A 142,994-nucleotide genomic window follows, 5' to 3' on the forward strand; every position below is an offset into this window, starting at 1 on the left:
ACAGTGCCACTTCTAGTATTTTCTGTGTATGTGGTACTGAGGAATCGAACCCAGAGCTTATGCATGCAAGGCAAGCACTCTACTACTAAGCCACATTCCCAGACCTCTCCTTTTTCTTTTGAGATATAATTCACATTCTATGAAAATCTCCTTTCTTCCCCCCTCTCCTCCTCAGTGCTGGGGATCAAAACCAAGGCCTTATGGGTGCCAGGCATGCATGCCAGGCAAGTGTTCTACCCTCTGAGCCATATCCCCAGAATGATAGCCAATCTTTTAAAGTGTATAATTTGATGGATCTTAGTACACTGACACAAGTGTACAGCTGTCACAATGATTTAATTCTAGTGATTTTCATCACTTTAAAGGAAACACCTTCCCATTGCTTACTCCCCCTCTCTCTCCGCGGGGGGGGGGGGGGGGCATCTCCTGGCCTTGGCAACCACAAAGTTACCTTTTGGTTCATAATATTTTGTTGTTTTCAGTGTCTTATACCTCTTTTGTTGTATTTATTTACTTTAGAGGAAAGTATTTGCCAGCTGGGCATGACGGTGCATGACTGCAATTTCAGCACCTGGGAGACTGAGGCAGGCGGACTGTAAGGATTATAGCCTGCCTGGGCTACATATCAAGATCATGTCAGAAGCAGGGCACTGGTGGCTCACGCCTGTAATCCTAGCTACTCAGGAGGCTGAGATCTGAGGATCGAGGTTCAAAGCCAGCCAGGGCAGGAAAGACTGTGAGACTCCTATCTCCCTTAAACCATCAAAAAACCAGAAGTGGCGCTGTGGCTCAAATGGTAGAGCACTTGCCTTGAGCTGAAGAGCTGAGGGACAGTGCCCAGGCCCTGAGTTCAAGCCCATGACCAAAAAAAAAAACAAAACCCAAAAGGATTGGACCTCAAACACCTATTCAGCTGGGAGAGTGGCTGAAGGAGGTAGAGTTTGGCAAACATGAGGCTGAGCTCAAATCCCGTAAGCACACAATAAAATAAAATAAGGGCTAGGGGCCACACCTATAATCTTAGCTACTCAGGAGGCTGATATCTGAGGACCAAGGTTCAAAGCTAGTCGAGGCAGAAAAGCCCATGAGACTCTTCTCTCCAATTAACCAGAAAAGGCCAGAAGTAGAGGTGAGGCTCTAGTGATAGAGAAATAAGGGGCTGGGACTGTGGCTTAGTGGTAGAATGCTTGCCTAGCATGCATGAAGCCCAGGGTTTGATTCCTCAGGACCACATACACAGAAAAAGCCTGAAGTCGTTCTGTGGCTTGAGCAAAAGTAGCTCGGGGACAGTGCCCAGGCCCCCAGTTCAAGCCTCAGGACTGGAAAAAAAAATAAGTGAAATGAAACCTTCGTCAGGTATGATTAATAGCTGAGTAGATACTTCAGAAGAAAGTATCAGTGAACTTGCAAACATTAATGAACATTGAAATGGACAGTAACGGACAGTAGCAGTAATGGACCAAAGAACAGAAAAAAAATCAGAACCTCTCAGACTTGTGAGATAATATCAAACAAAATGTGTATTGTATAATTGAATGTGATCAAAGCTCAGTAACAATTATGTTTGAATGGATGAATTGCCAAAATGTTTCCAAATATGGTGAAAACTCTAGACTCACAGATCCAAGACACCTAAGGAACCCCAAATAGAATAAACATGAAGAGAAATTACATCAAACATCAGAACCAATTGCTGAAAACCACTGACAAAGAAAAGGCTTTAAAAGTTTCAGAGAGAAAAAAAGAGAAAAGAAAAGAGGATTCCTTACATACAGAACAAAGATTAGAATTACAGTTTTATTGTCAGAAATAATACAAGCCAGGAAATCTTGGAGCATCTTTAAGCTGCTAATAGAAAATGAAAAGCATCAATTTAGGATTCTGTAGTGAGGACTTAAAAAACAACAACCAACTTTGAAGTGAAAAAAAAAACCTGAGAGAATTTGTTTCATGTAGATATGCTCTATAAGAAATATCAGAGAATAATTCTAGATGCAAACTTGGATGGATAATAAAAATTAAGACCCTGGTAAGGGGAAATATAAAATACCTTTTCTCATTAAAAAGTTTGTTTAAAGGACAGAAGATGCATCTAAGCTGTAAAATGTTTGCCTACCATGCACACAGAAAGTTTTCTTAAAAGAAATTGCCTACAGCAAGACAATGTTGTTCCTTGACTTCATAACATTTGTAGAAACACAAATTTGGCAAGCAAAGCATGAAGGGAGGGACTGTAAGGTGCCAATATTTCCTTGACTTTTTTGCAAGTTGACATGACCATCTGACCAACGGCTCAGGCAGCTGTGATATGTGCAATTCTCAGATGTAAAGACAAAGTACTTGCCTCTCCTTCCCTCCTTTCTGCCTGGAATTCTGGCTGGAACTTCAGCAGCTATCTGTGGATCACCAGACCAGCCTTGAATTGAACCTTCTGGACATTTTAACAGTGAAAGGAGAAAAAAAAAAAGGATCTTGTTAAGCCACTGTTATTTGGAGGTTTTAAAATGTTTTTTTTTTCTAGCCCAGAGCTGAATTCAAATTGAACAAATATGGTTATTTAAAAAGTCAGAGCCGGGTGCTGGTGGCTCACGCCTGTAATCTTAGCTACTCAGGAGGCTGAGATCTGAGGATCACAGTTCAAAGCCAGCCTGGGCAGGAAAGTCCGTGAGACTTTTATCTCCAATAAACCACTAGAAAACCGGAAGTGGCTCTGTGGCTCAAGTGGTAGAGTGTTCGCCTTGAGCTGAAGAGCGCAGGGTCAGCACCCAAGCCCCATGACTGAGCAAAAAAAAAAAAAAAAAAGTCAGATAGCTGGTAAATATCTGACATATATATATATGGATATATATATATATGACATATCTGAAATATCTGACACAAATATATGACACAAATAGTATGAATATTTTAAAGGGAGACTGTTCCAGAGCAGAGTGGCTCCAGTGTATGAAAACCAGTGCCAAGTTGCTTGTGAGACCAAGATGGATAGAGGGGCTCAGGATTGCACAGAGTGCAAGGTATTAGAGATGGACTGACAGAAGTGTAGCTTTGCGAGACTGCTGGATCCTCAATTTGAGTCAGATAAAGGGGTTTTTACAAATGGTCAGGACAAAAGATAACTTTGTCAAGCTAGAATGTACCTGGTTTATCCTACCTAGGTTAATAGCAAAGACTTCAGGCACAGTCCTAGTGCTTCCAGGGTCTGGTCACACAGCCACATACCGCTCTGGTAGTTTTGTTGATCTGTAGTATATTAAGAAACCATGCAGGGAAATAGGCCAGAACTTATTTTTTTTTGGGGGGGTCCGGTCATGGGGCCTGAACTCTGGGCCTGGGCGCTGTCCCTCAGCTCTTCAGCTCAAGGCTAGCGCTCTACCACTTGAGCCACAGCGCCACTTCCGGCTTTTTTCTTTTTGCTTATGTGGTGCTGAGGAATCGAACCCAGGGCCTCAGGCATGCAAGGCAAGCGCTCTACCCCTGAGCCACCTTCCCAGCCCCAACGCCAGAACTTCTTAGGGACAACCTTGGCACTGATGACTCAAGATGGCTGTGGTCAAGTTGCTCTAAGTCTGTACAGGGACATAAATGTAGCAGAGATCATAAAGGAATATGAAAAACCTTCCATCAGTAGCTTTTCATATTCAGAAAAATATGAATATATTTCTAGGGGGAAAAATCACCTGAACTGTCAAAAAGCAGACACTTAGAAGTATTTTCTCACATTCTGGTGTGTGTGTATATGTGTGTGTGTGTGTGTGTGAGAGAGAGAGAGAGAGAGAGAGAAAGTTGGGAGGTAGGTGGGCTAACAAAGGGAGTGAATGAGGAAGAATATGCTAGAAGCAGGAAGCCAGATGCTGGTGGCTCACACCTGTAATCCTAGCTACTCAGGAGGCTGAGATCTGCAAATTGTGGTTCAGAGCCAGTCCAGGCAGGAAAGTCTGTGAGACTTATCTCCAATTACCCACAGAAAACCGGAAGTGGCACTGTGGCTCAAAGTGGTAGAGTGCTAACCTTGAGTGGATGAGCTCAGGGACAGCACCCAGGCTCTGAGTGCATGCCCAACTGTCACACAGAAAGAGAGAGAAAGAAAAAAGAAAGTGAAAAATGGAACAATGAAACCTGTTGAAATTGTTTTAAGGGGAGGGAATAAGGGACAGTAATAGTCAAGGTGAGGTTTATGTGGATACATTTATAAATGTATGGAAATGTTACAACCCACCCTGCTTGTATCACTAATGCATGCTAATATAAAAATAATGTATTTGTTGAATTCCATCAGAGTACATCATGTGCATATATGGAAGTAGCACAATGAATCCCCTTTGTACAGTTATTAAAAATTGGCGTGGGCTGGAGGCATGACTTAGTGGTACAGCACCAGCCTAGTCAGTGTGAAGCCATAAATTCAAACCTTAGTACCAAAAAAAATTATGTAATGAAAAAAAGGAAGTTTACTTGTCCATTCATGTTCATATACAGCATATTTCACATAGCCAAAAGGTGGGAATGTGTCAAATATGAGGGAATGGAAAAACAAGAGAATATTATTAGTTCTTAACAAGAAATGAAATTCTGCCAAGCACAGCGGTGCATGCCTGTAATCCCAACACTAGAAAGGCTGAAGTAGGAGGATCACTTGAGCTCAGGAGCTTGAGACCAGCCTAGAGGACAGAGTAAAACACTGTACCTCAAAAAACCAAATCAATGGGGCTGGGAAGGTGGCTCAGTGGTAAGAGCGCTTGTCTTACATGCCTGAGGCCCTGGGTTCGATTCCTCAGCACCACATAAGCAAAAAGAAAAAAGCCGGAAGTGGTGCTGTGGCTCAAGTGGCAGAGTTCAGGCCCCACGACCGGACCCAAAAAAAAAAAAAAACCAAACCAAAAAAGGAATGGAATTTGGACACATGCTACCACAGAGATACACTGAAAACATTATGCTACGTGAAATAATCCAGACATAAGAGCACAAATGCTGCCACCCTTCACTGGTGTGGGGCTTCTAGAATGGTTATATATGTCTATGGGGAGAAGAGGTGTGGTGGTCAGAGCTGGGAGTTAGCATGGCATGGGGACAGAGCTTCAGTCTGGGGAGACAGTGCTCACACAACACTTTGGGTGTACTCCATGCTGAACTGTACACTTGAAAACAGCTAGAATGGTAAATTTTTAATGTCATATATATTTGTGCCTCAATATCCCCCCCCCCACACACACACCTTTTTAGGTGTCTGGAGCAGAGGGATTTTTTGGCCTAGCCAGACTCCAGGCTGCTGGAGATGGAATGTGGGCCCTGCTGCTCTAACGTGTCTAGGTAGATACCTCCCGTCCACATCCTATCTTGGTGTTTATACGGGTGGAAGAAAGGATGGAGGCAGATGTATGATGTGATAGCAACCAGCCATTAGAAAGTGCTGAGATGGCGGCCCAAGCCTGTGTCCAAAGGCATAGACAGGGGAATCCCAAACTCAGGCCCAGCCTGGATATGTACCTAGACCCTGTTCCAAAACTCAACAACGAAAAGAGAAGATTTGGAGGGGGGGAAGGAAAGAAGGAGAGGAGGGAGAGGAAAAAGTGGGGAGGAGGGAGGAATGGAAGGAGGCAGGGAAGAAGGGAGGGAGGAAGAAAAGGAGGGAAGAAGGAAGGAAGGAAGGAAGGAAGGAGAGAGGGATGGAAGGAGGGAGGGAAGGAAGGAGGGGAGGAAGGGAGGGAAGGAAGGAAGGAAAGAGAAAGAAAGAAAGAAGGAAAGGAAGGTTGGTCTCACTTGGCATAAGTCGGGGAGCCGCGCTCTGGGGTACAGCCGGCTCCCTTGCCCACCAGCAGAACCTTCTGTGCCTGAGTACTGCTCCCACAGCAGTCTACCCTCAGAATCACCTAAGTCTCAAAAAGCACACCAGGAATTCACTTTGCAGTGCAGCACATTCCAGATCTCTGTGTAGGGTGGCCACACCCAGATTCCAGACAGAGCCTCCACAGCCCTGCCTGCTCCTGCGGGCCATCCCCACCTTCTCAGGTGTGTCTGCCCCGTGACTTTGAGCTGCAGTGCAGTCAGGCAGGGATGTGGCGCTTCTGTATCTGTGCATAGTGTCTCTCGTCTCAGGCAAGAGATGCTTCTTCATCTGAAGCATGCTTGTCCTGCTTCGTGACTGTCCTGCTTCTACTTGTGAAGCAGGAGCAACCTAGGTAGCATCTCCTACAAGGACACACTGTGCCTCAGGAATCTTCCCTTTGACCTCTGAGCCTCCCCTCAGCCTACCTGATCCATGTAATTTCCTGATGCTTCTCCTTGTGGTCTTCTCCACTCTTGGCTCTCTTGGCCTTTTTGTCCTCCACAGTCCAGCCCACACTCCTGGACCTCTGCCTGGGGTGTTTGTTCTTGTGGCTTCTGGCTACTAATCTTGTGGTATTAGAGTTATCCGAAGAAACAGAACTAGAAGTATAGATAGATAAACCGATTTCCTTCCATCTATTCTCCCCATTCCTCTCCCACAGAGGTGCAGCGCAGACCGAAGCCTCAGTGAAGAGTTGGTGTGGTCTTGAGTGGAAGTCTGTGTCTGGAGGTGGAATCTCTTCCTCAGGAAAGCAGTCTTTTAACGTCATACACTGACTGGCTGGGCCCACCTGTGTCGTGGAGGATGAGCTGCTGATTTAAGTGTCGACCACTTCTAAAATACACTCCCCCAGCAGCCTTTAGACTTGTCTTTGATTAAACAACTGGACCCCATGCCTGCCCATATTGACACCCCAGACCCTCCTCCCCCATTCCCCTCTGAGTAGCTGGCATTAGTTGACTATTTACTCCATACCAGGTACTGTGTTAAGTGCTCTCTTTGGATCACAGGGGTTAATCCTGTAATAACCCTATGACGTAAGCTCTATTCTGATCCTTAGTTTACAAAGGATCAAGTGGGTTACTGTTGAGAGAGGTTCAGTAACTAGCCCAAGGTTGCACAGCAAGCCGAAGAGCTGGGGTCTGAGGCCAGTGCTATGGAGTACCCACAGCTTTAGCTGCACGTGGTGCTGCTGCCTCTTTCCCTAACCTCTGAGTCACGACTCTATTTTAAGTTGCAGGTTTCTGAGATGTTTTTCCTCATCTGCCGTGTCATTTCCTACTTGTTGGGAACAGATAGCAGGTTGGTTGACTGTGATGACAGCCCGGAGTTGTACGCTATGGGGCCTGCCTGGCTCCTCTGTGCCATGTCCCTATCCCAGCAGCCTGGCCCCCTGCCTGCCCATCGCCAGCTGGGCACTGTGACCACAGGCTCCCCAGTCCTCCCAGCCTCGGCTGATAACGAATTGGGAGGAAGCCCAGCTCTGGTTTAAGGAGTCAAATGAGGTTAGCTGTAGCAGGGCACTGTGGCCTGGCGGCAGCAGAGGCCATTAATACAACGTCTGCCTTCTCGGGAAACTTAAGTAGCCCAGGAATGTGATTTAAGACCTGTCCTAGCAACGCTGGCCCGAGGCTGCAGGCTTAGCTGGCTCGCCCCAGCCCCCTCAGACTCAGGAACCACTGACTTCAGCCCTGCCTGGTCCTGTGTCACGCTACCCCGCTGTCCTGAGAGCCAGCACAACTCCATCACTGACCCTGTTCCCCAGCCTTGGCCCCGGCGGGCTGAGGCCGCCTTCTTGCGGCCTGCCTGGCTGAGGTCCGGCCTGACAAACAAGATGACGCTGCACACTTAAATCTGGGTGGTGTGTCTAACTTCTAACCGCTGGCACCTGTGAATGTGACCTTATTTGGGAAAATGAATGTTGTGGATAAAATTAACCTAAGGTTCCCAAGTTAAGGTCCCCTAGCTGGGTCTGAAATGAAATGACAGGTGTCCTTCCCGCTACCTATCAGGTAAACCTTTATTAGGGGAACCACTCTGGCAGATAAAGAAGGGAAGAGGCAGCATCGGGCAGGGAAGCAGTCAGAGTGTAATGGGACCTCTTGATAATTTTCAGTTATATCCTAGCTATGGCCTGCCCGTCACCACTCAGGGCTCTCTGCAAATTTCACTGTACTTGTCCAAAAGCTGACAGAGAAGATGGTGGCCATGGAGGTGGATGGTGAGTGGACCATCGTGGAGAAGGGTGTATAGGGGTATCCCAGGAAGAAGGGGGACGGTCCTTAAACTTTTTGTTTTTCTTTGTCACCAGTAGAGAATGAGTTCTGGTTCTTCGCAGGCCTGGCCAACCTGCAAGAGTCTGCAGGCCCTCTCATGTCCCTCTGGCTGCCTTCGTTTCTGGACTATTTCCAGTCTCTGCTGGGCAGCCTCCCTTCACTCTCCCCCATCATCTCCAACAAATCATGAACCCTAAGATGGTCACCTTGAGCCTCTTTTTCATGAAGTGCAATCTGGTGTTTGTAGGTGGATTCGGCTTGCTCCTGCCCTTGTTTCTTGCTGCATTTCTTGATACCGCCCCCTCCCCCCTTTCCCCTATATGGCCATATGCTGACATTCTGCCCTTCTGGCTGCAGTTTCAGAGGCTTCTGTCTGTGGTAGGTTGGATCCATTACTGTGGAGCTGAGTGAGGTAAGGTAGACACCCTTGAGGTGAGGGCACAGGGGGCAGAGCTGCTCACCCCATGGCAGTGGAGAAGCAGAGAGCAACAGGTGTCCTCTTACAACTGAAGCAGGAGCGTGGCGGTCCTGAGACAGAGGAGGCAGAGATGGGAGCCGTGCCTCTCCAAGTCCAGGAACACTGGGGATATCCAGCAGCTAGACAGGGCAGGGGAGGATGCTTTTGGAGAGCCCACAGAAGAGCCGCTTATCCAGAGGGAGGAGGACTCTCTCCAGCTTGCTTACTTGGGGCTTTTGGCTCCAGAACCTCTCTTGTTATAAGCCATCCAATTTGTGGGTAATTTGTTAGCACAGCACTAAGGAATTAACATATGGATGGGGGGTCTGGAGAAGCAATATCTTCCAAGTCGCCCCAAAGCCAGCACTTCTTACATACCCTTCACAGGACAAGTCTGATGCGCTGAGCATCAGGAAGTCTGTAGGCTGGGGATTATGCCCTCAGGTGGGGGGAAAAAAAAGTGACTGGGTTACTGCCTTCCAGCTGTTTAGGGCACCTAAGTTTAAAATGCCTTATGTCAATTACAGGAGCAGATCCAAACTGCTAAGAGAGCACAGACAAAAGGTCAACTTCTTAGTCCTGGGAATGTGGAGGAAAGCTTCACACGGCAGCTTTCCTTGGGGCCATTCCTGTGAAGTTCCTGACCCTGAAGATTCTTGGTTGTGGAGGTAGGAAAGGGGGAGTTGTTCAGGACAATGGGTGGGAAGGAAGAGCCACAGCATGATTGGGAAGAACTGGAAATATTAAAATAGCTTTTCTCACACAATAGGACAGAATTTGGAGTAACTGTCCTGAACTCTGGATCGGGTCCTGTCTACCCTGTGTCTTCTCACAATGCACTTTCTAGCCTGGCCCTGATCTGGCCACACCAGTGTGCTGTGTCCGCTCCTACCTTTCATTGACAGCACCCCCAACGTGCTCCCTCCTTCCTTCCTTCCTCCCTGCCCCCCTTTCTTCCTCTTTTTCTTTTTGCTGGTGCTGAGGATTGAATTCAGGGCTTTGCCTTGGTTATTTTTGAAGCCAGCCAGCCAGGGCTATGACTTTCCTCCTTTCTTTCTTGTAGTTGCTGGGATGACAGACATGTGCCATCTCACCTAGCCACTGAGTGACAGGGAATCTTTTTTTTTTTTTTCTCAAATTTTTATTGTGATTAAGTGGTTACATACATTTCCCAAATTTTACCGTATTGTGGGATAATGAAGCTTAAAGTCACAAACACACTCTGACTTTCATAGGACAAGTCGTCTATCATGGTCTATAACATTTATGAGTTCTATGAGCTTTGCAATAGTTATTTCTTCCATATTGGGTGATATGTACAATTCTTTTGTTTTGCATAGCATCAGCTGTTCCCTCTTTCCCACTCATTCCCTCCCTCCCATCGCTGCCATTGAGTTGCTTAGTTCATTTTGGTCAATGTCCAGTGCAGTTGATGGGTCCTGCTGTGGTATGTTTTTCCCTGATTCCGAGAGGGAATCTTTTGAACTTTTATGCCTGGGTGACCTCGAACTACAATTCTCTGATCTCTACCTCCCAAGTAACTAGGATTATAGGCTGAAGACCTATAGCCCTTGCAACATCACACATTTTCAAATGTATGGTTCAGTGATGGGAAGTACACTGTTGTACAACCACTGCCACTATCCTTCTCTAGAATTTGTTTCATCTTGTAACACGGAGACTATCCCTCACCCAGCCCTTGGCAACTGCTATTTTATTTCCTGTCTCTGAATTTGACAATTCTGAGTATTTCTGTGTGTGTGTGTGTGTCTTCTTCTTTTGCTTAGGTTCATTAATGCTGAATGTGTCCAAATTTCTTTCCTTTTTTTTTTTTTTGGGTAGTGGTACTGGGGTTTGAACTCAGGTCGTTGTGCTTGTTCTACAATGACTCCAGCCTGGCTTTTTTTTCTGAGTCTCTTAAACTTCTCAGCTTAGACTGGCTTTGAACTATGATTCTCTGGACCTCAGTATCTTGAGTAGCTAGGATTATAGGCATGAGCCACAAAGGCCAGGCCATTACTGAATTATTAACATTCTACAGAAAGGAATTTAAGAAGCCATCTAGTTGAGTAAGAAACTTATAGTTTTATTTGGCAAAGCAGGAGAATGAAGTAGAAAAGCCTGAAGTAAAGCACATCCCAGTGTTCTGGTGATGCAGGCACTGGAAAAGCACACCAAAGCCCTTCATGAAAGCATGATTTCAAGGCTAGTGAGTCTAGGAGTCTACAGGCCCTTATCTCTGCACATGATCCTTCACTTCCAACATCTGACATGGTAATCATTTGCAGTGGCAGGCCTGTTCTGATTGCACCTTTTGTTCTTAGAACTGATAGATTTGATATTCCCAGAGATTGAGTCTCTTTAATTGACATAGGTTGTATGTTTGAGAATCTGCCAGGTGTTTCCTCTTAGAAGATGTTTATTTAGGGCAGAAAAGCCCATCATTAGGAGATATTTATTTTCTTTTAACAAGGTCTCTTCTTAGTCCAAGGATGAGTTTTGCAAGATGTTTTTCTTGAGATATTTACTCAGGATGTGCTTATCCAGAGGCCTGGGCAAATCATTAATGCAAGGTTAAGAGCATGGCCATCCACTGTAGCCAATGAGGAGTGAGAGACTTCAAGTTACCTATTAATACAGTGCTTATTCTTAGCTCCTGGCTCTGGGTTCTCATGCCTTAATGTTCCCAATTTAGCTTACCTCAGTTCCATTTTCAGTTGCAGTGGCCTTTACATTCCCTCCAAATGGGAAGATATGTGTCCTACGTGAAGGACAAAGGGTTCAAATGGTGCTCTTGGAGAAAATGACAGACAACACTCTACAACCTATAATTGGCATATGGATTGATTCTGTCCATTGGAACATGGATATGTCAGGTGCTCTGGAAATCCTCTTCACACAGGATAGAGAAGCGCTGGCTCAGGAGAAACTGTGAAGCTATTTGAGTCCCACCTCCTGCTTGACTCTTCTCTGGGAAGTACTTCATATTGTGAAGACAGACTTCATCTCTCAGGTCAATGCAGAACACTGAAGTAGGGCCATTAAACACATGCAACTCTGTGTGAGTTTGTAACACAGATGCCCAGTAGTAATTCATTTCCCAGATGTGCATCTCTCAGCATTACTACAGATTCTTAAAGAAGATGCACTGTTGTGACAGAAATGGACCCAGACCAAAAACAAGGCACAGAGACCTTCTGGCTCTTCTTCCCAAGCTAGCTAAGCTAGCTGTCTCAGGGCTGTAGCCAAGGGAGTGTGGATACAGCCCCAAATACATCACTGTTTCTGGTTTGTGAACTTAATGGCTACCCAGAGCAGTACAACTTTTAGAACCAATGGTTTCCATCAGTGGATAACAAGAGCTGGCAGGTAATCAAGAACATCACTTGGGAACACCTCATCTCACACTTTATGGAAAGACTGTCCTCACTCAAATGACTTCCTCTTCATTATGGCAATGGTATTTTATTTTATTTTTTAATTTTCAAGATAGAGTATTACATTAATCATTTGCAGTGATAGGCCTTTTCTAATTGCATCTTTTGTTCTTAGACCTGATAAGCTTGAGATTTCCAGAGATCAAATCTCTTTAATAGACATAGGTTATATGTTTGAGAATTTGCCAGATCAGACTGGCCTAGAATGGTCAATCCTTTCACCTCTCAAGTGATAGAGAGCTGTGAACAAGCAGGTTGAGTGAGAAGGTAAGGCCCTGAGTTCAAGCCCCAGTACTAGTTCAAACAGAAAATACAAAAGACAGAAAAAATTCTTGACTGTGAAAACATGATAGCAGAATTACTGTTGTGCAAAATTCTTGAAAAAGAAAAAAAGGATGGAAAGACAAATCTCAAAAACAAAAACAAAAAAAGGAAAGTTAAGGAAACCTCCTAGATCACTGAGCAAAAAGTTAAAGAGAGGAATAAGAGTGAGGGATGGAATATAGAGACAAGACCATGTGTCCAAATCAAAGGGAGGTTTCAGAAGGTGGCTCAGTGGTAGAGTGCTGCCTAGCATCCACCGAGTCCTGGGTTAGATCCCTAGGCACCACATAAACAGAAAAAGCCTGAAGTGGCGCTGTGGCTCAAGTGGTAGAGCACTAGCCTTGAGCTGAAGAGCTGAGGGACAGCGCCCAGGCCCAGAGTTCAGGCCCCACGACCGACAAAAACAACAACAACAAAAAGAAAAGTTCCCAGAATGAAAAACATGACTGAAAGGTGCCGAACACAGTGGGAGACACAGCCTAGAAACTTCAGCACTACATAAGAGGGCGGGGGAGGGGGACTAAGCTCACAGTACTGACCCTGGAAGCCGCAACACCCCCGAAGGACACCCCGCGCCCGCGTCTTCTCCCAGGCCCCGCCACGCACCCATCTGCGCCCTGCCCCGGGGCCTGCACGTGAACTCAGCCTTCCGTGGCCTCTTTGCGGTCGCCTTGCTCGGCAGGTGTTCAAGGCTCCTCCACCTTGCGCGGCCGCTCTCTCCCCTGTAGTTCCCGGCTCCTCGGCCCGAACGAGTGCGGGCCCCGGACGGGCCGGGCGCGGGGAACCGGGCGGGGAGCCGGGCCCGGCCCGGGTGGCGGCTGGCCCGGCGGGAGGGAGGAGGTTTACCTGCGGCCGGGGACGAACCGAGACTCGCCTGAAGGCTTTACTTGTGCAAAGGGGGGAAATGGTTGTGGGGCGGGGCGGGGCGGGGCGGGGTGGGGTGGGGAGGCGAACCCCGGAGGCCGCCCGGGGCGGCACGGGCAGGAGCTGGAAACTTCGCTGGCCCGAGAGGCGAATTCTCACCCGCCGCGACCTTCCCGGGGCCCCCCCGGAGCCCGGCGGCGGGGGCAGGCGGTCTCGGGGCGCCGGGCGCCGCGGGCCGAGGCCGGACAGCGCGGCGGCGAGCCGGGCGGCCGGGCGCGGACCGGCCCGCGGCGGAGGGCGGAGTCGAGCGCGCGCCTGCCCCGCCGCAGCCTGGCGCCGGGGCCGCGCTTGCCCAGCGGGGTGGCGCGGGTCGCGCGCGCGCGCACAGGCGGCGGCGTGCGCGGGTCGCGCGTGCGCGCTGCGGCGGGGCGAGGGGCGGCGCGGGCGCGCGCGTGTCAGTGACAGCGGGAGGGGGAGGCGGCGGCGGCAGCGGCGGCGGCGGCGGCTCTTCCGACATGAAGCAGCGGCCGCGTGAGGGCTGGCGGCGGGCGCGGCCGCAGCGGCATCTCTAGCTCGGGCAGGGCCCCCGGGGCGTGGGCGCGGCGAGCGGGCGAGCGGGGCGTCCCGGCGCCGCGTCTCGGGAGTCCGGCTGCGCTGCGGCCCCGCACCGCCGCCCGCGGAGGGGCCCCGCGGCTCGGCCCGGGGCGTCGGGGGTGGGGGGTGTCGTCGGCGTCGTCTTCGGCCCCGGGGCGGGGGCGCGGCGCGCTCGGCGGGCGAGCAGCAGGCCCCGCTAGACCGGGTGGCTCGGACGGGGGCGTCCGCGCGCCCCAGGGCGCTGCAGACTCGGGGCCGGGGCGCGCCCCCCCCGCCCCGCCCGGGGCAGGGCTGGCCCGGGGCCCGGGGTCGCCCGCGGGGGCTCGGCGGCGCCGCGGGTCCGGGCCGCGCGGGGTTGACGCACCGGGCGCCGTCGCCGCCAACGCCGCCGCCGCCGCCGCAGGATGAAGCGCCGCTCGCCGGAGTTGTTTTCGCGAGGACCGCTCGCGGGGCCGGGAGCGCCCAAGGGCTGAACTTCCCTCCCGGGCCGCGGTCGGGAGGCGCGCGGCGCGGAGGCCGCCGGCGGGCGACGGAGCCGGGACCCCCGGCAGCACCAGGTACGTCCCGGGCGGCGGTCCCCCCCACCCCCGGCCCGGGGAGGCGGCGCCGCGGGGGCTTTGGCTCGCGGGCGCCCGCGGTGTGGGAGAGCTTGCGGTGCCTCCCCGGGGCAGAGCCCGCACTTCGGGGCGCGCCGGCGCAGCCAGGCCGCGCTCACTCGGCTGTTTGGCCCGCAGGGACCCCTCACCCGGCCGGGAGAGGCTCCGAGGGCCCGGCAACATGGCTTCCCCGCCCCACCAGCAGCTGCTGCACCACCACAGCACCGAGGTGAGCTGCGACTCGAGCGGAGACAGCAACAGCGTGAGGGTCAAGATCAACCCCAAGCAGCTGTCCTCCAACGTCCACCCCAAGCACTGCAAGTACAGCATCTCCTCCAGCTGCAGCAGCTCCGGGGACTCCGGGGGGCTTCCCCGGCGCTTGGGCGGCGGCGGCGGCCGCCTGCGCAGGCAGAAGAAGCTGCCCCAGCTGTTCGAGAGGGCTTCCAGCCGGTGGTGGGACCCCAAATTCGACTCGGTGAACCTGGAGGAGGCCTGCCTGGAGCGCTGCTTCCCGCAGACCCAGCGCCGCTTCCGGTACGCGCTCTTCTACGTGGGCTTCGCCTGCCTCCTCTGGAGCGCCTATTTTGCGGTCCACATGCGGTCTAAACTGATCGTCGTGGTGGTCCCCGCGCTGTGCTTCCTGGTGGTGTGCGTGGGCTTTTTTATGTTTACCTTCACCAAGCTGTACGCCCGGCACTACGCGTGGACCTCCCTGGCTCTCACCCTGCTGGTGTGCGCCCTCACCCTGGCTGCGCAGTTTCAGGATCTGACGCCTCTCTCCGGACGTGTTGACAGCTCCAATCATACCCCCGCAGCCAAGCCCGCAGACACCTGCTTATCTCAAGTGGGGAGCTTCTCCATGTGCATCGAAGTGCTTTTTCTGCTCTACACCGTCATGCACTTACCTTTGTACTTGAGCTTGTTTTTGGGGGTGGTCTACTCCGTCCTTTTTGAGACCTTTGGCTATCATTTCCGAGATGAAAACTGCTTCCCTTCGACGGGAGCCGGAGCCCTGCACTGGGAGCTGCTGAGCAGGGCCCTGCTCCATGTCTGCATTCACGCCATTGGGATCCACCTCTTCGTCATGTCTCAGGTGAGGTCCAGAAGCACCTTCCTCAAGGTGGGACAGTCCATCATGCATGGAAAAGATCTGGAAGTAGAAAAAGCCCTCAAAGAGAGGATGATTCACTCTGTGATGCCTAGAATCATAGCTGATGACTTAATGAGACAGGGGGATGAGGAGAGTGAGAATTCCGTCAAGAGGCATGCCGCTTCCAGCCCCAAGAACAGGAAGAAAAAATCCTCCATACAGAAAGCTCCTATAGCATTCCGGCCCTTTAAGATGCAGCAGATCGAAGAAGTCAGTATTTTATTTGCAGATATTGTGGGCTTCACCAAGATGAGTGCCAACAAGTCTGCTCACGCCCTGGTGGGTCTTCTCAATGATCTATTCGGTCGCTTTGACCGGCTGTGTGAGGAAACCAAATGTGAGAAGATCAGTACCCTGGGAGACTGTTACTACTGTGTGGCGGGGTGCCCCGAGCCCCGGGTGGACCATGCCTACTGCTGCATTGAAATGGGCTTAGGCATGATCAAAGCCATCGAGCAGTTCTGCCAGGAGAAGAAAGAAATGGTGAACATGCGTGTCGGGGTTCACACGGGGACGGTCCTGTGTGGCATCTTGGGCATGAGGAGGTTTAAATTTGATGTGTGGTCCAACGATGTGAACTTGGCTAATCTCATGGAGCAGCTGGGGGTGGCCGGCAAAGTCCACATATCTGAGGCCACTGCAAAATACTTAGATGACCGGTACGAAATGGAAGACGGGAAAGTGATTGAACGCCTTGGCCAGAGCGTGGTTGCTGACCAATTGAAAGGTATGTGTCTTTCCTTGCTTCCTCAACTCCCTTCCCCCATCTTGTTAGGATTCATCAGTGTTTGGAAACAGTTCAGCTTCCTCTGGATTCCTGACCATGGGAGTATCATAGGATCAGTGTGCCTTTTCCTTCAGTGAGTCGCAGATCACAGACCTCCACAGGCTGCAAACAGGGACCCCGGCATGGTGTGCTGAGAGATGAGGCCTTTAGAAAGAAGGAGAACTTTGAAAATGTATGCGCTACTGCTCGGCTGATGACCTTTCTGAAATTGGGGCTGTGGGCAGGGGAGGCAAAACATGTCCTGTGAACTTTTTAGCACTCTAAGATTCTGCTTTTGCATTTTTTTTCATCTGGCCACCCTTCTGCCATTTCTCTATTTAAAACCTTTTTTCCTTTCTGGGCCTCCCTTTGCTGTCAATAAAATAGATAGAAAGTTAGTTCTGCCTTGCAGGACTCCAGAATTAGATGAAATGATATACTTCTCAATGAAAAATATCTTTCGTCTAGGTCACTTTTTCAAGAAAAAAATTTGCATTTTCAATTTTCATTTGTTTAATGAAGCTTTCTTATCATGGTATTGTCTTGCCATATAAATCCTAGCATTTTAGAACACTGAACTTCACAAACCACCAGGTAATTTGAAAATGAGAAAAGCTCCCAAAGAGTTCTTAATGTTTTCCTCTCTTGTCCTGGTAGATTTTATCTGTCCCCTCATCCTGGTATATTTTTGTCTGTCCCCTTGTCCCTGGTCTTACATTCTTTACTGCTATTCTTGATGGTTTTATTGGGCTGCTTATTTTATTTTTATATAGGACAAATTTTTGAGGTCTGGAAAGTGGTGTATAAATAAGTGGGATCAAAAACAACGATTCCGAGTAATCTGATACGTCTGCCCTCCCTCTCTGCCTGCCCCCCTGCTCTTTTAAACAGTTCTTAGCCTTTACTAAAAATCTTCTGGATTGAGGGGAACATCTATTTTAGAAGTATGCAGTGAAAATAGCATTGATTTTTAAAAGCCTACATTTGTAAAGCTGTATTGTATTTTGTGGTGTTCACCAGCTGCATAATTACACAGTTAAAAGCCCCAGGAGAGGGAATCCTCCAAAGGACAAGGAATGGTTTAAGTCAGACTTGGGAGAAGTGAGAGGCAGCTTGTGGCTGAGTTAGGGCTCATGTTGGTTGTCAGCCTCATGATAATGCTGTATGCTTAACGGGCGTTTTCTTTCTTTAGTTTGTGATCTGAGCTTCCCCTGTCATTTATTTACTTGTTATCTGACAAGGGTACTTAATCTTCCTGGTTTTTATTTATTATAGTTATTTTGTTAGTTTTTGGACAATTTATGGATATGGTAGTAAAAATATTTTCATCTGAGAATTCCCAACTTAGAGAACCGTAAGTGTTGAACTGAAGAGGTCGGAAAGGACACTTTAAAAGATTGCTGGAACAAGTGTCTTTCTAATTAGGAAGGTGGCACCTGCTCTTGAGTCCGAAGGTTTCAGTCCATGGGATGTGTATGTAATCCTTCCTTGACATTTTGACATCTTTAGGACACAAGAGGTGCAGGCTTTGCTGTCTAGGATTATGGGGCAGGTTCTAGATGGTGGCTCTGGGCCGTCCTGTGGTCTATGTAATGATCAGATATGTTGGGTCAAAGGACAATGACAGCAGTTGTGTAAGTTGTACTTCACATGATGTGTTACTTGAATTTCAAAAATAAAAACAGTCACAATCATTAAGTGTACTTGGAAAGCACTAACCTTTGGCAGTATTCATTTTTGTTAGTTTTTTTTTTTGTAATTAAAAAATTTGTAGACCAAAGGTCTCAAAGACACCTCCCCCAAAAAAATCCTAGGGAGGTTTACTGATTTTATTTTTACTTCAAATAGTATATATTTGGTAAATTGATTTTCTTTAAATTTGTATAAATTATGTACTTTTAAAGAAAAAGTACTTCATAGAGGGAGGAAAATATAGAAGGCTCAGCTGAACTTTTTTTTTTTTAATCCCCTGTTAGCTATTTCCTGGAGACTGTGATTTTTTGCTTTCTTCAGCTCATTTTGAAAACTTTGTGGACAAGACTCTGGTAACAAATATGTCCACACAATTTCCTGACCCTTTTGAAACTATCTTGATGTACAGAACTGCTAAGGGGAGATGATAGTGTAGCGTGCAGAAGACAGACGTCTCCACGTGTCATTATGCTTATTATGTATGTAAGGTTTATCACAGCCTCCTAGGTTTGTTCTTGTGGCAGGCTTGTTCTCTGTGTGTTGGGTATTAGCATTTACCTCTCATCCTCTTTTCTGATGACAGGATTAGAAAGTACCCAGGCGAGGAGTCTGTAGACTTGAACGTTGGTGGGATGAGCAGAGGATTGTAGAATTAGCCTGGCAGCAGGAAGCTGCTTCTACTTTAATTAATCTGAACAGGCTTTGCAGAAGAACAGTATTTCATTATTTGCGCACATGCTCCCTAAAATCCTTACTGCTCCCCCCACCACGGGCTGGCCAGGCACTATGGATGTGAAGACACACCTGACCTGACATATCTGATAGTTCCTGACCCACACCAACTCCTGGTTATCAGTGTTGTCACTGTGTGTGTGTGTGTGTGTGTGTGTGTGTGTGTGTACCCAACATTTTAGTTACAGAGGGGCACATACTGGAGCCAATCCAGGAGATCAAGCTGTGCCCTTACAGGTGGGCAGAGGAAGGGCAGTAAGTGCGGGGTGGATAGCATGGTTCAGAGGCTCAAAACCGTGTTTCTTCGTGGGGTTGGGTTGTGTACCAGTTCATGAGGACAAAGAAGCCTGTGATTAGAGTGGAGTTTGGACTTGATCCTATAGGTGAAGGAAGCCACTGGTGGGCCTTAAGCACAAGGCCTCAGTGGTCCTCTTTGTCTCTGTAGAAAGCTCACCCCTTCAGCAGTAGGGGGTATGGCCTGCAACAGTGTGAGTTGGAGATTTATGAGTTGCTTGAGCAAATCACAGGGCAGGAGGGAGGGGAAGAGGAAGGGATGGCCCAAATGCAGGTCATTGCAGTGGCAGTGGAAGCGATGGAGCAGAGGTGAGCAGGATTGTGACCTGATGGGACTCCACGCCACACCTAAGCAGGGACAGGTGGGGCAGGTGAGAGTTTGGGTGGAAAATGCCCTTTTTAAGTTTCTGTAATTGCTCTGGAAATGGCCTGGAGTGAAGCAGGGTTGAGATGCTGTTGATTTGTCTGTGGTCAAGCTTGTTCACCATTCCACATGCTGTTTATTCTGTGCTAGGTGTAGTTGCAAATCCTGCCAATACAGCAGGGCACAGATAGTGGACAGACAGTGTTCCTGCCTTCAGGATATGGAATTTGTTACCGAGTTCCAATAGAGGATACATTTTAGGTTAAATTCTAAGAGATATGTTTAGGTAGGATAACCAGGCACTGAGAGAGAAGTTTGAAGGAATTTTTAGCATAGGGTTAGGATTTCAGAAGTGACAGAATAAGGAGGGCTGGGAAGGCGGCTCAGCAGTAGAGCGCTTGCCTTGCATGCATGAAGCCTTGGGTTCGATTCCTCAGTACCACATAAGCAGAAAAAAAAAGAGCCGGAAGTAGCGCTGTGGCTCAAGTGGTAGAGCGCTACCCTTGAACTGAAGAGCTGAGGGACAGCGCTCAGGCCCAGAGTTCAGGCCCACTACCGGACCCAAAACAAACAAACAAAAAAGAATAAGGAGAAAGGAGAGGGAGGGATGACATTGCATTGTACTCATGACCTGACATAGAATTGTAACCTCTTCGTGCAACTACATCATCATCATCAGTCATCAATAATCAATCATCACCATGAGAAAAGGCCTATTTTGAGAGGTAGAAAGCCTGAGGGTCTGTAGAAGAGGTTTTGGTCTGTTCTGTTGTACCTTAGTCCTTGTCCAAAAGGATGAGCAATATTATCCAGAGCTATTGGTTTTTCCTGTCACAGATGTGGAAACACAGGGACAGAAAGTGAAACTGTTTGTTAGGATGTTTGGAAGATAGAGCAATGGCTGCCCAGTGCTTCCTGGTCAGTAGTAAAGATCACATCTTTACAGAGACATGTCTGATAGCCATCACCTTGCTAGAGGAAAGATAAAATAAGATGAACATCTTCCCTAAGGATTTAAGCCAAAGTTTAGGTTTATGGAGCCCCTGGGCAAGAGATCTGTGGATGTGTGTTTGGACAGATTGTTATCCTTTGGCCAACTCAGTAATGGAGAACTTTACCTTTCCTAACAGGTGGCACTTAGAAAAAAGAGTTCCCCTCTGAAGCTGCCAAGGCCCTCTGTGTTTTTTAGCCATTGCTAGTTCCAGTCTATCCCATGTTAGAAGTCTAGGCTCCCTTTTGCCTCGTGGGCATGAGCCTGTCATCTGGTAGCTAAAAGCCAGAGCCAGACGCCCTGTGCTCAGATGCTTTCCTTGTTTCCTCTGACAGCTTGGATGGCTTGACCCCCTTTAGAAGTCTGTAGGTCTTCACAGTTGACGCTGTAGTGCCAACTGCCAACCTGTTGTTAGCTGACAGTCCTGCTTCTCCTCTCGGAATTTCCATGTTTACCAGTGTTCTCCCCCCATGCTAAGACTTCTGAATGGTTCTCCCTAGGTGTGGTTCTGTAACATCATACCTTGGTAATGGGGAAAATAAGTAGTTCCTTGGGTGATACAGATGATGCAAGTGCTGACATCAGGGAAGTCTTTAAATATCGGCCAATGCTGACTTCACAGTGGCTAGTAGAAGTTTTCCAAGATTTTAGTTTTCACTTGGAAGCTTGGATTTTTATCATCATCAGCAAATATCGTCTGTTGTTTCCATCCAAGTGACAGGCTTACTTCACTCATTTTTTTTTTTGGGGGGGGGTCTGGTTGTGGGGCCTGAACTCTGGGCCTAGGCGCTGTCCCTCAGCTCTTCAGCTCAAGGCTAGCGTTCTACCACTTTGAGCCACAGCGCCACTTCTGGCTTTTTTTTCTCTTTGCTTATGTGGTGCTGAGGAATCGAACCCAGGGCCTCATGCATGCAAGGCAAGCGCTCTACCACTGAGCCACCTTCCCAGCCCCTTCGCTCATTTTTGTTTTTTTTTTAGGACTAGTCTTCTAGAACTCAAGTCCAGGGTTTGTCTGCAGGTCAGTTACAGAGAAGTAGCTTGCTGCTTTTCCCCACAGCCACAGTACCTTAGTGTATGACACAAAGTCTTAGTAATGTTTTGCATTTTTTATCCCACATGCAATTAAAAAGGCACATATTCAAGGCTGAGATTTAGCACAGTCATTAATTTTTACTGCTTAATCAAGGATGTTCTCCAGTGAATCTGATTTCTTTCCGCAAGCGTATGTGGTGAAGAGCTCAGCCACATCTAGGACAGCTTGCTCCCCCTGCTTTGACTGGCAGTCAGGTTTCAGTGGTTTTATCATTGCTGTAAGTATCAACACTGAAACAGGCAAACAAGGTCTCAGTGTTCTTTTGGAAATAGATCTGACCTCAAAAATGCCCTGCAAAGGTTTCAGGGACCCTTGGAGCTCTAGGAACCTCACTTTGAGAAATCCTAAGCTATGTGGGAAAAAGAGTTAGCCAGACACTGGTGGCTCACGCCTGTAATCCTAGCTATTCAGGAGGCTGAGATCTGAAGATCACGGTTCAAAGCCAGCCCAGGCAGGAAAGTGGGAAGGCTCATATCTCCAATTAACCACCAGAAAACTAGAAGTGGTGCTGTGGCTCAAAGTATAGAGTATTAGCCTTGAGCAAAAGAGCTCAGAGGACAGTGTCCAGTCCCTGAGTTCAAGCTATACAACCACCATCACCACCACCACCACCAGCAAGAGGAGTCCTTGCCCTCTGCCAATATAATTTAGCCATTAGGTTTTGTTTGTTTGTTTGTTTGTTTGTTTTTTTGGGTCCAGTTGTGGGGCCTGAACTCTGGGCCTGGGCGCTGTCCCTCAGCTCTTCAGCTCAAGGCTAGCGCTCTACCACTTGAGCCACAGCGCCACTTCTGGCTTTTTTCTCTTTGCTTATGTGGTGCTGAGGAATCGAACCCAGGGCCTCATGCATGCAAGGCAAGCGCTCTACCACTGAGCCACCTTCCCAGCCCCGGTATTTGTTTTTTTGATATATTTGAAGTCTGCAGTGGCTCGGGTTGTTGGGGAGAATTGGATGTGGTATTTCAAGTGAGGCACTCACTCACTTAGCATGGTTGCAGCAGCCATTTGGTCACTAAGAACCAACTCCCCATCTGTGGGCAAATCACAGTTTGTTCTGCGCTCAAGAGTGTTGCTTGTTTCTTACGCTTTGTTTGGTTCGCATCTTGTATAATGTGATACTGAAACCTAGAACCCATCAGGGACTGTGACTGTGTCCGCTTCTCAAAAAAGGGCAAGTGTCCAAAAATCTGAAACACTGATAGCTCGCCCTGGTTAAACTGGAGCTGCCGATTTTGGCAGCTTCTTCATTGAAAACCCTGGGGAGCTGGGGCAATATTGTTCTCGGGCTGCTTCAATTCCCCAGGCTTTGGGGGGGGGGAGAGGGGATATTTTCAGCAATGTGGCCCTGGATAATTGAGGAATTATGGGAAAATCCTCAGCTTTGCTTCCCTGGAGATCTTGGCCGGGGTAGGCAGGGAATAGTTATTCTGTAAACCCAGCTTTTTATTTTCTAGATGTTGAATGAAGTCGTAGTATTTGTGAGATTCGGATGAGTTTCTGGAGTCAGGGCCATTGTCCTGCCCTCCTGCCATGGATAGCCAGGAGGATAAGGCAGCACTAAACAAACAGTCACATGGAAAATTGGCACCAAACTTAGTGATTGCATTATGAGCAGGGCTGGAAGTGAAGCACTGAGACATTGAGTAACTTGTGATGTTCACACAGCCAGAAACAGCTCTAAATAAGGAAGCCTGTATTCAAACCGAAAGCCTAAAGCACCATATTAGAAAACACTAGTGTCTACCTCATAGACTAGACGTAAGGATTAAATGTTAAGTACTTAGTAAAGTACTTGGCACATACTTTCATCAGAGCTAGTATGGCGGAGAGCGGAGCGCTGTCCTCAGCTGCATTACAAGGCAGAAGATGCACACCTGCCCAGCTCCCCCAGTGCACGCGGCCCTCTCCCTCACGCGGTCATCATCTCAGATTTGTTTAGATGTTTGGCTCCATTCCTTCCTTCCTATACCAGTTTTCAGACTGAGTTGATTTTTTTTTATTTTTAAAAAACATCCTCCAAAAGTAACCAAAGACATTTTTCAAGAATCCATGTAGACTCTGAGATTTTAGTTTATCTAATATATCCCATCCCATTACAACTATCTTATTTTGGATACCCACGTTGTCCCAACTCCCAGATTAGCCTCTGAGTCCTTTTCATATAAGCCCAGTGGTCTCTGCTAACTTCTGTTCTAGTACTAGGGCTTGAACTAGGTCTCAGGGGTCTCATGTTCTCACTTAGCCTTTTTTTTCCCCTCACTGTTTGGTGCTCTGATACTTGAGCCACATCTTCACTTTTGACTTTTTGCTGATTTAATTGGGGAAATCAGAGTCTCATGGATTTGTCTGCCCCGGCTGGCTTTGAGTTATAATCCTCAGATCTCAGCCTCTTGAATAGCTAGGATTACAGGCAGTGAGCTACTACTGGTACCTGGCTGTTAGCTTTTTTTTTTTTTTTTTTTTTTTTTTTTTTTTTGTCGGTCGTGGGGCTTGAACTCTGGGCCTGGGCGTTGTCCCTAAGCTCTTCAGCTCAAGGCGAGCGCTCTACCACTTGAGCTACAGCGCCACTTCCGGTTTTCTGGTGGTTTTATTGGAGATAGGAGTCTCATGGTCTCTCCTGCCCGGGCTGGCTTTGAACCGTGATCCTCAGATCTCAGCCTCCTGAGTAGCTAGGATTACAGGCGTGAGCCACCAGCGCCCGGCGGCTGTTAGCATTTTTAAAGAGTAGAGAAATTGCTCCTAAAATTATAGGTATTGAAATCTCATTAATTCTGATTTTTTTCTGATATGTTTATTCATACAGACTGAGCTTAAAGTTTACCCTCTCCAGTTTTGAAAAGAAAATTAATAATAGCATCTGCATGTTTATATGAAAAAATGAACCACGGAAGGAAGCCCTATGTGTCTCCTAGCTCTTTGGAAGCTTTCATTTGCATTCTGACAATTGGCAATTATAAAGCAGAGTGGCATTTATGTCTATGGTATTCTCCCATCATACTTGCTAAGGTGCTAAGGGACAGGTGTCTGTGAATGTAGCTAAACTGTGGTAAGAAGCAATAAAAATAAATGTAGGAGGCCCACTTGCAGACTGTGGAGCATTGCTAGTCCCACAGGCCTCATCCCCACAATGGTGTGAGGTACCAGAGACCCACCTCCACCAATCCCCTTCCCAAGAGCCGTGCTCTGACCAGTGTTCCCTGGAAGGTAGTGCTGGTTCACCCCAGTCCTCAGGGCAGCGGTGTGCGTGCGTGCGCGCGCGCGCGTGCGCGTGTGTGGTATGTGTGTGTGTGTGTGTGTGTGTGTGTGTGTGTGTGTGTGTGTGTGTGTGTGTGGTGTGTGTGTATGTGTGTGTGACTCTTGATCATCCTGTACCCTATTGCAACTTGCTTTGAGATGAAAAATGTTCATGCTTATGGATTGTTACATTTCCAGTGCTGGGAATGTAGTGTAGCAAATAGTAGCAGCTCACTAATGCAGCTGGCCCTCTGTAGCCATGATTTGTGCATCCTCAGATTCAACCACAGATGGATAATATTCAGAAAACAATTTAATCTGTATTACCCCCGCCCAATACAGTATAACAGCTACTTACATTTACATTGTATTAGATATTACAAATAACCTAGAGATGACTTAGCATGCAGGAAAATATGTGTAGGTAATTTGTAGATATTATGCTATTTTATAATAAGGGATTGGTATATCCATGCATAGTCAATGTCCCAGGGGGTCCTGAAACCTATCTCCCCTCCAGTGTGAGGGATGGTGAGTCCAGTGAGATTTTATTTTTGTTTTTTTGTTTTTGTCAGTTGTGGGGTTTGAACTCTGGGCCTGGGCACTGCCCCTCAGCTCTTCAGCTCTAGGTGATTACTCTGCCAGTTGAGCCACAGTGCCACTTCCAGTTTTCTGGTGGTTTATTGGAAATAAGAGTTTCACAGACTTTCCTGCCAGAGCTGGCTTTGAACCGTGATCCTCAGATCTCAGCCTCCTGAGTAGCTAGGAGCCACTGGTGCCTGGCTCCAGTGAGTTTTACGTTTGTTCATACTCTATGTGAGGACACTGGTGTGTGTCAGATACCCTGCATACCTGCACAGAATAACTTGGAAGGTCAGGAAAGGTGACCAAGTTTTGCTTGAAATGGTTGAATGGTTCGCTGAATTGAAGCTACCGGCAGGGATATTTTGTTGTTGTTGTTTGTTTGTACATACTGGGATCTGAATCCAAGACTTATTCTTGCTAGGCAAGTGCTTTAGCATTGGGCTAAATTACCCAACCTCAATGGGTGGGGTGTTGAAATTAGCTAGAGAAGGTTGGAATGAAGAAAGCCAGTTAGTGTAAAGGGCTTGGGGATGAGAAATTGATTGGGCTCCAAGCAGAGCCAAGGCAGCTTCAGGGCTGGTGGAGCCTGGAGCGTGGAGGGAAGGAGCGGGATTTAAAGCCTAAGCACCTATTTAGGGACCAGAAAATGTGGGGTTGGGTGGTTTAGTTGAGGCAGTTTTTTCTTTTTTTGTCGGTCATGGGGCCTGAACTCTGGGCCTGGGCGCTGTCCCTCAGCTCTTCAGCTGAAGGCTAGTGCTCTGCCACTTGAGCCACAGCGCCACTTCCAGCATTTTTCTGCTTATGTGTTGCTGAGGAATTGAACCCAGGGCCTCATGCATGCAAGGCAAGTATTCTACCACTGAGCTACTTTCCCAGCCTGGCAGTTTTTCTTTTTAGCTTTTTAAAATAGAGATTTTAAGAAGTACATTTATCTCTAATACTGTAGCTCTCAATAATTCTTATTTGATTATCATCTATACACATGAAAATCCAGCATGCCTTTTTTGGGGGCGGGTGGCGGTTAAAGTTCCAGGTTTAGTCTTTAAGCATAATTTCCAGGATTTTTATGTAACGCTATTAAGTTCTACTTAGTTTCTTTTTTCCTTCCAAAAGGGGAAAATGTGGTACAGAAAGCAACTTTTGAATAATTTATTTTTGTGCTTGAGTAGTTTGGGAAATATTAGCTTCATTTTTTTTTAAAGCAATCTAATGTGGAGAGGGGAAGAAAACCCACAGGCCTATGATTTATTTTCTTGCATGTGGATATTAAGATACTATGACATTAAAATAGCTATGACATTTTAAGTAAAACTTTTTTTTGGTATATTTATTCGGTTAGTTTTACCCTATTAAATGTTCCTATTTTAAGTGTGGATTGCATTGTGTTTGGAAACTTCATAGCTAAGTACTTTTCCCCATGAGAAAATACTGCTTCTTTTGGTTATTAATGTTAATTTTTGTTTTGTGTAAGAGCAGCCCAGTAAGGGGCTCGGTTTCGAAAAGGAAAGCACTACTAATAGAATTATCTTCTTGGTGAAATGAATTTGTTTTCTTAAGTTAACTTTCCATCTTAAGATGTGTTTTCCAGAAATAAAGTTTAGCACATTTGGGCAGAAATCTCTGGTTCTGCTTAATCTTGCCAGATCGCAGTTTCCTCATATTTGTGAAATGTAAACTTTGAAGTAGTTGTGCCTTTAGATCCCCAGCATTCTCTAAGAATAGCGGAGAATTTTCTCATGATTGGGAAATAGTACTTTTCTTAATACGGAAAAGTGGTTTTTCCTTTGTCCATTTGTTTAAACTCTGAACCCTCATTTAGACAAATTTAGCAGAGGGACACTTGGATTTACACAACCACAAAATTGTAGGGTATGCATGAGATTCTTAACTTTATAAAGGATTCTTTACGTCCTCTAAGTATAATGAGATTTAATCTTAGAAGTATGATTTACACATTTTTTTCAGGATCATATTTGTTACATAATCCTGGACACTGCTAGAGGATCCTCACTGGGCTTTGAAAGTCTGAGAAATCCTTTAGAAATGTCTTGGAGAAAATGTGAATAAATTTGTTTAAAAATGGACTTCACCCTGGATTCAATTCCTCAGTCCCACATAAACAGAAAAAGCCAGAAGTGGTGCTATGGCTCAAGTGGTAGAGTGCTAGCCTTGAGCAAAAGCAGCTCAGGGACAACGCCCCAGGCCCTGTGTTCAAGCCCCAGAACTGACAATAAAATAAAATAGAAGGCAAGTTGCCAATAAAATAACTTCATAGTAGCAGGACTTAACAAATACAAAGACTTTCCAGTAGCTTACTGCAGGTATCGGGCTTCTGCTTTTTCTATAGTGTTTCGGGGATGCACTGTTCATGTTAATGTAGCCCTTGTATGCTGTAAAGGGTTTGCATGGTTTTCTCTGTATATTTTTCTTCCTTTATTATTAACCACTGATGTAGAACAGTTAATCCCCGGCTACTCCCCTCACCCCCAGGGCTGGCAGTGGAAGCCAGGGCCTGTATGCTCTACCACTGAACGACATGGCCTTTTTTTGTCCCAAGTATCTCTCTCTTGGGCTCTCTGTAGGTCACCCCACCTTCTCTCTGGTGCTGACGAGCCTGAGCCCAGGCTTTTTGCACATGATTAGAAAAATGCCCGACCCAGAGCTACATTAGCAATACTTTTTTTTTTTTTTTTGGACGGTGGTGGGGCTTGAACTCTGGGCCTGGGCGCTGTCCCTCAGCTCTTCAGCTCAAGGCAAGTGCTTTACCACTTGAGCCACTGCTCCATTTCCAGTTTTCTGGTGGTTTATTGGAGATGAGTCTCACGGACTTTCCTGCCCAGGCTGGCTTTGAACCGTGATCCTCACATCTCAGCTTCCTGAGTAGCTAGGATTCCAGGCATGAGCCATCGGCTTATCAATATACTTAAGCATCTGAAGTGGAGTCTCTGCAAGTTGCACTGGCTGGGTTGGAACTCGCCTTTCTTCTGCCTCAGCTTCTTGAGTAGATGGGTTGACGGGGTGCCCAGCCCCTGAAGCGCTTCTCTGCACAGGACAGTCTTCTTTCTGCCCAAAATGAACACACGGGAGAAGCCTCTCCTCTTATGGCCTGGGTGAGAGAAGAGCTATCCAACTATTGTCTGGCATATTGGGTTGGATATCTATCTCCTCCATTCTGTTTTCTGTTTTTTTTTTTTTTTCTACATGACATCTCTCCCACTTCCCCTGGCTTTCTGGTGCTGGGGATCTAACTCAGGGCCCTGTGGCATGCCAGACAAGTGTACCACTGAACCACATCCTGTGGCTCTCCTTTCCCTCTCCCTCTCCTCCCCCTCCTCCTCCTCTTCCTCCTCCTCCTCCTCCTCTTCCTCTTCCTCCTCCTCCTCCTCCTCCTCCTCTTATTCCTGCTCCTCCTCTTCCTGCTCCTCCTCCTCCTTCTGGGTTCTCCTCCTTCCCCCCTTTTTCTCCTTCCTTCTTCCTCCTTCCCTTTATCTCCCTCTTCCTTTCTCCTTCCTCCTTTCTCCTCCTCTTCCTCCTTCTGTCCTCCTTTCTCCTCCTCTTTCTCCTTCTGTCAGTTGTGGGGCTTGAACTCAGAGTCTGGGCACTGAGCCTCTTTGTGCTCAAGGCTAGCACTTTACCACTTGGGCCACACCTCCACTTCTGGATTTTTGAGTGGTTAATTGGAGATAAGAGTCTTAAGGGCCGGGCTGGGAAGGTGGCTCAGTGGTAGAGCGCTTGCCTTGCATGCCAGAGGCCCTGGGTTCGATTCCTCAGCACCACATAAGCAAAAAGAAAAAAGCCAGAAGTGGCGCTGTGGCTCAAGTGGTGGAGCGCTAGACTTGAGCTAAAAAGCTGAGGGACAGGGGCTGGGAAGGTGGCTCAGTGGTAGAGTGCTTGCCTTGCATGCATGAGGCCCTGGTTTCGATTCCTCAGCACCACATAAGCAGAAAAAAAAAAGCCAGAAGTGGCATTGTGGCTCAAGTGGTAGAGCGCTAGCCTTGAGCTGAAGAGCTGAGGGACAGCGTCCAGGCCCAGAGTTGAGGCCCACGACTGGACCCCAAAAAAAAAAAAAAAAAAAAAAAAGCTGAGGGACAGTTCCCAGGCCCAGAGTTCAAGAGTCTCAAGGGGACATTTTGCCTGGGCTGGCTTTGAAACGCAATCCTCAGATCTCAGCCTCCTGAGTAGCTAGGATGGCAGGTGTGAGCCACGGGTGCCACTGGCCCCCAGCTTCTCCTTTCTTTATGGTAATTTGAATGTAGTCATTTCTTCTTTGGTGGATTGCTTACTCTTTCTAACATCTGCTGTGGTTGGCAGGGCTGCTGAGATAAAGTGGGAAGGAGGAAAGCTATACCAGGTCCTCAAAGATGGCATGGCCGTTGGGTACTGTGTCACTGGACCTCTGGGAGGCTTTCACCTGGACAAAGACCAGGTGGTGAAACCGTGGTTCCCTCAGAGAAGCTGCCCGAGCCTGTGACTGCCCCAATGTGCAGGTTACAAGTGTGAGGGCTACCAGGCCAAATGGCATTTCACAGGCCTTTCCTTGTCTTTCTCTCAGTGCACAGGGAATCGCTCAGCTGGAATGACGTATCTCACTGCTCTTTCTGGTTCCTGAAAGCAATGGTGGTCATGAGCTGGGAGAGGGAGCTGATGGTTCTAAAATGTCGACTCTGTCCCTCTACCATACAGAGTTCAAGTGGAAATGTTTACTTTCACAGCTCTAGTCATGCTGTTGCTTTATTTAGTAGCTATTAAGTTTCCAATTCTATATACTCCCCTGGCTTGCATTAAAGTTTCTGTCTCCCAGCCCCATTGCCTGTGGCTTGGCTTTCCTGAGCGGGACTCCTACCAGCAAGGCTCTCGGCCTGGCCCATCGTTTCACACTATTCTTTGATTTGCTTTTTTAACAGCGTTAAAAAAATATATTGTTCACATGATGTGCAATCTACTCATTCAGCGGTCACAGTTCAATAGTTTTTAACAGATCAGTAGAGCTGTACAACCATCACCACATCAATTTTAGGACATCAGTATCATGCTAAAAAGAAACCCTGCACCTGTGAGTAGTCGCTTTTTCATTTTTCCCAAATCTCCCAGACTCTGGTGGCCATTCATCTGATTACTGGCTGTGTTTGCCTGTTCTGGGCCTCTCACACCAATAGAATCATACAGTGTGCAGCCTGTGGTGTGTGGCTTCTTTTGCTGAACATCATTGGTTTTGTTTTGTGGTGCTAACCTCAGGACCTTTTTGCTGCTAGGTAAGTGGTTAACCTCCATTCCCCCATGAATACCATGTTTTCAGGGTTCATCCTCATCACAGCAGGTGGTAGTGTTCCTTTTCTTTTTTCTTTTTTTGGTTGGTTGTGGGCTTGAACTCTGGGCCTGGGCGCTGTCCCTCAGCTCTTCAGCTCAAGGCAAGCACTTTACCACTTGAACCCACAGTGTCACTTCTGGTTTTCTGAGTGGTTTATTGGAGATAAGAATCTCACAGACTTTCCTGCCCGGGCTGGCTTTGAACCGTGTCCTCAGATCTCAACCTCCTGAGTAGCTAGGATGACAGGTGTGAGTGAGCCGCCAGCACCCAGCTTCATTCCTTTACATAATAATATTCCATGTATGTACAGACAGCATTTTGTTTATGTATCCATCAGTTGATGGAAAAAGTATTCCTGATGTTTTTATTTGTTATGTTCTGTTTTTATCTTGTGTGTGTGGTCCTGGGGTTTGCTAGGCAGGTAAGCTATGGTTTGTGTTTTTTTTTTTTTTCCTCTATTTATTTTGGAAATAATAACTGACATTTTCCCCCAGGCTGGCCTGGACTAAGATTCTCCCATTTGTGATTCTCACCATAGCGGGGATGGGAGGTGCATTTCACCACACCTAGCTTTTTCTGTTGAGATGAAGTCTCGCAGACTTTTGCTTAGACTGGCATGGAACCTCTGTCTTCCCCCATTTTTGTCTCTTGAGTAGCTGGGATTACAGGCATGAACTACTAGCACTTGCAAAAAATTTTCTTTTTGAAACTAATAAACCAGTTGCTTAAAATGATTAGAAAGTACTTTTATTTTTATTTTATTTATTTATTTTTTTTTTTGGGTCCAGTTGTGGGGCCTGAACTCTGGGCCTGGGTGCTGTCCCTCAGCTCTTCAGCTCAAGGCTAGCGCTCTACCACTTGAGCCACACCACCACTTCCGGCTTTTTTTTCCTATGTGGTGCTGAGGAATCGAACCCAGGGCCTCATGCATGCAAAGCAAGTGCTCTACCACTGAGCCACCTTCCCAGCCCCTAGAAAGTACTTTTATTATTTAGAAATATATGTTGGCTAACCAGACACTATGTCTCAAGCCTGTATTTCTAGCTGCTTGGGAGATGGAGGTCAGGAGATCATGGTTTGAGGCCAGACTGGGCATAAAAGTTTATGAGACTGCATCTCAACCAGCAGCTGGGCATGGTGGTACACACTTACCATAATGGCTGGGTCAGGGGTGCACACCTGTGGTCCTCAACAGCATGGGAAGCACAATAGGAAGATTACTGTCCAGGCCTGCTTGGGCACAAGGTGAGAGCATACCTTGAAAACAACCAATGCAGGAAAAGCTGGAGGCAGGCCTGAGTGGTCGCGTGCCTGCCTTGCAAGCCTGAGGCTCTGAGTTCGATCCCTGGCACAGCAAGGAAGGAGGGGAGGGAAGGAGGGAGGGAGGGAGGACCACAAGGCAAAAATAAGAAAGATACCTTGACTAAAACCAATTCCACTAATGTTTACAAATTTTCCGGAGAGTTATGATTAAATAAGATTTAATACTGAATTAGAACTTGATGTAAATGTTTCTTTCTTTTTTTTTGGGTCCGGTCGTGGGGCCTGAACTCTGGGCCTGGGCGCTGTCCCTCAGCTCTTCTGCTCAAGGCTAGTGCTCTACCACTTGAGCCACAGCGCCACTGCCGGCTTTTTTTCTTTTGGCTTATGTGGTGTTGAGGAATCGAACCCAGGGCCTCAGGCATGCAAGGCAAGCGCTCTACCACTGAGCCACCTTCCCAGCCCGTAAATATTTCTTATAACCAGTTTAGTTAGTTTGTTTTTAAACAGCTTTTCTAAGCTTGTTCAAGGTTGATGAAATATTAAATTTTTGGATCTTTTCTCTTTCTCCCAGCAATTCCTTAATAAGAGGGCTTTAGGGAAGCATATGGTTGAATGTGAAACCAAGCACATTTGATATGTTGCTAGATATAAATACCAATTATAGTTTAGGCTTTCTGCATGGCTGAGTTTTCTGAAAGGCTGAGGATTTCCCTCATTAGTCCATCAGAAGTTTTCCCATTTTACCCAGTTTAAACATTTGGTTTCACATTTCTGCCATGTATGAGATATTTTCTTACTTTCATAAAGATGAAATATGCCAAATAAAATGTAATTTTCATGATGACTCAGATATTTTTACTACTTGTTATTTGCCTTTTACTAATATAGCAATTTCTCTATAAAGGAAAACTAAATTTTGTTTTGCTTTAAATAACCAAGATTGCTCTGTTTTTCTAGTTCTTACATTTAAAAAAACGTTTTCTGCTTGTTCTCTTGCTATCAGCTTTGGTAGCCGTTAACTATGCTTTCCTGTAACAGATTTGCTTCAGGTTTTTAGTTTGGTCCATAAAAACAAAAGGACATAAAAAATAACCAAGAAGGGGCTGGGAAGATGGTTCAGTGGTAGAACGCTTGCCTTGCATGCATGAGGCCCTGGGTTTGATTCCTCAGCACCACATAAGCAAAAAGAAAAAAGCCAGAAGTGACGCTGTGGCTCAAGTGGTAGAGCGCTAGCCTTGAGCGGAAGAGCTCTGGGACAGCACCCAGGCCCAGAGTTCAGGCCCCAAGACCGGACCCAAAAAAAAAAAAAAAAAATAACCAAGCAGCTTAATCCTGCAGATAGAGTTCGATTAAAAGGTTGTCTGCTATCATCTGAATAAATGAGGTGATTGGTACACAAGTTGAGGTTGAATAAAATGTTATTAGTTATTTTTAGTGTGTCTTTAAAGAGGAACTGAGGGAAAAATTTGCATCATATTTTGTCTTAGTAAACAAAGCATGTTTTCTGTATCACCAAAAATAGACTTCTTTTGCATATGTAAAAATAGAAAATGGGCGTGTGCATGCAGTGGCTTATACCTGGAATCCCAGGTTCTTGGAAGGTAGAGATCAGGAGGATCACAGTTCCAGGCCAGACTAAGCAAAAGAAAAATAAAAAGAAAGAAAGAAAAGGAAAAAAGCCAGATCCACAACCCAGTGAATAAGCCACATGTTGGTGCAAATCTGCCACCTCAGCAATGTGGGAGACATAGACATAGTTAGGAGGATTTCGGTCCTGAGAATCTTGGTGTATTGTACACATAAATGGACATGTTAAATGAAATTTCCTTGTACAACGAATGGACACTAATACATTAAAAAAGCAAAGGGCTAGAGTTGTGGCTCAAGTGGTACAGTATTTGCCTTGCAAGTACAAAACCCTGAGTTCAAACCCCAGTGCCACCAAAAAGAAAAAGGAAAATGGGAGTTATGGATTCAGTTTTATAGCTGATCATTAATTCAAATGAATAATTCTGTAACTTCTTATAAAGCTAAAATGCCCTAAAAGAGCATTGATTTTTTAATGTAAATATAACAGAATTTTGGGAAACTGCTTTGTAGAGCTTTCTGAGAAGCTGTGGGATGCTGTGGGAATATTGCCTGTGCCCTTCCACATACTGTCCAGGAAGAGCGAGCTCATTTTTTTTTTTTTCCTTTTAGTCCTGGGGCTTGAACTCAGGGCCTGGACATCATCTCTGAGCTTCTTTTGTTCAAGGCTGGTACTCTACCACTTGAGCCACAGCGCCACTTCTGTTTTTTTCTGTTTCTGTGGTACTGAGGAACGGAACCCAGGGCTTCATGCATCCTAGGCAAGCAGTCTGCTACTAAACCACCTTTCCAGCCCGAGCGGTCTCATTTTTTCCTTTTTAGTTTGAACTGAAGGTGCGTGTATAGATTTTCCTGCTAGAGATCTGGTCATCTGACATTTAGCATTGGAACCATGCAGGGTTTTTGTCGTTTGTTTTAGGAAGGCTTGTTATTGCCGAGGGCTCTGCCAAGAGCCAGCCTGCCAGCGCGCACTATCAGAGCAGTTGTGTTCTTACTTTAGTATGGCGTATAGTTTAGTTTAGAAAAGAAAGCAATTGGAGTACTAATTTCTCTTGGGAAAAGTGAGACACCCAACATGAAGGATGTGTCCATAAAGGTATCTTGTTCAGGGAATGCTTCTTTTACCCTACCATCCTTCCCTCCAAAACCTGTTTTCATCATCACTGAAACCCACATATTTGATGTCACCCCCATAAGAAGTGCTAGTTGAGGGTGGAGGGCTCAGAAAATGTGGAAGCTAGCTTGTGCAGTGGTGCACGCCTATATTCTCAGTTACGTGGGAGGCAGAAAGGTAGGAGGATTGCTGTATGAGGCCAGCCTGGCAAAAGTGTGAGACCCTCTCTGAGAAATAACAAAAGCACCAATGGCTGGGGGGGGGCATGGCTTATGCAGTAGGAGCCTACCCAACAAGCACAAGACCCCAAGTTCAGACTCCAATGCCACCAAAAAGAAGATACGGCAGGCCAGACGTGTTGCTGACATAAACAGATATAAGCAGCAGCATCTCCAGCCAACCCTATATCTCTTGCGATTCGTTGGCCTGATCTCCCGGAGTCCATGGTCCCCGAGCCTCTCCCAGGCCGTGTTCCTGGGCTCAGGACTGTTTGCCGTGACTGTGGCTCAGAAGAACACTCCACAGTGACAGAACGCACAGCAGGTTCTGTTCTCCGTGCTAGGACACTTGGTGACAATACTCCCACCCCTGTCCCCGGGAACTTATCCTGTAGAGTAGTAGACCGATCCAAACAGATAACACAAGAAGCTGTACACCGTGTGCTGCGGTGATGCCAGCTGTGCACACAAAGCAAGCCAGCCAGGGGCTCAGACACCAAAGTAGCAATCTGGTGTCTGGTGGGCGAAAGCTGAGCTAGTATTTCCAGATAGCTAGCTAGATGGCCACCGTGCTGTGGCCTATTTAAGAGTGGGTGTGGCCTGGCCTACTGCCCCACCTTTGTGCCCAGTGTCTTCTCACATGTCAGGTGCTCAGCGCAGACTTTGCACAGACAAGAGCCCCGCGGTGGTCACAACTAGTCTCTGATGGTCACGAGACCCCCTCAGGCAGGGATTTCTTTGTGTGACTGCTGGCAGAAGTTGCCTTTGTGAACCTCTCAGAAGCTCTCTCCACTGCCCCACTGAAGCCAGGGCTCACATCCTGCCCGCCGCGTCCTTCCCGTTCCCTGTGGACTCCCAGTGTCCTGTTGCCTCTATACGTGGATGCGAAAGACTCATAACATCCCATCAGTTGCTTAAATCAAATGATTCAGTGACATGAAGTTGTAATGTTGCTGCAGTATTGTATAATTGTCACCTCTGCCTGTTCCAAAACATTTTTATCACCCCAAAGAAAAGTCCCTACACCCATTAAATAATTCCCCATTCTTCCCAAATCCCAAGCATCTCTAGCACTCATACAAGCAGACTCCTACAACATGTGACTTCTTGTCTCTGACTTCCTTTTCATCTTTTCAAGGTTCATGTGACATTGCTTCACTCCTTTTTTTCCATTGTTGTTGTTGGTCGTGGGGCCTGAACTCTGGGTCTGGGCGCCTTCCCTCAGCTCTTCAGCTCAAGGCTAGCACTCTACCACTTGAGCCTCAGCCCCACTTCAGGCTTTTTCTGCTTATGTGGTGCTGAAGAATTGAACACAGGGCCTCATGCATGCAAGGCAAGCACTCTACCACGGAGCCACCTTCCCAGCCCCTTCACTCCTTTTATATAAGCATATGGTACTCCCTTGTAAGGCTAGAACCACACTTTGTTTTTCCATATCTTGTTGATGAATATTTGGGCTGCTTTGGATATTCCTCTGCACAGTTTCATTTAAGTAAATTTCTTGGGTTCTTCAGAACATAACTGGGAATGGAGTTGCTTCATTGCATGGTAACTTTTGGTATCTGTTTAACTTTTTGATAAAACTCTACTGCTTTCAGAGGAGGAACTTGTAAGAAGGATCCTAGAGAAAGACACATGTGGAAGCTGGGCGCTGGTGGCTCACGCCTGTCATCCTAGCTGCTCAGGAGGCTGAGATCTGAGGATCGAGGTTCAAAGCCAGCCTGGGCAGGAAAGTCCATGAGACTCTTATCTCCAGTAAACCACTCAGAAAACCAGAAGTAGCACTGTGGCTCAAGTGGTAGAGCGTTAGCCTTGAGCTGAAGAGCTGAGGGACAGCGCCCAGGCCCAGAGTTGAAGCCCCACAACCGACAAAAAAAACATTTGGCAGTCACATAGTTCAGAAAACACCCTGAAAGTTCACAGTCAAGCCAGTGCTGGATATTCTATGAATTATGTAATCTTTTGGTAGTGTTTCTTATTTCCTTGTTTTGGCAGGACTAGGGCTTGAACTCAGGCCCTGTGCCCTTACTTGGCTTTTTGCTTATACCCAGCCCTGGTTTTCAGTGATTATTTCCAGTATAGGTTCTTACTTCCCATCTTGGCTGTGGTCACTAGTGTACATCACCATGGGATGTATAAGTGGGTTCCCACCTTCCCTATGTGGAGACTTTCCTGCCTGGGCTGATCTAGAGCTGCTGTTCCAGTCCCAGTCTCCCATGTAGCCAGGGTTGGAAGCATGAGTCACTGGTACTCAACTGATAGAGTTCCTCCAGGTTCATCCTCCCAAGTGCTGGTGTTGCAGGTGTGCATCATCACACCCAGCTCGTGACTGAAATGCTCATTTTGTTCACTGTAAGTCAGATTAGTACTGTGATTCAGATAAAATGTAGATCTATTCAAAAGACAAAGGGGTTTTGGTTGTGCACTTCAAGCTGGCTTGGGACTTGGCTACTGTGGAATTGTGGGTTCAATAAACAGTTGGTAACTAAGGCAAAGTGAAAAAAAAAGAAAAAGAAAACTCGCAAGCAGCTCTAGGAACTTTCTTGTTCAAGATGAACTCAAAATGTCTAATACAGTGTGGTAAAATTAGGCTCCCCTCTGGTTTCCGTGAGGTTGAGCGAGCCCACGCACCCCCTGTGCCCAGCCGGCCTGCCCTCCTCCTGCCAGATGTCCCGACAGCCTGGGACGTGGGCTGCTCTCCGCAGCCAGCACCGTTCCCACACACTTCCTTAATATAGAACGCCTTCAAGAGAAACGCTGGCTCCTGTGGGAGCTCCATGCCCAAACATGGCCGCCAGTTCATAGTTCATTTTTATTTTGTTTGTGTGTAGTTAAAACAAGGGATAATATGTAAACTTGTCAATGTAACTGCGTATCAGTGTGCTTTAGGGTAGAAGAGAAGAAATTCAAGGAGCTGCTGCTGCTGCTGCTGCTGCTGCTTCTGCTTCTGCTTCTTCTTCTTCTTCTTCTTCTTCTTCCTCTTCCTCTTCCTCTTCCTCTTCCTCTTCCTCTTCCTCTTCCTCTTCCTCTTCTTCTTCTTCTTCTTCTTCTTCTTCTTCTTCTTCTTCTTCTTCTTCTTCTTCTTCTTCTTCTTCTTCTTCTTCTTCTTCTTCTTCTTCTTCTTCTTCTCTTTGATATAGTACTTGGGTTTGAACTCAGTCTTGTGCTTGCTAGGCAGGTATTGTAACTGCTTGAGCCATACCTCCAGCCCTTTTTAGTTTAGCTATCTTTCAGACAGGATTTTGCTTTTGCCTAGGGTTGACATTGGACCATGGTCCTCCTTCCTATTCTTCTTTCCTAGCTGGGATGATAGGTGTATGCAACTGTGCCTGGCTTGTTTGGTGAGACAGAGTTTTGCTAACTTTTTGTCTGGGCTGGCCTTGAACAAAAACCCTTCTGATGTCCACCTTTTGAGTATCTAGGAGAATAGATACCATGCCAATCAGCAAAGGCTTGCAAAACAAGAAGCAGGGACCCTCTGTGGTAGAGCAGGTGACACTGGAAACAGCAGGGGTTCCAATCTGATATTGTTGAGAATTTGGGGAGCGTGGTAAAGTCTGCAGGTGATGAGGGCCTGCTCTGGCAACTCCTCTTCACTGGCAGCTCAGGGAAGCTGCGTTAAGGCTGTGACTGTGTCTGCCGGGTGGCCCTCAGGTGTGTGGAGCCCCAGTCAATGTTTACTGATTTTAGGGTGTTATTCAAGCCCACAGGCAGATTAAAAAAAATGCCCAGGATTACATGTCTCTAATCCCAGCTGCTTGGGAGGTGGAGTGAGGAAGATCTTGTGTACCTGACAAGGTTGCCAAGACCCTGTCCTCAAACAAGACACATGCAAAAGGTCTGCAGGCCATGACTCAAGTGCAGAAACTTGTATCACCTACTCAGAGCCCTGGGTTTAGTCCCCAGCACTAGAATCGCACAACCAGTTATTCAGGAGCTTCCCCAAGAGACTTTGCAAGGGTGCACAGTGCACATCAGGTAGAGAATGGATATGAAAGGTGGCCCTGTGCTCTGTGGGCAGGCTTCACTTTGTCCTTCCTTCCTTCCTCTCCCAGCCTTTTCCAAAACTCCCTCCCTCCCTCCCTCCCACCCTCCCTCCCTTCCTTCTTTCCTTCCTTCCCTTCCCTCCCCTCCCCCTCCCTCTCTTCCTCCCCCTCCCTCCCTCTCTCCCTCCTCCTCTTCCTCCTCCTCCTCCTCCTCCTCCTCCTCCTCCTTCTTCTTTTCTTGGTCCTGGGGCTTGAAGTCAGGGCCTGGGCACTGACCCTGAGCTTCTTTGTACTCAAGGCTAGTGCTCTACCACTTGAGCCACAGTGCCACTTCAGACCTCAGCCTTTTGAGTAGCTAGGATAACAGGTATGAGCCATCAGCACCCAGTTTCTTTCTTTCTTGGCAGTACTAGATTTGAACTCAGGGCTGAGGAGGAGGCACTTAGCTGCTTGAGCTATGCCTCTAGTTCTTACTTTTTCCTTTAACACTGTTTTTGCACACATCCATTGTCTGAGCAGAGTTTTTGAGTTTCTATTATAGATGAGGACACAGGATATATAAACTACAGTCTCTGTCCCCAAACCTCTCACACTACCCATAGCATTGCTGGTCGGATGTGAGCTGGAGAAGTAACCACATGACCCAGCAGGTCCACTCCCAGGGTGTCCAGGACTCTGAGGTCATATGTCACAGAGCAGCCGAAATACAGAAACTACCTACGCGTGTGTCATGGATGAATGGAGACAAAGAATGTGGTCTGTCCACGTAGTCGAAACTTTCATGCTAAGGAAGGAAGTTGAGCCACATATTGTAGATTCTACTTTATGACATATTCAGACTAGGTGAATGCAGATGAGGGACTGCCAGGTCACCAGAGACTTGGGGGAATGGGAGATGGCTGTTTATGGTGGTCAGGTTTTCTTTGGGGATGATGAAAACGTTGGTTGTGGTGATGGATGTACACTGAATATACTAAGAATCACTGAAATTATATATTTTAGATGAGTGGGTTTCATAGCTTGAGTTATATTTCAGTGGAGCTACTGACCACATTAATGTTAACAATTAATTAGAACGTATTGTAGGAAAAGGCAAGTTAGAGGTAAGAAATTAGATTAAGCTGTGGCGCAGTGCGCTGTGATTCATGCCTATAATCCTAGCTACTCAGGAGGTGGAGATCTGGGGAATTGTGGTTCAAGGCTGGCCCAAGCATAAAAGAGACCATTTCCAAAATAACTAGCAAAGAGCAGCACTGGAGGTGTGGCTCAAGTTGTAAAGTATCAGCCAGGAGCAAACAAATCAAATGAGCATGATATGCTGAGTTCAAACTCTAGTCTTCCCTCCACCCCCCCCCCCAAAAAAAAAAAGATAGAAGTACAGATTTTGTTTTTTTGTTTTTTTGGTCCAGTCGTGGGGCCTGAACTCTGGGCCTGGGCGCTGTCCCTCAGCTCTTCAGCTCGAGGCTAGCGCTCTACCACTTGAGCCACAGCGTCACTTCCGGCTTTTTTCTTTTTGCTTATGTGGTGCTGAGGAATTGAACCCAGGGCCTCAGCCATGCAAGGCAAGCGCTCTACCACTGAGCCACCTTCCCAGCCCCCAGAAGTACAGATTTTGTAAATCATGCAGTAGAAGCGGTTGAGGTAGATGATGCTGTTGCAGCCTTTTGGAGGGACAGAGGTTCTTGGGGTCATCAAGTTTTAGGGACCTGGGCCACAGCTTTGTCAGCGTTCAGAGCAGTACATTTTAGGAGGACTAATTCATGAGACCAACCTCTGAACTAGGTGCCAGTGCATTAGGTTACTTGGGGGAATAGGATGTGCTTTTCCAGTGGCAAGAATGTTCGTATCCGTTACTTGGGGCACTGCCTCCTTAATACCAAGGTATTGGGGGGGCCTCAGTTGTCACTCGGTGGCGAAAGGAGGGTAGTGTCCTAACTCAGGTAGTCTTATTCAGACAGCACAGGCAGAGGAGCAGGACAGCCACACGACAGCCTAGCCCCCAGGAGGGCAGGCCATGGTGCGGGTGGGGTGGGGGGTTGGAGTGGGGTCACGTGGGTCCTGGTGTTCTGCTGAAAGGAACCACGTCACCTATCTGAGCTCATTCAGTCCTCGGTGTCGGATCTGGGTCCTCTAGTCCCCCTGTCGCTGCTGACCCCGTTGTTTAACACGGCTAACCACCAGAATCTAACAGATTGCTGATATTGCAGTAGGGCTTGATTGTTTTTGACAAATGGCGTTAGGCTTTTTTTTTTTTTTGTCTGTCGTGGGCTTGAACTCTGGGCTTAAGCGCTGTCCTTGGGCTCTTCAGCTCAAGGTGAGCACTCTACTGCTTAAGCCACAGCACCACTTCTGGTTTTCTAGTGGTTTATTGGAGATAAGAGTCTCATAGACTTTTCTGCCTGGGCTGGCTTGGAACTGTGATCCTCAGATCTCAGCCTCCTGAGTAGCTAGGATTACAGGCGTGAGCCATGGGTGCCCAGCTTAGGCTATTTTTTTAAAGTCTTATTTGTTTTAGAGATAATTATGGAAACTTCAGTGGATAAACGCTACAATCTTGCACTGGTGCCAGGGAGAGTTAGTTTCATGATTCTATTGAAACTTCCATCTTGGCTGGCAGTGGTCTCTCGTGGACACTACTATGTCCTGCTCTGTCTTTCTGGGCTCTGTCACCTCAGTTGTCATGAGATGAGTCTGCTCTTTCCTTCTTTAAAATCCTGGCAGTGTGGGAACTCCCAGCCTCCAGACTTCACTCCGCCTTGACCTGTGACCTGCATCGCACACCGGGTGCTTTCTGACTTAGGGTCCAGTCTCACTCCCACAAGCTGCCCCCCCTCACCCTATGGCACCCAGTTAGTCCTCCGTGGAGAGCACTAGAGAGGGACTCCCCCTCTTCTGTGTCACTGCCTGTGACTCCCCTCCTCCCCCGTGTCTCTAGGATGTTTTGACTCCCCACCTCCCAGCCTCCTGCGCCCTCCCTCAGCCCCTGCTCATGGACAAAACGCCCTCCTCGCCACTCAACCCTGGGCACCCTGCACATGCTCTGATGGAAGCTGTGGGTGGAGGAACAAAAGGAAGACATTGCCACTTGATGTGGTGGGAGGCGAAGGCCCTGGCAAGATTTCGGAACAGAGCTCTGAACGTCAAGATGAATGTGGCTTTAATGTGTTGAAGAGATTTATTCCTTTAATAGTTACCTGTAAAGCGTCTTCAATTTCACAAAGACGACGAATCTTTATAAAAACTTCGTAGCAAACATAATTCTTCAACGTTGGCCTGGAGCGCTGGGAAGGGTCACATCTTCTGCAGGGAGGAGCATGAGCAGCTCCTGGCTGAGCAGTGACAGACACGCACAGCTGGCCGCGTGGCGTGGGGGGAGAGGGCTGCACCGTTCGTCCAGTGTGAACCGGACAGATGTCTCAAGTGCTCATTAGCTAGCAACCGCCTAACTTCTCCATACAGCCTGGGCCTATAAATATTCTTCAGTGTAAAAATAATGTTTTTCCCACCATGAGTCAAGGTTCAGTTCTTCCCTATCTAATTTTAGTTCCTTGTTTTTATGAACATGGAAATGTTTTCCTCAACCAGAAAACAGAAGGAAAAAAATGCTCTTGTACAGAGATGAATGTCTTGCTGCATTTCTGTGTGAGCTTTTGTTGTTATTTAGCAGGTTCTTGAAAACTAAAATTGTGAATTAAGTTTAGATAAGACACAAAGGGAAAAATATGCTCAGTTCATGGGCTGTATCTCACCCTGTGGAGTGTTGTTATTGTTATTGTTTTTGGGTCCGGTCGTGGGGCCTGAACTCTGTTTTGTTTGTTTGTTTGTTTTGGGTCCGGTCGTGGGGCCTGAACTCTGGGCCTGGGTGCTGTCCCTGAGATCTTCAGCTCAAGGCGAGCGTTCTACCACTGAGCCACAGCACCACTTCCGGCTTTTTTTTTCTTCTGCTTATGTGGTGCTGAGGAATCGAACCCAGGGCCTCATGCGTACAAGGCAAGCGCTCTACCACTGAGCCACCTTCCCAGCCCCGTTGATGTTGTTTTTTTTGTCAGTCTTGGAGTTGAACTCTGGGCTTTGGCGCTGTCCCTGTGCTCTTGTGCTCAAGGTGAATGCTCTACCACTTGAGCCATAACGTCACTTCCGGTTTTCCAGTGGTTTATTGGAGATAAGAATCTCACAGACTTTCCTACCCGGGGCCAGCTTTGAACCAAAATCCTCATATCTCATCCTCCTGAGTAGCTAGAATTACAGGCGTGAGCCACCAGCGCCCAGCCCCTGTGGAGCGTTTTTAGAATGTACAGCAGACATGGAAACATGCCAGAGTGTTTATTTCAGAGGCTGTATGTACAACTCCAGAGTGGTTCTGAAAGAGGTGTGTCTCATCACCTCTACTAAATTAGCTTCACAGGGAAAATTAATACATAATCCCACAAATCCTATTATTATCGATGACCTCTGTAATGTCTGGTTTCCTTATAAACTCCACTGGAAACCTGACCCCAGTACTCTTGGGTTGTTGATTAATTTGACATTGCACGATCTTTCCACTGGTGCAAATCTCTTTTATGCCACTCAGTGGAGTTGGGTAGTATTTTAGTTAAATTTATTCTTAAGTTTTACTGTTTTAATTACTATGAGGAATAGGACTTTTTCCCCACTTCATTTTTCAGCTAGCTACTAGTTGGTATTTGGGAGTGCTGTCCGTTATCATTTTCATGCGTTGAAGTCACAAGTAAGTGCACAGTGGATGATTCCTAACAAAAGCCTGTAGTTGTATAATCACCAGCAGGAATGATGGTGAGACATGCCCTACAGTCCCTCAGCCTGATGCCATCAGGTCTCCTCCCCCCCCCCCCCATACACACAGCTTGGGGACCACTGACCATCTTTGGTGACAGGTTCTTTCTCTTGGAATGATACTTCAGAGATTTGTAATGCATGTCTCAGAAGTTCATTCCTTTCTTGCCACTTAAACCCATTTATCAATTGATGGACATTAGGTTGGTTTGGGTCTTGCGCATAAAGCTGCTGCAAACATCCACAGCTCTTTTGTGAGCACGCAGGTTCATTTCTCCGTTAAATACAGAGGAGTGAAGAGTTGGGTGGTGAATGTGTTTATCTTCAAAAGAAACTAAAAGCTGGAAATGTTACTTCTCTTTGTAACTGGACACTTAATTGAATGCTTATTGTGTCTGATTTTAAAGAAATCATATACTCATATTTTCTTATCCCTTTTTTGGTCTTTATAACTCAATTATTTTTATCAGACTGAATGTAGAAGTCTTAAGAGCTACAGTGACATTAGCTGTGAGAGTATGCTTTTCCTCTCTGAGAAGACTGTTCCTTAGCTCTGGGGAGTGGTATTTGGTCTCTTAGTTGCCAAAATTCTGCAGAGAAACACTCCTCATGCATGTGTTATAGCCCTGTGCGCAGAGACACAAGTCACCGCTGAGCTGGGCTGGAGTGAGGGTCTGCTGGTTCCTCCATTCACTTGTGACCCAGACCATCCTCCATGTGAGTTTTGAACAAAACAAAGACTTCCAAGTGAGGCTTAGACTTTGGTCTCACTTCATACCCTAGACTCCAGTGGGTTGGAATGAATAACTTGTCTGCAACCATAGTCATGGAGATCAGATAGGAAGGAAGCTGTTATGTCTTTGTTGATGGCATTTGGAGCTCTTTGAAGCATTGCTAGGCGATATCGCTACTTTGTCAATGCATCTCCTATCAATCAAGTGGATGGAGGGAGCATCTTTTGGTGAAAGCAACTGCTAGAGGAGTTCATGTCACATTTTCTTGTAACAATTCGCACATACTCTGTGTGTGCGTGTGTGTGTGTTGGTACTAGGGTTTGAACTCAGGGCTTCAGGCTTGTTGTTATGCAGGCTTCTGCCACTTGAGTTACGCCCCCAGTCCTTTTTAAAATTTTAGTTATTTTTCTAGAAGGGTCTTGAGTTTTTGCTTGAAGTCAGCCTTAAACCATGATCCTTCCACCTATAACCTCCCATGTGGTTGAGATCATAGTGGTGTACCACTATACCTGATTTATAGATTAAGATGGAATACCACTAACTTTTGCCTGGGCTGACCTTGAACTGTGATTCTTCCATTTTGGCCTCCTGAGTAATTAGATTACAAGTATGAGTGTTCAGCAGTTTTCTGTATGAAATGATGCATTATATATATGGACTAATAAGCAGAAGTTTTATTTGCCTGTTTTGGTCTAAAATTTAACTTAGCAGGATAAAGACTCCTTAATTGTTTTTTTTTTTCCCTTATTAAAAATAAAGTCAGGTGAGTGTTGGTGGCTCACACCTATGATATCCTAGCTACTCAGGGGCAGAGATTTGAGGAGGATCACAGTTCAAAGCCAACCCCAGGCAGAAAAGTTCCTAAGACATTCATCTCTAAGTAACCACCAGAAAACAGGAAGTGGACCTGTGACAGGACAGAGCCCAGGCCCTGAGTTCAAGCCCCAAGACTGAACAATAACAAAACATAAACATCAGCCAGGCGTTGGTGGCTCACACCTATAATTCTAGTTACTCAGAAGGCTGAGATCTGAGGATCGCGGTTCAGAGCCAGTCTGGGCAGGAAAGTCCGTGAAACTCTTACCTCCAATAAACCACTAGAAAACTGGAAGTGGCTCAAGTGGTAGAGTGCTAGGCTTGAGCTAAAGAGCTGAGGAACAGCACCCAGACCCAGAGTTCAAGCCCTACAACCAAACAAAAAAAAAAAAACAACAAAAAACAACAACAACAACAAAAGCCAACCAGCAAAAACAGGGCTGGAAGCCCAGTCATATAGAACCTGCCCAGTAAGCATAAGGCCCTGAGTTCAAATGCTAGCATCACACAAAAAAGTATATGAGATTGGTAAGATGATTTTTTTTTTTTTTGCCAGTTGTGGGGTCTGAACTCTGAGCCTAGGCGCTGTCCCTCAGCTCTTCAGCTCAAGCCTAGCACTCTACCACTTGAGCCACAGTGCCACGTCCAGCTTTTTCTGCTTATGTGGTGCTGAGGAATTGAACCCAGGACCTCATGCATGCGAGGCAAGCGCTCTACCACTGAGCCACCCTCCCAGCCCATGATGATATTATTTTTAACTTTTACTTATGTTCTATTCTTTGCTGGTGAAAAAAAGTCTCATATAATAATTCATATGTTTCTTATTCTTTTATTAATATATATTAGCAGATCTGTAATTTAGTACTGGCAAATTGTTTCCGCTCATAATTTGGTTAAAAGGTGTACATGTGAAAAAAGTGATAAAGTTTATTATTTTCCAATTGTTTGCCCTTTTCTTCTGCACGGGGTAAGAGTTGGCTTTTCATTTCTTTTTTGCTGCAGTTGTCCAGTGGTAGGCGCTTTGCTGGCTCACGTGTGCTATTAGCCTTTTCCTGCTGCATCCAGTCAGTGGGGTGATACGTTTCTTCCTGTAGATCTGGACACTGCCAGTTTGCTGACCTTTAGAGTGTCCTACCACCTGAATGTCAGCATCCTTTCAGGGGGCGTGAATTGAGCATTGTACCTCTGCCTCAGGTGTCTGGGGGTGGGGATATCCCTCTCCCACGAATGTGGCAAGGAACATAGAAATGCCTTTTGTGGTTGTTACTTGGTCAGAAGTCACAAGGGGATTAACCTTCATCTGGGCCATTGACACTTCAGCAGTGACCAGATGCTGTGTCATTGCTGCTTCCCATTTTCTAAAATCAAAGGGAAGAACCATAACACTCTTTAAACACTGGAGAATAACCCTGGGAAAGGTCCTCTGCATACAAGGGAGTCATTTGCTCCAAAGTGGAAATGTAATTGATGATAATAGAATCTGGGCAGTGTCCAAATTCCTCCCTGCAGGTACTGGTGGGGCAAGTGGCAGGTGAACTAGAGAGAAGAGTTTATGCATACATTGCTCATAAGCCTGCCTCATATATCTGAATGGCAGGCTCCCCAGCCAGCATCCTGGATGCCTTCTCCCGCTAAATCCTCACAGTTCTCCTAGGAGGGAGGCCTTACCATTACTCCATCTCATGAGAGAGGAGCTGTGCACACAGCTAGTGAGTGGAGAGCTGAAAAACCTGCCTCATCAAATAATAATTGTAGGGGCTGGGAAGGTGGCTCAGGGGTAGAGCGCTTGCCTTGCATGCATGAGGCCCTGGGTTCGATTCCTCAGCACCACATAAGCAAAAAAATAATAATAATAATAATAATTGTAGCAAGAATAACAACACAGGTTGTAATTTAAAAAATGGAAACAAATCTCTATTACTGGGAGAGATCATTGTTGGTGAGGGTTAGGGAAACCAGGCACTTGGAAACATGGGAGAAGACAACTTGAAAAGACCTTTCTAGAGAGTACCTGGATACATCTTTCAAAATTCTACATGTCGTACCCTTGACTAAGCCATTCTGTTTTTAGGAGTTTACTCTATGGTAATGCTTAGATGAGTGTACAAAGTGTATTGATGAGGATCTTGGTTACTGGTTTGTAATAGAAAATTGGAAATAGCTTGACTACCTGTCAAGTGTAATTATGGTTCATTTGGAAAGTAAACTATTTGTAAACATTTCCAAGAATAAGGCAGATAGACATATATATTAACTATTTAACTGTTAATTGAAAAAGGCAGGTGAATGTGCCCCATGTAAAACATGACCCCACTTTCCATAAACACATGTTTGAGGTATGTGTATGCAGAGATAATAAAATATGGGCTGAAGGATATACACAAATCTATGCAAGTGATTGTCTCTCAGTGTGATCAGAGGCACTTCTCTGTGTTCTTTTTAAATCTGTTTTATCAGTGTATATTGTACACAATAATGGGTGTCATAGTCCATAGTTACATACTCACACATGCACATACCTTTGTACACTTTGATCTGTATTTTATGCTTAGGTCCCTTTGGGTATATTCTCAGGACTGGGATAACTGAGTCTATTTTTAGGTTTCTTTTAGAAACCTCAGTACTGGTTGCCATAGTGGTGGCACTAATTTACATTCTCATCAAAGTCTACTCTGTGTTTGATTTTTTTGGTGTTCCAGGTTTGTTTGTTTGTTTGTTTTTTCTACAGCAGGCATCGATTACTTCTACTAGAAGTAAAAGCAACTGTGATGTTAGACAAACCAGTATATAAGGTACTTTAATTGCAGAATCATCTTGGCTGGGCCCTGGGTGCAGTTCAGATGTGAGCCTGTCGGAATGTCAGAGTTCTCTGTATTCTTTATAGGAAGGCCTGTCTTATTTGTGGATTTATAGTATGCAGTTTTGGCCAGTATGGCAAAAAAAAGTTTTTTAATCAAAAGGAATATCAAGGAGACCAAATATGGTGGCTCACAACTTATCCCAACTCTCAGGAGGTAGAGATCAGGAGGGTCTCAGTTAAAGGCTAGCCTGGGCAGAATAGTTATTAAGAATCTTATCATGGGGGACATTGTCCAAGAAGAAATATACTCTTTACCTGACTGATGTAACTGTAACCCTTCTGTAGATCACCTTTATAATAACAAAGAATCTCAACCACAAAAAGCTGAGCAAGATGTGTGCCTGAGAAGCCTAAGTAGGAGAAAAGCGGTCTAGATTGGCCTGGGCAGAAACGTAAGACTATTCAAAAAATAACTAAGGCAAAAAGGGCTGTGTGTGTGTACACACTGGTAGAGCACTTGCTTGCCAAGAGCAAGAGTATGAGTTCAAAGCCCAGTACTACCAAAAAAGAAAAGAAAATCAAGAAAAAAAATGTATATTCTCATGCGGCCCAGCTGATTCAGAGGAGCTGTTAGTCCTGTGTTGATGTCAGTTGTGTTTACATCATTATGGAATCTGTTCTTTCCTTGCCCTTAATTTTGTGAAAATCTGTCCCCTAAAATGATATGCAAAGTGCAAGGTAAAAGTGAATATGTTTAACTGAAGTGATAAAGTGAAAATTTGAGATTTTTATGAGAGAGAGAGAGACAGTGTTTGGTGGAAGTTGGGAAGGGCTATGGGGAGCGCATAGCGCCTGCAGTGCAGCAGGAACTCTGCATCTGAGCATGTGTGGGTTTCCTCAGCAGCAGTCTCCTGGAGCCATTTACTGCAGGTACCCAGATCGACTGTGTTTCTGAGTTACTTAAATTGTAAGGGACAATATTAAAAGACTTTTCCCTGTAGAAAAGCTTATTTTAAGACCTTCAAACTCCCAAAGTGAAAGAGGAAAGGAAAAATGTTCTTGCTAGTTTTTTCCCCCCTGGCCTGTTTAACTAAAGGAAGAATTTTTTTTTTTTTTTAACCAAAAGTGAAACTGCAGAGTTAGTCCAGAGGCTTGCTTCTGCTGACTTCGTGAAAGTATTACATCCACGAAGGAAATATTTGTGTACATGGCTCGGAGTGGAAGGTTGTCTGGGGGCACAGCCTCTCACCTCTTGGAAAGGGTGAGTGAGAGTCCTAAATTAACGTTCACCCAAGGGTCACTGGCAGGCTGTGTTGGATTTTGAACCTCCCAGTTTAGAACAGACCCTGAAATCTAGTCATCTGGGAACGTGTGGGGCTCCACACAGAAGGCATTTGCTCTGACATGGACTCAGCTGCCTGCATAGATGACTCAGCTGAGCCAGAACTGTCTTGATTCGATATCTATCCTAATTTGAACCATCTTGGTTTGCAGCGGAGTTTTGGAATATATACTGCTGTCAAATTAAGCCCCAGGAAAGGAAGTGACTTGCTTGGCCAACACAAAAATAGCTAAAGTATAAGAGGAAGGATTTCAAGAATGAGTATTTATTTTACTATGCTTGTGAAGTAATGTTGGTTACAAATATTCTAATATGTTTTACAAATCCTTTTTTTTTTTTTTTTGGTCAGTTGTGGGGCTTGAACTCTGGGCCTGGGTGCTGTTCAGCTCAAGGTGAGTACTCTGCCATTTGAGCCACAGTACCACTTCTGGTTTTTTGGTAGTTAATTGGAGATGAGTCTCAGAGAGGGTTGGGAAGGTGGCTCAGTGGTAGAGCTCTTGCCTTGCATGCATGAGGCCCTGGGTTCGATTCCTCAGAACCACATAAGCAAAAAGAAAAAAGCCAGAAGTGGCGCTGTGGCTCAAGTGGTAGAGCGCTAGCCTTGAGCTGAAGAGCTGAGGGACAGCGCCCAGGCCCAGAGTTCAGGCCCCACTACCGGACCCAAAAAAAAAAAAGAGTCTCAGTTTCCTGCCCCAGCTGGCTTTGAACTGCGATCCTCAGAACTCAGCCTCCTGAGTAGCTAGGATGACAGGCATGAGCCACCAGTGCCTGGCTTCATGTTTGTTTGTTTGTTTGTTTTAAAGCATGTACTTTGGGTGGGACTTCACATGTCTGAATTAGGGTAACATTTTTTTCTCTTTTCCTTATCATTCTGATAGATTCTTACTCTATCATTTTAGTTTTCTTTCTTTTTTTTGGGGGGGTGGGTCTGGTCGTGGGACCTGAACTCTGGGCCTGGGCGCTGTCCCTCAGCTCTTCAGCTCAAGGCTAGCGCTCTACCACTTGAGCCACAGTGCCACTTCTGGCTTTTTTCTTTTTGTTTATGTGGTTCTGAGGAATCGAACCCAGGGCCTCATTCATGCAAGCAAGCGCTCTACCACTAAGCCACCTTCCCAGCCCCATTTTAGTTTTTTTTTTTTTTTGTTGGTCATGGGGCTTGAACTCTGGGCCTGGGCGCTGTTCCCTCAGCTCTTCAGCTCAAGGCGAGCGCTCTACCACTTGAGCTACAGCGCCACTTCCGGTTTTCTGGTGGTTTATTGGAGATAGGAGTCTCATGGTCTCTCCTGCCCGGGCTGGCTTTGAACTGCGATCCTCAGATCTCATCCTCCTGAGTAGCTAGGATTATAGGTGTGAGCCACCAGCGCCCAGCTCCCATTTTAGTTTTCTTAAGAGCTAAACATCAGAAGCCGTTTTTTCCCTCCAAATCTATTTCAAACAATGACTTTCAGTTTAATTGTGTGAAAGGAAAGGAAACTGAAGAGCAGAACGCCTGTGCTTTGACATAATGGACTGCTCCCTTCACCTGTGCACAGAACAGCGTATTCCCAGAACAGCTGCAGATGCCAGCGTTGGGACTGGTAGGTTGTGTTTGGGCATCTTTTAAATTCTTTTTTTTTTTTTTTTTTCTGTCGGTCCTGGGGCCTGAACTCTGGGCCTGGGCTCTGTCCTCTTCAGCTCAAGGCTAGTGCTCTACCACTTGAGCCACAGTGCCACTTCTGGCTTTTTTCTGTGTATGTGGTACTGAGGAATGGAACCCAGGGCTTCATGCATGCTAGGCAATCACTCTACCGCTAAGTCACATCCCTAGCCCTCCTTTTTTTTGTTTGTTTTTTGATCCGTTGTGGGGCTTGAACTCTGGGCTTGGGCGCTGTCCCTCAGCTCTTCAGCTCAAGGTGAGTGCTCTACCATTTGAGCTACAGCTCCACTTCCAGTTTTCTGGTAGTTTATTGGAGATAGGAGTCTCACGGTCTTTCCTGCCCAGGCTGGCTTTGAGCCGCTATCCTCAGATCTCAGCCTCCTGAGTAGCTAGGATTACAGGCGTGAGCCACCGGCTTTAGCCCTCCTTTTTTTTTTTTTTTAAGGTAGACATTTAGTTCATTCACTTGAGACTTTCCCCTGCTCCTCGGTTCCAGACATTTCATTTTAGACATCTCTCTCTAAGCACTTTTTCCCATAGCCACATACATAAATCTTGATCTTCTATGGGTTTAAAATTTTTTATTCAGTTGGTTACTCATTTTCTTTTATGGTGATGGGGGTCAGAGCCTAGATCATACTAGGTGAGTGTTCTACCACTAAGCTATACTCCAATCCCACTTGGTTAGGTTTGTTTGTTTGCAGTTCTGGGATTTGAACTCAGGACCTTATCCTTTCTAGGGAGGTGCTCTATCACTGATCCATGCTTCCAACTCTTTTTAGTACTGGTGATTCTTTTAGTATAGGGGCTCATTTCTTGCACAGGTCCACACCCAGACTTCGATCTGTCTGTTTTATACTTCCCATTGTGGCTGGGATGACTGATGATAATGTCAGCACACCCAGATTCTTCTATTGGGATGGATTTCCTCAGACATTTCTGCTGAAGCTGACCTCTAGCCTTGAGCCACCTAACCTTAACCTTTCAAGAGCTAGGATTTTAAGTTTGAGCCACCAGTGCTTGGCTCTATTTGATGAGGTTTTAAAAGCAAATTTTCTTGAGTTTTACTTTAGTATCTGGTCTAGGAATTACAATATGCATCTCACAGCAGTCAACTTTCGCAAGTCATTGGTAATACATATAGTAGGTTTGTACCACTAACTGTATATGTTTGTTCCACTCTTGTAGTATCATGTCATATATTCAGCCTTTATGTGTTATAAGCCCAGTATTAAGATCTGCAACTCCCATTTTATGGGTTTTTCGTTTAAATTGCTTAGGTATAGAAAAGCATCTTGGGCTGGGAATGTGGCTCAGTGATAGAGTGCCTGACTAGCAAGCGTGAAGCCCTGGGTTTGATTCCTCAGCACCACATACACAGAAAAAGCCAGAAGTGGGGTTGTAGCCCAGGCAGTAGAGCACTAGCCTTGAGCACAGAGAGGCTCAGGGACAGAGCCCAGGCCCTGAGTTCAAGTCCCAAGACTGGCAAAAAAAATAAAAATTAAAACAAAAAAAGAATCTGTAGCTCTTTATATTTTTCTATGTATCTACTATTATTGATGTCCTTTATTCTTTCATGTCGATAACAAGTTAGCACTTGATTCTTTTACTTTCAGCCTGAAGGACTTCCTTTATTGTTTCTTTTTTTTTTAATTTAATTTTATTGTCGAGGTGAAGTACAGGGGGTTACAGTTACATACATAAGGTAGTACATTTCTTTTCCAACTTGTTACCCCCTCCTTCATTTTCCTCCCACTTTCCCTCCCCCCTTGTTTCTTACAAGGCAGCACATTGTATTGGTCTTCACCTATCTAGGAATATCTTTATTTCTACTTCATTACTGGAGTTATTTGTTGGCTATAGAATTATTGTTTTTCTTTCTTGGTTTGGTGGGACTGGAGTTTGAATTCTAGGCCTCATGCTTGCCAGACAGATGCTTTTATACCAGAGCTGTACATCCACAGCCATACACGGGATATAGAATTCTTGATTGGCAGATCTTACTTTAGCATTTTGAATGTTACAATTCCTTTTGGTCCCCATTGTTTCAGATGTAAAGTCAGCTATTAGTCTATTGTAGTTTTTCTCTTTAAATAGGCATTTTCTCTTGATAAATTCAAGATTTTCTCTTTGCCTTTGGCTGTCAACTATTTATCTGTGATGTGTCATGGTCACTCTCTGGTTTTTTATCTTTAAACAGAAGGTCACAGTTACTCTAATTCAGGTAAAGCGTGCATCTCCTTTTGGACAATGCCGCCCCTTCCCATCCCCTTCACATGTTGAATAGTTCATTTTCAACATAGTGTCTGGTGAGTACCATTGCTACATTTATTTAGCCTTTTTTTTAGTTCAGTTTTTTTTTTTTTATGCAAAGAGTAATTTTCCCAGAATTACATTTGGAAGGTCTTGGTCATTGTTTTTTTTTCAAATGCTGTTTCTGTTCACTTCTTTCTGAACATTTTTCTATGTGTATTGGTATGCTTGACAACGTCCCTCAAGTCTGAGGAGCTGTTCATTTTCTTCTTATTTTTTTCTTCAGACTGTATAATTTTCATTAATCCTTCCTTCTGTCATGCCAGGTCTGCTGTTGAGCCTTTCTAGTAATTCTTCATTATAATTATTATATTGTAGATCTCTAAAATTTGTTTGGTTTCCTTCTCTATAACATCTTTCCACTGTTTTATTTTTCTTTTTTTCTTTTTGTTGGTCGTGGGGCTTATACTCTGGGCCTAGGCACTGTTCCTGAGCTCTTCAGCTCAAGGCTAGCACTCTACCACTTGAGCCACAGTGCCACTTCTAGCTTTTTCTGTGTCTATGGTACTGAGGAATGGAACCCAGGGCTTCATGTATGCTAGGCAAGCACTCTGTCACTAAGCCACCTTCCCAGCCCAAGTTTTTTGTTTTTGTTTTGTTTTGTTTTTTTAATTTCTTTAAACATGAATTTCTTTTTAAAAAAAAATATAATTACTCTTTGAAATCTGTTAAGTTTGATATTGGCCTCCCTCAGAATTTCTAGTAATGTGCTTTTTCTTGAGTATAGTTTACATAGAATGCAGGTTTCCTTATATGCTTCCTATTGCATTTTTTATTAGCATACATTAGTTGTATAAGGAAAGTTGCTTTGTAATATTTCCACACATGTACACAATGTATCCTAATCAATCTCATCCCACGTGTGCATTTTTAAGTAGAAATTCTGGTTAATATGTTGTGGCAACTTTGGATGAAAATCACCTTAGACAAAATACAGTTTGTTGGTTATTTTCTGATGAAGACTGTCTGGATTGCTTGCACAGTTACAAAATCTGCACGTGGGCTGAGGTCAGGCGTCAGAAGTCAGCCTTGGCTTTTGCTTCCTGCCATGCCTTCTCCTTGCTCCTCTTTGTCTACCCTGGGCTCCTCTGAGCCAAGGTTGAAGCGCTGTCTCCAGCACGTGCATAGCCTTCCAGATCACTTGGGCCATGAGGGAGGGTTCCTGTCTCCCGTGACAGCTGTCTTAGCCCCTGAATCTACCCATCAGGTTTTTGGCGAGCCTGAAGATCTGTCACTTGTCACACCAGTATTACAGCCTCTGGCTGGCTGAGATGTTGACCTTCTGCAGTTTTCCATGAGCACTGTTGTTTGTGACAGTGCCCTTGGGTACGTACTCTGTTCCAAACGAAACCAACTGGACAGCAGCGCTGTCGGGTTTTTTTGTTTGTTTGTTTTTGTTTTTGGGTCCGGTCATGGGGCCTGAACTCTGGGCCTGGGCGCTGTCCCTCAGCTCCTCAGCTCAAGGCTAGCGCTCTACCACTTGAGCCACAGCGCCACTTCCAGCTTTTTTCTTTTCTTGCTTATGTGGTGCTGAGGAATCAAACCCAGGGCCTCAGGCATGCAAGGCAAGCGTTCTACCACTGAGCCACCTTCCCAGCCCCAACACTGTCAGTTTTTAGAACGTTCCCTGCCCTGGTAGGTCCGCCCTAGGGAGTTGGGGGGAGGCCAGGGACACCTCAGGCCGAACATACAGACTACGTGGTTCCAGTTCAGGGCTCAGTACTTCTGAACAAACACCTCTCAATGTGTTGTACGCCTTTGGTAGATTTCCAGCCCCGAAATGGTTGTTTTTGACAAACTTTTCCAGTTTTATAATTACGTTTTAAGGAGAGGTTTTGCCAAGGTTCTCATTCTGTTATTTTAGTTTTGTCCCTACTCCAAGCCTTCTCTCTATGCCTTTGTGTCTCTCCACAACTTTTTGATAACAAGAAGCTCACTGTGAAAGTTCAACAGCATTAGAAATGTATAAAATGAACATAAAGTATCTGTATTAATTCTACCCCTTCAGGGCTGCCACTTTGACTAAATCGGTGAATTTCCTTCCAAGTGTACTTTAACTGTCTGTGTTTTGGATTATGGTCCCTACCAAATCCCTCAACCCATCGCCAAGAGAGATCCAATTCAGAGACTTCTTGTAGCTTCCATTATTCTAGGAGATAAAGTTAACTAGCAACAATTTCTTTTAATAAAAGATTAGTAGCCATCTCTGTCAGGGTTGAATACTAAGAATGGCATAGTTTTATTTTGTTTTTTGTTTTTTTTTGTCGGTCGTGGGGCTTGAACTCTGGGCTTGGGCGCTGTCCCTGTGCTCTTCAGCTCAAGGCGAGCGCTCTACCGCTTGAGCCACAGCGCCACTTCCAGTTTTTGAGTAGTTTATTGGAGATAAGAGTCTCATGGACTTTCCTGCCCGGGCTGGCTTTGAACCATGATCCTCAGATCTCAGCCTCCTGAGTAGCTAGGATGACAGGCGTGAGCCACCAGCGCCCTGCCTGGCATAGTTTTTATACTATACATATCCTGAGTTTTGAAGAAGTTAAAAAGAAATGGTGCCTATAATCCTCAAGAGGTGGAGATCTGAGAATCTCAGTTTGAAGCCAGCCTGGGTGGATAAATCTGCAAAACTCTTTTCTCCAGTTAACCAGAAGTAGAGTTGTGGCTCAAGTGGTAGAACACTCATTGTATATGTGGGGCCTGGAGTTCAAATCTCAGTACTGACTAAAAAAATTTTTCTAAGAAGTACGGGGCTGATGGCTGTCTAGGGTTATGAATTTCCTTTTGATAGTACTGCAGGTTGAACCCAAGGCTTTGTACATGTTAAGTAAGAGCTATATGTGAGCCCTTAATTTTTTGTGTGTGTGTGCCAGTCATGGGGCTTGAATTCAGGCCCTGGGCACTGTCCCTGAGCTCTTGTGATCAAAGCTAGCATTTTGCCATTTGAGCCAGAGCTCTGCTTTTGGAGTTTTGATACTCAGAAGAGTCTCACAGACTTTCCTGCTCGGGCTGGCTTCGAACCATGCTCTTCAGACCTCAGCCTCCTGAGTAGCTAAGATTATAGGCATGAGTCACCAGTGCTGGGATTTTTTTTTTTTTTTTAATATACTGGATCTTTTTTTTGAGTCCGGTCGTGGGGCCTGAACTCTGGGCCTGGGCGCTGTCCCTCAGCTCTTCAGCTTAAGGCTAGCGCTCTACCACTTGAGCCACAGTGCCTCTTCCGGCTTTTTTCTTTTTGCTTATGTGGTGCTGAGGAATTGAACCCAGGGTCTCATGCATGCAAGGCAAGCACTCTACCACTGAGCCACCTTCCCAGCCCCTTATACTGGATCTTATCTTAAACTCATGATCCTCAGGCCTGAACTGCCAAGTAACTGGGAAGCCGCCAAACCCATCTTCATCTTTTTTATTATGCTGTATGTTAGGCACTTTAAAGTATTTCTAGCACATTATTATTGCTTTTATAATAACAAACACAAGTATTTTCTCTCTCTTTTAAGACATTTAATTTGCATTAATGGTCCCAGGGTGTTCTGTATATATTTCAACAAGAAGTGTAAAAATCTTCAAAAACAAATCACAGCTCTGCTAACTGCCTTACATATAAAGGTCTTAGGGTCATTAAGGTCAAACAGTTACACTTATATTAAGTATACTTATAAAATGACTGAAAGTGAAGCTGGACATCGGTAGCTTACTCCTGTAATCCTAGCTACTCTGGAGGCTGAAATCTGAGGATGGAGATTCAAAGCCAGCCTGGGTAGGAAAGTCTGTGAGACTCTTATCTCCAATAAACCACCAGAAAACTGGAAGTGTTGCTGAGGTTCAAGTGGTAGAGTGCTTGCCTTGAGCTGAAGAGCTGAGGGACAGGGCCCAGGCCCAGAGTTCAAGACCTACGACTGACCAAAAAAATGACTGAAAATGGCACATCAGAAACTTGCTGACATTCTCATTAGAGGGCCATTTGTTTATATCTTATTATTGATGTATCAGTTCACTATGTGATTCCCTTTACTAAAAGCATTTGTCCCTTCTACTTGGATTCACTTCTGGGAGTCTGTATTCCTTGTTCTTAGTTGAACAGCATCATTTTCTAGGTCATTTAAAGGTCAGAAAAATGAATGGGGTCTTAATTGTAGTGACTGGGTGTGGTGAAGACAGACATCAAATTCATCAAAGCTTTTTTTTTTAAAGATAACATTATTTTATCTTTTAATCACGTGATAACAGTAAGTAAAGGAAGAGGAAGATGGTTTCTTCAGTGTGGGAGACCCCAATGAACCCAGTTGTCAGCCAGGTCTTTACTATGACAAGCCATGTGTTAGCTACAGGCCTGGGACTTTCAGGGGAGCTTCAGTGATGTGTACCCAAACAATCCCCGGGCCTAAGAAGCCCAGGGCCTGAAGTCAGTGAGACAGTTTCAGAGGCTGAATGGAGTGGGGACACAAGCTAGGTGTGGCCACTCTCGAAAGGGAGTTGACACCAAGGCTCGTGCCGTGCCTTCAGCCATGGCAATGGACTAGGACAGTGGCCTGTATTCATTGATGCCTCAGGCTAACCGCCCTGGTTCCAAGGAGAGTGTGAGAAGTGGTTCTTTTGACCATCGTATTCTGCTTCCCTGGCTTTGGTCCCAGGGACCAATTTTGGAGTCAGGATTTGCTTTTTATAATGAGAGCTAACTCTGGCTCCTCAGATGACTAATGCCCTTTAGCCCTTTTTTTATGTGTGTACCAGTCTTAGGACTTGAACTCAGGGCCTGGGCGCTGTCCCTGAGCTGCTTTTGCTTAAGGCAGGTGCTCTACCACTTGAGCCACAGAGCCACTTCTGGATTTTTCTGGTTATGTGGTACTGGGGAATCGAACCCAGGTCTTCATGCATGCAAGGCAAGCACTCTACTACTAAGCCATATTCCCAGCCCCTTTTTAAACTTTTAAAAAATTATTATTATTGTCTTTAAGTAGTTGTACAAAGGGATTCAACTCAAACATGTCAGGGCCTGAGTGTCCCCCTCAGGGATCTTTTTATTCAAGGCTGTCACTCTATCACTTTGAGCCACAGCTCTACTTCTGGTTTTCTGGTGGTTAATTAGATATAAGAGTCTCATGGTTTTTTCTGCCCTGGACTGGCTTTAAACCATGATCCTCAGATATCAGCCTCCTGAGTAGCTAGGATTATAGGCATAAGCCACCCACACCCAGCATCCAAGTGTTTCTTGATTGTTTTTGTGTCTGTCACTTGAATCAATCAGCCAATCAAAGAAACAGATACTCAACCCTACTGTTATGGTTGTTGTATAAAATTAGGGAATAAAAAATTGACATGTTAGGGGCTGGGAAGGTGGCTCAGTGGTAGAGCGCTTGCCTTGCATGCCTGAGGCCCTGGGTTAGATTCCCCAGCACCATATAAGCAAAAAGAAAAAAGCCAGAAGTGGCGCTGTGGCTCAAGTGGTAGAGCGCTAGCCTTGAGCTGAAGAGCTTAGGGACAGCGCCCAGGCCCTGAGTTCAGGCCCCACGACCGGACCCCCCCCAAAAAAAATTGACATGTTAGAAAAATATGTAGATGGCAATGGTAAATACTTTGCAGTTGTAAAGCAGGGGAGGGCAGGGGTTGTGAAGTGGGGGTGAGACACAATGGATAGAGCGGGTGAAGCAGCCAGAGGCCAGGGTTGGGGGTTTGCAGTGGGACTACAATGCCCAGGGACGTCTTCGCTCCTCTGGGCCTCTCCTATCAGGGAGACCCTGTAAGCTTATGAAACCCCGTTTTATCACCAGGAAAGGGTAGTTTGTGAACTTGCTGAAGCAGAGAACTTTTGAAGTTGGCATTGGCAGGATATTGTGCAACGAGGCTGGCTGTGCCCAGCCTCCCATCCGATGTGAACTACAGCTTTGCCAGCAGCCTCCCCCACCCCCACCATCCAAAATATGCCGTGACCTTGCTGGTTGGCAGCCTCTTAAATGTTATTTTAAATCTCAAAAAAAAAGGGAAACATGAAAGTGCAGGCTGTCCATTTTTGCCCTTCCTGATACACACACAGCTGTACAGTACAATCCAGCATTGTAGTGACACAGGCCCCACTGTTATAAATAGACAGAGGCTGGTACGCAGAACACTCCAGATGAAGGGCAAGTGCGTGGGGGATGAGGGCCAACTGCTGTTCCCAGAGAAAGCCCTTCTCAAAGATCAATATTGTTTTATGTTTCATTGACTGAATTAAGAAAACAACTGTGAGCCGAGTAAAACAGACTCTGTGGAGGGGACACCAGCAGGGGAGTGGGGGGCGGGAAACAGAGAGTGAATGAGGATAGATGTGGTTCACTTGCCTGGATGAAAATAGAACAGTGAAGCCTGTGAAAGTGTTTCAGGAAGGGAGAGTGGGGTTGGAGAGAGCGGTGGAGGGCCTGAGGTTGATCAAGATACTTGGTGTGCATGTGTGGGAATGTCACAGTGAACCTTTTTATACAAGTAATGTATGCTAATTTATTTATTTTTTAAATCCATGAAAGCACTGCCTAACTTAATGTTTCCACTGTTCCAATCCAAATCTGTTTTCTCTCTCTACTACTAACCCCAGGTAGATCTTGTGCTTATTCAGTCATCATTGCTATTGCTTTTTAATATTTTGTATGGTATTTTGAAATGGTAGATTTATGGATGATGTGCCCTTTTTTGTGTGTTGTGATTCATGACTGGAAATGCATGCCTGCTAAATATCACATTCATTCCATATTTTACCCACATTCCAAGAAGTATTTATAGTAGTTTATGTGTGATATGTTAAAACATATTTAAATGGTACTATTCATATAGTAGGCTCTTAGCAATCTGTCTCTGTGTGTCTCTATATGTGTATCTCTCTCTTTTGGCAGTACTGGGAATCAAACCCAGGGCCCTGTGAATGCTTTTGAGAATTAGGTTGCAAACAATGCTCCTAGATATTTCAGTGTGTATTTTGTAAAAACAGTGATGGTCTTCTTCCTCACCACCACATGCCCGCCCAAACCAGGAAGTTCACATTGTCACCATACATGATAGCATTTAGCTAGCTGTCCCTGAAATGTCCTTCAGAGGCCCCATGAGTTGTCCTGGCACTTTATTCTCCTTCAGTCTGTGACAGAGCCTTTGTCACTGGCCTTCATGACCTTGACATTTTTTCAGAGGACAGGCTGGTTACTTTGTGGCACGTCACTCAGTATGGGTTTGTCTTGTATTCACTCACAGCTAGCTTCACGAGGTGTTCAAGCAGGGGCCCTGCAGAAGGCTCCATGTCCTTCCAGGGGCTTGGTGACAGGACACACCATTCAGTTTGTTTCATTTCTAGAGACGTAACGATTGTCATTTGAGGTGAAGTCCACTAGTTTTCTTCACTGTAAAATTAATTTTATAATTATTTTAAAAGTAGTATTTTGAGATTTTTTTTTGGGGGGGGGGTCCGGTCGTGGGGCCTGAACTCTGGGCCTGGGCGCTGTCCCTCAGCTCTTCAGCTCAAGGCTAGCGCTCTACCACTTGAGCCACAGCGCCACTTCCGGCTTTTTTCTTTTCACTTATGTGGTGCTTAGGAATCAAACCCAGGGCCTCCGGCATGCAAGGCAAACGTTCTACCACTGAGCCACCTTCCCAGCCCCTATTTTGAGATATTTTGAGGCTACATCGTCATCCTATTTCTCATTAAAATCATCTGCTAGCTTTAGAATCTTTGATAATACTTGCCTGAATTAGTGAGCATTATAGTTGCCAAATGATGATTTGCTAATCACACCCTTTCTTTTGTTTATTAGTTGGCATCCCACTTTAGGAGGGTTCCCTTCCGCCCTCCCTTCCTTCTTTGTTATTTTGGAAACAAAGTCTCACAGATTTTCCTACCTAGCCTGGCCTCAAACTTTGATCCTCTGGATTTTAGGCTCTTGTAGCCAGGATTTCAGACATGAATCATTGGCACCCAGCCCTTACTTTTTGATAGAATGCATTCCAGGCTCATATTAAGTGTTTCTTGCCCCAGCCATGGAATTAAGCATTTCTCGGGTAGGCCCTGCCTCCTATTAGTAGAGAATGGCTTTTAGAAATAGAGATCCATGGGCTGGGATGTAGATCAGTGGCAAAATGCTTGTCTAGGCCCAGTACTGAAACCAGTATGCATGTGTGTATGTATGCGTGAATGTATGATGTATGTATGTGTGAATGTATGGGTGTGTGTGTGTGTGTGTGTGCCTATCCAATTAGAAATAGAGATCTAAGCACTATGTTATATTCTCTGTTATTGGGGTGTTTTGGCTATTAGACTTCTTTATAATTAGGATACTATACATACGTATTTACTTCCCTCCACAACTGTTTATTCGTATATATGTGTGTGTACATGCACTTACAATTCTATATTTATCCACCCAAATAGATATAAAAAATAAGATTTACACATGGCTTATTTCAACTTTTCTCTGTGTCCTGGTTAGATCTCTTGTCAAACAGTAAGAGTAACAGGTAAAGCCACAGGGTACCTGTGGCTCATACCTGTAATTCTAGCTACTCAGGAGTCTGAGGCTTAGAGGATCTTGATTTGAAACAAGCCAAGCTCGTTAAGTTTTCCATACTCCATCTCCAATTAACCAGCAGAAAGTATGCTGGAATAGAGACGTGGCTCAAATGGAAGTGACTGGAGGCCCTTGGGATAGGAGTGGCCAGATCACTGGCAAGCCTATGAGAGGGTTTTCAGTGGGCATGCTCAGCTGCAGTGGGGTGGGCCATCCCCATTGCATGTGTCTGTGTATGCGATGTCCCGATATACTCTGGGGGAGGATGAGCATAAGCATCGGGCTTCCCAACAGCATCTAGCAAGGGCAGAAATGGGCCACACGTGGGAAAGCAGGGAGTTTGACCTGGCTGTGTTCAATTTTATTCGTCATTTGGACCCCCCTTGAGGTGGAGTGAGCAATTGTCTTTGAGATTCTTGCAGATGTGTCGATGTCATTCTTGCAGCCCCTTTTCAAAGACTGGAGCCCAAGGTTGTGTTACTCACCCAGGTTTCCATGGATCACTTGTTTTTATGATAACCTCCACGTTGGCATTATTTTGCCATTTGTGAAACAAAGGTAAGTTATCCAAGCTACAGAAACAAAGGAATAAGTTGTACTTCGCAGTCAGTGCGTGGAATTAGTTCAGGACTTCTCACTGTCAAAGAACTAATTGAAATTTGAACAATACGTAGCCAATTTCTTGTAATAGAGCCTTCATTTTAGTGTTGTTAGTGTTTTCTGATTCTAAAATGGCAGTGAAAATACAGCTTTAAAACAGTACTTATGATTAACTAGATTTCTTTGGTGTGGGGCTGACAGTTTCTGATTATTAGGTGTTTTTGTCCCCTCCTCCCTTCACTCCTACCCTAGAATGACAGGGACCAGGAGCCATGAACAGCTCTCTCCTTGGCACTTTTCCCTGACTCAGTGCAGCACAGAATTGGGCCTGGTGGGACTGAAGGGAGGGAGGGTGGCATTATGTTGCCCAGTGGGTCAGGGCAGGTCAAGAGCTACTGTTTGTGAGAGGAGAGGTCTCATTGCTACCTGGGAAAGAGTTTTAGGGTTGTTACCAATGAAGCAACAGCGGCAACTGTGTGATGAGGTAAGAGGCCATTCTCCACACTAAGATATTTTCTCTATTATGTTGTCAGAATTCAGTCTGAGATTTCCAGGCACTGTAAACCTATCCTACACAAGCTTGGAGTCTGGCTAAAGCTGCAGCAGGAACTATGTTGATTATTATAAGCTTGGAGGATGGAGGGACAGCATAGGACATACACGGGCTGTGGTTTGTGCTGAGACTACTTCATATTTATTATTTGCCCTGTGACAATGCGCAGCTTATGAAAGCTTCGGGTTCTTCAGCAGCATGATTGTAAATTCACCTGGTTTTCTTTCTTTTTTTGTTATTATTGTTGTTGTTGTTGTTGTTGTGGGCCGTGGGGCTTGAACTCTGGGCCTGGGTGCTGTCCCTCAGCTCTTCAGCTCAAGGCTAGAACTCTACCACTTGAGCCACGACACCACTTCCAGTTTTCTGGTGGCTAATTAGAGATAAGCGTATCATGGACTTTCCTTGCCCAGGCTGGCTTTGAACCATGATCCTCATATCTTGGCCTCCTGAGTAGATAGGATTACAGGCATAAGCCAATGGCATCTGGCTTAATGAATTTTTAATGTACTTAGTACTCTTGCAAGAGAAAGTAGCCTAGGGCTGGGAAGGTGGCTCAGTGGTAGAGCACTTGCCTTGCATGCATGAGGCCCTGGGTTCGATTCCTCAGCACCACATAAGCAAAAAGAAAAAAGCCAGAAGTGGTGCTGTGGCTCAAGTGGTAGAGTTCTAGCCTTGAGCTGAAGAGCTGAGGGACAGCGCCCAGGCCCAGAGTTCAAGCCCCATGACTGGACCCAAAAAAAAAAAAAAAGAAAGTATTCAATTTGTAAAAAGCCTTTAACCAGTAATAGTGGCATGAAGAGGAGTCATGCATTTTTTATTAAAAAAAATGAATTCAGATAAATATCAAACTTAATTTAAACTTATGAACCAACTATCTTTTCTGCAAACCGTATTTTCTCTTTTCCATCTGGCATTGGCATGAAATAGTAGCATACAGAGTTGGAACTTTCTTAGGGTTTCATTTGTGACTTCTGAGTTACATACTATTTTTTTTTCCAGTTTTTAGTTTTTCTTGTTTTTTTTTTTTGTTTGTTTGTTTGTTCGGTCATAGGGCTTGAACTCTGAGCCACAGTGCCACTTCCAGTTTTCTAGTGGTTTATTAGAGATAAGAGTCTCACAGGGGCTGGAAAGGTGGCTCAGTGGTAGAGCACTTGCCTTACATTCATGAGGCCCTGGGTTTGATTCCTCAGCACCACATAAGCAAAAAGAAAAAAGCCGGAAGTGGCGCTGTGGCTCAAGTGGTAGAGCACTAACCTTGAGCTGAAGAGCTGAGGGACAGGCCCAGAGTTCAGGCCCCACAACTGGACCACCCCCCCAAAAAAAAAAAAGAGTCTCACGGACTTTCCTGCCCGGGCTGGCTTTGAACCATGATCCTCAGATCTCAGCCTCCTGAGTAGCTAGGATTACAGGCGTGAGCCACCGGCACCCTGCAGTTAGATGCTATTATAATCAAGTATGTCTTGAGTTTGGCAATAAAGCTAAAGTTTAGCCAAGAACACACCTATATTAATTTTTTTCTGCATTCCTAGCTTAGAACTCTAGCCTGCTGCCTGCTAAGCGAGTGCTCTTCCACTTGAGCTTTGCCCATCCCACACTTGTCTTTTAGAAGGAAGAAGTAAGGGTAGAAATGGAATTGTGAGTGGGGTGGCTTCCCTGCTGAGAGCAAGTTCCAGCACAGACTTTTCTCCCAGACGCTTTAGCTCCTTGTGAACAGAAATCCTAGGACCCTGCTGGTCTTTAGTGTTCTGAAGCCTTCAGTGTTCAGTATTTCCACTCTGACGTTTTTCTCCTTGTCTTGTGTGTATGTACACTGTGTGTGTGTGTTCCATTTTGTCGTGTGTGTGTGTGTGTGTGTGTGTGTGTGTGTGTGTGTTCCATTTTGCCGTGTGTGTGTGTGTGTGTGTGTGTGTGTGTTCCATTTAAAAATTGTGGGTGGTGTTCACCTCTGACTTAAGCCTGAGCCCCAGGGATATGGCCGCCCCTGCCATTTCCAGGTCCCCATCTCTGCGGGGGCAGCGTTGTTTCGCCTGTCTCATCGGAAAGTCAGACAAGGTAATGAGGGTGCAGATACCACACCAGCACCTTGATTTAGACACCTCAGTCAACAGGTAAAAAAAAAAAAAAGTCTTGTTTTAGTGTATGACACTCAGAAGGTACCCTGTAAATGCATCTGGGGCGGGGGTGGGGTCAGCCTCGTGGGAGGGAGCCAGGCAGCAGGACAGGGACTGCAGCCTTCCCAGGCTCTATGAAAAGCAGCCATCCCAGCTGAGAAAGATTGGCAGTGTCACTTTGTAACTTCATCCCTCTGTAGAGGCCTTGTTGATTAAATAAAAATGAAAGAAGATTAGAAAGGAAAGAAAACTCAACAGCACCATTGTAAGCCACCATAGTTGAAGGTAACTGTACAGCTTCATGTCCTAAATTCTAGATCCTTCAGATATGTAAAAAATCTAGGAGTGGCCAGGCGCTGGTGGCTCACGCTTGTAATCCTAGCTACTTAAGAGGCTGAGATCTCAGGATCGCAGTTCATAGCCAGCCCAGGCAGGAAAGTCTGTGAGAATCTTATCTCCAAATAAACCACCAGAAAACCGGAAGTGGTGCTGTGGCTCAAGTGGTAGAGCACTCCAGGCCAAGAGTTCAAGCCCCATGATCGACCAAAAAAAAAAAAAATCTAGGAGTCTGGAGCATATAAATGATCATCACATTTTTTGTAAAAGCTGGGAGATGGGTACCAGTGGATCACACTTGTCATTCTAGGTATTGGTCATCCTAGCTACAGAGATTTGGAAGATTATGGTTCAAGGCCTGCTTAGGCAAAAAAAATGTGTAAGCCCCCTTTTCAACCAGTAGCTGAATACTGTGGTGTGTGCCTGCTAACCTAGGCATATGAGATGCTGAAATCAGGAGAACCACAGTTCCAGCCAGCATAGACAGAGAGTCCATCTTGATGGAAACGAGCAAGGGCATAGTTGACAACCAGCTATCTCAGGAAATGGAAATAGGAAAATTACATATCTAGGCAGAAAGCAAGACCCTCTCTGAAGAATAACCAGTGCCCAAAAGGGCCAAAAGTATGCTTCAGCAGAGGAGCACCTGCCTAACAAGTACAAGGCCCTGCCTTCAAACCCATCAATGCTGAATAAAGCAGGCCGCCCAGCATGGCATGCAGTCACCCACCCCCTGGCCTCGCTGCCTTTCCAACCCCATCTCCTATGCCCACTGCCTTCGCTGCTTCCCAGATGCCTGTGCTGCTACTTTTCAAACACCCATGTGTTTTCAAGCTCTCCTGCCGTCTCCTGGCCGCTTTAGGTAGACTAATGTTCCATGCTTTCCAGGCTTGTCTTTTTTAAGGAACTCCAGTTACACTCACCTTAAGTGGGAGATATGGCAAAGTATGGCAGTGGTCCCGATGCTTTGTCCTTGTAAACTGACACGCTGAATTTAAAGCTCTTTGAACAATTTCTTAAAGATAATAAAAATGCTTAATTAGTTTAAACACATGATTTCACTCTTGCAAAATAAAACTTGCCTTTGGCTGAAACAACTGAACTTAACCTATCCTTTCAAAGAAACAACTCCAGTGGTGGCTTTAGTCTAAAATTATGATTTCTGTGAGCATAGCATTTTAATAATTTTTGTTCAGGGCTGGGAAGTTGGCTCAGTGGTAGAGCGCTTACCTTGCATGCCTGAGGCCCTGGGTTTGATTCCTCAGCACCACATAAGCAAAAAAGGAAAAAAGCCGGAAGTGGCGCTGTGGCTCAAGTGGTAGGGCACTAGCCTTGAGTTGAAGAGCTGAGGGACAGCGCCCAGGCCCAGAGTTCAGGCCCCACAACCGGACCCAAAAAAAAAAATTTTTGTTCAGTATTGAGCATACATCATCACTTAACTTATGAGCTACACTCACATTAACCTTCATCATCTTCAGTATAATTGCTATATTAACCAGTTGCTAAAATGAATCAGTGTATACTCTGTGTCTAGTTCTGGAGGGCATAACTAAGCTTCTAAATGTAGCTCTGGCAGTATTCAACAGTGGATCCCTGGAGTGAGGGCTGTTACAGAAACACCAAATGGAAGCCACTTGGCAGGATGTACAGAGACTAGGTTCTCAACTTGGAACTGGGCACCTTTAGCTCTGTAATTAATGAATTTGCAGACTGAGAGACTGAGGCACAGAGATGTTAAGTAATTTTTAGAGGTCACATGGGCTGTGGGTAGAGGATATGGATTTGAACCTGTCACAGTCCTTCCACTGAGAGACTGTGGAGGACTTCCGTATCCTGGATGCACAGACTTGCCCTCAACTTGGAACCAGGCATATTTAGCTCTGTAATTAATGAATCTTCTGACCAGCACAACTGGATTTGCCGTCCGAGCAGCTATAAATAATAAATATTTGTTCTCTCTTAACTTCATAGTGATAGCAGCAAAAAAAAAAATGTAGGACTAAAACTTAGGAGAGTTTTAAATATCTTTTGGTGAGTGTTTATATGTGATTTGGGGGAAAGTAACAACTTTGTTCTACAAAGAGTGACCACTTTGCAAGTGCTATAATTTCATAGCAACGAAATTGAACACTTGTAGCCCAGTGATAGCAACATTGTTATGGTTGTGTAACCCCGCTGTCGGTTGGCAGATGGTGGGGACCAAACCCTTGGCAGCCTGGGGCTGAGTGGCTGAGCCGCTCTCCCCCTCCAAAGTCCCGTGCTAACTTGCTGCTCACACCTCAGCAATCTGTTCAATATGCTTATGCTTTTTGTAAAAATCTCTTGAAAAATTATGAAAGAGGATACACATATGGAAGAACACATGAAATAATATATAGCCTGATTACTATCAAGTCAACCAAGTTGCCAAAGAGTGCGGGTACCCTTCAGACCCCACTCTGTCCTTGCCAGTGGTGATACGTTACTGCTGGTCACATCCCTGCTCTGTTGTATGAGTTTCTTTCCCAAGTATGTACCTTTAAGAGCTTGGTTCAAGGAGTTTTGTTGTGCCTGCTCTTTGGTTTGCTCTTGTTTTTTGCTCTTTATCTTCAACTTTTTATTTGGCTAAATTTGATCCTACAAAAAATTTGAAAGAATAATATAGTGAAGAACAGCTCCCCACTTTACACAGATGAATTAATGGTTAACATTTTACTACCTTTATTCACTCTCCCTTAATGTATGTGTGTATAAATAATTACATACATATGTATAATACATCCTTTGTGTATACATGCATTCCCTCTATATATGTGTATTTGTATATATATGCATGGTTATGTGTATGTATATGGGGGTGGGTAGGTGCAACTCATACCTGTTAACTCTTTCTCTCTGTCTCTCTCTGTCTCTGTCTCTTTCTCTCTCTCTCTCTCTCTCTGCCTTTTGTGACACGGGGTCTTGCTGTGCTGCCCAAACTGGCCTCCAGTTCCTGGGCCCAGTGCCTTTTGTGTTAGCCTCCTGAGGTCTCGGGCTGTAGATGTATACCACTGTACCCAGCTATGTATACCCTCCTCCTTCTTTAGAAGACTTTAAGCCAGGCATTGTGGCCATGCACTTAAATTCTAGCAACAGGGATATTCTCCTGTATAGACGAAATCACTACCCTCAAGAAACAAATCAGCACTGTGAGGCTGTGCTGGAGGATCACGGAGCTCCATGGGAGAGGGTGTATGGCCCTGAGTTCAGTCCAGAGCCATCACCCTGGACCCTGCAGGGAATTTCAGATGTTTAAAGGACCTAACTGGGATGTTATGGTGAACATAAGGCAGAGCCTTATTCTAGTGCTTTGATGTAGAGGCCACTATGACAGGCCCTGCAGAAACTCTGACCTTGTGTCATGATCTGGAGATTTCCGGTCTGTAACTGCAAGAACAACTGTCACTCCAGGTTCATCTCAGGAAGGCGTGATAGATCAACCAGTTACCTGACCAGGTGGAGTATGGAGACAGTTGGCTAGAGTCTGGGCTCCAATGGCCATTTAATTCTCCAAGTCACTTTATCATTGTACACCAGGGGTTTGTGCAATGCTCACCCAGCCTGGTGGGCTGCTGTGGACTAATCAAGGGGAGGCTGGCCAGGGTGACCCGGGTTGGATTCCACCTGCCTCCTGAATTTGCCTAGAGTAAGAAAGGACTCGGTGCAAGGAACACCTGCTCCCAGGCTGCCTGGCTGTTCCTGTCCAATCCCATTAGCATTGTGGCCAGGTGCCCAGTTAAACACCTTGGCCCTGCGGCACCAGAGCCCCTGACTGTGGTCATTTGTGCAGTGGTGTGTTGTAAAATATGTGTGTCACTCGTAATGGGTGTAAAAGATCAGAGCGCCTGGTGTGTGTTTTACAGCCTGTTTTTAGAAACCATGTAGTACAATTTAAAATCCATGAAAGTAGAAAATACAGTTGTCTTTCACTATGTCAGGGTTCACTTATTACAGCTTTACTGCATCACAAGTTAGTGTGTTTTTTTAAATATGTAATAGGTGATCTCTCACCTATTGTGGAAGGTCTGTTACAGAGACCCCCATGATAGGTGAAAATCCGTGAACTATCAATAAGTGAATCACAGTATAATGCCACTACGTGGATTTATTTTCATCAAAACTATGTTTTTGAATAATATAAGCAGAGTCAAGCAATATATGTATGGGCTCCAAATTTTACTTTGAATCAATTGTTCATCCCATTTTAAATTCTGTTTGTTTTTTTGGCCAGTCCTGGGGCTTAAACTCAGGGTCTGGACACTCTCCCTGAGCTTCTTTTGCTCAAGGATAGCATTCTACCACTTAAGCCACAGTGCCACTTCTGGCTTTTTCTGTGTATGTGGTACTGAGAAATCAAACCAGGCTTCATGCATGCTAGGCAAGCACTCTACCACTAAGCCACCTTCCCAGCCCCATTTTAAGGTTTTTGTTGTTTTGTTTTTGTGGTTTTTGGACAATACCAGGTTTGCACTCAAGGTCTTATGTTTGCTCAGCTGATGCTCTATAAACTGAGTTACCCTTCCAGCCTGGCTTTTTGTTGGATATTTTGAGGCTGGAATCTTGTGGACTTTTCTGTCTGCCTGAACTGGCAGACAGAAAACTTGAACTTAAGATCCTCTAGATCTTAAGTCTCCTGAGCAGCTAGGATTATAGACCTGAGCTCCAGTGCCCAGCTTGTTTTGTTTTTCTGAGACTTTTTTTTTTTTTTGGTAAGATTATGTTCATTCTTGCTTCTCTCATGATTTTTAAAGCCTTTTTGATTTCTTTATTAAATTTATACTAATGACACACTGTTTGAGTCCACTTATTTCTATATGTTTTTACCCTACTTATCATATTTATTTTTGCTTGCCTTTTCTTTTTTGGTACTGGGGATCAAACCCAGGATGTTGCACTTGCAAGGCAAGCGCTTGGCCACTGAGCTACATCCCAGTCCTATTTATCATATTTCTCTCATTTTTTTGTTTTCAAACTGTGTCTTGTTATGTAGTCCAGACTGGCCTAGAACTCATAATCCTCCTACACCAGCCTGGGATTACAGCACTCAGCTTATTTCTTATTTTTAATAGAGTACAAAGTTTATACTTTGTGTTAGATACTTCTAGTTTTGCTTTGCCCATTTGTAGACTATTTAGTCGAAATCCTCATAATATTTTAATAGTTGAACACAAGTCAGTATGGATGAATCTCAACTATAATGCAAGCAAAAAAGAGCAACTTTCAGAAGGATCATATATAGTGGTGCCACTTATAGGAGTGTTACAGAACGTGTTAATACTGTATATATTGATTAGCACTGTGCTTTTTCTCAGTAAAAATCAAAAGAGCCCTGGGGTGGAGGAGCAGTTTAAAGTGCTTTAGTAGTCATGCCTGAGACCAGAGGCATCACCACTTTCATTTTATCTTTCCTGACATGTTCTTATGTCTAAAATATTTTGTAATGAGTTCATTTTTTCATATATTTTTTAACCAGTACTGGGAATTGAACTCAGGGCCTTGCTAGGCAGGTACTCTATCATCCAGCCAGGTCTCTGACCCTTTTTTGTGCTATTTTTGAGGTGGGATCTTTCTTTATATCTGGAATCTGGGCTGTAATCTTCCTGCTTGAGTTCCCCTGTGTAGCTGGGATGGCCAGTTGTTGTGCTTCCCCTATACCTTAGGATAATCGGCATATACTACTGGGCCAGACCATTGTTTGAAAAGTTCTCCTAGGCTGATATTTCCCCCTATTTCTACCTCCCAATTAACTAGGATTACTGGCTTGAGCCACTGAGCCCGGCTCATGTTCTTTCTTAACATATTGCTAATAAAAAAAATAGATAATAGCGTAGGAAATGAATGTTTTCTGTAATCCTGTGATGCTGTTATACATTGGTGTCTTTCTATGCTTTTTAGTGTAATCTAACATCATTTAGAATAACAGTTCTTTTCCTGTTTCTAGCTGGTCTTTATGTCTTCTCTTTTCCAAGTTCTCAGTGACTTTTGGGGCTAGCACCTCTCTTTCTGCCCAATCCCATCTCTCTTTTTCTCCCCCTAGGCCTGGGGCTTGAACTCCCTGCCAAGGTGCTGTCCCTGAGCTTTTGTGCCTAAGGCTAGCACTCTACCACTTGAACCACAGCTCCACTTTGGCCTTTTGTAGTTAATTGGAAATAAGAGTTTCACAGACTTTCCTGCCCGGGGCTAGCTTTGAACTGCAATCCTCAGATCTCAGCCTCCTGAGTAGCTAGGATGACAGGCATGAGCCACCGGCGCCCAGCTCATCTTTTCTTTAACAAGAGTAGTTCTTCTGAGGTCTGGAGCTGGGCTCGCTTTCCACCTGGAGCCTCTTAGGAACCCCTTCCCCCACCCCCTGGCCTGTTTTGTGAGTGATGGAGTGCATGGCAGCTCTAGGTAAGAGTTTTGTGTGAGCCATGTCTCTACATGGCAGGGATCCACCCCCAGCCTGTCCCGCTCCCGTCCTCTAGTACAGAGAGAATCACTATTCAGTGCCTTGCTTCCATTTTCACTTTGATCATACCCGAGCCTACAACACAGTTAGGAGAGTCCAGTGCTATGTGGTAGGTGGGCAAATCCCAGTCCTGACCTAGCCGAGGGATTGAGTGGTCCTGCTCTCATCTGCTCTCACCCGCTCACCCGCTCACAGCAGCACTTGGCAAGTTATTGGAAGCACACCACACACACACACACACACACGCACACACACGCACGCGCACACATACACACACACACACACACACACACACACACACACACACACACACACACTTTGGCTGGGCACATGCCTCTAATCCCAGCTACTCAGGAGGCTGAGATCTGAGGATAATGGTTCAAAGCCAGACCAGGCAGGAAAGTCCCTGAGACTCTTATCTCCAATTAACCACCAGAAAACTGGAAGTGGCGCTGTGGTTCAAAGTGGTAGAGTGGGGCTGGGGAGGTGGCTCAGTGGTAGAGCGCTTGCCTTGCATGCCTGAGGCCCTGGGTTCGATTCCTCAGCACCACATAAGCAAAAAGAAAAAAGCTGGAAGTGGCGCTGTGGCTCAAGTGGTAGAGCGCTAGCCTTGAGCTGAAGAGCTGAGGGACAGCGCCCAGGCCCAGAGTTCAGGTCCCATGACCGGACCCCAAAAAAACAACAAAGTGGTAGAGTGCTCACCTTGAGCTGAAGAGCACAGGGACTGTGCACAGGCCAAGTTCAAGCCCCACAACCCACCAAAAACAACAACACACACACACACACACGCGTTAATTCTTCTGTAAAAGGTTGAAAAGAGAATGCTACTGCTAATGAAATGCAGCTAGAGGTGAATCTTGGAGGTATCTAAGAAGAAAAGGAGTTTGGGGCCCAATCAAATCTTGCATATGCATCATAAACAAGAAAATGCAATTAGAGAAACTGCTTCAGTTGCTGTATCAGGATGCAAATGCTCATCCAAATCCAAAAAAGCTGCATGCGAGCTGAAAACAGAGTGATTTGCAAAGTGAAAAAATTCACAGCCAGCATGTGCCTATATTGGAAATGTGGTCAGGGAGGAAACCAGAGCCTGGGTAAGATTCCTCGAATAGCAGGTAGCAAAGGCTTGCGTAGCTGCTCCCACAAAGGGCTAAGCAAGAACCTTTCCCCTTGTATAATCTGAAGCTCATGGGAAAGGTATCCGCAAATGTCACCACCCTTCCCAGCCAAACATGCTCATCAGAGGTGGCATGCAGCCTCCTGTGGGAGAGCAGAAGGTGCTCTTGCCAGTAAATGTCCTGGGTAGAAAGGGGCCAGAAATATCCAAGATCCTGTGGCCGCTGTCACAGTGGCCTGGCACTGGGTGTGCAGTGGCCTGGCTGCACCTTGTAGCACACATGGAGGCGGCCACAGTGGTAGCTTACCATACCATACCCTGTTGATCTGTGGTCCCTCCTTTCTGAACTACACTGCACAAGTGAGAGCTGCAGATTTGATGATTCTTAGAAGTATCTTCTGAAGGTCACACTTCCCGTTGTTTGCTTGTGTTTAATCTCTCCCAGGCTTCTGAACTGTTGCCACAGAGCATCTTCAGTTCTTCAAGGTTACTTAGCCTTACTTCTTGTATATTTTTCCATCACAGCTCTACCACCTTTGCTGTTTTTAGCCTTTTTTGTTGTTGTTGTTGTCAGGGGCTCGAGAGGGGTGCTGGGCGTTGTTGCTGAGCATTTTTACCTAAGGCCGATTTTCTGGTGGCTAATTAGAGATAAAAGTCTCATGGACTTTCCTGCTCAGGCTGGCTTTGAACTATGATTCTTAGCCCCATGAGTAGCTAGGATTACAGGCTTGAGCTACCAGTGCCTGGCTAGCCTTACGGTTTTCTTTTACCTGCCACTGCCTACTCCTTTACCTTGGAAGTACATATTTCTTCCTGGCTTTATTTCTTCTCAGAATCTTGGAACTGTTACATCTTATTATAACTCACATCATTTTATTTATTTGTTTATTTGTGCCAGTCCTGGGGCTTGACCTCAAGACCCGGGCACTGTCCCTGAGTTTTTTTTTTTTTACTCAAGGCTACTATTGTGTCACTTCCAGTTTTTTGGTGGTTAAATGGAGATAAGAGTCTCAGATTTTCTTGCCTGGGCTGGCTGAAAAGCCAGTCCTCAGGCCTCAGCATCTTGAGTAGTCAGAAGCGTAGGGATATGTCACCAGCACTTGGCCTTTCCTTCTTTTTTAAAAAGGAAGGAACTTCAGGAATTGTTCAGTTCAGTGGCATTTTTAGCATATTCAAAACTATAATCATAATCTAATTTTATATACTCATCACCTCTGAAACCATATACCCGTTAGCATTTGCCTCTCCCCACCCTCCCGATCCTTGGAAAGCATCCATCTGCTTTCTCTCTCTCAGGTATGCCTGTTCTGGACACTTCCTGTAAATGGAATTGTGTAATATATGGCTATTTGTTTGTTTGTTTACTCATTCACTGTTGCCATGATTGGGATTGAACCTAGGGCCTTGTACACATAGAGCAAGCACTCTACCACTGACCTACACCCCCAGCCCTGGTCTCAGATTTTGAATCTTGCTTTCCATTTCCTTTTTTTGTAGAACCTGTGATGTCTGTTAACACACATATCCCTATGTCTGACCTATACTCAAGTCTGTACCTCCTAACATGCAGATTAACTGTTATTTCTTGGTTCCTTGCAACAGGATGTAGTCTCTGTTGACTCTGGTTGCCGCCTCCACCCAGGCCACCTGGCCTCCTCTTGCATCTGGTGCATGGGCAGTGTACTCATTTGGTGAACATCAGTTGACTAATTGGGTCTTCTCAACTAGTTGCCTGACCTCTTCTTGGGTCTGGAAGGTGAACTATAGGTGACTTGTTGTCGATCTCAGTTCGTGACCCATTTCTCCTGGCAGTCTTGCTCAGAGAGGCTCCTGGTAATTCAAGCTTTAGTGTGTTATATAGTATTCTGTTCTAGTCACCTTTTGTTGTCCACAGCTCATTGTGAATAGGCTTTAGTCACTTCTGAACTTTCTGTCTGCATGTGGCTGGTATCCCTGGATGAGGAAGACTGGGGTTACTTAAGACACACATTAATCTTAGCACACAGCTGCAGACAGATTCTTCCACCAGATGGAAACACGTTAGTAAAAAACAAAGCTCATCCAAAGTATCAGTGTTGGTGGGACTGAGAGTCAACCACTAAGAAAAAATGGGGGCAATCTGACTTGTTCTCCTGTTTCTAAAGTAGTTAACAAAACAAACCACTGAGCTGCCTTATTTTGACTTTCTGCTCCAGAAAGAGCTGCTCTAGTGGAGCCAGAGCCTTTGGAAGCAAGTGTGGGGTTGCTCATTAAACCGTTAGCTCCGGTGCCTGGAGGCTCTCACCAGCCTTGAGCTCAGTGACTTCATCCTGACACCTTTCTCCAGATGTGTGCTTTTGGGCAACTGAACCCTGCCTAACTGTATCAGCCCCAAATCCTGCCAGTTTGGGCAACAGTCTCCACTTTAAATTACTTCTCCACACTAAAACCTAAATAAGTTTAGTCGACCAAAACTTCCTTGTTGTGGACATCTACTATGATCAGCCTTTGTAATACCAGCAGTACTGTTACCACACACCTATCATTCAGAGTTCCCTAAAGAAAAATCCAAGTTAGAAACAGATTGGCAACAATGATTGACTTAACAGTTCTGTACATGCTTTTGTACCTAGAGGGAGCATGCAAATGGCCCCTCGTGACAAATGGGTCACACATAATAATAGCTCCCGTTATAAAGTGTGCACACTGTACTAGGACCTGCTGTAAACCTGAGCATATGAGACACTAGAGCCTCACATCAGTCCCATGAGCAGTCCTGCTCTCAGCCTCGCTCTAAAGAAACTGAGTTACAGAGGGATGAAGTAGCTCATGTAGGTTCTATGTTAGGTGATGGAGCCCAAGGCCAGCTTTTAGAGATCTTCTCCAGAGACCAAACCCCTGCCCTTTGGCATCAGCTCCCTAGCACTGAAGCACCTGTCGCTGCCTCATTTGGGGGCTGAGTTTTCCATTGCCATCATTACTTCCTAACTTCCATGGCCCCCCAACTCCCTCATTCTTTCCTCCCTGCTTCCCTAGGGCCTCCAGAATGCACACCCTACTATCTTGGCTGCACACACACACACACACACACACACACGCACGCTGCACACACACACACGCACGCACACACGCACACACACACACACACACACACCCGTCTGACACCCGTCTGGCTGTCCCAGCCCTGCTAAACTCAGCAGCATCACTTTGACTCTACTTGCCAAAGGCTCTTTTATTGACAGGACCTCCATGGACTGTTGTAGGAACACTTATTCCCTGGGGAGACTGTCCCAGTATGGCCTGGGCTGATCTCACCCGAGAGACACATCACCAAGGAAGTCTCTGTCTTAATCTCTCTCTGCTGCTCTAAGAATGATTATTGGGTGATTTCTAAGAAACAGGATGTATTTCCCACAGCTCTGAAGGCTAGGAGGTCCAAGATCAAGACTTGGACACAGGTTTGATGTGGGGTGAGCGCTACATTCCTGGAGGGAAAAAAAATGGTGTCTCCACAGGGCAGAAGGAGGAGGGAAGGCTGGCTGAATGCCATGTGGCGCCTCTGTAGGCGGACCTCCATCCACCCATGAAGGAGTTGCTCTCAGGGCCTCATTCCCGCTTGCAACCCCACTTCCTAATACTGTCACATTGGCAGCCCCCGAACTTGGGGGAGACACAACCAAACACAGCACCCCCCTTCCTGAGTCTTTGCATTCCACAGGCCCCATCCGGTACTTTGACAGTCTGACCACAGTCACACCCCCTTGTCATTCAAGTCCCTCTCACAGAGTAGACTCCAGGTGGCTGACATGTCTGCTCATCTTCCGTGCGTCCACCACAGTGTTTGGTAAACAGGATGTGTTTAGTAAATGTTTAGTGAGTGAACAGTGACCCAGAATCACAATTCCCAAGCAATGACAAGTTTCAGGGATGTGTACATTAAGACAGGACTGGGGTTTCTGACATTGGAGACAGGCAGCTGCGGCTCAGCCCTCCCTGCAAGGATGCCCTCAGCCTTGGGAACGCATCTCTGTCCTCTTAGGTTCAGGGCTCGTCGGTGTCCTTGCTCAGCCTCTCTCCATTACGGAGTTACGAGTACATGCTCGTCTTTCCTTTCTCTTGTAGTGCTGAGGCTGCACAGTGAGCGTTTGGTCAGTTGCCTGAGCAAAGGATCCTGCATGAGTTTGGCGTTGCCCTTTGATCAGAAATGGCCAATTAAGAATGTTAGAAACATGGACGGAGGCTCAAGTGGTAGAGTACTAGCCTGGCGATGTGAGCTTGGGGCCCTGAGTTCAGACCTTACCACTGGAAAAAAAAAGTCAGAGGTGCGTGTTTGCAGATTATAGCCGACCCAAGCAGTGTGGAGAGCTGTCGGGTCGCTTTGCTGCCTTCCCAAAGAGGTCACGTCACCCACTTCATGGAGGAATTTGTAATGCTCCTGAGCCCCAAGGTAAAGCATGCAGCCATTATTCAAAGAAAACATGAGACGGTAAACGGTGCGTCTTGGAGGCACATGGCCTCCCTGAGGCGACAGCTGGGGAAAGGCAGGGTGACAAACTCACATTCTCGTTTACTTCCACCTTGCAGGAGTGTGTTCTCTACAGAGAGAGAGCAAGAAAGATGCAGCTGCGTTTCGACCGCCGATGGTTCACTCTATGCTGATTGTAACTTTTGTCCATCATAGGTTTGAAGACATACCTGATATCGGGTCAGAGAGCCAAGGAGTCTCACTGCAGCTGTGCAGAGGCCTTGCTTTCTGGCCTCGAGGCCATTGACGGCTCACAGGTGTCCTCGGGCCCTAGGGGACAGGGGACAGCGTCGCCAGGGAGTGTCAGTGACTTGGCACAGACTGTCAAAACCTTTGATAACCTTAAGGTTAGTTTTTTTTCTTTCTTCTAAAACTTTATATTAACTCCGCAGGTAGAGCACGCAAACTAAGACTTGGCCTCAGATTACCCTTCAATTTGATTTTTACCATTTTTAAATTTAATGCCTTTTGCATTTTTAGTATTCTTGCTTTTTGACCTGTTACACACTTCCATTTCCTTTCTGCGTTACATAGAGATGCTTCTCACTTGACTTCGGTTATTTTCTTTTTCTGCGGCCTGAGGCATCTTTGGTGACTTCTAAAAGCTAACTATAAATGACAGCAAAGGTAATTTTCCTTGTATCTTGCTTGGAGAGCTGGATTCTAGTTTATTTCACAGCCCACTTTTTCAGATTTTCTTGTGTCTCTGGAAATCCACAATTTTGTGACGATCTTAAGTTTTGTTGGTGTGGGTAAATCTTATGACGAGCTCAATGAAAAGTATATGCTCTCAGGACATTGTGGTATTTCATTACTAGGACTGAGATCTCCTGCTTTCTAGACCGACAGCAGGTCCATCTATAATTAACACATACACATAAACACATGGTTCGCCTTGGGTATTGGAAATCATTCTTATTCTGAATTATTCTTCTATTTTCACATTAGATTTTTGTTTACACACTGGTACTTTGTTTATTCTTACAGTTTAGATATTTGCTGTCTTTATGATGTGGCACGCAGTGAGGGGATCCAGGTTATTTTCTCATGTTGGGATTCATCCTGCCCCTTATCCATTGATTCTGGTGACTACTGCCTTCAGTTTTATTGAGAGAAGCCATATATTCTTTTCCTTGTGTGCTTTGTTAGTTCAGTACAGTTTTGTTTTTTTTTTTTTGGTCCCTCAGTTCTTCAGCTGAAGGCTAGCACCCTACCACTGGAGCCACAGCGCCACTTCTGGCTTTTCTGCTTATGTGGTGCTGAGGTATCGAACCCAGGGCCTCATGCATGCAAGGCAAGCGCTCTACCACTGAGCCACCTTCCCAGCCCAGTTCAGTACATTTTTTGACCTTGGTTGTATTGACAAATTGGACCTGATAACCCCATGTCAGGTGGTCAGTACCTTCCCTAGCCTTTGCCAACTGGATACCAGTAACATCCCCTTTCCCCAGTTGTACCATCTAAAAGTGTTTGTAGGCATTGCCCATTGTCACCTAGGGGTTGGGGTCCAGCCACACAAAGGGGAGGGGAGTGCTCTAGGACAGTAGTATTAGAACTCCCCCAACCCTGTGCTCCTTCTGCTTGTGCAGGACAGTCCTGATGCCTGTCTGCCTTCTCGCTCAGGCTGGTGCATCAGACAGAGGAGCTACTGGCTCTCACACTGTTTCTGAACTTGGTGCAGGAGAGAAAAACAAAAACGTGGCTTTCTAAGTACAGTTTTATTACATGGGGAGAAACGGTTATCTCCAGGTTCCAAACAGAGCTGTATTGAAGTAGAGAAATAGAGCTCAAAGACCAAAGAATTCATTTTGGATGATGCATATTTTGTTTCCACCTTGTCAGGAGTTGCAATGACTACACACGTTGAAGTCTTAGTAACAGTGATTCTGTGTTACATTGCCTTAAGAAGTTTTTCCTTCATCCCCAAAGAGCATTTGAGGTGTTGGTTTTGTTTGTTAGTTTTGGTGGTAGGGTTTGAACTCAGGTCACCCTACCACTCCAGGGGGAGAAAGATGGCTTGATGGTAAAGTACAGTATCTTGGATAGAGGATGGTTTGGGTGGGATGATAGGATGTCTGAAGCTATCCTAGGATGTTGGAATCATTTGGATTCTACAGCTGGAGTGGAAAGATCACAAATAGCTGAAAACCCAGCTTAACCACCACTGGGGGCTCGTCTCTCTACTCTACCTCCCTCAAGTCAGAGGGGAGCAGATCCAAATGCCTCAGAATCACATATGCTGGGTAACTATGAGCAAGTCGTATCCACTATGATCCTAAATTCTAAAGTGAAAAATCCAGTCTGCTTTAAAGATTATGTAGATTAGCTGGGCGCCGGTGGCTCACACCTGTAATCCTAGCTACTCAGGAGGCTGAGATCTGAGGATAACCGTTCAAAGATAGCCGGGGCAGGAAAGTCTGTGAGACTCTTATTTCCAATAAACCACTAGAAAACTGGAAGTGGTGCTGTGGCTCAAGCGGTAGAGCGCTTGCCTTGAGCTGAACAGCACAGGGACAGCGCCCAAGCCCAGAGTTCAAGCCCCACGACTGACAAAAAAAAAAAAAAAAAAAAAAAAAAGATTATGTAGATTATCATTCCATCTATAAGATCTGTTCTTCAGTAAGAGACTTTATTGTTTTTGTGCCAGGATTGGGACTTGAACTCAGGGCCTGAGCACAGTCCCTCTCTTCCACTTGAGCCACTTCTGACTTTTTGCTGTTTAATTGGAGATAATGGTCTCTCAGATTTGTCTCTCCAAGCTGACTTCATATCACTATTCTCAGATCTCAGTCTCCTGAGAATCTAAGATTACAGGCATAAGCCACCAGGGTCAGGCTTAATGTAGTACAATGCAAAATGCCAGTTGTGTGTTCCCTTTTGGGTGGATTTAGCCAACAAACTTGCCATGCCTCACACTCAGGGCACTAGTTTGCTGCCTTAGCGATATAATCTGCATTAAGGTTAGCTATTCCAGTATGCTAGAATCCCACCTAATTCTCCTCATCCTTTACCAAGCTCTGTTGGCTCCTCCTGGAATCAGGCTGTGTTTCCTTTGCTGCTGAAGTCTCATTTTAGAGAGTGAATTACCTGTAGCCTTCCGACCCTATTTTCTTGTCCTCCCCTGCCTTGCTGAAGATGCCTGGTGTAAGGCAGTGTTTCTCTAAGTAACTAGTTTCTCAGTGTGGACTCTGGGGAGGGAGGCAGGATGGCGTTAAGCCCTAAAAGGGGCTCTGTGGTCAAGTGAGTCTGAGAAATTCTGTATGAAACAGTCCACAAAAGAATTACTACAGGGTTTCTTAGAGCCCTTAGTAGGCAGCAGGAGTTGCAGTCTCCAGCAGGGGCAGGTAATGTGCAGCATCCTCAGGCCTCTTTGAGTACAGATGTCTTCTCTAAACATCACTTTGCTGTGGATGACACTATCTGAGAATGTAAAGTGGAAGGAGCTTCATTCCAAGGACTGAGAAGTAAGGGGAGGTGTTTAGGAAGCAATCATCCTGGGGTTATATGCCCAGCCTGTTCCTGGCTAATGATATAGATTTGTCCCCATGGTGATGACTTAGAAGGGACTGTCCTGTTTTCAAAATGCTCATACTTACCCTGTGAAATCACTAGCCTTAGGAACTATCTTTTTGGGCTAGGAATGTGGCTTAGTGGTAGAATGCTTCCCAAGCATGCATGAAGCCCTTGGTTCTATTCCTCAGTACCACATACACAGAAAAAAAAAAGGGTGTGTGTGTGTGTTTCTGTGGCTTAAGTGGTACAGTGCTAGCCTTGAGCAAAAAGAAGCTCAAGGACAGTGACCAGGTCCTGAGTTCAAGCCCCAGGACTGGCACAAAAGAAAAAAGAAACCATCTTTTTGTGACAGTCTGTGTGTGTGTGTGTGTGTGTGTAGTTGTGTGCATGTGTGTGTGCAAGCATGCATTCACATGTGCATGGAAGGACTGAAGTTTGAACTCAGGACCTCGTGCTTGCTAGCCAGGTGTCCTACCAGTTGAGCCATGCCACCAGCGCTGTATGGCTTTTTGAACCATACTAAATAAATAACACTTTTTTTTTGGTCAGTCATGGGGCTTGAACTCTGGGCTTGAGCACTGTCCCTGCACTCTTCAGCTCAAGGAGAGCACTCTACCGCTTGAGCCATAGCACCACTTCCGGTTTTCTAGTGGTTTATTGGAGATAAGAGTCTCACAGACTTTCCTGCACAGGCTGGCTTTGAACTGTGATCCTCAGATCTCAGCCTCCTGAGTAGCTAGGATTACAGGCATGAGCCACTGGCACCGGCTAAATATCACTTCTTTTACCTCCTTGTATCTATATGTAAAATTATGAATAGGCTCAGTTGGCTCAGTATGAGGTAATAGAGGGCATTCTAGCTTATTATAGAAATTGAAAAGATAATGAGCTTATTTTGTATATATACATTCATATATATATATATATGGTTTAGAAATTAAGGAAGCATTTATTATAAGTAATAAAACTGATAAAGGTGATGAGTGTACACCTGTGAACCATTGACGTATGTATTTCAAATGGGTGTGTTATATGGTAGATGAAGTATATCTTGAAGAAACTATTTTAAAAATAAATGGGTAGTGGTCTGGCTGCTGTCTCTGAAATATACTTGTAAAGTAAGTTTGTTTTTAAAGACATTTCAAATTGTACCTATAGTTTTAGTCTTATGGATTTCCTTCTGTGAGGAGAAAGCAGGTCAGATACAAATTGACCTTTTTTTTTTTTTTTTTGGCCAGTCCTGGGGCTTGAACTCAGGGCCTGTCCACTGTCCCTAGCTTCTTTTGCTCAAGGCTAGCACTCTACCACTTGAGCCACAACACCAGTTCCTGCTTTTTCTGTTTATATGATACTGAGAACCCAGGGCTTCATCATGCTAGGCAAGCACTCTACCACTAAGCTGCATTCCTAGCCCAAATTGACCTCTTCTTCATAGAAGATTTCTAGTAATAGATGTGGAGCAATGAGAGTAATAGAAAAATCACCATTCCCGAGTGATCTGGGTGATGATCACTGCAGGTGATCCAGGAAGCTCAAATGAATGGAAAAAATTTCAGAAAAAGCGGGGTGCTGGCAGCTCACGCCTGTAACCCTAACTGTTCAGGAGGCTGAGATCTCAGGATCATGGTTCAATGCCAGCCCGGGTAAGAAAGTCCATGAGATTCTTTATCTCCAATAAACCATTAGAAAACCAGAAGTGGTACTGGGGCTCAAGTGGTAGAGCACTAGCCTTGAGCTGAAGTGCTGAAGGACAGCGCCCAGGCCCAGAGTTCAAGCCCCACAACCGACAAAAAAAAAAGTTCAGAAAAAAATTTTTTTCAGAAAAAAACAGGATACTTACATCACCTTAAGGCATGATTCCCACCTCAAATACTTATTAGTTATAACAGGAAGCATAGTACTTTCTAATGGGAAGACCCAGCAGAACCTGCCTCTAGCAGGTCAAGGTGAGCGTTGATGAGATAGGTAGACATCGAGTACCTGGATGTGGTGAGCTGAGGGAGCTGCCTCAGCTCAGCGGACTTCTACCCCCAATCCCAAAGCCTCATCTAAAGGCCTCGTACCGACGAAAAAGCATCAGCCAGACCCAAGTCAAGAGTGTTCTATAAAACAACCAGGATGTTTCACAAGTGCCAAGTCACAAAAAATAAGGAGAGATAGAGGATCTGTCACACTAGAGGGAGACAAAGGAGACATGATCCTGCGTGTGGTCCCAGAATAGAAAGGGACATTAGGGAAACTAGGTATATCTGGATAAAGCCAACAGCTCTCTGTAGTGCTAATAGCTATATTCTGTCATACATGGTAAAGAATCATTGTAAATTTGTTCTACACGCTCTTTGCCACTGGTGTAAGTTAAAATGATTTCTTAGAGAAATGAATCCATTGAAATATGAAATATATTATTATTTAACTGGTGTCATTAGGTTAAGTGGTGGTATGCATGTGAATTTCCCACAGAACTATTTTTTTTGGGGGGTCCGGTTGTAGGGCCTGAACTCTGGGCCTGGGTGCTGTCCCTCAGCTCTTCAGCTCAAGGCTAGCGTTTTACCACTTGAGCCACAGCACCACTTCCGGCTTTTTTCTTTTGCTTATGTGGTACTGAGGAATCAAACCCAGGGCCTCGAGCATGCAAGGCAAGCACTCTACCACTGAGCCACCTTCCCAGCCCAGAACTATTTTTTTTTTTTAATTTTTAACTTTTTTTTTTTTTTTTGCCAGTACTAGGGTTTGACCTCAGGGCTTTGCACTCTTGCTCTGCTTTTTAATTAATGACTGGTACTATACCACCTGATCCATGCCTCTACTTCCAGCTTTTTGTGGTTTATTCGAGATCAGATTCTCAAGGCTTTGTCTGCCCAGGCTGTCTTCAAACCTTTGATTCTTAGACCTCAGCCTGCTGAGTTGCTAGCATTAAAGATGTGAGCCATCCGTGCCTGCTTCATTTTAATTTTGTGATGGGATATTTCCGTAGCGTAGTAATACTCTTCTTGCTCTTGTCTGTTGAATCTAATCTAATCCATTCTTGACTTGGATTTTCATGACCAGACTCAATTTTTTAAGCCCATTTATAAAGTAGTGTTAAAAAAAATCAGAGGAAATCAGAGCTTGATTCTACCCAATGTGGCTTTGAGGTCTTGTGTCTATGAATTTTACAAGTGTGTGTGGTTTTGCCTCCATCTGTAGGCTGTCTACTTTCTGTTCTTAACAGGTTCTAGGATGCCTTTCTTTTTCTGTGATAATTACTGCTTCTATTTTTCTATTTTTTTAAAACAGAAATCATCTATTTTGAAGTGTTTCTGCCTGTTCCAAATCCATCTGGCCCTGACTCATTGGTCACATAGTCGAGTCTAGTGACCTGTGTCCCCTGTGTGACTGACTGTAGGGGAGAGAGAGCCTCATGTATGGTTAGGGTTAAAGGCTCTGATGCCTGCACTAAAATTTTTCTGCTTTCTGTTATGGCAATTCCCTTATCTTCTTTGCCTCAGATTCCTTCTACATAAAACAAGACTATCCAGCCGGGCGCTGGTGGCTCATGCCTGTAATCCTAGCTCCTCAGGAGGCTGAGATGTAAGGATGGAGTTTCAAAGCCAGCCCAGGCAGGAAATTCCCATGAGACTCTTATCTCCAATTAACTACCAGAAAACGGAAGTGGCACTGTGGCTCAAGTGGTAGAGTGCTTACTTTAAGCTGAAGAGCTCAGGGACAGCGCCCAGGCCCAGAGTTCAAGCCCTACACCTGACCAAAAAAACAAAACAAAACAAAACAAAAAAGAAAACAAGACTAATCATAATGCCTGTATCATAAACTGGTACATATGAAGAGATTAGAGTGGTGCTCAGTATTGGAATGCCAGCATTACCATTGCCCACAATACCCAACGTGATTTCATGCTGCCTGTAATACTGGGACACCTTGCCAACTAGCTGTGTTCAGTGCACTAACTATGCAAAGCCAGAACATGACTGATGTTTCCTTCCCCAAGAGGCTTCCCGGCTCCCTCTTGTGACAGTTATGAAGAGGAACAACTATTAGTTACAGAATTATTTGTCTTGCAATGAGAAATAGCCTTGGAGAAAAAGAAAAACTATTTTATCACTCTATGTATTCACCCTACTCTATGCCTATATTAGAATGTGTTTACAACAAATACAGATGTGTTAGAGAAATACTTGTAATCTTCCCTACAGAGCCCATATCCACAGAAGGGGCTGAGGCACAGCTAGGCTGGGAAAATGTAGAGTTTGCGCTTGAGTAGTCTCCAAAGAATCTCAAGTTACCCAGACAACAGCCAGCAAACACCTTGGCCTATTGAGTATGCTGTTTGGATGGATCTTAGGAACTTCTTTTGATATCATTGTAGAGGACTTTAGAGAACCAAGAGAGTATTGGTGGCTTGGGTCATTTCAGGGAATTGTGGTCCAGGAGTCCACAGTACCAGGATCATATGGATCAATCCATAATGTCAGCCTCCTCTGGACTCTAGCTGGGCATGGTGTTGGGCACATTTGCTTCACTTCTCTACTGGGAGTTTAGAAGGTCACTCAGTGTGCTTGGTATTGACTCTGTGTGTGCGCACACGCATGCATGTGTGGTTTGTCTGAGAAAATCAGTGTCTTCATAGACTCTTTCCTATGTTTTGAAGATTAACTCAGTTAATACCATGATTTAAGATCATTTTACTGTCATTAACAGCTAGAACACTTTAGCACTGTTAATCACTTTTTCAAGAATTATAAGCAGTTGTTACCTCTAGGAACTTCAGTTTACTAGATATACTAGTTGCTGATTTTGCAGCTAGTATATATTTCCATACTCCAAATGAGTATAACTGTTTAAACTGAATTATATCAGATTCTAAACTCTTGGATTTTTTTTTTTTAATAAGCTTCCACTACATAGCCCAGTTTGGCCTTTAACTTTCAATCTTCCTACCTCGGCCTCCTGAGTGCTAGGGTTATAGGCCTGTGCCCACCATGCCCAGAAGCGTTTCTGTTCTCTTATTTACTATAGCATAGGCCTGTGATCTAACTTGAGGTGTGATCTGAGTCATTTTCCTGCTGTCAAAATCATTTTATTGCTGGGCAAAAAAAATGATTTTAAAAAATTCAACTTTCAGCTGGGTGCTGCTGGCTCACGCCTGTAATCCTAGCCACTCAGGAGGCTGAGATCTGAGGATCATGGTTCAAAGCCAGCCCTGGGAAGGAAAAGTCTGTGAGATTCTTATCTCCACTAAGTGGCACTGAGGCTCAGGTGATAGAGCGTTAGCCTAGAGCTGAAGAACTGAGGGACCACACCTAGGCCCAGAGTTCAAGTCCACAATGACAAAATGAAGTTCAAAAAAAATCAACGTTCTAAAATAATGATTCCTACTCTCTACAGTGTCTTCCAACATTTAAGACTCCCTACTGCAAGGAAATTGTCTCTCCTACTGTATGTAGTTTGTCATCTTTGTTAAAAATGGAAAGTTTCTATCCCAACAACAATTCTTAGACTGCTGGGCCACATTATCAATAATAACAAATCAATTAAGGATATGCTCGGTGCCAGTAGCTATGCTAGGCTATATACATACCTGTTTCATTTAATCTTTAAGGCATATCTATCTCCAATAAGGCTACTTAGGAGGCTGAGGCCTGAGAGAATTGAAGTTCAATGCCAGTCCAGGCAGAAAAGTAAGACTTTTTGCTTAATCTTCAGTTAATCAACAAAAAGTTATGCTGGGGGAATGGCTTAAGTGGTAGAGCACCAGTTATGAACAAGAAAGCTGGGCAAGAGCCTGAGGGCCGGAGTTCAAGCTCTGACACTAGCAAAAATGAAAATGTTTCCACTCTCATCTCATGGATGATGGGACGGATGTGAGTAGGGTCTCCAAGATAGTAATTGAGCTGAGACTTACTGCCTGGATTGTGAGAAGTAACAACAGCCTGCTCTTTCTACTACACCTGTCAGCTCTGAGTTTTACCTGCTAATTCCTACAGACTGAATAATTCCTAGTTCTGTCAGGGTGAACCTCTTGAACCTCTTTCAGCCTGACTTAAGAGAATAGCTTTTGTCAGTGAGTGCTCAAAAACCCAGGCTTGGCATTCCTGAACCAGTTAGTGGCCAATTTGTTTACTTAGTAACCTCTTTGTTTAGATATGATTCACATACAATGAAACTGACCCTCTAAAGTATACAATCCAGTGGGTTTCGGTATATTTTCAAGATAGGGCGGCCATCACCAGGGTTACTTTGGAACACAGTTACTTCATCACTACTAAGAAAGCCTGTGTCCGTCCATGAGGCAGCTCCAGCAAAATGCTGTATGGACAGCAGGAACTTGTTTTTCATGAGGCTTGAGGTGGGGAAGTCCAGATTTAATGTCTAGTGAGGTTCCCTTCATGGTTCATAGATGGCTGTTTCTTTCAGGATGGAAGTGACAGGGATTCTCTGGGTCTCTTGTAAAGCTAGTAATCCACTTCCTTGGGGCTCGACTTTACCACCTAATCATCTCTCCAAGCCCCTACCGTCCAATGCCATCATCATAGGAATTAGGGCTTCTCCATGAAATCAATCTCTCCCCCTCCTTCCCCTCACCCTGGCCAGCCACTATTAATCTGCTTTATGTCTCTGTGGGTCCTCCTTTTCTGGACATTTCCTATACATTTTTCACTGTGTTCGGTCAGTCTCAATAAGCTCAAGGTTCACCCCATACTATCACATGTCTGTATTTCATTGTTTTTTCACCGCTGAATACTATTCCCTTGTATGAATAGCCCACTATTTGTCCATCCATTCATCAGTCAGTTGACACCGGAGTTTCCACTCTGCTGGTGCTGTTCTGCATGTTGACAGATGGAGTCTCATGTCTTTCTACTTCACTTTGCTGGTTTGCTCTCAGCTCCTCCTTGGTAGTTCAGTAAGCTTTCCATTTGGTCAGAGGATTTCTGGGCACAGCAAGTTGCAACCATAGCGGGTGTGTTGGGAATGTGCATTGTAGTCAGTGTTCCTACGCCTGTGCTTTTCTCACAGACTTGCCCTTCATGTGGAATCACATTTGCTCCCAAAACTGAAGCTGGTGCAGAAGGAGGAGCTGTACAAAATGGCTGTCAAGACGAGCCCAAGGCCAGCACCAAGGTAACAAGCTCATGGCTGTTGTTCCTGTCAGTTCCTCTCCTGGCGCATCCACCTAAGGTGACATTCCTGTCTCGTCAACTTCTTAGTTCTGAGTGTAACTCAGAACTGCCTTCTAGTCTGGGTGTTGAATAGACCAGTGAAGGGTATGCGGGAGGGGCTGGGCAGAGCATGGGGTACAGCATGCCGAAGGCACTGTGGGGGTGGAAGTGTGGGCAGAAGGGAGAGTCGGTGCTGACCCTGGTGCAGTAGCATGATTACATGCTAAACTAGCCATTGGCTTTGACTCTGGGTGGGAGTGGGGAGTGGATTTGTGGGCTGGAAGCTGGCTTCAACTTAAGGTAGAGTACAGAGGTGCAGCGAGAACAGAGGTCTCCTCCAGTGACCCCTGAAAGAGACACAGAGGCAGGTTTAACAGCAGGGAGGCTCCCTGGGAAATGGGGCTTGGAGATCTGGCAGGGCTGGAGTGGAAAACAAGGTAAAAGCCTGAGAGCTTCAGGAAAGCCTCTGCAGCTGCCTCTCAGGAAGGCCCTGGGCTCTCTGTCATTCACTCCCCACCCCAGCATCCGCCAGAGAACTTGTGCGTGCAGGTCAGCCTCGTCTCTCAAAACATAAGCCCCAACTAGCCATCCACCTGCTCCCCAGTGTCACGTCAACAGCCTGGGCTTCCTGTCCTTGAACCCCTTCTTGTGCCTCCCCAGAGGTCCCACGGACCTTCTTCCAATCCCTAGAGCCCCAGTTCTGTGGTAAGCAAACTTCTGGATCTCAGCCCTATCACTGGCTCTTTCCACAGCCTCCCTCTCCTGACTCTGCTGGCTGCCTGACCAGTAAGGAAGGCTTTTCCCTAAGGTGAATTCACCAAGAAACAGGTTGATAGAGATATAGACTGATTTCTGGGGAGGGGGAACCTGCACAAGCGAAGGGCCAGGGCTGCAGCGTGGCAGAGGGGCACGTGGGCTCAGGCTGGGCTCAGCTCCCTGCTTCACTCCCCACGCTGGCCTCCTCTCTGTCTTGAGGCAGGTCTCAGGAGGGCCCAGCTCCAAAACTCAGAATGGACTTCTGAGCCCCCCTCAAGAGGAGAAGCTTACCAACAGTCAAACCTCCTTGTGCGAGATCCTTCAGGAAAAGGGGCGGTGGGCAGGTGTGAGCTTGGACCAGTCAGCCCTCCTCCCACTGAGGTTCAAGAACATCCGTGAGAAAACCGATGCCCATTTTGTGGATGTCATCAAAGAAGACAGGTAAGGCCCGGCCATCAAGGGTAGAGGTCCGAAGAAGCTTCTCCCTCTTCCTGAACTGCCTTATCCGCACACCTGCCCTCATCTCTGATACGCTACTTCATAGTTCTGCTGGAACGGTGTCAGTTTAGTGGAGGTACAGGCACACACCATTCGATTTCTAATGTCTTCTTAGCCTTACCACTGCATTCCTTTGCTTCAAATGAAGAAATCTTGCAGTAGAGGTCATCTCTCTCTTCTCATTCCTTACGTTGTAGTTGTTGCATGGATTACATTATTAAACCCTCAACTTGTAACCCCAACCTCTGAGTGATCTTGAGTTGGTCTCTGTTGGTTGCTTTTCTTCTGTTGAATATAATTGTGTTTTCCAAATTCTCTGTATGACTACTAACTTTGGATTGTGTCACAGACATTGCGCATGGTGTTTGCAAGGTCTAAATCTTGTTGATGTTCTTCTGAAGAGTATCCATTTTTGTTTCAGCGGCGAACATGGTCACTCTGTTCTTTTAGATTTAACTGGGTTGCTTGGAGTCAGCCATGCATGTGCATATATCACGGAGCAGCCTGAGATTTGAGCAGAGTTGAATCTGGAGCCCCTGGTTCTTTCACTTCTGGAACCTATAACCTCATTCTCCCTGTGGTCACCCCAAGCTATGTTTTCCAGCTTCTTAAGCCAGTTTGACTGTGGTCTCCCCTCCCCTCCCCTCCTACCTCTTCTCTCTTTCTCTTTCTTTCATTTCTCTTCTCGTCTATTTCTCCTCTCTCTTTTCCTTAACTTTTCTTCCCCTTTCCTCTTTCCTTCTCCCTTTCCCCTTCCATTCCTTCTCCTGTCATTCTTCTCCTCACTTCTTCCTTTCTTTTCTTTCCCCAGAATCTTGTTATGTAGAACAGGCTGGCCTAGAACTTGTGTTCCTCCTGCCTCAGCCTCCCAAGTACTCAATCACAGGTGCACCTCATACCCAAATCCAAGACTAGCAACCCTTCCCTCAAATGGTGCTGACTGATGTCTACCTTCAGTCCACAGACAACAAAAATGAACATGGAAACCTACCTGATACTGCTCCCTTCTCCCCAGGGTGCACCCTCCTCTCTGTTCTCTGCTCACCCTGGTCTCTGTTCTGGCAGATGTACGGGGGGTTGTTTGTTTGTTTGCTAGTTTACAGTTGTTGTGTGGTCTGTGAGAAGATTGGTCCAAAATAAGCTGTCTTCCCCATTCCCAAAAGCAGAACCTCCATGTGTGAACTCTGAATCCCCACAGCTGCTCTGTTGTTTCCCCTCTGTCTGTATTTCCTGAGTGGAAGAGAAAGGAGAGAGCCAACATCAGGGGACAGAATTTTCCGTCCTATGACCCTGAGAAGGTTGTAAGTTATTGCACACTTGTCACAGAAAAGAGAGTCCATCCTGCAGCAAGAAAAGGGGTGTACCTACAGACTCCTACTGTGTGTCAGGTGCAGGCTAGACTCCTTACATTTTATCTGACTTCATGCTAATAGTCACTGTGTGCCATAACTATATTTGACTTCTGAAATCACATCAGCATTCCTTTAATTTTCTAGTCATTTTCTGTAACATAAAAGGGTCTTACTGTTTGTTGGCAATTCATAAAAGAATGAGTCACATAAAGCAGATTTGATTTCTCTATTAAAATGGTTAAACTTTATCATTTTTCAGTTTTCACACACAATCTGTGTATGTGACAACAGCACTACAATTACACTAACTCTAAACACCATTTGCAGGAGCAACCTGTTAGCTTGTACAGTCGTAATTACTGTCAGTACAGGACAGCCCATTCCAAACTGTTTTCTCTTGAAGTCTCCGAGTCAGTATAAGTATCCTTAGTGTAGACATCTGCCCATTCTTCAGAAAAGGGTCTTTTCACTGTCTTCTAATTCTTTCAGAGAGGAGTATGTGCTCAATCGCACGGTCTAGTGGTATGACTGAGGTGGTCATTCTGCAATAGAGGTAAAGCAGCACATGTGGTTGATATCTAGACTTTCCAGAGAAAGGGATCTACAAGGTATGGTGAATCTGGTCACATATTGGCTTCCACAGGCAGCTTTTGGGATGTGCTCTGTGAGTGACATTTACGTTGCTGATTGTGATCTTCTGATAAGTTGATCAGCTACATTTGTTGTATCTTCTAGCCTGATGAAAGATTATTTCTTCAAGCCACCTATCAATCAGTTCAGCCTGAACTTCCTGGATCAAGAGCTGGAACGATCCTACAGGACCAGCTACCAGGAAGAGGTGAGTTTTCCCTGTGTCTGCTCATCAGAAATCTACCAGACACTTGAGCCAGCCACTGTTTGTTTTCTGCTTCAGCAAGTAACAAGAAAATGAAGGCTTGTTTGGGTTTCTCATCATCAGTAAGCATCAAGTTGCAACTATGGGTAAATTTATCTCTGCAAAGGGAAAAAAAAATCCAATGCATTCTGCAGTCCTTTATCTTAAAGTCGACCTTGGTTGTCATCAGACCTTTTCCTCCGCAGCTGGTGTCTCTGGCCCTGTGGAGGTCTCCAGTTCTTAAGCTGCTCTCCTCTCCAAATAGTGTTCTTGTTGGTTTGTGGTTTTGTTTTGTTTTCATGCAGAAAAAGAGTTTATTGTGGGGGAGCCAACTGCAGGTCCACACAAGATGGAGGCACACAGAGACAGAGGGGTGGGAGAAAGAGAAAGACAGAAGAGAGTGTTATTTTGTCCCCTTGAAATGGGCCCAAGAGCTCAGCAGGCCTTGACCTTGTTCCACAGCGCCCTCTAGCCAGCAGTGCCTGACTGTGGTCCTCTGCCTCACAGTCACTCCTCATTTTCCCCACGGAGCCCTCACTGGCCCCAGCTGGATTTTACTTCCCCTGTGTCCCTTTTCTCCTTTGTGTATACCCCCACGTTGGAGTCCTATACGATATTTAGATCTTGTCTCTTCCTTCTCCGTGCTCTTCCAGCATCCAGCACGGCTCCCATACCCAATGAGCTCAGCTAGGTCCTTGGGAGGAGTAAGGACAAGAATGTGGAGTCTGGTTGATGTTCGAAGCCGGAGATGCCAATGTTCTTTCTCCAAGCTCAAACTAAGCAAGAGCATTCCAGAGGCAAAAGTACATACCTACACAAATCAAGGACCCAAAGCACTTCCAACTAAATTCCATTTTCCCATTCTGCAAGACTTTACGTCTGTTATGTTCAGACATTGTGAACAAGACAGAGCCAGTCTGTGCCTCCAGGCAGGGGAGGGGCCAGGTTCTCTGTTAACTCCCCAGGGACAGTGGAACAAGACTTAGCATGAGCTAATCAGTCCTTCAGTGGACTCTTGAATAGGCCATTTGGTGGACAGTGAGGCAAAACATGATTTCACCTAACCTTCACAACCCGTTAAGGAAGCCAATGATTACTATCCTTATTTTACCAAAGATAAAGCCAAGGCTAAGAGAAGTAAAATAGGTGACCCACCCATAAGTATAGTTGGATGCCGGTCTATCTGAGTTCAAGGCCAGGCATCTCAACCAGCCCCACCCCCTTGCTACACTGCAGAGCCTCCCGCGTAGAAGTGCTTGTCACCACCCCCCTAGTCACCAAACACCTTCTGAGCCTCTGGGCTGCCCGGATGGTTCTGTGTGCTGAGACAGGGAAAAGAAGGGTACACTGACAGGGCAGCAGAGATGATAATACAGAGCCACAGGTCCCATAGTGCCCTGTGAGCAGACAGCAAGGCATCGGCCCCAGATGGAGGGCCCAGAAGTGGTAACTCCTCAGCCCACTTTAGTAGGAGGACTAGCAACTAACCAGTGAAGGAAGAGGGACATTCCAGAGGGAGGAACAAGCCCCTGCAGCCCTTAGAGACACAAGAGAGACTGGTGTGTCCAGCAAGTCAGTTTGCCTCTGAGGGGCAGTGGTGAATGCATGGCAGGAGGTGGACGCTTGTGCTGCACACATGCCAAAGACCAGAGCCAGTGATTGGATGAGAGGTGGCTCTATCCCGTTGTATCTGATGAAGATCGTGTGGGGAGTAGATAGACAGATGGGGAGCTGTTGCTGAGTACAGGGCAGTCCACATGCTCAGCATGGTGTTTTTCATGCAAGCTTTTCCATCCATAAAGTACAGGCACAGGTATTATCCCTGTTTCCAAAAGGAGACCAAGGCAGGGGGAGGTACAAGACATTACAGAAAATAATCCAGGCTGTGAGCTTGGGCCGGTCCAGTGTTGGGATCGGGGCTGCCCAGTAGCCTCAACCCCATATCTGAGCTCCCCCCTTCTCCTATCTCACCCAGCTCTTGGGGGTCTTGCTGGGGCTGGGACACCAGAGCCAGTGTGTCCTGAAGAGAACATGCACCAGATGCAAGACTTGTTACAGGCTTGCCCTTCCCGTGCACCTCTAGCCTCACCCAAACTGAGCCCTGCTTGGGGCAGGCAGAAAGTTGGAAGGCATCTCCAGTGATTTACTGCTGTGTTCCTTCTCACCAGAACCCATGTCCCAGGAGACCCCCAGGAAGGAGTTAGGAGTCAGTTTATCTGACTCCTTGTTTGCTGTGTGACCTTGGGGGATCCTTGGCCTCCTTGTGCACATGTTGAGTGAGATCAAGAGCATTTCCTCCTGTACCTGTTGAGAGCACAGAGATCATGACCCTGTTCGGCCCACGCAAGGACTAGAATTAGTTGTCTCAGATCTGTTAGTGCTGTGGCTATTTCCTCCTGGCTTAATTCCCTACCAGCCCTAGCATGCCTTTTTATTACATTTGACACGCCCTCCTGCAAGTCCTATTGCTGTCTCTCCCACCATCAGACGACAAGCTCCCCACAGGTATCATTTCATGTACACCAGCACACACTTGGTGAGGCAGGCAGGCTCCTGCATGGAGATTTGATTTCTGACAGCCATGCGCTCCCATTCCACCTCTCTGGGAGCTTTCCTCTGTGGCTGCTCACATCCTCCCCTGTCTAATCCTGGAGCCGGTATTTACATCCCTTGAATCTGGGAGCCCATCCTCCTGTGGAGATTTCTGTATTTGCTGCCATTTTCCTTTTACAGATGTGGACTCACTGACTGCCAGGCAGTAACTCATCATTCAAGATCAGTATTCGGTATCTCTGTAAGATAGAGTGGACTGGTTGATAATCAGCTGCTGTATGACCCTGGGAAAGCTGCTTAACTCTCTTTGCCTTAGCTTCTTCTTTGTTAAATCAAGCAACAGCAAGGAGACGGTGTGTCTCCAACACCTGCCAGCCTGTGTCTCGTCTAGAGTAGGCAAGCACTCAGTAATTGTTGCTATTTTCCCTGTAAACGGTGGTCCCTGGTCACATCAGTTCATCCCAGTCTCCTGCTCCAAACAGGTCATAAAGAATTCTCCTGTGAAGACATTCGCCAGTGCCACCTTCAGCTCCCTCCTGGATGTGTTTCTGTCCACAACAGTGTTCCTGATTCTCTCCATCACCTGCTTCCTGAAGTATGGGGCCACTGCCACGCCTCCCCCACCAGCTGCCCTTGCTGTCTTTGGAGCAGACCTGCTGCTGGAGGTGCTGTCCCTGGTCGTATCCATCAGGTGAGTACCAGCCCCAGGGCTGCTCTGCAGTGCTTAGCCTTTAGCTCCCTCTTCTGGCTCCTGACTGCCACACAGTGGCCAGGAGTCGGGAGCCAGCTGTCCCTCTGAGCTTCTTTCCAGGTATTTGGTTTCATTTCTGCTCCACAGCACCCTTTTCACAGATGCTAGCCCTCATCATAGTCGGACTGCTTGCTAGAGAAGGTGGGTTCCCTCCACAGCCCCTCTGCCACCAGCACATCCCTTGATCCCCTAAATTAGAGGGTAAACGGGAGAAGTAAAAAGACAGGAAATGATGGAGGAAGAAGGACACAGGGAGCAAACATCCCAGGAAGGCCCCCAGTACTTTCTCCTCTGCTTCCAACTGCTGGCCTACCCCAACTCAGCAGCTCCTCACTCAGTCAAGACCTACCCTCTCTCATCTGAGGTTCCCAGCCCATACACTCAGCTGCCTGCGCTTCATAAAACCAATTTTATCACATTAATATTGCCCTCCTGAGATACAACCTACCTCCTAGAAAACACAGCGGCAAAAACAGAAGAATGCTGTCTCTGGCTGAATGCCAGTGGCTCACGCCTGTAATCCCAACTACTCAGGAGGATGAGATCTGAGGATTGTAGTTGGAAGCCAGCCTGAGCAGAAAATTCATGAGACTCTTATCTCAGATTAACCAGTAAAAAGCCAGAAATGGAGTCATGGATCAACTGGTAGAGTGCCAGCCTTGAGTGAAAAAGCTGCACGAGAGCACAAGGCCCTGAGTTCAAGCCCCAGTATCAGCACACACACACAAATTATCTCTGTAATATTAAAGAGAAATGAAAGTCACTTAAGGGCTGGAAATGTGGCTCTACAATAGAACACCTGCCTAGCAAGCAAGAGGATCTGATTAATTGGAAAGGCATGAAAGGAAAAAGAAATGGCAGAGGGGAGGGGAGGGGAGGAGAGGGGAGGAGAGGGAAGGGGAGAGAAAGAGAAAGGGAAAGGAAAAGAGAAAGAGAAGGAAAGGACAGGGGATGCTTAAGATCTGCATTGCTTTACGGGGTCCATGCCCTCTGGGAAATGACAAAGCTGTCTCCGGTCTTCCCTCAGGACCCCAGGTGCAAATGTGGTAGCTGGAAGCATGGGGTGTACAGTTAGTGGCCAGGACCGTGATGGTGTGATTTTCTGAAATGCTGAGCCACCCTTTGTGACCCAGACTAAACAAAAGACAGCCTTCACTTGGTTTACAAAGGAATCACAGTCCCTTTAATACTTCACTGTTGGCACACAGAATGCAACTGGGCCCTAGGCTACAATGTTATCATCCAGCTGCCAGGGCAGTTACGTGAGATGCGATGTGGAGCTTCTCTGTGTGGCACTTGCCTGAGCCTGGCAGGGCACCTCCATCCCTGCTTTAGCCCACTGGATGCCAGTAGCTACCCTCTGTTGTGGACCCACAGATCACCTCTAGAGTGGCCCCATTCAGGATCTGCCATGGAAGCAGGTCGGAGCAGGTGACAGTGGTGGCAGCCCTGTAGTAGACTCTACTTGGGGTCTGTTACATGCTCTCTTGGACCCACAAAGGCATGAGCTTGGCTTTTGACAAGCACATTTTGACCACAGTGCATTGGGTGACCTTGTAAGTCGGGTGTGAGGAGCCAGAGCCAGGGCTGTTCGTATGCCTGTTCACACTGTGAGGGATGCGGAGCCTGTGGCACCCACTCCCCACTCCCAGGGCAGCGGCAGCGCAGGACAGCGGTCCAGGCACCGTGGCCTCAGTTCCGGAAGGCTGACCCATGGCTCCCCTGCTGCCTTCCTCTCCCGAGCCAGAATGGTGTTCTTCCTGGAGGACGTCATGGCGTGCACGAAGCGGCTCCTGGAGTGGATCGCGGGGTGGCTACCTCGTCACTGCATCGGGGCCATCCTGGTGTCCCTGCCTGCACTTGCCGTCTACTCCCACATCACCTCTGAGTTTGAGACAAACATCCATGTGAGTAGCATCTGGCTGTATTGTCTCCACACTCTCCGGGATCCCTAACCTCCGGCTCACTCTCTTTAATCAAGCCTGGTTACTCAGGATTTAAAGACAATTTAAAGACAGCTCCCTTGAGAGCTGCACTACATCGAGGATTGTCACTGCCCTGCCCGGCTGGGCAAGGCAGGTTCTCCAGTAGCATAGGGTTTTCCCAGCGACATGGGTCTCCTTTACATTTCAAATCAGCTGGACAGTCCCTGACTCCTCATAGTTCAACTTTGAATTTTTACCTCATAGCGGTACAAAAGCAAGCACAACACACAAAAAAACATTCTGGGATTTTTTTAAAAATTTATTTATGTTGCCAGTGCTGGAGCTTGAACTCTGTGCCTGGGCACTGACCCAGAGCTGCTTTTGCTCAAGGCGAAGGCTCTACCATTTGAGCCACACCACCACTTCCAGTTTTTTTGAGTAGTTTATTGAAGGTAAGAGTCTCAGGGAGTTTCCTGCCCAGGCCGGCTTTGAACACAATCCTCAGATCTGACTCCTGAGTAACTAGGATGACAGGCATGAGCCATTGGCGCCTGGCTACAAACAACCATTCTGATCCTCACTTTCTGTACAGCATCCAATAGCTTACCTCAGGGAGTCAGTGCTTGTGAGATGACTGCCCAACTGTAATCTCACATAAGCTTTCTTGAGTGCAGTTAGGATGAGTTAGGCTAAGCTGTAAAGCTTACGAATAAAGATTAGGAATATTTTTTTTTTAATTTTTTGGGTCCGGTCATGGGCCCTGAACTCTGGGCCTGGGCGCTGTCCCTCAGCTCTTCAGCTCAAGGCTAGTGCTCTACCACTTGAGCCACAGCACTACTTTCGGCTTTTTTTCTTTTTGCTTATGTGGTGCTGAGGAATCGAACCCAGGGCCTCATGCATGCAAGGCAAGCACTCTACCACTGAGCCACCTTCCCAGCCCCAAGATTAGGAATATTAAAAAGCATTTTTTACTCTTTCTCTTTTTGGCAGTTGTGAGGCTTGAACTCAGGGCCTGGGCACTGTCCCTGAGCTTTTTTTTTTTTTTTTTTGGGGGGGGGGTCCAGTCATGGGGCCTGAACTCTAGGCCTGGGCACTGTCCCTCAGCTCTTCAGCTCAAGGCCAGTGCTCTACCACTTGAGCCACAGCACCACTTCCGGCTTTTTTGTTTTTGCTTATGTGGTGCTGAGGAATTGAACCCAGGGCCTCATGCATGCAAGGCAAGCGCTCTACCACTGAGCCACCTTCCCAGCCCATCCCTGAGCTTTTTTGCTCAAGTCTAGTGCCCTACCACTTTGAGGCACTGCTCCATGTCTGGTTTTTGAGTGGTTAATTAGAGGTAAGAGTCTCATGGGGACCTTTCTGCCTGGGCTGGCTTCAAACTGTGATCTTCAGATCTCAGCCTCCTGAGTAGCCTGGATTACAGGCATGAGCCACTAGCACCCAGCATTTTTTATTTATTATCATTCCCATTTGTCACCTTTTTCTCGAGGTACTAGGGGTAAAATTCAGTATTTTGTGCATGGTAGGCAAATGCTCTACCACTGAGCTATAGCCCTAGCCTCATCGTTTCTGTTTGCAATAGGCTTATCAGAATGTAACCTGGGGTAAGTTGAGGAGCATTTGTATTTTCCTTTCATGCTTTACAAAGCAGTATCTGCCCATGTTTCCAAACAAGATAATGTGCAAGTTTGCAGAAGTAAGATTTGCCCTGGATTAGCTGTCACTGCTCAGGGAAAAAGCTGTTGAGTTAAATACCATAAAAAAAAAGTGAGTCATTGTAATGTGATGAGCTTGACTGTATTTGATAGTATAACACAAATCTCAGCAAGCTTGTGGCAGGGGCCTGGAGGAGCATTTGGGAAGTAACTGATCTGACAGTGGTAGGTCCCCAATGAATGGCCTCCATGGAAGCTTGTAACTTAAAGCACTGAGTTATGGGCCTAAAACTGTGTGATCTGTCCTTGAAACTGCTGGCTCGCCAGATATCAGAACCACTGCACACACATGGACCGCTCTGTGGTGCCGCGATGTTAGATCTTAAACACAAGCGGTGGGTGAGCAGGTGCTCTGGTTTAGGATGGTCAGCCCAGGTGGAGGTGGGGCAGGCACAGGGAGGAGGGCACGGACTGACTGCTGCTGCCTCTTGCAGTTTACCATGTTCACTGGCTCCGCCGTGCTGGTGGCTGTCGTGCACTACTGCAACTTCTGCCAGCTCAGCTCCTGGATGAGGTCCTCCCTTGCCACCGTCGTGGGGGCCGGGCCGCTGCTGCTGCTCTACATCTCCCTGTGCCAGGACAGGTACGTGACTGGAGCCATCAACTCATGACCATCTTGCCCAGTGTTGCTTAGAGCACGACTGCAGCTTCACATTAGCACTGACTCCTCAATGAGAGTTGTTCTCATGACCCAAAATAGCTTCCAACACATAGAACCTCCAGAAAGCAGAAAAGCGCCCTCAGATTGATTCACAAAGGAAAGAAAATAATTTATAACCACATCTAGAAGCTGCGCATCCCTGATCTAGAAGTCTGAAATCCAAAATGCTAGAAAATCTAGCATTGAGATTTTCTGGGTGGCTTCCACCGAAAACAGAATACAGTAGTAGCATTTTTGATTTTACAAGTATTAATTAAAATCTAAGAAAATAAGTCCTGAAGCCATCTTATAACGAAATCAGGAGAGAAGCCAGGCATGACGGTACACAGCTATAATCCCAGCACTAAGGAGGGGAAGGCATGAGGAGCTCAAGTTTAATTCCATCGTGGACTACACAGTAAAACCCTAAAAAACCTAAAAAGAACACACACACCCAACAGTAACACATGAAAGAAAGAACAGAGGTCCAGGTTGACAGAGGGATGCAAAAGAAGTGTGCTAGCATTCACTAAAGTGGGACACAGTGGAAGAGATGAGGACCTGTAAACACCTCGCAAGTGCCTGGACTCCCATTGGAGCAGCTCACACGGGTGGACAGGAAGTGCCTGGACTCTCATTGGTGCAGCTCACACGGGTGGACAGGAAGTGCCTGGACTCCCATTGGAGCAGCTCACACGGGTGGACAGGAAGTGCCTGGACTCCCATTGGAGCAGCTCACACGGGTGGACAGGAAGTGCCTGGACTCTCATTGGAGCAGCTCACACGGGTTGACAGGAAGTGCCTGGACTCTTATTGGAGCAGCTCCACGGGTTGACAGGAAGTGCCTGGACTCCTATTGGAGCAGCTCACACGGGTGGACAGGAAGTGCCTGGACTCCCATTGGAGCAGCTCACACGGGTTGACAGGAAGTGCCTGGACTCCCATTGGAGCAGCTCACACGGGTGGACAGGAAGTGCCTGGACTCCCATTGGAGCAGCTCACACGGGTTGACAGGAAGTGCCTGGACTCCCATTGGAGCAGCTCACACGGGTGGACAGGAAGTGCCTGGACTCCCATTGGAGCAGCTCACATGGTTTGACAGGAAGTACCTGGACTCTCACTGGAGCAACTCACAAGGTTTGACAGGAATGCCAGGAAGGGTGGTGAGTCAGTGGACACCAGTCTTGGATCATGAAATCTCTCCACATCCTTGGGCTTCATTTCAGTCTCAGAATTCAGAACTACAGCTGGCAGGTGCTCAGGAGTAGAGGGACGTTTAGGGAAAAAAAAGTAAGGGTATTATGGTAGGCCTCTGGGGACAGAATTAGCTCTCACTGTGCCACAAAAACTTAAAAAATGAAAATATGCTGGGTGCCAATGACTCGCACCTGTAATCCTAGGTACTTAGGAGGCTGAGATCTGAGGATCTTGGTTCAAAGACAGTCAGGGCAGAAAAGTCCATGAGACACTTTTTTTTGGGGGGGAGGAGGGGTCATGGGGCTTGAACTCTGAGCCTGGATGTTGTTCCTCAGCTCTTCAGCTCAAGACAAGTGCTCTACCACTTGAGCAGTGCCACTGCCAGTTTTCTGGTGATTAATTGGAGACTTTCCTGCCCAGGCTGACTTTGAACTTCAATCCTCAGATCTCAGCCTCCTGAGTAGAAAGGATTACAAGTGTGAGCTGCCTGTGCTGGTGCCGGCTCCACAAGACTCTTATCTCCAGTAAATTACTCAGAAAAAGTTGGAAGTGGTGTTGTGGATCAAGTGGTAGAGTGCTAGCCTTGAGCACAAAGAGGCTCAGGGACAGCGCCCCAGGCCCTGAGTTCAAGTCCCAGGACCAGAAAAAAAATTGTGTCTATCTCTCTCTCTATAGGTAGATGTATATAATTTACATCTATATGTAATTTATATCTATATCTAAATAGATAGATAGATAGATAGATAGATAACATGACAAGAAGGACAATTAAAATACCCTGTCCAAGTTAAGGCCAGTGAGACCTCTTTCTTCCAAGGGTTCCACTAATTCAATTGTGTTTGGTTCTTAGTTTGTTAAAATGAGTCTTAAACTAGCCAGGCACCAGTGGCTCATACCAATAATCCTAGCTACTCAGGAGGCTGAGATCTGATTTAGTAGTTCAGAGCCAACCCAGGCAGGAAAGTCTATGCAATTCTTTTTTTTTTTTTTTTTTTTTTGTCGGTCGTGGGGCTTGAACTCTGGGCCTGGGCGCTGTCCTTCAGCTCTTCAGCTCAAGGCGAGCGCTCTACCACTTGAGCTACAGCGCCACTTCCGGTTTTCTGGTGGTTTATTTGAGATAGGAGTCTCACGGTCTCTCCTGCCCGGGCTGGCTTTGAACCGCAATCCTCAGATCTCAGCCTCCTGAGTAGCTAGGATTACAGGTGTGAGCCACCAGTGCCCGGCTCTATGCAATTCTTTTTTTTTTTTTTTTTTTGTCTGGTCGTGGGGCCTGAACTCTGGGCCTGGGCGCTGTCCCTCAGCTCTTCAGCTCAAGGCTAGCGCTCTACCGCTTGAGCCACAGCGCCACTTCCGGCTTTTTTCTTTTTGCTTATGAGGTGCTGAGGAATCGAACCCAGGGCCTCATGCATGCAAGGCAAGCACTCTACCACTGAGCCACCTTCCCAGCCCGTCTATGCAATTCTTATCTCCAGTTTATCAACAAAAAAGTTGGAAGTAGAGCTGTGGCTCCACTGGTGGAACAACAGCCTTGAGCAAAAAAGCTCAGGGAAGCCAGGCACCAGTGGCTCACGCCTGTAATCCTAGCTACTCAGGAGGCTGAGATCTGAGGATCACAATTCAAAGCCAGTCTGGGCAGGAAAGGCCCTGAGACTCTTATCTCCAATAAAACCACTAGAAAACTGGAAGTGGTGCTGTGGCTCAAGTGGTAGAGCACTTACCTTGAGCTAAAGAGCACAAGGACAAAGCACAGGCCCAGAGTTCAAGCCCCACAACCGACAAAAAAAAAAAAAATGCTCAGGGACAGCACCCAGGCTCTGAGTTCAAGCCTTGTGACCAGTACACATACACAAAAAAAGTCTTAAACTACCTGTTGTATATCCGAAACTGGTTTTGGGGTTTTAAGCTCTGTCATCTAAATATGTGGTTGGAAATCTGGTAATACTTCAGATAGCAGAATTGCACACAGTGAATAGCTAAAAGTTTCATGATCTCTTAAACCCATTCATCTTCTTTGTGTGTAACAAACCTTCCTAAATAGCATTAAGCTTTTTCTACAATTTCTCTTTTACTGTTTCACAATTAGCAGGTATTGACGAAATACTTCCACATACTTACAGAAGTAGTTTTAAGGTTCCATGGGACATTGATTCAGTGTTCTTTGCAAGACTTCCCTGAGTTACGGTTGTCTGGTTTATGAGAGCCAAAAGAATTCCCCATTTTCCAGGACTCCCCCAGCTCCCAGGAGTGGCATTATTGCTGCTGAGTACCACTGCTCTAATAAAATAACCCAAAATAACCCAACCTGGCCCAGTACCAACAGTACCAAATGTAAAGGGCTTAGTGGATGTGTGGGTATTAGCAAAGCAATGACCAATAACCGACAAAGTAAGTGTCCTCCCTCAGTTTACTTAATAGAATAATAACAGCATGAAAGAGATTCAAGGAGCTGGAAAGGTGGCTCAGTGGTAGGATGCTTGCCTTGCATGCATGAGGCCCTGGGTTCCATTCCTCAGCACCACGTAAGCAGAAAAAGCTGGAAGTGGCGCTGTGGCTCAAGTGGTAGAGTGCTAGCCTTGAGCTGAGGAGCTGAGGGTCAGTTCCCAGGCCCAGAGTTCAGGCCCCATGACTGACAAAAAGAAAAAAAAAGAAGAGATTCAAATTCTCTGCAAATTAAACTAAGTGCCAGTGGCTGAAGTCTATAATCCTATTAGCTAGAGGCTCAGATCTGAGGATCACCGTTTGAAGCCAGCCCAGACAGGAAAGTCCATAAGACTCCCATCTCCAATTAACTCCCAGAAAACCAGAAGTAGTGCTGTGGTTCAAAGTGGTAGAGTGCTAGCCTGAGTGATAAAGCTCAGGGACAGCACCTAGGACCTGAGTTCAAGCCCCACGATCGACAGAAAAAAAAGAGAGAATGTTAAGTACAACTGTCATTCTGTACCTGGAGGGAAACTATTCAATTGCTTTAAGCAGAATGAAGCCTACTTTTACCTTTGTGAGGATGTGGCCATCTAGAGTTACCTGATTACCAAGCTCTGTACCAAGAGCTTAAAACCATCCTTGAACTTAAAACTCAACACAGACACTTGGTTAGCATTAATCCTGACATTAGCTACTGCTGTGGGGCTTTTTCACTTGGATCCAGAGAGATAAAATGGTGGAGACCATTCCACTGCCTTTCTACCCAGAATCCAAACAGCAAGAACTTGGGGTGGGCCTAGTGAATGAATGACACTCCCTGGACCCAGGACCCTCCCATCTGTCACTAGGCCTATCCAAGGTAGGGGACACAAGAGTGGTGAACACAAGCTTAGATCAGCTCTTTCACAGAGAGGGGGAGATATCAGAGTTCTGAGGCTGTCCAGCCTGGGGCTGGTGGGGGAGAAGGGGACACTGTTGTGAAGAAGAAAGTTGGCACATGGATTAGAAACCATTCATTCAGATGTCCCAAGAGAGGAAAGTTGTTATCCCCTCCTTGGATTGCTTTCTATACGGCCTTCTTCACTTTTTTTGTCATAATGTTTTTTTCTGCATTTTCATTTCAGTTCCATAGCAACTTTGCCCCTGGATGCAGCACAGAACTTCAGGTAAGCCTGCAGCACAGGACCTGTGTCTGAACAAATAAGAAGGGCTGCCTTTGTCTCTGCTTATCCCTGGGCTTTCTGGAAACTGCCATCATCCAGGTAAAATGAGGACATTTGAGGGGTGAGAAACCCTGAGTTCAAGCCCCAGGACTGGCACATGCGTGCGAGCACACACACACACACACACACACACACACACACACACACACACACAAAATAAGCAATGTATGCATCTGTAAAGAAGAAAAGTGGAAAGTAGCTACTTGTTGTTAGAGCTTGTTGTAAAAATAAATTGATCATTAGCACATATGTTAAAGCTAGTTTAATGGAAAAGTTGAAGCAGACAAAAATATTTGCAGGGCTCTTATGTAAAGAGCTATTAAGAGTCAAACATGGGGGCTGGGCAGATGGCTTAGTGGTAGAGTACTTGCCTAGCATGTATGAAACCTTGGGTTCTATTCCACAGTACCACATAAACAGAAAAAGCCAGAAGTGGCACTGTGGTTCAATGATAGAGTGCTAGCCTTGAGCAAAAGAAGCTCAGGGCCAGGTGCCAGTGGCTCACACCTGTAATCCTAGCTACTCAAGAGGCTGAGATCTGAGGATCATGGTTCAAAGCCAGCCCAGGCAGGAAAGTCCGTGAGACTCTTATCTCCAGTAAACCACTAGAAAACTGGAAGTGGCGCTGTGGTTCAAGTGGTAGAGCGCTCGCCTTGAGCTAAGAGCTGAGGGACAGTGCCCAAGCCCAGAGTTCAAGCCCCGCGGCCAACCAAAAAAAAAAAAAAAAAAAAGCTCAGGGACAGTGCCCAGGCCCTGAGTTCAAGCCCCAGGACTGGCAAAAAAATAAAAAATAAAAATCAAACATGGTGACACATCACTGTAATCCCAGCTACTCAGGGAGGCAGAGAATCTTAAGCTTGAAGCCAGCCCAGGAAAAAGTAGCAAGATGCTACTCCAAAAACAAAACAAAAACCCTCTACTTGGGAAGCTGAGATCAGGAGGGTCGCAGTTCAGAGACAGCCTAGGCATACACATGCTACCCTTCTCCCGTCAGCCCAGCAGGTGGGAGGCTGAGATTAAGAGGATCTCAGTTCCGGGCTGGGAAGGTGGCTTAGTGGTAGAGCGCTTGCCTTGCATGCTCAAGGCCCTGGGTTCGATTCCTCAGCACCACATAAGCAAAAAGAAAAAAGCCGGAAGTGGCGCTGTGGCTCAAGTGGTAGAGCCCTAGCCTTGAGCTGAAGAGCTGAGGGACAGCGCGCAGGCCCAGAGTTCAGGCCCCACGACCGGACCCAAAAAAAAAAAAAAAGGATCTCAGTTCCAGGCCAGCCCACAAAAGGCTGGGCATAATGGTGCATGCGCTGTCATCCCAAGCTGCAGGGGAAGCACAGTGGCTGAGCTCAGTGGCCTATACTTATCCTCCTAGCAACAAAGGAAGCACAAATGGGAGGACCATAGTCCAAGCCAGTCTAGATAAAAAGCAAGACCCTCCTTTTAAAATAACCAATGCAGGGGCTGGGAAGGTGGCTCAGTGGTAGAGCGCTTGCCTTGCATGCCTGAGGCCCTGGGTTCGATTCCTCAGCAACACATAAGAAAAAAAGAAAAAAGCCGGAAGTGGCGCTGTGGCTCAAGTGGTAGAGCGCTAGCCTTGAGCTGAAGAGCTGAGGGACAACACCCAGGCCCAGAGTTCAGGCCCCACGACTGGACCCCCCCCCCCAAAAAAAATAACCAATGCACTGGACACCAGTGGCTCAGCCTGTAATCCTAGCTACTCAGGAGGCTGAGATCTGAGGATCGCAGTTCAAAGCCAGCCCGGGCAGGAAAGTCTGTAAGACTCTTATCTCCAGTAAACCACTAGAAACCGGAAGTGGTGCTGTGGCTCAAGTGGTAGAGCGCTTGCCTTGAGCTGAAGAGCACAAGGACAGTGCCCAAGCCCAGAGTTCAAGCCCCACGACCAACAAAAAAGAAAAAAGAAAAAAGGGACCAGTGGAGTGGCTCAAGTGATAGAGTTCCTACTTAGGAAGTTTGAGGCCCTGAGTTCAAACCCCAGTATCAAAACAACAACTGTTCATGAAAGAATAAATGTGGTAGCTGGGCACTGGTGGCTCACACCTGTAATCTTAGCTACTCAGGGGGCTGAGATCTGAGGCTCATGATTCAAGGCCAGCCCAGGCAGGAAAGTCCATGAGACTCTGATCTCCAAGAAAACTGAAAGTGGTGTAGTGGCTCAAGTGGTAGAGTGCTAGTCTTGAGCTGAAGAGCTGAGGAACAGTGCCTAGGCCCAGAGTTCAAGACCCACGACCAACCAAAAAAAATAAATTAAATAAATGTGGCTAAAAGATAAGAATGGAGACAGTGTCATATCATTACTAGTGATGTCTTTGCACCAAAGTTCCTTTAGGTCTTTTTTTAGAGAGGGTCTGTGTTGCCCAGATTGACCTCCAACTCATAATCCTTTTGCTTCCACCTCCCAAGTGCTGGGATTACAGGTGATTACAGGTGTGTGCCTCATGCCCATCTCCTTAAACTGGACTTTGAAAAAGTTGTAATGTGAAGCCGGGCGCCGGTGGCTCACGCCTGTAATCCCAGCTACTCAGGAGGCTGAGATCTGAGGATCGCGGTTCAAAGCCAGCCCGGGCAGGAGAGACCGTGAGACTCCTATCTCCAATAAACCACCAGAAAACCGGAAGTGGCGCTGTGGCTCAAGTGGTAGAGTGCTAGCCTTGAGCTGAAGAGCTGAGGGACAGCGCCCAGGCCCAGAGTTCAAGCCTCACGACCGACCAAAAATAAAAAAAAATAAAAATAAAAAGTTGTAATGTGAATATGAAGAGCAGGCAAGTGTCTGGTATATTCATAAATTACTGGTAGTAGTTAACTTTTTCTAATTTTAGCTGCCAGGCACTTGAAATATATTTAATCTTCTCAATAACATGACATTTTAGGAGACTTTGACCCCATTTCCAAATGAAGAGGCTGAAGTTCAGAGAAACTAAGGAAGCTTTTGATTTACTTTTTTATTTTTGTCAGTTGTATGGGGCTTGAACTCTGGGGCCTAGACAGTCCCTCAGCTCTTCAACTCAAGGCAAGTGCTCTACCACTTGAGCCACAGTGCCACTTCTGGTTTTCTGGTGGTTAATTAGAGATAAGAGTCTCACGGACTTTCCTGCCCGGGCTGGCTCTGAACCATGATCCTCAGATCTCAGCCTCCTGAGTAGCTAGGATGACAGGCGTGAGCCACCAGCGCCAGTGGAAGCATTTTTATGATGTGAAATTGCATGTGTGCTGTAGCTATGGCTAATATAAAAGACTTAATATGTACAATAATTAAGAGTATTCAAAAGTTAACATTTTAGAGATGTATGTATAACACATGCACTGAAGAGTTCCCAGATTCTAAAAGGATAGCTCCATGAATTTTCACGAGCAAACATACTGCGTCACTACCACCCAGACCCAAAATCAGAACACTGCCAACACCCTGGGCCCCTCCCAGCTGCTCCTGATGCCACCCCTCCTCACACACAACTCCAGGTATAGGTTTTCAGAGCCCCTGAAACACACAGAGATGCTAACAAATACCAATTATGGACCTAACAATTAGGACCCAAACAAGCAATCTTTATTTTCTGTTTTTCTCTATTTCAAAATCTTTTCTATGGTAATAGCTCCTTCCATATTTTACTTTACTTCCACATATGATTTAATGTCCAGGTATTTGGTCACAAGTTGACTCTTGAATTTAAGTACATAAAATTTCTCTCTTTTTGAAACTGACTTTTGCTGTTTGATTTTAGGAATGGGATCATGGCCTTTTCCTCCCTTTCTTAGAATGGGACACAGGTTAGCAAGGTGCCCACTTGTCATACCTAACAATGCCTTCTGTGACGGTTTAGCCTCGTAAGACAGTTTGGAAATCTCTAATAAGATTCTAAGTGTGCAGTAGTTAAAATGAGTCAGCAACCCCATAAGCACAAAGATAGTGGTTCAGGAATGTCTTGCAACACTGCTTCTGGTCATAAAAGATGAGGATACAGCCCAGCATCCCTCCACCGGAACCTGGTGCATCCATCTGTTAGAACACCAGGCAGCAGGGGCTGGGAAGGTGGCTCAGTGGTAGAGCGCTTGCCTCACATGCATGAGGCCCTGGGTTCGATTCCTCAGCACCACATAAGCAAAAAGAAAAAGGCCGGAAGTGGCGCTGTGGCTCAAGTAGTAGAGTGCTAGCCTTGAGCTGAGGAGCTGAGGGACAGTGCCCAGGCCCAGAGTTCAGGCCCCACGACTGACAAAAAACAAACAAAAATACCAGGCAGCCACTGAAAATAATAGCCTCAGCTAACCTAAACACACACACACACACACACACACACACACACACACACATACACACACACACACACACACACACACACACACACACACACATGCGCGCGCGCGCTCGCTGCGTGCTGGTAGCTCATGCTTGAAATCCTAGCTACTCAGGAGGCTGAGATCTGAGGATCCCAGTTCAAAGCCAGCCCAGGATAAAAGGCTGTGAAACTCTTATCTCCAACAATCTACTCAAAAAAATTGAAAGTGGCACTGTGGTGCAAGTAGCAAAGTGATAGCATTGAGCAAAAGAAGCTCAAGGACAGCACCCAGGCAGGAATGTCTGTGAGACGCTTATTTCCAATTAACCACCAGAAAACCAGAAGTGGCTGTGGCTCAAGTGGTAGAGCGCTCACCTTGAGCTGAAGAGCTGAGAGACAGCCCAGGCCCAGAGTTCAAGCCCACAACCAGCCCCCAAAAAATGTTTAGCCATGTATGTGTGTGTGCATACGTGTGTGTTGAGAGAGAAAAGCAAAGAGGTAAAATATCAAGTTATGGAGCCCAAATAAAGGGTTATGAGTGTTTATTTTACCAGACTTTTAACTTTATAAAGTTAAGATTGTCAAAAGAAAAAGGTGTGAAAGTCTTGCAGTGGCTAAAGACTCCTCTAAAGCTGTTTCTAAAGCTCTGATTGAAGTCCCAGTCGCAGAAGTCAATCTGCTGCTCCATCTCTGCAGCCAAGCAAACACAAATGGTCTGCTTGGTCCCTTCTGAGGATGGAGGATGGAATTGGTCTCGCTTGGGGCGGGGTGCTGGTTCTCTGCTGGTTCTCTCTTACCAGATGCACTTAGCAGGCTTGTCCTTTCTCGTCTCTCTGCTCCGCAGTGCCGAGAGGAGCCCGTGCAACAGCTCACTGCTGCAGGACAGCAGGAGGCCGGCCAGCCTCGTAGGCAAGGAGCTCATCCTAGCCTTCTTCCTCCTGCTGCTGCTGGTCTGGTTCCTGAACCGAGAGTTTGAAGTCAGCTATCGGCTGCACTACCACGGGGACGTGGAAGCAGATCTTCACCGCACCAAGATCCAGAGCATGAGGGACCAGGCTGACTGGCTACTCAGGAACATCATCCCCTACCATGTGGCTGAGCAGCTGAAGGTCTCCCAGACCTACTCCAAGAACCACGACAGTGGCGGCGTGATCTTCGCCAGCATCGTCAACTTCAGCGAGTTCTACGAGGAGAACTACGAAGGGGGCAAGGAGTGCTACCGCGTCCTCAATGAGCTGATTGGTGACTTCGACGAGCTCCTGAGTAAGCCAGACTACAACAGCATCGAGAAAATCAAGACCATTGGGGCCACGTACATGGCAGCCTCGGGGCTGAACACGGCCCAGTGCCAGGAAGGTGGCCACCCCCAAGAGCACCTGCGGATCCTGTTCGAGTTCGCCAGGGAGATGATGCGTGTGGTGGACGACTTCAACAACAACATGCTGTGGTTTAACTTCAAGCTCAGGGTGGGCTTTAACCATGGCCCCCTCACGGCTGGCGTCATTGGCACCACCAAGCTGCTGTATGACATCTGGGGGGACACAGTCAACATTGCCAGCAGGATGGACACTACCGGCGTGGAATGCCGCATCCAGGTGAGTGAAGAGAGCTACCGCGTGCTGAGCAAGATGGGCTATGACTTCGACTACCGCGGGACCGTGAATGTCAAGGGGAAGGGGCAGATGAAGACCTACCTCTACCCAAAGTGCATGGACAATGGAATAGTGCCACAGCACCAGCTGTCCATCTCCCCGGACATCCGCGTCCAGGTGGACGGCAGCATCGGACGGTCCCCCACCGATGAGATCGCCAATCTGGTGCCTTCTGTCCAGTATTCGGACAAGATGTCCCTGGGCTCCGATGACAACACGCAGGCCAAGGACATGCATCTGTCTTCAAAAAGACTGTGGAAGGAGCCCATCAAAGCCGAAGAAAGGTGTCGATCTGGCAAAGCCATAGAGAAGGAAGACTGTGAAGACACAGAAATGGAAGAAGCCAATGAGCTCACCAAGCTCAACGTCTCAAAGAGTGTGTGAGGCAGCCCTGCGGCTGCTCGGTGCTCTGTTCATTGAAACACAATAATATTTGTATCTGGCTGTCGTGCTTTCCAGGCACCCCAGTTTCTGTCCCTGGTTGTGGTGTTATGTGGTCATTTCAGCCCTAACTTCTGTGTGGATCACAGTTATTCAGGGTTCCTTTCCATCCATTTCTCCTTTCCTTTGCTCTCTTCCCTGGAATTCTGCCCCCACTGGGGGATCCGTTTAGCCGCGTGGAGAACAAGTGCCTTCAGGGGTCGGCCTTGGCCTCGTCCAGGACTGAGGCTGCCGGTGGATCATGGCTCTGGGTATTCTTTGACGTCTTAAAAGATAGAGAGAGAGAGACGCTGTGGTTAGGATTTCATTGTTACTGCCTTTCCTCACAGACCCCTTTTATTATTTTATTTTATTTTTGTGCTCATAAAGTGCTTCTGAGTTTGTTTTCCTCTTTATGTTTCCCACTCACCTGGCCTTTCTAAGCACACACGCACACGCACACACATACACTTGCATTTATAAATCTGACATAAAGTGCCAGTAATACACCAGGAGGGGATTGGAGAGGAGAGCAGAGCCCCTCCCCACTGGCGCGGGCACCTGCCCCCCCTTCCCCCCCCCCCCACACCCAGCACCTTGCGGGTTCAGGCATTCACCCGCATACTAGCCAAGATTTCAAATGCTCGCCGGGCACAAAGCTTGTAAACCCAGGCCTCAGGTATCTCAAAGCCGTTTTGGTTTTTCTCATCCTGACCCTCTGTGGAGGGCTCTTCCAGTCAGGAGTGAAGGTGTTCTTGTTTTTTGTTTTTGTGTTTGTGTTTTGGAAGCTGATTCGTCTGAGGAAGAAACTCAAAATAAACGTCTGAGGGTTGCATTTATTTATTTATTTATTTATCCGTATGTGTATGTTTTGGGGAGGGGGTGCCAGGTCATTTCCGTGAGTGAAAATAGGCTGGTTTGGGGGGGTGGGGGCAGGGGTTAGGGAAAGATGGTTTGCAAAGGGCATGGCAGACCAGTGTCTCTTCCTGTTTCATGTTTTTTGCTCCCCCTTGTGGGAAACCAGAGCAAAACTGGTCCAGCTTCAAAGCAGGTCCTCAAGGGTTGTCTTGGCTTCTATGCATGGCTGACTGGCGGCAGAATTTAATCTCGTGAGCTGCACAGAGAGGTAGAGCCATTGTCTAAAGTGGGCCTCCAGCCAGTGGGAGGTGGAGAAAGACCTAAGGATAAGGTCTGTGTTCTTCATTGCCAATCATTGCTGGTGATTGTGGTTTTCCATGGTGAGCCTGAAGCCTCTGTTGAATGGAACTCGGTCTGCAGCTGTCCTGTTGTCGTTATTTTTTAGGTGATTCAGACAGCTCCGCCCTTGACATGACCAAGGTCTAGCCCTGCAGCCGTTGGAGGTCTTCACCCCCTCTGTGTGCTCTTTCGCTGGTAAACCTCACTGTGTGATTTCCACATCTGTGTGAGTCCCCTCAACACTCTTCCCCAAAGACAGACAGGACTTTCTATGTGCAGCATGATGCCATCTCCGTTCTGGCCAGCCACCTCCCTGGGGGAGGTGTGGGGTGCCATCAGCCACGTGGCCATCTGGGACCCAGAGTTTTCTCATTGACTTAAGATTTTTCTTCAGGTTTGACTTGTTTTGTTGGTCTTCCAACTCTGAAGAAAGGATGGCTGTAACAATACCTCTTGCTTCTCAAGAATGTATTCTTATAAAACACCACAGATATTTTTTTTGCCCCTTCAAAAACACTACCTGAGCTGGAGGTTTGGCTCCGTGCTGAGCACCCATCTATAGCAAGCATGAGGACCAGAGTTCAAACCTCAGTACCACCAAAAGAGAACGAAAAAACACTACCTGATGCTTTCCTTGTACTCGGGGTTGTGAGCATGCTGGGTTTCCTTCTGTCAGTATTAAAGGTGTATCTCTGAATATCTGTCTGTCCTCTGTCCACCTCTGGGCTGTGTAGCTTTGAGGAGCTGGCTGCTGATGCCATTAATATCTTGCTCAAAATGGGCTCTTCCAAGTCTATCTCTGCATAGGATTCCCCTTCAGACTGTTTTTCTTCCCTTACTGCAAAGGTGTTTGCGATTGTCCCCTTCCTGCAGGACCCCAGAGCTGTCAGCCAATGGGGTCCTGTTCAGAAATGTGCAAATGGAGCCCCCCAAAAAGGGCAGCTCACACAGAGTGTATATGGTCTTTCAGAACACCCTGAGCCTTCCTAAAGAACCAGTACAGACGTTCTCTTGTTCCCTCGGGGCTTTCCCAGCTCCCTGCTCCGAAGCATACCTCAACACAGAACCACAGAATCTCCATGGCACACCTGCCGGGCATCTCAGCCTGCTGACCGTGACATAACAGTGGGCTCAAGCGTTTGTCTTTGGGAGGGAGGCACCCTGCAGGTGGCAATACTTATTAGCAGCCTAGGGCAGGAAGCAATACTTCAGAATTGAATGTGTGTAAATAGTTGCTTTGCAATTGCTCTTTTCTCTTGGCCCCAGCTCAGATCAAATTTTATACATCTGTAATGATCAACAAGCACACATCAATCGATTCACCGAACGCCCACAAATGTAGAGCATCAGTTCCAAACCCTTAAGTCGCTTGGCGAGTCCCACAGATTGTGCCACACCTGCGCATGGCTCCTTCGACGCTGACGTCTCTCGTGGGGACTACACCTGCACATTTGCACATGACACAGAAAGCCAAAGGCAGTGCGCGGCCATTACCTGGGCTGTAATCAATTGTAGTTTCCAAAGATACGTCTGCATTTGAATTTCTAGATTTTTTTCTGAGGTAAGCATTTTGTTTTGATTGGTTGTTTTGAAAATTACATAATGCCTAAAATCTGAAATTAGTAAGAGCCAACTATTTGCATTTTCCATGTTTCTTTTGCTCTGCTCTTTTTAAATTGTTAATTCTAAGAATTTCAAAATGCATCCACTGAAGAAATGGATATTAAAATACTCTAAAACCTAACTTTGTTGCCTGGCATTTTCTTATTGGAAAAAAAAAAATCAGTGTCAGTTCTACCCCAGGACTCCTCTTCAGAATAATTTGCTTTTCTTTCAAAACAAAGACAAATGAAAAAGCTCTGTATGGTGTTGGTGTGTGTGTGTGTGTGTGTGAGAGAGAGAGAGAGAGCGGACACATGCGTAAGCATGCACATGTGTGCGCGTATATGCACACATACATGTCTGTCTAATGGGTACATTGACTAGTTAACTTTGGCTGAGAAGTTTTGTTTTATTTTCAACAGGGATTTGGCCAGGCATGATTGCTCAAGCCTGTAACCCTAGCTACTCAGGTAATGGAGATCAGGGGATGGTGGTTGGCGACTAGCCTGGCAAAAATGTTGACAAAACTCTATCTCAACCAGTGTCTGGGCAGGGTAGCCCATTCCTTTGTCCTCAATGGCACGTAAGCCTGAGTAGGAGGGTAACAGTCCAGGCTGTCCCATGCGTAAAGCAAGATTCTTAAAAACAAGGCAAAAGGGTCTGGAGACATGACTCGAGCAGTAGAGCACATACTTAGCAAGCATGAGGCCAGTGAATTCAATTCCCAGTACTGTCAAAAAAATAATAAAGCCAGGCACTGGTGGCTCATACCTGTTATCCTAGCTACTCAGGAGGCTGAGATCTGAGGATCAGGTTCAAAGCCGCCCGGGCAGGAAAGTCTATGAGACTCTTACCTCCAATAAATCACTCAAAACCGGAAGTGGCTCTGTGGCTCAAGTGGTAGAGCACTCGCCTTAAGCTGAAGAGCTGAGACAGTGCCCAGGCCAAGTTCAAGCCCCGCGATTGAAAAAAAGAAAAGAAAGAAAAAAGAAAATAAGAAAAAATCAGGTTTCAGGACAATATACCTATGTCACTAGGACTTCCTTTAAATATTTTTCCTTCACCTTCTTAAATGCAGTCTACCTCAAAGTGATATATACTCCTAAAGGTACAGTAGTTCCTGAACCTTTTGGAGAAGTCATAGCCCATTGCAGAATGCTGAAAGTCAAGAGTCCCTTCCCAGAAGAAAAAAAAATGCCATTTTGTATATATAGTAGGGGTTCATGGCATCTTTGAATCTGAGGCTAAGCTGTGGATTGCCTGGGATTTAGAATCTTCTATGAAGGCTTCTCCTGGGGAGTCAAGAATTTATGAGCAACATCAGAGCATAAAAATTCTTTCAGACTCCAGGAAAGAAGATGAAGCCTCCACTTGCAGCCGTTGCTCATCAGCTTGCAGAGATCTAATATCTGCGGGCCCCGGGACAGAGTGAACACTGCTGGCCAGGACTCTGCCTCCAGCTGTGTCGTGGGCATTCCGAGGATGGCAGGCCAGGGAATAAGCACCTTCCCACTGCACTGAAGTCCTGATATGTCAGGAGGCAGGCTTTCTGCTACCAAAGGCACCCAGGGACTTAGAGGATTTCTCAGTCAAGCCAGCCTCGGCCTCTGCAATAAGCCCCAGAACTTAACATTCGTCTTCTCTGCATGTGGTTCCTCTCCCTGCTGTGGGACTCTACCGTTATGGCCACCTGCAATGGATCCCAAGGACCAGGAAAAGGAAGCTCACGGGAGGAAGAGCCCCTGAGAGGCAATGTACTTGCACAGCCACCACCTTCCCAAGTGTCTGTATTTATATAGTTCCTTTAACTAATGAAATAGCATGGCTCCAAAGAGCTGTTAGTGAGTATTAGAAGGATTTAAGCTTGGGGAATGCTCCTTTTCCAGCTGGCTTTCAAAGACTGGAGGAAAAGTAAATTAAGCAATCTTGTGCAACTATTGGAATCTCATTCATCAACAGTGGTTCTTAATTTTTTTTTTTTGGCTTGTAGAGACTTTAATAACTTGATGAAAGTTGTGGTTCTTTGGGAAATGAATATGAAAAGTCAACTCTCTTATGGAGGCACCTGTGATCCCAGCTGTTCAGGAGGCTGTGATCAGGAGGATCAAGGTTCAAAGCCAACCTAGGCAGAAAAGTCTGAGACAGTCCTATCTCAAAAATAACCAGCAGCCAGGCACCGGTGGCTCACGCCTGTCATCCTAGCTACTCAGGAGGCTGAGGTCTGAGGATCACTATTCAAAGCCAGCCCAAGCAAAAAAGTCTATGAGACTCTGATCTCCACTGGAAAACCAGAAGCGGTGCTCAAGAGGTAGAGGTAGAGCACTTGCCTTGAGCTGAAGAGCACAGGAACAGCACCCAGGCCCAGAGTTCAAGCCCCACGACCAAAAGACACACGAAACAGCAAAAAGCCTAGCTGAAGGTGTGGCTCAATTGACGCAGCACTCGGGGCTGGGAAGGTGGCTCAGTGGTAGAGCGCTTGCCTTGCATGCCTGAGGCCCTGGGTTCAATTCCTCAGCACCACATAAAGGAAAAATAAAAGGAAAAAAGAAAACACCAATTGACTAGTTATGTTACATATGATTTCAAATGCATAGGTCCCCCCAATTGGGGAATGAGAACTTTTAATCATGACTCTGTACATAATGTTTCAAACCATCTTCCACTGGAAACTCCAGAACATGCCACTGCTGTTCAGTTTATGTATGTATACTTTGCTTATCAAAATTTCCTATCTGTTACTTATATTGGAGGAGCCAAAGGACTTTTCAACAGATAACTTTAAAGTTAGTCCAACTGCTTCTGACAGCTGGGTAAAATTCAGCCAGTGTTTGTTGAGTGTCTACTCTGTACCAGCTATGGCCCCATGCTCATTTGGCTCCGGTGGTTAGATGTGCTGCAGTGCTAGAGATCATTGAGAGCCAGCAGCATCCTGTCTCCTCTAGGACTCCCAACACCGTCCTTCCTGGCACGTGGGAGAGGAACTTCTTTGTTCTCTCTCTAGCCGTAAAGGAGAATCATCGCTGCATAGCTGCCCCTCACTTCTGTGAGACTTTGCTGGAGTTTGTTCAACACTGAGCTCATGGTCAGGAGTGAACCAAAGCTTATTTCCTTTGGACTGCTTTGAGCAAAAAATAGAAGAAAAGGACTTACATTTTCCAGTGATATATATTTTTTTTTCATCAAGTACAGATCCAAAGTAAGTATTCACTGGCCTAATTTCCCAGTCTCTTAATTTAGAAGCATGACCGTCAATTTCCTAGGTTGTTTAAGTATCTGGTGAAAACAAGCCGCCAAGCTTTGGTGCCCAGGAATCACAGAAAGTTTCCTGTGTGTTAGCCGGGCACCGGTGGCTCACGCCTGTCATCCTAGCTACTCAGGAGGCTGAGATCTGAGGATCATGGTTCAGAGCTAGCCCAGGCAGGAAAGACCGTGAGACTCCTATCTCCAATAAACCACTAGAAAACCGGAAGTGGCGCTGTGGCTCAAATGGTAGAGGGCTCACCTTGACTTGGACAGCGCCCAAGCCCAGAGTTCAAGCCCCATGACCAACCAAAAAAAAAGAAAGTTTCCTGTGTGTAGTGGGTTAGATTTCCAGCATGGACAGTTAGGTCAGGAATTTGGCTTCTTTACTGTGGAAACGAGTGTGTACGGCTGATTGACAACCACAAATACAAAGAAAGGCTGGGCTCTCATTCGGGAGGGCGTTAGCAGTTTGGTTTATCTGTTTGTTTTCTGTTTTAATTCAGCCCTACTCTTTAGAAAGAGAAACTTCCTGCTGGGGTCTAGATCTGTGATGGAGCCCTTGGTGAGCATGCAGGGTCAATTTCCAGCATTGCAAGAGAGAAAGAAAACCCTCTCTCTATTCTCCGCTCAGCACTGTGCCAGACAGGTAGGAAGATGTGCATATTAATAGAAGAAATAGATGCTCTTATAGCCAACCACACATTTGCTTGTCCTTCTCTTATCCAATGTATATTTAAGTACCATTGGGTTACAAAGGGGACTGCTTTCTGGTCAGGTGGCCGTCCTGAGATTTAAGCAATCATCTCACAGAGCCCCTTCTTCCCCAGTGCTCTTTGGCCCTCTATCACCAGGAAAGATCCTTCTTGGCAGCCAGCATACCAGAATGTCCTTTTAACAGAGCCTGTGCTTGTTATGTGGGTGCTCTACCACTGAGCCTTTCTGCCAGTCCCTTTTTATATTAATTGTTTTTGAGATCTCACTTTATACTTGGGCTGGCCTGGCCGTAGGCCTTCATCTGTGCTTCCCTTTGTTGCTGGGATGACAGGCTTGCTCTACCACACCCAACATTGTGCTTCTGCCCCCTGAGTATGATGGGTGCACATCATCCATCTCCCAAGGAGTTAGGGGTACAAGTGTGTGCCCCCACACTTAACTTCAGAAGGTCCTTTTGGAATAAAAATGTACCTTGTATAACAGATTTATGAGCAAATGAAAAAAAAATCCATGGGTCTTGCTCTCCATTCTCAAAAGGTGTTAGATTTAGTTTTGATTTATGAACTACTTTTGCTGAGAAACTTTTTTCTTTTTCTTTTTTCTTTACTGGAACTTGGGCCTTACCCTCTTTCTTTAGCTTTTGCTGCTCAAAACTGGCATACTAGCCAGGTGCCTGTGACTCAGACCTGTAATCCTAGCTACTCAGGAGGCTGAGATCTGAGGATCACGGCCCAAAGCCAGCCCATGAAGGAACTTCTGTGAGACTCATATCTCTAATTATCCACCAGAAAACCAGAAGTGGTGCTGTGGCTCAAGTGGTAGAGCGCTCACCTTGAGCTGAAGAGCTCAGGGACAGTGCCCAGGCCTAGAGTTGAAGCACCGTGACCAACAAAAAAAAAAACAAAACAAAACAGTCACTTTATTACTTGAGCCACAGCTCCATTTCTAGGTTTTTAACTGGTTAATTGAGGGAAAGAAAGAGACTCATGGATTTGTCCATCCAGACTGGCTTTGAACTATTTTAACTTTGTAGCTTTCAAAAGTTTCCAGGATCATGAGAGTTTGACACCAGTTCATGAAGATGCCCACTGTGAGGTGAATTCAGTGCCCATCTGGTGTGTGTCTTCAGCAGTGGCTTAGTGGCTCTTGCCTTCACTGGACATGTGTGTACTTACGAACTCACACCTAAACACCCATGCATGGAGACCCTGGTAGGCAGTAAAATAAGGTTGTATCTAACTGGGACTAAAGTTTCCGTGACAGAAAGTTAGTATTTCCCCAGAAACACAATACTCTCGTGAGCCCTTGAGAGCAGACCTTAGAAAGCCTTCTTCCCAGCTCTGCAAATCTCAGTTTCTTTCTGTCTGCTCACCAGCCTTTCCTTTGCAATAAACCTGACAAAAACTTCCAGAATGAAAATAAGAACGTTTGTGTTTAAAGGAAATGTTGGCAGACAGCCACAGACTTAAAGTACGCAAGCTAATTTTGCTCTTGTTTTCCTGCCAATAACTCCTTGGCCCCCACACACTCCGCACAAGCACGGCCTGAAGACCATTCGGATCGCGCTGAAAACCCTGGGCACAGGAGGCGATGATTCATGGCGAAATGAACTTCCTCTGCTCTGCACTGAGTTGTCTCTCCTTACAGCCCGTCTCAGCCCTGGACATCCTGGAGGTAGTAAACTCACTCTTGGGTTCTCACAAAGAGATAGGGAGACCTTTGCCTTCCACCAGCCCAGTGAAGACCACTTCAGTCACCCCGAGCCTTCTCCCAAATACAGACCCTTCACCAAGGAGGGGAGGAGAAGGGAGGGAGAAGGAAGGGAGAAGGAGGGAGGCAGGGAAAGAAGGAAAGAGGAAAGGAGAGAAGAAGGAAGGAAGGAAGGAAGGAAGCAAGGAAGGAAGCAAGGAAGGAAGGAAGGAAGGAAGGAAGGAAGGAAGGATCGACAGAAAGATGCTTTTATTCCTAATATACTAGATCACAAATACATCTCCAGCATCAGGTATCCTGCTGTCCAGTTCTGCAGGAGATCTAGGCATTTTCTCACCCATTTCTCTAAAACTTTCCCACATTCCTCCACAAACCATTTCCAAAGACTCAACAGCCACAAAGTCAGGAATCATAGCAGCAGCCCCACCACCACTCTGGTACTAGGGTGGTAGTGGTGATTGGGGGCTTGAACTCATAGTCTAGGTGCTGTCCCCCAGCCTCTTTGTAGTCAAGGCTAGCACTCTACCACTTGAGCCACAGTGCCACTTCTAGTTGTTGTTGTTTTTACTTTTTTTTTTTTTTTTACTTTTTTACTTCTAGTTTTTAAGTGGTTAATTGGAAATAAGAATCTCCTGGGAGTTTTCTGCCTGGGCTGTCTTCAAACTGTGATCCTCACATCTCAGCCTCTTGAGTAGCTAGGATTACAGGTGTGAGCCACTGGTACTAATTATTTTGTATTGTCTTTCTTTCTTTCTTTTTTCTTTCTTTCTTTCTTTCTTTCTTTCTTTCTTTCTTTCTTTCTTTCTTTCTTTCTTTCTTTCTTTCTTTCTTTCTTTCTTTCTTTCTTTCTTTCTTTCTTTCTTTCTTTCTTGTCGGTCATCAGGCTTGAACTCTGGGCCTGGGCGCTGCCCCTGCGCTCTTCAGCTCAAGGCGAGTGCTCTACTGCTTGAGCCACAGCGCCACTTCTGGTTTTCTAGTGGTTTATTGGAGATAAGAGTCTCATGGATTTTTCTGCCCGGGCTGGCTTTGAACTGCGGTCCTCAGATCTCAGCCTCCTGAGCAGCTAGGATTACAGGCGTGAGCCACTGGCGTCCGGCTTGTATTGTTTTTCTTACTGCTGTGGCAAAATACCTAGCAGAAATAGCATGGTGGAAGGAAGAATGTTTCCACTTTGGGTTTCAGAGGTGTGGGCTCATGCACTGATGAGGGTGTGACAGAGCAGAGCCATGCACATCATGGTGGCTAGGAAGTGGAGAGAAAGCCAGGAACAAGCTTCTAGAACATAAGTCATAGTCGAGCCCTGCTGCCTCTTGCAGAGCACAAAGCACCCTGTAATTCCAGTTCATGCTTGGAATCCAGCACCAGTGAAAAGCCAGTAAATCAAAATGTCCTACAACGTCTGGACTTCTGGTCTCCCAGTAGTTCCATTCCCAAAAGCCAACATAATAAAAATGACTTAAACTTCAATCAAATGCAAAGCATTCCATCCTATAGCAAAGAAAGGCTCGGACATGTGTGAGATACATGGGCAGGAAAGCCAACCTGGGATCAGACCAAGGTTTTTTTTCCTACCTGTGCCCCAGAGCCTGAGGCCAGACCCTACTTCCCACAGAGGGCCCAGGCCTTGCTGACTCTGGAAGCAGATATTCCCAACTGTGGTGGCTCCTTAGAAGAAAGCCAAGAATAAGCCTGTGGCTTAAATTCCTCATGTGTTCAAGCACATTCCTTAATATTCAAGTATATATGGTTGGCTCAAGTACTGAAACTCCAGTCTGAGCAGAATATTCTGAGATTTTTTTCAGGCCCTGAGTTCAAGCCCCAATACCAACACACGTGCACACACACACACACACACACACACACACACAGATACAAAAAATCCAAGATCTTGTCACAGTCTTATAAAGAGCCTAACATAACTACTAAATGTCATGTGTGTCCTGGGTGGAATTTGAAATGGTATGGCCATCTAGGAAAACCCACCTGGTAGTTTCATGTAGTTAACATAAACTTAACACCACTGTTAGGTGTCTATCAAAGAGAAATGAAAATATGTCCACACTGAAACTAGAATGTTCATAATAATCAGAAAATAGAAATACTGTAAGCTGAATGTGTCATCAGGTAAGGGGATAAATAAAATGTGATGTATTCACACAGTGGAATACTATTCATCAACAAAGAGGGATAGCACACCAGTTCCTGCTACCCCAGAAGCATTGTTCTAAGAGAAATACCAGCATACATCATTATTTCCATTGATATGCAATGTCTGGAAAAGGAAAATCCACAGAAGACACAGATAAGTGACTGCTTTGAGGAGAAGTGACATGGTTGGAGTGTTGGAGATGTTATAAAATTGGGGACCAAAGTGATGGTTGTATGACCATAAGTTTACTTTTTTTTTTTTTTTTTTTTTTTTTTTGTCAGTCGTAGGGCCTGAACTCTGGGCCTGGGCGCTGTCCCTCAGCTCTTCAGCTCAAGGCTAGCACTTGAGCCACAGCACCACTTCCAGCTTTTTCTCCTTACGTGGTGCTGAGGAATGGAACCCAGGGCCTCATGCATGCAAGGCAAGCGCTCTACCACGGAGCCACCTTCCCAGCCCCAAGTTTACTAAATTTTGCTGGAAAGCATTGTCATGTAATACAGAGTGGGTGAATCTGGTGGGGGGGGGGGAGGGAGAGAGAATGAGAAAGAGAGATGAGAGAGAGAGAGAGAGAGAGAGAGAGAGAGAGAGAGAGAGAGAGAGAGAGAGAGAGAGAGAGAGAGAGCACTCACACCAGCACTCTGGGAATGAAGCTCTGTGAGGTCCAGCTCCAACTCTGTGGAACTCTTAGGAAAAGCCCACAGTGGGGAGTCACCCTTCTGCCTTCCTGCATGCCTTCTTCATGTAGAAGGAGGTGGAGGTAGAGGAAGAAGATGGGAAAAATGGTTGGCTGGGATAATTGGTGGGGAAAGTGCTCAGGCAGTTGTTTCTTAAGAATATGAATTCAAGTGTAGCTCTACATTAGCTGTAGAATTAAGCTTCAGAGTTATATATAGTTGATAAGATTCCTTGTAGAGAGAATACTTATTTATAAGCTGCAGGTTGTAGCCTTCCCAGGAGCTACTAACTGTTAAATGTACATAGTAGCTCCATACATTTAGACGTTAAAGCTTTTGATGTTGTAGTTTACTAAATATTTGCTGGTTTCCTTAATTTTTTTTGTGTCTGATAACACAGCAAATCTGGTAAATCATAGTAAATTTTGGAGATTCTGTTTAGGATGTTGCATTTTCTGCTTTATAAATGTAATAATAAAGTCATAAAATTATAGGGTTTTTTGGAGGAATAATGAGGTAGCATAGCAGATGGTACATGTATATAATATCCGCTACTTGAGAGGCAGGAGGATCAAAGTTCAAGGACAACCTGGGTAGAAAGTTAGTGATAGCTCAACTCAGCCAGTAAGCCAGGCATGCCCTCAACTAATTGGGAAGTCTAAATAGAATGATCCTATTGGCTTGGGCAAAACCATAAGACCCGCCCTGAAGGAGGAAAAAAAAAAAAAAAGCAAAAAGGACTAGGGATGTGACTTAGGTTGTAGAGAGCCAGCTTAGCAAGCATGAGGCTCTGCATTGAACCTGAGGGGGTGGGGAAACCAAGTCAGAAGGTTAAAGGAACAGATTAAACAAGAGTGATAGAGTGTTACTGATTTTGTACATGAGGTAATGAGTATTCGTGACGGTACCTGGCTTACTCTTTTCTGTTTAAAAGTTTCTCATAATACACGTGTTTGTATTTGTTTAAGTCCACGATTTGCTCCGCATGCTTCTGTTGCCCTCCAGCAGCCCGCTGTGTTCTCGCCAGCTGCCCTCCTCCCTGAGAGTTAGAGGTGAGTTTCCTAGAGTCCCAAACTGTTTCCTAGTAGCTGCTGTGTCTATTTCCAGTATCTGAGTCACAGGCTGGCAAATAATTGTTAGTGGAATAACTTTTTAAAATAAAATGGAGAGAGAGAAAAAAATGAGAGAGAAATATCTGGTAACATGGGGAAGAACATTTCCCAAAAGTGAACTCAAGTTTCTCAAAAGGAAATCACTCAGATAGGACGCGGAGACCTGACAGAACATGGCACTTCAAAGTAGTTTTGAGACGTGTGTGTGTGTGTGTGTGTGTGTGTGTGTGTGTGTGTGTGTGTGTGTGTGTGTGTGGTGTGTGTGTGTGTGTGTTTGTGTGTGTGTGTGTGTGGTGTGTGTGTGGTGTGTGTGGTGTGTGTGTGTGTGTGTGTGTGTGTGTGGTGTGGGTGTGGGTGTGTGTGGTGTGTGGGGGGGTGTGGGTGTGGACAGTTTTGTGTTTGCTTATTTTGTGGTGTTTTGCTTTAGGGAGGATGCCACCATTATCAGTACCTGGTTGTAAATTTGTAATCAAATTCTATATTTCGCTTTTTCTTTTCTTTCTTTCTTTTTTTGGAGGGTGGGGCTGGGGCTGGTTGTGAGGCTTGAACTGAGGCCTGGGCGCTGTCCCTGAGCACTTTTGCTCAAGACTCTCGCTCTGCCACTTGAGCCACAGCGCCACTTCCAGTTTTCTGTGGTTTATTGGAGATAAGAGGCTCACAGACTTTCCTGCCCGGGTTGGCTTTGAACCATGATTCTCAGATCTCAGCCTCCTGACTAGTTAGGATGACAGGCTTGAGCCACCAGTGCCTGGCCCGTGTGTTGTTTTAAAATGTCATTTTCTAGGAAAGCAAAACAATATCTGTTGGGAGTGGAGGTGGCCAACCCTGGCAAAACATAGAGGATGAATGAGGATGAATATGGCTCAGGTAGTTTCATGCATTATAGAAAATAGAACAATGAAACCTGTTGAAATCTCTTTCCAAGGGGAGCAGGAAGGGGTTCAGGGAGAATATGGAGGAGGATACATTGTTGGTGGGGATACATTGTATCTCCTGCAATAACTACTACTTACTAATTTAAAGTTACATTCTTTCCGGTACCAGTGGCTCACCCCTGTAATCCAAACTATCAAGGAGGCTAAGATATGTTTGAAGCTAGCCCAGGGAAAGAAAATTTGTCAGACTCTTTATCTCCAATTAAACCAGCAAAAAAGCCAGAAAGGGAGCTGTGGCTCGAATAGTAGAGCAACAGCCTTGAGTTTAAAAAAAAAAAAATTCAGGGCTGGGAAGGTGGCTCAGTGGTAGAGCGCTTGCCTTGCATGCCTGAGGCCCTGGGTTCGATTCCTCAGCACCACATAAGAAAAAAGCCAGAAGTGGCGCTGTGGCTCAAGTGGTAGAGCGCTAGCCTTGAGCTGAAGAGCTGAGGGACAGCGCCCAGGCCCAGAGTTCAGACCCCACGACCGGACCAAAAAAAAAAATTCAGGGACAGCACCCAGGCGCTGAGTTCAAGGCCTAGGACAGCACAATAAAAATATCTAAAGGTGATGGAAGCAGTCCACAACCAACAGGCCCCGAGCCGGGGGCTTTCAGGCGCCTCCCAGATCTGCAAGGCAGACCCGGCCCTCCATGCGGCGTCCCTGGGGCCCTCGTCCTGAGCCCCCCCACACCCGGCCGCCCCATCCCTGCTTGGGGGCCTGCGGCTACTGCCTAGCCAAGAGCAGCCTGCAGCTGGGAACCCCAGGCTGGGCATGAGGTGGGGGTGTGGCCTGGAGAGGGGGCACCCTCAGGACAGGACCCCTGCCTAGGGTCCCCCTGGGTGCTGGGCCGACCACAGCCTCCAGCCCCGCCCCGCCCCGCCCCGGGGAGCCCCAGCCCTGTCCTGGAACCCCTCCAAACCTCTGCAGTTTGTTAACCTAGCAGGTCACTGGGACCTCAAGGGAACTTTTAAAAAGACAAGTGTCTGGGCCTCGCCCCAGGCTGGCTAGCTTACAGGAGGAGAGCGGGGCCTGTGAACGGTTTCAAAGCCACCTTACACGTGTAGGGAAGCCTGAGCCTCCCTTCAATTCCTCTCTGTACCCTCCCTGCTTCGTACATGGGGTCTCTTCCCTCCCTCCCTCCCTCCCTTTCTCCCTCCCTCCCTCCCTCCTTCCCTCCCTCCCTCCCTCCCTTTCTCTCTCTCTCCTTCCTTCCTGTTTTCCTTCCTTCCTCCCTCCCTCCCTCCCTCCTTCCCTTTCTCTCTCTCCTTCCTTCCTTTCTTTCTTTCTTTCTTTCTTCTTTCTTTCTTTCTTTCTTTCTTTCTTTCTTTCTTTCTTTCTTTCTTTCTTTCTTTCTTCCTTCCTTCCTTCCTTCCTTCCTTCCTTCCTTCCTTCCCTCCTTCCTTCCTTCCTTCCTTCCTACCTCTCCTTCATGCTGGTACTAGGGTTTGAGCTCAAGGCCAGCTCCACTTCTGGCTGTTTGGTGGTTAATTGGAGCTAAGAGTCTCATGAATTTTCCTGCCTGGACTGTCTTTGAACCCCAGTCCTCAGATCGGAGCCTCCTGAGTAGCTAGGATTACAGGTACGAGTCACCACATGGGTCTTGAGTCCCTTTCTTTGAATAACATGTCCTAAGAAAGCATAGTTCTGCGGTCCAGCTCCAGTATGTCTAAACTTCCTTCACCCCTGATTTGGTTTAGGGCGGGGGTGGGGGTGGGGGGTGATGGAATCGGTCTTTGGCCTGAGAAACAGTGAGTCAGCAGACCCCGAACTAGATTCTGCATCCTTGAACATCCTGCCCAGCTGGGGCTGCCAGGTCTCGCGGTGAAAGCTGCAGCCCGCTCGCTCCGTGTGACTTGCAGCGAGCACAAAGAACTTTTTTTTTTTTGTATATTTTTCATGTCCCCTGGGAGGGGAGGGACGTATAAAACATGCTGGCTCTGGATGAGAATGAAGTGTAACTAGGCGTCCTGTGTTTGATCAGGCTCTCCCCCTGTCGGCACTGCCCGACACTTGGTGCTAACCCAAGGCTGTCACCTAGCCCTTCCCTGGGATCTCAGCCTCCTGAGTAGCCAGGATTACAGGCGTAGCCACGGGCACTCGGCCCATGAGTGGCTCAGAGGTAGTGTTTGTAAGGGGCACAGCTCGTGTGACTGCACTGGTTTCTTTGCATGTGGACTCCAGCACTCCAGCAACTCCCCGTGAAGAGACGACGGATGGACGCCCTTCCAGGAGCTGCCCTTGCTCCCTTGCCTCAGGTCAGTTGCGTTTCTGGGCTCTGCTCTGGCCCATGCATCTATCTGTCCACCACCTTCTCCCGTGAGCGCCCGTGGTGTTGATGACCGCACTCTGTGGTAGGTTGTGAAAGGCACAGTATTAGTCCCACTGCTGTACTGGTGATTCTGTGTCCATTTTATCTTCCTATGAATTTCAGAGTCTGCGATAGGGTAAATAGTGCGCTGAGCTATGGGAAGGGCGCTCACTTCGCTAACACTCTGTCTCAATAGAAAGAAACTGAGCGTGGTGGTGAGGACTGCCATCCCAACTCAAGCAGGGAGTGTAAAATAGGATTGTGGTCCAGGTGTGGACCTCGGGGAGAAACAAAACAAGACCTCCTCTAACCAGTGCAAACAAGGCACAAGGTATGGCTCAGCAGTAAAGTTCCTGTCTAGCAATCATAAGGCCCTGAGTTCAAATCATATTATTGTCAGAAGGGGGAAAAAAGTCTCTTTACAAACCCCAACAGGAGTCTGCGGCCCAAGCGCGAGCCCCAGCGCCGCCGCCTCTCTCACCACAGAACAGGTTTGCCGAGTTCTGAGAACCCGGCTTCCTCTCTGACTCTCTGAGTCCTAAGTCCGGGCTCTGGTGGCTGCTCCTCAGGGCATCTGTGCAGGGAGTCTGGCCAGCAACTTCATTTCCTGTGTGATTCTGTGATGACAGGCAGCTCTTGGACCAGCTGAGCCACGGCTGCCCAGCCTGAGGCATTGCTGTGTTACCCCGAGTCAGGGCAATAATGCTGGGCCCTGTACGCACTCCACCTAGCACTTCAGGAAAGTCTGTTCTGGGAATGGTTTGGCCCAAACCTTGTCCGTGTTAGCAATGGAAGAGTAGGGGCACTGGGACACACACCTGTAATCACAGCTACTCAGGAGGATGAGATCTGAGAATCTTTTGAAACCACCTCAGGCAGACAAATCTTTGAGACTCATCTCCATTTATCCAGCAAAAAGCTGGAGGTAGAGGTGTGACTCAAGTAGTAGAGTGCCAGCTGTGAATGGAAAATCTGGGCTTTGGTACCTCTGGCCTGTAAGCCCAGCTTCTGAGGAGGTGGAGATCAAAAGGATTGAGGTTCAAAGTCAGACTGGGTAAAAAGATAGACTCATCTCAAGAAATAAACTGGGAATGGTGGTATATGTTTGTAATCCCAGTTACAGAAGGTATAAGTAAGAAGATTGAGGTCTGTGCTAACACTGGGCAAAAATTCAATAACCTGCCTGGAAAAATAATGGCTCAAAGCGACAGGTGATTTGTTTTTCAAGCACAAGGCCCTGATTTCAAACCCCAACATCACTAAAAACAGAAGGGCTTACTGGGAAGCCATAGGGCACACATAAGACCCTCAGCACTGCCCCCCCCAAAAAAAGTTCATCTTCTTCCTTTCCTCCATGTTTAGTATGGTACTAAAGAAAGGATAGAATAGCAGTGTGGTTTTTATTTATTTTTTTTTTTTTGGTCCGGTCGTGGGGACTGAACTCTGGGCCTGGACACTGCCCCTCAGCTTTTTCAGCTCAAGGCTAGTGCTCTACCACCTGAGCCACAACACCACTTCCGGCTTTTTACTTTTTGCTTATGTGGGGCTGAGGAATCGAACCCAGGGCCTCATGTATGCAAGGCAAGCGCTCTACCACTGAGCCACCTTCCCAGCCCCGCAGTGTGGTTTTTATTTAACCTACTTGGTAATTAAATCCCTTTGCCACTTTCCAGACAGTTGGGAAAGGTGAAACATTCCCAGGAGAAAAGCCCCAACAGCCCAGCCAAACAGAATGGAGGGACAAAGCACTGAGCAGGTTGCCTGTCCTCTCAGTAACTGTTTTAATGAGATGTTGAACATGGTAGCGCACACCTGTAATCCCAGCATGTCGGAGGGTAAGTCAGGAGGATCATCTGTTTAAGGCCAGTCTGGGCTGCATAGTTAGCCACTGTCTTAAAAAAAAATGAATAATAGTGAGCAAAACTCAGTTAGGGCTTAAGCCTCTGGATTCAGACGGGTAGAAAACACTCCTCCTTATGGAATTAGGAGCTAGGAATTATGTGGCAGGTATCCTGGCCCCGGGAAGGAGGAGGGGAGTTGAGAGGGGAGTGGGGCGCATGGACTGGGGTGAGGGCTGGCCTCAGAATGCTAGGGAGGTGTTTTGGGGTCGCAGGGAGAATAGCACACGTGTCTAGTCATGAAAGAGTGTGGGCCAGCAGCCGTACTCACAGAAGGGGGGGCAGAGGAGGTAGGGCTGGAGCTCCTGGGCACCAGGCTGCCCTCTCTAGCATGAGGCAGCCCAGGTGCTGAGAGTGGACCCCTCCTGTGCTGTAACCCCACCACCACCACCACCGCAGGCCTCCATGCTCAGCCTCCTTCCCAGACTCCCCCAGCACAGTCCTGTCTATATCCCCATCCTCCCACCCCACATCCTGCATCAAAATCTGCAGGTTTCCTCCGTGCAAAGACTTTCCAAAGAGTTCCCTGTGAAGAAAACTGCCTTTAGCCCTTGCAACAAGGAACTTGAGTGATGTCCAAAAGGCTCTTCAGCCCCAAACATTCACTGAGTGCCTGCGTGTGCCTGGCCCCCTTCCAGTCCCCGGAGCAAGGACACAGAGTGAGGCTTGGGGAGACTGTGCTGGTGTGGGCGTCAGACTACAACACACAGATAGGGTATTTTAGCTGGTGATAAAAACCACCGAAGAAGATAAGGCAGTAGAGAACCAGGAGGAGGGGGACACTGAGAGGAGGCGGAACCATGGGAACATCTGGTGGAAGAATGTTCCGTGTGGGAAAGTGAGCTGTGGCAGGTTTGATAAATGTTTGTGCAGTCAGGGGAGGGGCTATGCCTATGGCTCTTATAGCCATGGTAACAGGTTGTGATTTTTCTTTTTATATATTTCTTGCTCTAAAGGTAAAGGAAATCCAGTGAGTCCAGTGAGTGTATGTGTGTGTGCGTGTGCATGTGCACATACACATACACCCCTGTGCCTCGGTCCTGAGGCTTGAACTCAGGGCCTGGACACTGTCCCAAAGCTTTTTTTTTTTTTTTCCTCAAGGCTAGTACTTAGCCACTTGAGCCACTGCTCCAACTTCTGGCTTTCTGGTGATTGACTGGAAATAGGAGTCTCATGGACTTTCCTGTCTGGGTTGCCTTAGAACCGTGGTCCTTGGATCTCAGATCTCAGTAGCTGGGATTACAGGCGTGAACCACTGGCACCAGCCTGTTGAAGGTTTTCAGCAAGGAGTGAAAGGAACTGATTTGTGTCTTGGGCATCCCATTTGTTTGGTGTGTGGCAAGTGAGCATGAGCAGGTGCTTGCAGGCATGTTGCCCAGAGTATACAACTCAGCACTGTTATATTTTCCCTTGTGGCACATCTACCACCCTCACTTTCCTCCAGCTCTCTGAGCATGCCACGTGCATCTCCTTGGTGCTGGGTCGTTCAACCAAGCCGCCCACTACAGAGCCAGCCGCCAAGCCCCGCCCCTTCCTTCCTTGGCCTCTGGAGCTAGCCTATCGGGATGGGGAAGACCTACTAGCACAGCATTTACCTCCAAGATGTCTGAGTCCAGCTTAGGCTGGGTTCAACTATAGACCCTACACTAGTGTTCCCCACTGGGACACAGAGAAAGTGCCTGTGGAGGCGTGCATGCCCTGGCACTGGTGGATGTCAGGCCCACACATGGGTGCGGATGCTGCCAGGTCGGAGGGGCCCCGCCACCGTGTGGACCCCAGGCGCTCAGGGAGCAGGTCCAGCGGCCTCTTCTCTCCTCTCTGCCCTCAGACCATGCCAGCAAGTGCTGCGGCATCTTCAAAGAGCCACAGGGGCCTGGGCGTTGGCATGTGATAGAACTTGTTTGATCACTCCTAGCTGGGCAATTAAGGGCAGATTCCCCATGCTGGCTTTGGAGAGTCCAAGCACGTCTCTGCCCTGGGAGCCAAGGCTCTGACCACCAGGCTGGTAGCCGGGGCCTACAGTCTTTTTTTTTTTGGTCAGTCATGGGGCTTGAACTCTGGGCCTGGGCGCTGTCCCTCAGCTCTTCAGCTCAAGGCGAGCGCTCTACCACTTGAGCCACAGAGCCACTTCCGGTTTATCTAGTAAGAGTCTCACAGACTTTCCTGCCTAGGCTGGCTTTGAACCATGATCCTCAGATCTCAGCCTTCTGAGTAGCTAGGATGACAGGTGTGAGCCACCAGTGCCCAGCTGGGCCCTGCAGTCTTCCTATGCAGCTTCCTGACCTTGGGCAGTTTCTGAGCTTAGGATGACCCACTGTGAAATGGAAATTAATAATAACAATAACAGCATCTGCCTCCCATCCAGGGCTCGTGTGAGGATCCCACGAGACAGTTTGTGACTCAGTTCACAGCGCAGAGGAGATGCCCAATGAGTTCCCACTGTCTAAGGTCATTGTCCCCATCTCAAAACTCTCTACCACCACGCTGGCCACAGGGGCGTTTTTATGTATCTGGGCTCTTCTGCATCACCCTCAGGGATACTCCGACACCTTCAGCACCAGCTTGGACTCTCAGCTGCTCTTCTTTGTGCTCTAGTTAGACTCCTAAGATGATCTGGACACAATGGAGAGATGGGGTCAGAGCCCTGGATGGGGCATGTGTTTGTCAGCCTTTCATCTGTCTGAGATATCAACTTATGGTGGGAAAAAGAGGTGTGAGTGTATGAGTGTGGTGGTTCATACCTGTAATCCCAGCTACTTGGGAGGCTGAGATGGGAGGATTGTAGTTTGAGGCCGGCCTGGGGCGGGGGAGGGGGAAGCAAGATCCTGTTTGAAAAATAATAAAGCAAAAAGGAGGGCTGGTGTACGTCTAGCAAACACATGGGACGAGTTCCAACCCCAGTCCCCCCCCCCACCCAAAGACCCCAGCTTAACCAACAAGCTAGGCATAGTAACAAGCATTGACTGATGCTTATCCCTGTAATCCAGAAGGTAATAGGTAGGAGGACTGTAATCCCCTGTCCAAAAAGGTAAGACCCTATCCAAAACAAAACAACACACACACACACACACACACACACACACACAAAAGGACTGGCTAGGGGTGTGGCTTAAATGGTAGAGTAACCGCCTTACCCAAGAGGTCCTAGAATTCAAACTCCAGTACTACAATGAGAGGGACGGGGAGAAAGGGAGATGGGGGGAAGGAGAGGGAGAGATTATTTGGGCTCACAACATGGAGGTCTGTTGTCCTGTTGTTTTGGGCCTATGGCAGGGCAGCCCATCATGGTGGGGGGGAGGGGATGTGACAGAGAAAATCACTACCTCATGGCCTGGCCAGGGAGTAAGAGAGGAAGGGGCTGCGATCCCATTATCATCCACAAGGGCACCCACCCAGTGACCTAAAGACCTCCTCTGGGCCCTGCCTTCTTCAGGCCCCACTACTTTCTAGAAGTGCCATGCAGGAGCCAACACATGGGCCTTCGGATTTAAGGTCCAAAGTGTCACCGCGCACGAGAAGACCTTTAAGGGTCAGCAGAGCGCAGGGGCCGCTCGCTGCCAGCCTCGCCAGGGCGTCCGTGTTGCTCTGGAACATTTCTGTGCCTCGAGGAGTGTCTCTGCCTCCATGATCCAGGACGGCAGGAGTGGGTCAGCCTTGCAGAGTTGAGAATAGAGAAGGGGCACGAAAGCTCCCGTCAGAGTTCATAGTCAGACACCTGCTGCAGGAACAGGGAGAGCGGCGGGGAGGAACACAGGAGGCCCCGGGAGCAGCCATTCTGTGACTGATGCCTGGATCCCACGGCCACGGCTCACGGCGGGATCCACGCCCCCGCCCCCTGGCAGAGTGGAATTCTCTGCCGCTTTTGTGCCAGCTCCGCTGAGCCGGACTGTGCAGTGCAGCTCTGCTCTGCTCTGTTTTGTTTTGTTTCCTGGTCCTCGCCACAAACAACCCTCCTGCTTGTGTCTGGGGGTCGAGGCGTGTGACACCACTTAATGGAGCAAACCCCCACCGGCACCAACGCTCTCCCCATCCTCTGTTTGGCAAGAAGCATTTAATGTTGATCTCAAAAGAGAGGACTGTTGGGCTGTGAGGACAGAGGCGCAAACCATGCATGCTGCAATTTAAGGGCTTCTAAGTGTCGTGAGTCATGAGTCCAAGCGTGATTATTACCCCTTATTTACCCAGGACTCGTCGTTTTAGCTGGGGCTGGCCCTGGACAAACCATTAAACATCCTTGAGCCTCAAAGCAAATAAAAACTAAATATGCAGCGCGTGGATGGTCAGGACACCTCTCCCGATGCCCGTCTGCACCTGGGCTGTCTGCAGCCCACTCTGCGCCACCATAGGGAAGTTGAGGACAGCCGTGTCCCCATGCCCCATGCCCTTATGGGTCACCAAGAACCAAGATGTCAGTGGCTGGTGCCACAGCCCAGGCACCGAGTGGTACTGTGGGCCACAGTTTTGTGAGCATCACTCTGTTCTGTGTGTCCTCATCGTTTTACTGTGAGGAAATGGAAGTTCCGAGAACCCAGCTCGCCCAGAGTTCCCTGCTTAGGGGTGCAGGGCTGCAGAGGAATCCCTCAGCCTTGTCTGAGTCCAAAGCTCAGTCTGCTCTATCTTTCTCCATCCCTCCATCTCCTCATCCCTTCTCTTGGACCTCATGGCAGCCTGGCAGGAAGGGGCAAGATTGGCCTCACTCCAGAGTTCTTCAAGGACTCCCGGTGCCGATGGCACCAAAGAGGGAGAGAGGCAGCAGAGAGAGAGACAGAGCCATGCAAAACACATCCTGGTTACTTCTAAGGACAAAGATCTCCATGCTGCTGGGCACTGGTGGCTCCGGCCTGTAATCCTAGCTACTCAGGAGGATGAGATCTGAGGATCGAAGTCCAAAGCAGGTAGGAAAGTCCACGGGACTCTTTATCGCTGGTAAACCACCAGAAAACTGGTAGTGCTCTGTGGCTCAAAGTGGTAAAGCACTAGCCCTGAGTGAAAAAGCTCTCAGACAGCTCCCAGGCCCTGAGTTCAAGTCCTCCCCCTCCCTAAAAAAAAAAAATCTGCATGTTGCAAGGATTCTCCCAACAGCCCTCTGCCTCCCCCTTGAAAGTGTGCCCTCACCCAAACCAGTGTTTGTCATTGTCCCTATGAGTCTCTCTGGAGGCAACCTTTGGTCCAGGGTCAAGAAGCTACTGCAGAGACAGTGAGAAAGAGGCCCTGGACAAGACCAACCCCAAGAACGTACCTCCAATGTGTGACTCGGTGACCCTGGCGACTTTCTCCAAGTAGGCCTCGCCTCCAATGATGCCGCTACATTCGTAGCCACCGTGGATCAATCCGCTGATGGAGGCCGGACCCTGGGGAGCTAGTCACTGCCCAAAGGCACAGCTGTGTCCTCAGCTGTCCGTGGAGGCTTTGGCACGGGAGCCGTTCGGGGGCCTTACATCCAACACCGGGTGGGTGTGCACAAGTCAGCCTTGGCTCAAAATGTGCAAGCAGCACATGCGAGTTCCGCTCAGCCCCGAGACCGTGAGGGGAAACACCCGGCACTTCCTTCCATGGCCATTCCCTTGACTTTATGTATACATGCGTGTGCACCGGACCTTGGGCTTGAATTCAGGGCTTGAGCACTTCCTTGAGCTTCTTTTGCTCTACCACTTGAGCCACAGCACCACTTCCGATTTTCTGGTGGTTCGTTAGAGATAAGAGCTTCACAGACTTTCCTGCCTGGGCTGGCTTTGAACCTCGATCCTCATCTTATCCTCCTGAGTAGCTAGGATGACAGGCACAAGCCACCAGCTCTGCAATGAACTTTTTATTTACCACTGTCTTTCTAAATGCAGGAAAATGACGACTGGGAATTATTAGCATGGGTTTTACTTACTCCAGCTTCTGTTACACAACAGGCAGTTTCAAATGCAAATATGAGGATATTTAACCCGTACATGAAATCGGCCAAGTGACAGAATGGAACAGTACACCCATCTGTATTTGGTTTTGGCTACAACAATGGAAATGTTGCAACAAACTAGCAACTATTTTTACTTTGCCAATTTTCCCCCCTCCAAGAGTAAGCAAGTGCGCATGCTCACCTCAGACTCACAGTCCTCCGGCCACAGGCCCCCGGTGCACTGGGATTACAGGGGTGAACTACCAGTACGATTTTCTTCTCTTTGGATTAGAAAGAATTTGTCCTAAAGTCACTCTTGACCTTCAGCATGCCAGGGAATCACAAAGGACAAAGGACCTCTGGCTGTCTCTCCCCTCGGGGCTGTCTTCATTGTGATAGGGCACCCAATGCATGGTCATACAGTGCACGAGAGAGAGAGATCTAGAACAGAATCCTTAGCGGGTCTGTTTCTTGGATCATCATCACCTTCTTTCTGGTCATGAAGCAAGTTCCGGTTCATAGGAAAGGTGTGGTCCCTGGGGAGCATGTCAGCATCTCAGCCGGAGATGGTACCTCATCCTGGGCTAGAGTCTCCGTGAACTCATCTGTCAAGGTGTCCTGGGATTCCAGGCTTGTGATGTGCCATGGGCCCCCATGACGAAGGAGTGTCTAGAGCGGTGGGTAGGCCCAGTAGGCCCTTAAAAATGCTGGTTTTTGCTCACACCTGTAATCTTAGCTACTCAAGCAGCTGGGATCTGAGGATCTCAGTTCAAAGCCAGCCCAGGCAGGAAAGTCCGTGAGACTCTTATCTCCAATAAACCACCAGAAAACTGGAAATGGTGCTGTGGCTCAAGAGGTAGAGTGCTAGCCTTGAGCTGAAGAGCTGAGGGACAGCGCCCAGACCCAGAGTTCAAGCCCTACTACTGACAAAAAAAAAAAAAAAGTAAAGAAAAAGAAATGCTGCTTTTGTTCATTGACTAGCACTCTATCAACTGAGCCAGGCTTCCAACCTCCTGTTGTGTTTTTAACCTTTCTGTCTCTAAATTATTAGGTTCCTTTTTTCTTTTTCTTTCTTTTTTTTTTGTTAATTTTTTCTTAATTTCTAATTTAGAGACATTTTCTGTCCTGGAAGATGAGAATATTGCTCTTTTATCCACTTCCTCTAGCACACAATCTCAAACACATTTCCTTTCCTTTCATCTTTCAAAAATATATTACATCAGTATTTGGCTTTAGCACTATTCCATTCTTGAAGCCACATGCATATTGCAGACAGCTTTTTTCCCCCTTCTTTTGGTCAGTTGTGAAGCGTGGACTCGGGGCCTAGTCTCTGTCCCTGAACTCCTTTTGCTCAAGGCTAGCACTCTACCCCTTGGAGCCACTGCCCTACTTCTGTGTTTTGAGTGGTTAATTGGAGATAAGAGTTTCACCAGGACTTTTCTGCCTGGGCTGGCTTCAAAACTTGATTCTCAGATCTCAGCCTCCTGAGTAGCTAGTATTGTAGGTATATGCCACGGGTGCCTGGCTGGAGGGTTTTGTTTGGTTTGTTTTGTTTTTATTTTCCTGAGCAACTTTTGTTTTCCCGGTGAAATAAGGAGGCTGGTCTAAGTAACATTGCCTTGTCCTCCTAGCCATCCTGGTACCTTGCTGGGTAGAGGGGGTTTCATCCCAACTCTGAAAAGCCTGGAGATGCCAGAGGCCTTTCATCGAATTGCAGAGGTCCTGTTTATTATCTCCCCAAATGGTTTAATCTGCTCAGCCTACACTGTTTCCCTAAAGTTTAGCTGATCCTTGAGCTACTTCCCAATATGGTCTGTTTCTGTTGAATTTGGTTTTTGTTTTGTTTTGTCAGTCGTGGGGCTTGAACTCTGGGCCTGGGCGCTGTCCCTCAGCTCTTCAGCTCAAGGCTAGCATTCTACCACTTGAGCCACAGCGCCACTTTTGGTTTTCTGGTGGTTTATTAGAGATAAGAGTCTCATGGACTTTCCTGCCTGGGCTGGCTTTGAACTGTGATTCTCAGATCTCAGCCTCCTGAGTAGTTAGGATTACAGGCATGAGCCACCAGTGCCCAGCTTTCTGTTGGATTTGGATCTCCACCCCAAACATGTGATTTCTGTCTTTAAAAGGTTTGTTTGGACTGGGAATGTGGCTTAGTGGTAGAGTACTTGCTTAGCCTATATGAAGTCCTGGGTTCAACTCCTCAGTACCACATAAACAGAAAAAGTAGAGCTATGGTTCAAGTGGTAGAGTGCTAGCCTTGAGCAAAAGAAGCTCAGGGACAGTGCCCAGGCCTTAGTTCAAGCCCCAGGACTGGCGAGAGAAAAAGAAAAAAAGCTTTTTTCAAACTGGATTCTAGGCTGCAGATCTTTGAGACGAGTGTTTGCTGCAGTGTCCCACTCTCCAAAAAAGACTCCCAAATTCAACTTTCAGAACATGGCCTCTCTGTCCTATGCCCCCCACCCCCAACACCAGGAAGCTGTCAAAAATCTGGGGAATTTTGGTTTGCTTTGCTTTGCTTTGCCTTGGTGTATACCTGGCTCATCCTGCAAGTTGCTTTCATCTTAAAGAGCCTCCCCAAGAGTCCTCAGCTTTTCCAAGTGACCTTTCCTTAGTCTTCCTATCGTTCTCAACAGGGCTGCCAACCATTTCCGGTGACCCCCAGGAGCCCTAGTGTCAGCAGAAGCTGTGATGGGTGAGTTGGAGGAGTCCTGTGCTTTGCCGCTGTCTCACCGCTGAAGGGAAGTGGAGATGTGATCGCAGTCGCTGATCGCTTGGCCTTTAGCTAAGATTTCCCTGGGTGGCCTGACTCAAGTACAGGTGCTCTTCCCCGGCAGAGTTTTTCTCTGGCCAATGGTAGATGACACTAGAGGATATATGAGACAGTGGCCCTGACTAGCATGGAGGTCAGACTAGGGGAACCGTCCCAGGAGCTGTGATGCTGTCCTGTAAACACAGGTAGCAACCCAGGGGGCAGACGGATGCTCCACGGGTGACAAAGCAGCCCCACCAGAGCCTGGATTTGAGCCTCCAAAGACCACACAAGGAACCCACCCAGCCATCCCACCCCCAACGTCTAGAAATGAGAGCCAGGCAGTGTTTTGGCTGTAGTTTGTGGTGACTGTCACACAACAACCAAGAGCCAAACACACGCATCCCGAGGGCAGTCCCAGGATAGCCCCTCTTTTTACATTTTTGCTTGTTTTTTTTCTAGGCTAGTACTGGGGTTTGAAGTCAGGGCTTATCCAGCCCTAACACTCTAGCTCCACTTTCTGGCTTCTTGGTAATTTCAGTGGAGATGAGAAATCTCTTGGACTTTTCTGACAGGGATAGCTTTAAAACCTCCATCCTCGGAGCTCAGCCCCCTGAGTAGCTAGGGTTACAGGCATGAGCCACCAACACCAGCCTAGGACAGCTTCCTCTTGGCTGATCCTCCATGGGGTGGCACATCCTCAGAAGAGTGTGACCAAAATAAGAAAAAGGAAGGAAGGAAGGAAGGAAGGAAGGAAGGAAGGAAGGAAGGAAGGGACAGACGGACGGCCGTGGCCACATTTACACATCTGAATTTGCCTTCATTCTCTGTCCAGCCAGAAATGAATGTTTGCCTGCAGGTAGGATTCTAGGTTAATCTGAAATCACTACAGCTCAGCTCTGTACTCAGAACCCTGACACTTTCCCCTCCTGTCCTCTGCTTCCATCCCTGTTAGCAGTGCATCGTCATTCCCACAGCGGCTCATTGGATGAAGCCTTTTTTTTTCAATCTTGCTCTCTCTCTTCTCTCCCTCCCTCCCTCCTCTCCTTCTTCCTTCCTTCTTCCCCTCTCTCTCCCTTTCCTTTCTCTCCTGAAAGTTTTTAGAATCTTCTCTTTGTCCCAGTGTTCTAAAATTTCACAGTGATGAATCAGACCCCTTGGTGTGGATTGGGTTCATTCGCAAAATGAGGAAGGATTCCCTGAGACAGGGGCAAGAATGTCTTCTGCCCTGAGCCCTCCACTTTAGGAAGCCCCTACCCATCTTCCAGACCAGCCGGGTCCTCACAGGACAAGGAACATCTGGGACAGCCAGAGCCTCGGCTGGGACAGTGATCTAGGTGTTGGGAAAATAAGGTACCTGGTGGAGCCTGGAATTCCTGCCCAAACAGCCCCAAATTCACATCTAGGACTGGTGCCAGCATTTTCCCTGTTGTCCTGGGCAGAAATCAAGCCACTAATTTATGGGGTTCCTAGCCTATGGGGTTCTAAGGAATGGCTGTTTGGAGGGGAGTGGGTATCAAGGCTGGAGTGCGACTGTGTGAGGCTGGAGTGTCGGATGCCCTCGGGATGTGGGACAGACCTAGTAGTTGGAGAGGGAATGGGTGTGGCACTGCCCCCTCCCCCCTCCTCCTCACCCCCCTCTACATTCTGGAGTAGAACTCCACGGAGTCTGAGCGTTCTCTATGTGAGCCAGGCTCTCTGGGGGGCATCATGAAGGTGTATTTGTCAAGGTAGGAAGACAGAACATATTCTGTCTGAGAGCTTGTCAGGCATATGGCATATTGGTCAACATTGATATACCTGCCTAGGACATTTAGGGGTGGGCTTGGGACTGGGTGTTATCTGGAAATACATGTCTGTTCCTCCTAGGAAGTATTGTCACATCTTAGATGCCAGGTCTCCTCTTCCACTCTCTCTCTGTCCTCTTGGAGCTGTAATTAGTTAGTTTCAGGTTGTATGCTGAACCCACAGATTTGCTTAGCTTTTCTCTCTTATTTTTCCTCCCCTTTCTTTCTTGCTATTTTTTTCTTCTGGTGTTAGGGATGAAGGCCTTGGATATACTGTCATTCTGGGGCTTTTCCCCACCTCTGACTTGTCTACTTAAAATTATTTGTTTCGACTACAGTATTTTTAATTTCTAAAAACAGTTTCATGTTCTTTGACTGTCCCTTTTGAAAATACAGTCTCTTCTCTTTATTTAACAAGCTACTTTATTGGCTTCCTACATCATTTGTGTTCCCTTAGTTATTTTTTTATTTGCCTACTTGCTTGCTTGCTTCTTCCTTTTCCCTTTGTCTTCTTTCTTTCTTTTCTGTTTCTTTCTCTCTTTCTCTTTTTCTCCCTTCCTCCCTTCCTTTCTTTTCTCTCTTTTCCCTCCCTCCCTCCCTCCCTCCCTCTTTCCTTCCTTCCTTTACTGGGGATTTAATCCAGGTTTTTTTTTTGTTTGTTGGTTGGTTTGGTTTGGGTTCGTTTTGTTTTTTTTTTTGTCAGTTGTGGGGCTTGAACTCTGGGCCTGGGTACTGTCCCTGCGCTCTTCAGCTCAAGGCCAGTGCTCTACTGCTTGAGTCACAACGCCACTTCCGGTTTTCTAGTGGTTTATTGGAGATAAGAGTCCCACGGACTTTCCTGCCCCGGCTGGCTTTGAACTTCAATCCTCAGATCTCAGCCTCCTGAGTGGCTAGGATTATAGGCATGAGCCACCAGCGCCTGGCTATAACCCAGGGTTTTGAGACTAGGCAATGCTCTACCCAGTGAGCTACATCTTCAGCTTTAATTTTTTTTTAATCTTTTATTTTTTGTTCCCAGGCCTGTAATAATCCTAGCTACTCAGGAGGCTGAGATCTGAGGATTGCAGTTAAAAACCAGCCCAGGCAGATCTCCAAATACCACAGAAAAGGCTGGAAGTGGTGCTGTGGCTCAAGTGGTAGAGTGCTATCCTTGAGCAAAAGGAGCTCAGGGACAGTGCCCAGACCCTGGCTTCAAGCCCCTGAACCAACAAAAAAAAACTTATTTTGAGATAGGATATCACTAAGTTCTCCAGGATGTCTTCACACTTGTCTAGTTATGTGTGAGGCCCTGGGTTTGAACCCAAGAAACCCAAGAAAATCATCTAATACGTGCATTAACTTATAATCACAAAAAACCCCATTTGATTCTTTACTTAACATTTCTATTCCAGAAGAGAAAAAAAAGTAGCAGTCCTAAACCACACATAGCATGTTTGTGGCATAGGTGAGTTCTGCTGAATATTTAAAAGGCAATTATAACTTATCTTATGCAAACTATTTCAGAAAAGAAAAATACGAGGGAAAGCAACTCCCTATAATTTTATGAGACAAGGACAATTTGAACAGAGGAAATTACAAGCCAACCTCATTTATGAAACTCGAGGCATAAATCCTAAATAAATATTAACCAACCTAAATCCAGTAATATATTAAAAATGATAACAGAAAAGCAAACAAACTCACTATCAAATTAAGATCATGTAAGGTTTAGTGCAGGAATAAAATGAAGGTTTAACACTAGAAAAATCTATGTGTGTGTGCGCGCATGCGTGTGTGTGCATGTGTGTGTGCGCGCGCGTGTGTGTGTATGTGTGTGTGGTGTGTGTATGTGGTTTGTGTGTGTGTGTGTGTGTGTGTGTGTGTGTGAAGGCACTGACAGGTTCAACTAGAAAATGCAGGGACTATCTCAAGTTCAGGAAAACTATTTGATTAAAATCCGGAGCTCTTTGTGACAATTCTCAGTAAACAAAGATTAGAAGTGAGAGTACCTTATCTGTGAAGAGTATCTAGATTAGAACTGAGTGAGGCCAACGCTGCTCACGCTGCGCACGCTGACTCCTAATCTTCCCTCCCAACCCTTCTGCTCTCTACTCCAGCTCCGAGAACTGTCACTCCAGTTTTCTAGCAGCTTTGACTAAAATTTGGGATCCTCCTGTTGCTTTCCATTTCACTTGTCCCACGCCGGGTTCTTGCTTAACTTTTGGTTCATTGGGAAATCTGACTGTTTCTACCTTCACAATGTGTTCAGAATCCAGCCATGTTTCCCCTCTGTGCTGTCATCTCTGGCCCAAGTTGCTACACCTAGTTAGGGTGTGAATCTCCTGTCTGTATCTGTTATCTTTTTTTCTTTCCTTCTTTCCCTCCCTCCTTCCTTCTTTGTCTTTCTCTATTTCTTTCTCCCTTTCTTTCTCTCTTCCTTCCTTCCTTCTTTCTTTTTCACTTTCTCTCTTTTGGTCTGAGACCAGGACTTGAACTTGGCACCCAATGCTTTTGCTCATTGGCCAGAGCTCTCCCAACGGAAACATGCCTCCAACCCTGAACCGATTCTCGGTGCAGTCCCCAAAGCCTTCCCTTCCTGCCCCTCTCCTCTTACACGCCAGGAGCCTAGCCACTTAGCTTTTGCTAGGAATCGTTTTAGTTTTTTAGTACTGGAAAACCAAAGTTTTGCACTTGCTAGGCAAACACTATCCCAATTGAGAGCCACTCCCTGGCCCCAAAGTGATCTTTCATTGTAACCCCTCTGTACAGTATTTTCACAATAAAAATAATAATAAAGACATAGGTTTTGCCAATTAAAAAACAACAACAACAACAAAAATAGCCAGGTGCTGGTAGCTCATGCCTGTAATCCTAGCTACTCAGGAGGCTGAGATCTGAGGATCACCGTTCAAAGCCAGCCCAGGCAGGAAAGTCCATGAGACTCTTATCTCCAATAAACCACTAGAAAACATGAAGTGGCACCGTAGCTCAAGTGGTAGAACGCTTGCCTTGAGCTGAAGAGTGCAGGGACAGCACCCAAGCCCAGAGTTCAAGCCCCACAACTGACAAAAACAAAACAAAAAACTTGGGGCTGGGAAGGTGGCTCAGTGGTAGAGCGCTTGCCTTGCATGCCTGAGGCCCTGTGTTCAATTCCTCAGCACCACATAAGCAAAAAAGCCGGAAGTGGCGCTGTGGCTCAAGTGGTAGAGCGCTAGCCTTGAGCTGAAGAGCTGAGGGACAGCACCCAGGTCCAGAGTTCAGGCCCCACGACCGGACCCAAAAATAAATAAATTAATTAATTAAATATTCAGTGACCAAGTGCAGTGGTTCATACCTGTAATCCTAGCTACTGAGGATCTCAGCATCCTACTTTAAGAAAAGCCTTGAGCAAAAAAAAAAAAAAAAAGCCAGGTAAGAATACAAGGCCTAGAGTTCAAGGTCCAGTACCAGAATAAAAACAAGTAAATAAATATTCAATGGCCTTTAATGAATTCACAGGGCAGTGTTCCTAGTGCTACAATTTCTTTTGTGTGTGTATGCCATTACTGGAGCTGGAACTCATGACTTGAGCACTGTCCTTTAGCTTTTTGTTACTGTTGTTGTTGGTTCTGGGCGTGGTAATGGCCCTGAGCAGTTTTGCTCAAGGCTTGTGCTCAGCTCCAGTTCCAGTTTTCTCCCTGGTTAATTAGAGATAAGGGTCTTGGCTGGGAAGGTGGTGGAGTGCTTGCCTCGCATGCATGAGGCCCTGGGTTTGATTCCTCAGCACCACATAAGCAGAAAAAGCTGGAAGTGGCACTTGTGGCTCAAGTGGTAGAGCGCTAGCCTTGAGCTGAAAAGCTGAGGGACAGTGCCCAGGCCCAGAGTTCAGGCCCCACGACTGGAAAAAAAAAAAAAAAGTCTTACAGACTTTCCAGCTGGGGCTACTTTTAAACCATGATCCTCAGATCTCATCCTCTAGAGTAACTAGGATTATAGGCTTGAGCCACCAGCACCTGCCTGGCTCTTAGCTTTTAGCTCAAGGCTAATGCAGTACACTAAAGCCACAGCTCCACTTCCAAGTTTTTGTGGTTAACTGGAGGTAAGAGTCTCATGGACTTTCATGCCTGAGCTGGCTTTGAACCATGATTTTCAGATCTCACTGGAATGACAGATGTGACTCACTATATCTAGCCATTGGTCTAATTGGAATTTTGCTAACTTTATTTTCCCATCCTAAGCTGTCCTTGAATCCCAGATCCTCAGGAGCTGAGATCTATGGATCACAGTTAAAGGTGTACCCAGCCAGATAAATCTGAGAAGCTTTTTTTTTTTTTTTTTGGTCAGTCATGGGGCTTGAACTCGGCCTGGGCGCTGTCCCAATGTTCTTCAGCTCAAGGTAAGCGCTCTACCACTTGAGCTACAACGCCACTTCTAGTTTTCTTGTGGCTTATTGGAGATAAGAGTCTCATGGACTTTCCTGCCTGAGCTAGCTTTGAACCGTGGTCCTCAGATCTAAGCCTCCTGAGCTAGGATTACAGGTGTGAGCCCCTGAGCACCTGGCTTCTGAGAGACTTTCTATCTCCAGTTTAGCCACTAAAAAGCCTTGAGCTAAAAAGCTAAGGGACAGCACCTAAGTTCTGAGTTCAAGCTCCTGTACCAGCACACACATGAAAAAAATCTTGGGCGTGGTGGCCCTGTGCTGGTATAGAGAGAGTTACTATCTCCATGACACGTTGTGGATACCATGACATTTGGCATCCATGACCGAGGCATGA

General features: G+C 46.6%; 1 protein-coding gene across 2 annotated transcripts; it reads left to right on the forward strand.

Moving 5' to 3' along the window:
* Positions 1-14,182: 14,182 nt before the first annotated feature.
* On the forward strand, positions 14,183-111,156 carry LOC138814580 (adenylate cyclase type 9-like). Of its 2 annotated transcripts, none has more exons than XM_070003589.1 (11): positions 14,183-14,336; positions 14,514-16,252; positions 77,544-77,734; positions 87,915-88,076; positions 89,037-89,254; positions 91,399-91,501; positions 94,573-94,781; positions 96,589-96,748; positions 98,916-99,064; positions 103,864-103,905; positions 109,090-111,156. In XM_070003589.1, exons 2-11 carry the CDS (start codon positions 14,557-14,559, stop codon positions 110,279-110,281), a joined length of 4,122 nt encoding a protein of 1,373 aa, XP_069859690.1. In that variant the 5' UTR covers positions 14,183-14,336; positions 14,514-14,556; the 3' UTR covers positions 110,282-111,156. The 2 variants fall into 2 exon arrangements, with proteins under 2 accessions (XP_069859690.1, XP_069859691.1); XM_070003590.1 differs by having other exon boundaries at positions 14,184-14,336; positions 87,915-88,019.
* The last annotated feature ends 31,838 nt before the right edge of the window (positions 111,157-142,994 follow it).

This window comes from Dipodomys merriami, unplaced genomic scaffold, assembly GCF_024711535.1.
Source record: "Dipodomys merriami isolate MVZ:Mamm:240054 unplaced genomic scaffold, mDipMer1.0.p SCAF_60, whole genome shotgun sequence".
NCBI lineage: Eukaryota > Metazoa > Chordata > Mammalia > Rodentia > Heteromyidae > Dipodomys > Dipodomys merriami.

Coding starts and splice junctions, on each gene's coding strand:
- LOC138814580 (XM_070003589.1), top strand. CDS start 14,557: ATGGCTTCCCCGCCCCACCAGCAGCTGCTGCACCACCACAGCACCGAG. Junction 77,735..87,914: donor AAACCTTTGATAACCTTAAG/GTTAGTTTTTTT, acceptor CTTTTCTCACAG/ACTTGCCCTTCATGTGGAAT. Junction 96,749..98,915: donor AGTTTGAGACAAACATCCAT/GTGAGTAGCATC, acceptor TGCCTCTTGCAG/TTTACCATGTTCACTGGCTC.